Source organism: Danio rerio, chromosome 8 (assembly GCF_049306965.1).
Source record: "Danio rerio strain Tuebingen ecotype United States chromosome 8, GRCz12tu, whole genome shotgun sequence".
NCBI classification, from domain to species: Eukaryota; Metazoa; Chordata; class Actinopteri; order Cypriniformes; family Danionidae; genus Danio; species Danio rerio.
Window position 1 is genome coordinate 8,049,963 of NC_133183.1, and position 132,538 is coordinate 8,182,500.

Consider the following 132,538-nt stretch of genomic DNA (forward strand, 5'->3'; position numbering starts at 1 on the left):
AAGGCCATTGTGACTGACCAATCGATTCACCCTCCTCCTTCCCTAAACTCAACCATAAGCACCAATTTTACCACAATCTCACCCTGTCATTTAATTATTTCATTTTTTGTCTTCTGTTTTTGTCTTACCCATTTCTGGAACCGTTCTTCACTGGACTAGAACCCTGTCGTCGTGGTCAACTCCTCTCTGTGGCTTAAGTCCGTCAACATACATGGTGAGCTACTGGACAAACTGGTAACACGGGGAAAGCAGTCATACCGCCCCGTAGTGTTGGTTTTAAAGATGAAATGCAGCCATATGTACTTCTGGTGCATTATTTGTGATCTCCAGAAATTTATAAAGGGCTACGTTTTCAGAATGAGCCTACATTGAAAAAACATTAAGTTTTCTTTTCTTCTGCTGTTAAAATGGTCCCTGGGATATTTTTGACCCATAAGTCAGCAGATAGTTTAATGGCCGTTCCAATCAAATTTAGCCTGTGATGAAGTTCTGACAGTGTCAGAAGATTTCCGACATTTTCCTGCAGTGAGTCAACTGTGATGAGCATCAAAGCAAGAACCAATAGGAGCATTGAATCCGATAACGCAATCACCACGACAACTTCAAATAACCCTGAGGAAGTATATAAACTATGAGCAAAATTACCCATATCATTTGTTTACGTTTACTTCGAGGTACCTTCTCAGAATGTGGGTTAGTCAATATGAATGACGTCAATCTCTAGGTGAGTTTTCTTCTATGTTTGGCATGTCTTGATTGTCATTTAGTCCCTATATGAAAACAGAGAGTCCTATTTGTGCAATCTTATGTGCTATGATCATTTAAGATTATAAAAAAACACACTGTATGAGCCAGTCTTAAACCAGAGTGGCATAGAAGTACAATAGATAAATTGTGTGTGGAGTTGAAACCTCTACAGGTGTTTCGATTAGCAATGCACAACAAAAACAACAGCTGCTCATTTCCATAATGACCCATGCAATTTACCAAGAGCAGCACAATGTGGTGTTAAACAATGGTGCAATTACCTGTAAAATGACAACCACAAACCAGATCAATAAGGTTAAAGATTATGCTTTTCTAAAAGTTACTTTCAAAGTTTTGAGATTTTTTTTTTTAATTTCTAGACAATTTCCTTGGTATTTTTTAGCTTTGCTTTTAAACTGTAAAACCTTAATCAAATGTTTGGGTATCCTTCTACAATAGTTTGCAGGAGTTTTGGCTCATTCCTCCTGATAGAACTGGTGTAACCGAGTCAGATTTGTTGGCTGTCTTGTTAGCACAAGCTTTTTCAACTCTGCCCACAAATTTTCTATAGGATTAAGCTCAGGGCTTTGTGATGGCCACTATAAAACATTCACTCTGTTGTCCTTAAAGCACATTTGAACTAATTTGTCAGTATGCTTAGGGTCATCGTCTGTTTGGAAGACCCATTTGTGGCCAAGTTATAATTTCCTGGCTGATGTCTTAAGATGTTGCTTCAGTATTTCCACAAAATGTTCTTTCTTCATGATGCCATCTATGCTGTAAAGTGGACCAGTCCCTCTTGCAGAAAAACAGCTCCACAACATGATGCTGCCGCCCCATACTTCACAGTTGGGATGGTGTTCCTAAGCTTGTACTCTTTCCCCTTTGTCCTCCAATTATAACACTGGTCATTATGGCCAAACAGTTCAATCCCATTCAATTCCATCAGAGCACAGGACATGTCTCCAAAAATTATTCTGTTTCCCAGTGTAATTTAGCAAATTGTAATCTGGCTATTTTGATGATTCTGGCTTGTCGATTTCCCCATGTTGTCACACAAGGAAGCACACAAGTGTTTGAGGTTTTCAAAACATTTTCTACAGTTGTGCCTCCAATTAACTCAAATGTTGTCAATTGGCCAATCAAAAACTTCCAAAACCTTGACATCATCATCATCTGAGCTTTTTCAGAGGCATGATAATCTTATTGTATGTAAACTTGACTTTCAAGAAAAGTTCAAATTTCTCAAAAATATCTCTCTCATTATTCAGCTATCAAGCATGACAGAAACTACTTTGATAATCCTAACTTACCTAAAAGAGAAAAAGTTTAGTCACATTAACATCTGACTTATTTTTATTTATTTATTTTTAAATAGTTACGTGCCTTTTAATACAGTGTATGTAAACTTCTGGTTTCAACTGTATTTGGACTAGAAAGAAGACGAAAAATGTAAGTAAGAAAAGCATTTGCAGTGTAGCTGACATAAGTGGAACAGGATAAATTATTTAAGCATCATAAACAATAACAGAGCCTACTTGGATTCAATGCACATTCATCATACTTAATTGCATTGACCCAAGGCTGCATATAAATATCAATACAAAAATCATTAGCAGAAATCAAAAGTTCTTAACTCATTACAGACGTCCAACTCTTGTGTTTTCCAGGTAGTTTTTCTGAAAGAATAATTCATAAGTGGACAGTTTGCATGACAATAACATTACAGCGAGTGATTCAGGATCCCTTCGGCTTTTCATCTGACAGAGAATACTCAAATACAGATTTGATGACTCACTTGCATTGTCTGGATCTCTAGATACGAGCCTTTTTGCCAACTTTGTGGGACAGTCAGGAGAGATGACTGCAATTTTAAAGCAATTGTTCCCTGATCTCGCTCCCTTCTCTGCAATCTAAACCACAAAGGCTGCACTGTCAGCCGCTTCAGATTTTTTCACAGACAACTGGCACAGTCTGGATCTTGTTGCGTGTGTCTAAACAGCAAAAACAATGTGAGAGAAATAAGGTCAGATTTTTTTGGCATCTGATTTAGCTCACTGACAAAGGGTGAATAAAAGAGATCGTGTCCTACATACATCTCTTCAGATATTGGTGTTACAGTATATCGTCGTGATTAACTATATTATATATATATATATATATATATATATATATATATATATATATATATATATATATATATATATATATATATATATATATAGTGCTGTCAATTGATAAATAAAAAATTAACTAATTAATTAAATTTTTTGGTCCCACTTTATATTCCGTGTCCTTAACTATTATGCTTACATCAGAAAAATAAATACAATGTACTTACTGTGTTTATAATGTATTTGAGAACACTTGTGGTGCTTTTGAGTTGGGATAGAGGTTGGGTTGTGGACAGGTTTGGTGGCATGGGTAGGTTTTAGGGTGGGTTAAGGTGTAAGGGGTGGTCAACAGTGTATTTACAAATGTAATTACAAAATTTAATTACAGATGTAATTACATACATGTATTTAATCAAGCACAAGCAAACAGTAAATTCATGTATTTACACAATATGTACATTGTAACAAACTATTAATTCCTATGTAAGTACATATTAGTTAAGGCCACTTAATATAAAGTGGGACCCATTTTTTTTGCAATTAATCGCGATAATCACATTTAAAAGACTGAAACTGTAATTTTCAAATGTAAAATTTATGTAAACGCAAGACAAAAACTATTTAAACTCAAAATATAAATGTTTATTAGAATTTTTGTTTAACTTGTAACACAGATTTCCTCATGTAAGCAACATGCCCACAATAAACCATCAAGATTCTGGCTTGCCAGCCATATTTAATACAGAAATAAAAACACAGGCATGTTTATCCCATTTGAATGTCAAAACAATCAATTCCAATAAGAAAAAAATGCTTCCATGTTGGATTCTAAGTGGACTGCAAAAAAAATGTCAAAATACAGGCACAGCAAATATGGAAATTGCAAAATAATAATAACAATACATTATTTGATTACAAACAATTGTACTCATTGAAGTGTTGCATTGCGGTGAGTTGAGAACATTATTTATAAAGTAGAAACAATTTTGCTTAGTCCTCCTTTACATTCAGCCAGTAAAATAGTCTAGTCTGTTGACATTATCGGGGGACAATATGGATCTTTTCTTTTGAATGATGTGAGTTGAGAGTAAGTCTCTTACAAGCAAGATCACTGAATCAGCATATGCATTTCGGTGCTTAATTTGGTTGCCACTGGTGCAGCGACAAGGCCATAAGCATTAAGCAGTACATCAAAGGCACCCACAGGTCACATCGCGCACACACACACACACACAAACATACACACACACACACACACACACGCACACACGCACACACGCACACACGCACACACACACGCACACACACACGCACACATACACGCACACACACACGCACACACACACACACACACACACACACACACACACACACACACACACACACACACAAACAACACGCAGGACAGCGCAGTCTTTAGATTCAACACGCATGATCACGTTCATCAAATTTGCTTAAACTATCTATCTATCTATCTATCTATCTATCTATCTATCTATCTATCTATCTATCTATCTATCTATCTATCTATCTATCTATCTACCTATCTATCTATCTAGGTTTATAGTATTCAAACCATTTTGTTGCAAACGTATTGTTTGAAGAAAACACTTGCATCAAAACCATTTAAATTAACTTAAAGGTGCAGTATGCAAGTTTGACACCCAGTGTGTTAACTAGGTATTGCACCCCAAATTCAAAACACATGCAAGCGCAGGTTGCCACACTGACAAAATCAACAGGAGAACGCCTGACTGTCGAGCCAAAAAGCTGATTTAAATCGTGTTCGAAATAAAAGCAGTAGCATGCGATAGAAGGAATATTTTCCTTATTAAAAGGAGTTCTTGTACCAACCAACATTTGAAATGTATATTTTAGAAATGGCTTCAATTTCTCACAGGTGAACAACAGAAAACTGACAATGATCACCTCAGGTACACCTCATGTGCTTTTTTTAGTGTTAAATGCTAATAATGTGAGTTTAAATGCCGTTTTACATGACATTTATTGCAATATTACTGAAAGCAGCAGCAGACAGTTTACCCAATGCAATCTCACAGCAATTCGTAAAACACTTATGTTTCCTCGTGAGACCAGGCTGGTTAACCTCTGATCTTAAAAATAAAATAAACCATTTGAAACTGTGACTTAAATCAACACATATCCGTAATTCAGCAAGTACATTTAATAATGTTAAACAGGTTTCATGTGTATTAATTTGATTATAAACCTTACCACTTCGCTGAAGTGCAGTGAGTGCACTATTCTGTGCTTCTGAATAGCTGTATTTAAATTTCTGTCGTGTTTTGTATAGTGCAAACAGCCAAATTGCTTATCACTGCAAATATCGTCTCGTAGCTTGTTGTTAGGATAAGGGGTTACAATGTAACCTGCACACACAATGCTTACGTTCGTAATATTGATATTATTTGCTAATTAAAAACCACCTCATGTGAAACTCTGAATCTGCATGATTTCGGAAGCTGCTACTGTCCACCGGAGGTCACATTTCAGTCACGGACGCACGCTTAGAAAGCCTTGCTGATTGAATGAATGAAATACTCTGTTTTCCACCAAGGAAAAAAAAAATGGCTGAGGCTAAAATATAATTGGCTAAACTAACATTGGGCTGGTTAAATGATCACAACAAAGGCAGACGTTCCAGCACATAATGCACATTTTCAAAGCAGAATATCTTCAGCATTGTTTTTGAGATAAACAAGAGTGTTCATTTAGCATGTTTCCTAAATATCTGCAAACATATTATGGTATTTTTATGCTTTAGAAGAGTCAGAAACTTTAACTTCTACACAGGGCCGGAGTGGGACTCCTTTTCAGCCCTGGAGTTTCAAGCTTCAGACCGGCCCACCTCATTTCACGACTGACTATATTAAAATAAGGTCGTTTCCAAATCAGTTTCTAATGACACTATCACGTCTTGTTTTTTGAGAAAACAGTTGCTTTAGAACTTCAAATGTTTAACAACCCTAACAGTATTATATGTCTTAACAATAAAAATGAAAACAATAAATTGCTTTAATGAGGATCGAACCCGGGTCCACGGTGTCTTAACCTAACGTGCTAACCACTGGACCACAACAGCTGTTTATGGTGCTGGGACACAACTGAGTTTTAGCATAAAAAAAAAAAAAGTGTGACTGCTGAGAGCAACAGATTCTGGAGCTAGGGACACCGGCCCTCGCGGCCAAAAAACAGACCGGCCCAACGGGAATTCTCCCGGTCCTCCCGATTAGCCAATCCGGGCCTGCTTCTACAGTGTTTATGAAAATAAACCATTGCTTTACTTAAAAAAAAAAAGGTATAGATATAGATTAATTATGACATTTATAGTACAATGTGGCTAAAAAAAAAAAGCATTAAACTGATCTATGCATTCACCTAGCATTATAAAATCAGCCTAAAGACATCAAGACCCTCATTTTGGATTCCCCCTGAATCTGTATATTCAATGTGAACGCTTCAAAGTGGCTCTTATTCGCTATCGGAGCACACAAGCGGCTCTTCTATCGGTGCATGGCAGCTTTGAGCCATCCCGTCCCCCAGGCCTGATTCTCCAACTCTGGCAGGACGCCGCCGTGGAGGATGAGGTCCGACACACTCCAGGACATTCACGAATTACAGCAGCAGCCCAGCACAGCCACAAGAGCGGAAAGACATATGATGGAGTCGAGGGAAAGTGAAGAGCTGCTGGCTGTCAAAGAAGAAATAGACTGAAAGGGATATGAGGAAAGATGAGGAACAGAAGCCGCACAGAGTGACTGATGGCGGAGAGCGGGTGAATGTTGCAATACCTCAGCCATTAAACGTTAAAGGAGTCTCTTGATACGCTCCTTCCTCGCAGTGGAGACTTGCAGCCTGATCTGATTATGAGAGAAATATAACCACCGAGGGAGAGAAGACTAGTGCACTGCTCATAATTTATTCACTTTCTATTAGATTTGAACTTTCTATTATACTTTAATAGACATCAGGCGAATTCCAAATGGCATTTTTGCACCCCCGAAGGGCTCGACTGGAGAAACCAAAGCTCTCACTAAAGGCCCTGTTAGTGAAGTATACATACAAAAGTCACATCAAGGAAGCAATTTTGCCATTTACAGTAACGTGACTATGGGAGACGTGTACTTAACTACCCATTTTAAAAGATCATTTATTTAAAGGGTACTGTAAGCAGTAAAAGGGCAGCATGGTGGCTCAGTGGTTAGCACTGTCACCTCACAGCAAGAAGGTCACTGTTTCGAGTCCTGGCTGGGCCAGTTGGCTTTTCTTTGTGGAGTTTGCATGTTCTACTCGTGTTGGTGAGGGTTTCCTTCAGGTGCTCTGGTTTCCCCCAAAGTCCAAAGACATGCACTATAGGTGAACTGGATTAACTAAATTGGTCGCAGTGTGTGCAGAGCTCGAAATTGCAACAATTTTGGTCACATATGCGCCCAAAATACTGTATATTTGGAAGACACAGTCAAAAGCAGCCTCTGATGGATTTACTGGTGGGGTGGGTGGGGGTTATTGGTCGGTCAGTCAGTCAGTCAGCCAATAGCGGCCTCTGGTGGATTTACTGGTGGGGTGGGTGGGGATCAGTCAGTCAGTCAGTATCATGCTCTGGTGGATTTACACAAGAACAGCGGGCAAGAATAGCACTCATGAGGGAAATTTGAGATCTTCAAAAGCACACACACAGCAGCCTCAGGTGCATTCGCTAGAACAAAAACTGCAAAATTAAAAAAAAAAAAAAAAAAAAAAAAACTCCTGGGCTGTATATAGGGTTACATTTTCAGAATGAGGCTGGGTTGCGCACACACACACACTTAATTTGTCCTCAAACTCTACATTTTAATACGTCATACCAATTTTACAAATGTATGTCCCCATAAAGCACATAAACAAGCACATGCACACAAAAAAATTGCATTAACTAAATGAGTGCCCATGCCCAAAGTTAGTAATTTGCATAAACGCATGCATATAATCTCTATAAAAAGGCAATCACTTCTTTAAACATATTTCACAACCTGATCTTACTTAAAAAAATAACACTATTTTAAAAGTCCCATTTTAGTTCATGTGTCATCTCATCTCGTAAAGCAAGCATCTCATCACACCCCTAGTATTTAAACATACCGCTATATAAAACCAGTCTCTACAGATCTGATTTCCATCTCATCAACAATTCCATATGCAAATGATACAGACACAGTTTATTTCCATGATGCAGATAAATCCATCTGCTCAACACCTTCTGTGTCCTGAGTGATTGGAAATCTCCATACGTCTCAAATATGGCCTTTTAACTTAGTCTTTTCATGATTTGATAGCATTCCGATCAGTAGGAAAAAAAAAATCAAGTGAAGTGACCAAGTGTAAAAACGGCCTAATTTCCAAACTGTTTACTGACAGGCTCATTTCACAGATGAGTTGCGTTCTTTGCGGGTCGCGGCTGAAAGTAACTGCACACCTTTGGAGATGTTTGGAGAACCAGCGAGGCTGAGCTTTTATTCTGAGATTTGGACTAATTGGAGTTGCAGTTTTTTTTTTGTAATGGATCACAGCATTCAAAACAAGGTCAACACATATGGAGATTCATTATTTGAACACTGCGAAGCCTTCAGATAAAACCGATTTAACAATATATAAACATCTGATTTACTAAACACTGGAAAAATCATGCTTGCACTGCAAATAAAATGCTTTTCTTATTTAGTTTTTGTCTTGTTTTTAGTCCAAACATCTGAAAATTCTTAAAGAGCCCATATCATGGGTTTTTGAAAATGACCATCCATGTAGTGTGTAACACAGCTCTAAGTGAAGTGAAATATCCAGCTGAGGCTTAAATCTGTAAGTGTACAGTGTTTAAAACTGTTGATTCATCTATAAAAGAGTCAACTCGTAGTGCTTCAAATGAGTCGTCTTGATAACTAGTCATTAGGTGTTTCGGGATGACTTGGCCACGAAACACAAGCCCCACCCAGTAGTTTACGTAGTTGTGCGCGTAAACCTGGGAGATTTGAAACCTGCAGCCCCGCCCACTAACACAGAAAAAAAGCACACACACACAGACTCTACCCAAAGATGAAACTGTGAAGAGTCAGTGGTTGAGGTTATTTTTGCAAAAATACCTCAGCATTATAGCCCAGCCTTGTGCAGTGCTTCTGGAAACTACATGCTTACAAAGAAGACTTCATAGACCGTTTGTTAAAGGAAGCATCATGGATCAGCTTCTTCCTCCATTTCACAAGTGTAAGTACGTACGATTAAAATTGTTGCCTCGTTTACTCTAGCTTGCAATTTATGTATTATGTAACCGCGTGTACTGTATCAGGTTAACTCTTTATATCCTCATATCGCGTGTAAAGCCACGTTGAAAACGCAACACGTGCCGCTTTGTTTACGGACTTAATGGTAAATGTGTTTGGCATAGAACTGACATTTGTCGTTGCTATGGCCATCTTAAGCTAGAGGCTAGGAGACTCCTGGCGTTCTCCCCAGTTCTTCTGAAGAGGGTAATGTGTGTGTTTGTGTGTGTAAAAAAGGTAGATGGGCAGGTAGAGTTTGACGGCTAGGAGACTGGTGTTGATCTCCTCGCCAGTTCTTGGAGTTTTTGCTCAATAAAATAGTTAGTCGTTGGTATTTGTAAGTCCATCGTCTGTATTTACATTCACCCACTAGCAGCCAACATCCATGCCTTACACTATAAAGCGTGTATGCACTGTGACTACTTCTATATAGTTGATTAGCTGCTGAGCATTTCACTCTGTCTCGCGCTGTATGCTGTCAGTGTCAACCAATCGCAGCAGGCTGTCATCGGTCCAATCATTTTTAGATTAGCTTCGCGCTAAGGAGGGGTTTGGGAACAAATGAATCACTAAATGATCTAGAAGCATTTTCCAGACAAGTCTTGCTTTAAGAAATATTATGCCAAACTTAAGTGAGTTTTTCCTTAATCTCTTAAGGCCCTTTTTTTCTCTCTCTTTGCTTTTTGGGCTTATTGGAACCTAATTAGAATAAAACGTAATTATCATCTTTTGATATGATGTACTTTTAGAGAAAAATCATGATTTTTCACAGAATTTTTCTCTAAAAGTACATCATATCAAAAGATGATACTTATGTTAATATAATAAACGGTAAAATTACAGATTTATTCATTTTTTACAATGCACATTTTCAATCGCCATTGGTAATTTCTAGCCTAAAATATGAGTTTCTGCATGTAAAAATCCTATAATGTTGCTTATTGTTTGCTTAGTTGAGACTTAAAAACTCATATTATTCTGTAATTTAACTGGTTTCATTTGCTGACAAATGAATGAGAACAAATTATGGACTCAATTGCACTGAATAATGACACTATTGTCTTCTGTAGAGCTGCTTTTCGGCTAAATGGAATTAGGTTTTTATTAATTTTGCAAACTAAATCAATGTTAAACTGATTTGTGCTCAATAATATTGACACTGTTGATATGTAATGATGAACTATACAGAGTTATTAAACTGAAGCGACTCAAGCTGAATGAAGGACTCTTTTGTGGAGCTGCTTTTTTGCTAAATTGGATTGGTTTCTTAATTGAACTGAATGCAGCAGATTTTTTACTGAACTAGCTTGAGCTTTTCAGATGAACAACATAGCAAAGGAAGGAAGAAAGAAAGAAAGAAAGAAAGAAAGAAAGAAAGAAAGAAAGAAAGAAAGAAAGAAAGAAAGAAAGAAAAGACAGAAAGAAAACTCAAAATGACACTTTCCAAAAAAAAAAAAAAAAGATAATTATTTTTTTATTTACAATGTAATATACAAAAATCATTTTGTATGTAGGGATGCAACGGTTATAAATTTTGGTTGTATGATTATAGTCTAAATAATAATTATTTGCATTAATTGATCACAAAGCCTGAGTAGTTTAAAATTAAAATAATTTAACATTTGCTTTTGTAGTTTCTGCCTAAATAAATATTTGTTGACATTTTAAAAGTTAATTTGATTCGCTATATAAAAATCTGTGGATATTACTGATGCATTCATTAGGTAAAATTGCTACTTTTTACTGTCATTCAATGTGTTTTTGGTCATTATCAGTGCATTGATAATTGAGCGTGTAGAGCGTGGCAAAAAAAGACCCAGTGCCAAAACTATCACGGCACTGTAGCTTTAGTGATGTTCATGCCTCGCGCTGACACACTGCTTTTGCATGCAGTTTGAAAGCTCTAATCTGTTAACATGGACGACAATAAAAACATGCGCTGCTCACACTTGCGGCGTGAAACAGGCTTGAGTCTTTTCAACACTCGATTGATCTCGGCTGGTGGATCACCTCACCACACGATCGCTCTCATTGACGCCATTATTTGTAAGTGAGTTTAAGTGGGTTTGCAAACCTGTGTGTACTTTCCATTGCTTCTTCCTCAAACTTCAGCCATATGCTGTAGGCAGAAAAAAAAACTTATAGCCTGGACAGCCCTGTGTATCTGTTTCAGAACAAAATTAACATGCTTTTAGCAACTTTCACTTTTCCATAAAACATGCAGTAAACAGTGCCATATAATTTTTGCAGAAATGTCACCATATGCACACGTTTTTATGAGCCTGGGTTGCTAGATTTTACTAGATCTATTTTTTTTTACAGCCCATAAACCACAGCAGCCCATTACTAACCAGCAGCAGTAGGACACCAAACAATAACCAGCAGTATAGTGACCCACTGACTTCCAGTTGAATCAGCTGAAATAAACACACACCACTGCTTTATCAAATACATCCGATTAAGTAAAATTACACAAACACTCAAACGAAATAAGAAAAGCAGCCTTAAATACGCAGAAAAAATAAATAATCATCATAAATCCCCAACACTGACGCTTGCTGGATTTGAAAAAGCCTTGTCTTTTGGACTGAAACTAAACCAGGCCAGTGAAGTGAAAAGTAATCTTGTGTCGTGGCACAACTTAAACTTTAATTGCCTTGAAACAAATCGTCCTTACCATCGCATCTTTAAGCGAATCGCCCTCTTCGACCTTATAAATGATGTTTTCACTGGGCTTACTTAAAAACAGGATTAAGACTGACACACATTCTTCTAGGTTAAGCTGGCTGTAATCTCTGCTGATTAGATAGAAAAGATTGCGGTGGACAAAATTTGGTGAAGATCTCGTGCCGCTGCTCAGCTTGAATTAGTCTTATTACACAGACCATTAACTCTACTGTGCGCTTCATCCTGCCCAATGTAGGCTCACTGCTCATTCACAATGTACTGTTATAACAGGAGGATGTGAGACCAAGACAACTGAAATAAAAAATACAAGAGTAGAAAACTTATAAATAAATAAATAAAAAGAATGTTTTTCATTTAATTTTAAAATTTTGTCATGTTACATTTTACAAAAATGCAACTGGTCACATAAAAAAGGAATAAATAAAATATTTTAAATAAATAACTGGATGTTCGAGAGTTGGAAAAAAAGTGAAAAACAAAGTATTTAAAAAGCAAGCTGTTATTTCATCATGAGAGAAAATCATAATGAATAATTAATTAATTTAAATAATAAAACAATCTGGTCATTTATAAATGTTGAGGATTTAATTGGCAATGATTTACAATAAAGCTGTATTAGCTAATGCAGTAGTTAACAGCAGAATTAACAACACACTGTATGTTAGGATAAGGCCATGAAACCCCCCGACTTTCGGTTCAAGTCTACTTCAGAATTTTTCAAAAAAGTATTATACATGCTGCTGACATCACAGCAGCACGTATAATACTGAGGTTTTGGAAGGAAACTCAATGCCCTACACTTAAATTATGGATGGAATCCATGATTGAGAATGTATCATATGAGAAAATGTTGGCCAAAATGAATGGTGATTACAAAGAAATAGATATGTGGGAGATTTTCATTTCCTCGCTTGAAATGTGAATGTATCTATGCTGTTCTGCTCTGTACTATTATTTTTAGTATTTGTATCACTGAAAAAAGTGTTGCATGCAGAACTGTTGCAAACAATTTATTTGTGTTGAATTTAAACAAACAAATTAAGCTTAATAATGTTTACCTTAATTTGTTTTTTTTAAATTCAGCATAAATAAATTGTTTACAACCACTTAACGTAAAAAAAAAAAATGAGTAAATCCAAGGAATCATCTTTGAATTATTTTTTTCAGTGTACTTTTGTTACTGGTTGTTAAATTATTTATTTATTTTCTAAATCGATGAACAAATTTATAAATTGTAAAGAACCTGTATACATTTTATATATTTGTATGGTATTGTATGTTATTTCAAGAAAAAACTGATAAAAATCTCATTTCTATATAAAAGATGCATGATAATGGGCGTGAAGCTCTGCGAGCAGAGGCAGGAGTGGGCGTGGCCAGCAGAGCAGGGGAGAGAGAGAGGAGAGCGAACAACTGTTGTCAGTCTGCTCACAAAATGTGACAAACCGTGAGGAGACCCATGATTTTATAGTTTCCAAAGTTAAAATGCAAATAAGTAAACAGTAATTTAATGCCCTGCTACATTTGTTATTCGTAATTTCATATACAGATAACCACAATTTATATTATTATAAAGATAACAGTGTTTAAATAAAATAATGAGGACATCTCCCTCAATCCCTGGGTCTGAATGCAGCAGGGCGATGTGTCTAAATGTGAACGAACTCAACTAATAAAAGAAAGTCTGCCATTCTAGAATTCTCGTACTGCTCTCCCGACAAAAATGCTTGCTGCATGCATACAGCTTTGCTGTATCGGCCCTGACAGGATCGCGGGGGGAAACATGCAACAAACCCCATACGTGGATCATGGAAACAAACACATACGACCCTACATTAACGCTATATACTTTGTGCAGTTTGTCCGTGGACGCGGTCTCACCCAGTCATCAACGTAGGGTCTCACAGCCTGGCACTGGCAGGTCTGCCTTGCATTCAGAAAGCATGCGCAGTCGTGAATAATTAAGGCCCCATTTACACTAGTGCGTTTTAGTTTTAAAGTGCCGTTTTAGAATAAAAACTATCTGCTTCCACACTAGCGTATCACCCAGCATTTCTGAACAGCTCTCCATCTACATAAAAAAGGAGAAAATGCACATCACGTGACCACACACACAAACACTCTGGCATGCGCTGCAGCGTGCTTTGAGCACATACTCATATGAGAGCTGTGCACGTCAGACTGTTCATCAAGGATCTCCTGTTGGATCTGATGAGATGGACTGGAAAGCAGAAATCCGAATCCTTCAGATCTAATTTGACTATATTTGTAAAACGTGATATTTAATTCATCTTGTTGTCATTATCTAACAACATATTCCCCAACTTTGGTCTTTTGAATCAACTACTTGTTCTCAGGTTATGTGTTTTGGCTGAGCGCAATTATAAGTGAGGTTAATATCTTTATTCATCTAACCGCGGACAGTGATTCTGCACAATTGACTGATTGCTTAGAGAGTGGGGGGCTAATAATTCTGAGTTCAACTGCATAAGGGGAATAACCATAAATTCACTTTCCCAGAAAATCCCGCATGACAACTTTTTAGCTTGCTTGTTGACATTAACATGTTTTGTTAGTTTTTTTTTTTCATCATCAGTTACAGTATACGTACAATAGAGTTTTACGTTACATGTAATGTTGATATACATTAGATTAGTTGTGTGAATGACACCGAGCGCCTTCTTTATATTAGTATACTTGTGGGAAAAGCTGTTTATGATCAGCATTAGTTCTGCTTATGGTTGTGTTTTTCAATTCAATTCAAGTTTGTGTAGCGCTTTTTTACAATAATTGTTGTTTCAAAGCAGGTTTACAAAAGGTGCGCATTAATGCAATACAATCAAAATCTGAAAAGTTAGGGTTATTAGTTACCATAACTTTATTAGTTGCTAATAACTTTAACTAGTAACTAAAATATTTTAACAGTTAAGGCTATTTTATACTACCTGACAAGTCTTGTCATTGTAAGAGCAACAAATAATAACTTGACTTCTAATTGATCATTTTCCATGGCACAATGACTTTATATTCTATACTGTATATTATTTCGGTTAGGTGACAAGTCAGTTGAACTGCATCTTAATCATCACAAATACTGCAGAAGACCTATTAGAACCCACATGGACCCGAGATTCACACAGAAATCAGTCAAGTTTGGTGAAGGAAAAATCATGGTTTGGGGTTACATTCAGTATGGGGGCGTGCGGAAATTCTGCAGAGTGGATGGTAACATCAGCAGCCTGAGGTATGAAGATATTTGTGTTACATTACATTACAAACCACAGGGCAGGGCAAGTTCTCCAGCAGGATAGCTCTCCTTCTCAAACTTCAGCCTCAACATCAAAGCTCCTGATGGCAAAGAAAGTCAAGGTCCTCCAGGATTGGCCAGCCCAGTCACCAGACATGAACATTATTAAGCAGGTCCAGGGAAAGATGAAGGACATTTGAAGATGAATCCAAAGAATACTGATGAACTCTGGGAGTCCTGCAAGAACGCTTTCTTTGCCATTTCAGATGACTATATTAATAACAAGCTCATGGGAGTCATACAAAATATTCAGTGTTTTTTTTTTCACTGCACCATGACTTTTTATTGTGTACTGTACATTATTTCTGTTAAGTGGCAAAACTTTTATCTTAGCTATGTCAGACCTTTACTGTCCTAACTAAATAATTAAGAAATTCGATGTATGATCATATTTTATTTTGGTAAAATAAGCGTAATCTAGAGGCCTTTGCCTTTCATATAAGCCACTTCTGATACCCAATGATCAACTAGAAGTCAAGTTATTATATTAGTACTTTAAAGATATGATAAAAATATGGTAAATTACTTTTGTTCCAACTTTATTTTTTACAGTAAAATTATGGCAACTATTTTATTTTTACAGTAATTTTATAGATTCTTAAAGGTTTTTATAGATTTTTAAGGTTTTATAGGTTAAAGTTTTTTTAGTGTATAACTGCTAAAAACAAAAACAAAAAAAATGAATCACAAACTTATCTGAAGATACAGTACATTTATGGATTCATTCAGATCAATGCAACGCAGAGCAACCTTTAAGACACTACAGAGGCTTTTCATCAGTGGCCTTCAAACAACACAAAAGCGTTCAATATTTGCTGTTCCTCTTGTTATTCTAGGAGTTAATCTCATCACAAGTTTCCACAGAAGTGCTCTTGCTGACTCCTTTACTATTTGTAGCAACAAAAAAAAGCAATCTGCCTCGTATGATCTGCAGAAAACAACAGCCGTGCAAGAAAGAATTATATTTGAGAAAGAAGTAATCATTCTCAAGAAAGAGCTCTTGATTATTTGGCTGTTTCAATAACTGGTGGCACAAATCGGTTTTTAAACACAAAAGATTGACCAGCAGATTTCCTAAAACAACAGCTGTACTGGTGGAGCGCGTTTTTAAGACACTAACTCTTATCTCAGATAAGCAAACCCTAATCTTTAAATAATGATTGTCAAAGGAAAACAGTGCAGAGGAAAAGAAAGCTGTATTAAACAATGTTCAAGCATGAGTTCTGTCTGTTTGTGTGGTGATCAATATATGATTCAGCTGCTGTTCTGACAGAAGCTCTTCAAGTCAATCGATAGCATTGCATTCTGACGGAGAATGTGGGGGTAAATGTGTGTTTCGCTGACGTCTTCTGTAATATTGTCTGAATCCAGCATGCTGGTGTGCATCCTTGCACTGCTTTAGAGGAGAGGAAATTGCTATATCCGAAATTGCCCCCCTTTACCATCATTCACTAAGTCTTTTAAAGATGCAGTAAGTAAGTTTGACACTCAGTGGTTAAACTAGGTATTGCACCCCTTCAAAACGCACGCAAAGCAGGTTGCCAAATTGACGGCACTAAAAAAGGCTGACTTAAATAGTGTTCTAAATAAAAGCAATGGCATGCGATAGATAGAATGTTTTACATATTAAAATAAGGTTTTTGTACTAACCAACACCATTTTGTCCTAACAAACCAATTTCATGCTTTATTTAGTGTTAAAAGTTAGTTTCATATAGTTCGAATGCTATTTTACTTGACATCTATTGCCTTATTACTGAAAGCAGCAGCAGATAGTTTTCCTAAGATCTTAAAAATAAAATAAACAATTTAAAATTGAACTTTAGAACTGTGACTCAGTGCAAACCAACACAAATCAGTGATTTAATATTGTTAAAGGTTAAATCTCTGATCACTGATTGTTAATATGTATTTATAATTAAATTCAATTTTCCTTTCCATTCCATTCCAAAATCCTTTCCATTTTGTTGGAGTGCAGTGGAGTGAGTGCACTATTCTGTGCTTCTGATTGGCCATATTTAAATTTCTGTCATGTTTTGTCTGATGCAAACAGCCAAATATTTGCTAATTAATAACCAACTCATGTGGAACTCTGAATCTGCATCTCATTTCGGAGGCTGCTACTGTCGACCAGAGGTAGCACATTTTCATTAATGGACACATGCTTTGAGAGCCTTCATGACTGAATGAATCGCATTAATGCAACTGGGGATGCTGAAATATAATCGATTTAACTGGTATTGGGCGGGTTAAAAGAACCAAAACCAAGACAGATGTTCCGGAACATAATGTACATTTTCAAAGCAGAATATCTGACTTGTTTTTCAGATAAACAAGAATGTTCACTCAGCATGTTTGTTAAACATCTACAAACATATTGTGGTATTTTTATGCTTTAGAAGAGTCAAACACTTGCACACAGCGCCTTTAATATAGTCCACTTGAAGTTAATGAAAACAAGTGAGTGAATTTGAACACAGCTCTGCAAAAAAATTCTCATTTCTAGTGCAAATATTTACAAATTCTTGTGTTCTTTCCAGAAATAATGTCAGAATTAAGTGAGATTTTCTTTAAAACAACTTAAATAATCTTCCATTGGAGTGAGATATATGTTTTCAGTTTGAAATAAGATTATTTTAGTTGTTTTAAGGAGAAAAAGCATTTAATTTTTACCAGAAGTGGATAAACCTGATGCATGAAGAAGAACATGTGAACAGTGTTTGGAAAACATTATCAAAAGTTTGAGAAACTCAGACACTTCCAATTCCACTGGGGTTTTGCTCTATGCATCTCAATTTTATTATAATGTATTCATTAAAGTCTATTCTTCTATTCTATTGAAAACCTCAAGTCTGAGCGTGGTTAATAAATGGAAAGGCTGAAAGCCAAGACAAACAAAACCATTGTTGTCCAATCAAAGCCTAGTTAACCTACTGTAATTAACGTACTTTATTTAACTTACCTGAATACTAGTATATTGCAAAATAACTAGTAAAATATTACGTACTGTATTCATGGCAAAGACAAAAGAAGATGGTTATTAGAAGATGTTGAAGATGAAGCTATTAGTACAAGATAGTTATCAGAGAACTATTGTGTTCAAAAATGTGTTTAACAGATATACAGCACTTGGGAAATATTGGGAAAATATTTGTATTATTAAATATTTGATAAGCATTTTAGAATTATATCTTACCATGTGACGAAGAGTGGAGCTGAAATCTCTGCTTTTCATATAGGAATGAACTGAATTTTAATATAATTTATGTTTAAATTGTATTTTAAATTGTTTTTTTTATTTCACAATGCTACTATTATTAGCATTCACATTACTACCTTTGTTGTATTTTTAAATGTGATATCAGACATGGTGGGCGAAGCATCTAAAAATCTGTCCCACATTTTGAATAAACTGTAATGGCTGTAAAAATCTGTAACCTGGTAAACGGTAAGTTTTCTTAATATACAGTGCTCAGCATATACAAGTAGCAGTGCTGTGCATTAATTACCCCTTTAAGGTTACATGCTAACTGATTCACTAGCATGGCTGCGCAATGCTTAATGCCAGCAAACACTTAGCTTTCCTTTAAGATGAACACAGTTTCCATAATTATACTTTAAAGGACACCTATGGTGAAAAATCTACTTTTCAAGCCGTTTGGACAGACATGTGTGCATATATAGTGTATATACGGTCATATTGGGGTGATATAAACACACCCAGTCCTTTTTTTTTTTCAATTTAACAACATAAAAACGGTGGACCAACTGGATTGCTTTTTCAAACCGACCGCAACTTGACGTAGGAGTGCGGTCCCCCCGCCCACCGAATTGATTGACAGCTGTTGCATTAACTTGTCCATGATATAACCATGTCAACAAGACCAGATGTGCGCAAAGCAACCGGGAATAAATGCTCTGTTCAGTTCGATAGAATCATCAATGGTCATCAAATGGGATCAAGAGTAAGTTTCACATGTTTAAAATGTTTTAAAACGGTGCACGTGTTTAATGAAGTACAGCGATTTACTTCAGCTTTACTTCATCAGCACAGCCGCGTGTCAGAACAATTATAAAGGAAGACGGTTCAATCCCAGTTTGTGTACATTAAATCAGGTTTCTTTTGTACACTAACATAACATATCCATACAGCAGCGGAGATTAAGCTGCATCCTGTCACATATGCCTGCAAAAAGAGTGGGAAAAGAGTGGGGAGCTAAAGGCGCTCTGTGTCAGTGTGTGTGTGTGTGCGCGCGTGTAACCGTACTCTCTTTAGCTCTGCGTTGTGTAGTGTAGTTAATGATGAAAGGACACCATTTTAAGTCTGCACAGAGAATGTTATTATGAGATCGGCAGCTTCAGCTCATTACATTAAATGTACACTCCTTAGTTCAAGGTAAAGGTGGAAAAGAAGAAAAGCGAATGAAAGATGGAGGAAACGAGCGAGAGGCGCTGCGGAAGGACGCGAAGACAGAAAAGGGATAGAGAAAACTAGCTCTCACAATTACAAAAATCAGCATGTGAACATTGACAATCCACATATTACATCGTCAAAATAAAAATCATAAATGCATACCTGCACAGAGAATGTAATTATGAGATCGGCAGCTTCAGCACATTACATTAAATGTACAGTCAACAAAAATAACATTCTACAATATAACAAACTGTATTTACATCACTAAATATAACAAATGATTCAAATTAAACTTAAATATGTATTTGTATGTGTGTTAATTATGGCCAGAGCCAAGTTCAATATGGAACAGGTAGAGCATACCTCCTTAGTTCAAGGTAAAGGTGAAAAAGACTGCTCAAGCAATAGTGCAACAGGTATGGCTGCTTGGACTATACCACATTGACGTTAACCCAAGGGGGGGGGGAAGAGGTGAAACCACTGTCACTTTACAGACTTGTTTTACATTTATAATGTGAACACAGAACAATTTTATATGAACAGTAAGTAAACAGGAGAAAAATATAGTGAAATCAATATATCCAAAATAATCCTGTTACACGCGCGTGAACTTTGTATTGATATTGTGTCTGACTAATCAATGCAACTGCACAACAAATACTCATTGGTAAAGTTCTTATTGTAGTGTTTCTCACAAACGCTAAGTGAGATCTGCTTCCTTTATGTCTTTCTGTTGTCTGACGCAGCCGAGGGAGGAGATTAAAGCAGGCAGAAAGACATATAGAAAAGGTAGGCGGGGAGGACTCGCCTTAAAGGCGCAGTATGACAAAACAACCCCCTGGTGGAAAGATGTATAATACAGCATCTAGTAAAAGGTATAATGAAAAATCTGATGGGTGCTTTGATCTGAAACTTTGCATACACATTCTGGAGACGCAAAACACTTATAATAAATCAGAAAAAAGGGGTAACCCTAGGTGCCCTTTATTTATAGATAAAGGTCTGTGGTTCTGCAAGCAATGACTGTATCTTGCTGGAGTTAATGATCCTTTCACTTTACTTCAGGATGCATCAATGCCATTCTGTAGGTCTATTGGAGACATTCATACATATTCCAAGCAAGTCTAATATAAATGTTGGAGACACTTGTTACATAAATGCACTAAATTGCACTTCAGCAGCGTTTGAAAACGCTCAAGAAAATCTGCACTTGGGCAGTGTAGATTTGAAAGGGTGTGCAAGAAGTTGTGCATGAACAGAGGAAATCAGCGCAAAAGCAAAAAGATTTGCATGCTTGTATTACATGAATGTGATCTCGACTTGTAGCACTGCACTCATGACATTTGTCATTAAAATAACAGGTAGCTGGAAGATCTGTGTAAAAGGCCTGCCACCACAGCTGGAAAAAAAATCCTAGAGGAAACACTGCTTCTGCTATTCTAACCTGTTTCAAGAATGTGATCTAAGTCTTATTATTGGTTAATATTTCTTCTCACAGACTCTCAAAAGAACCAAGAAAGAGTTCAACATACATTTACTCATCACTCAAAGCAGAGCATCAGTATCATCATCAGTGAGTGAATACGAAGAAGTTGTCAGCGAGTTACAGTGAGTGTGAATGAAAGCGCAGAGGTGAACAGCGGTCAGCACGTGTGCTCTGATTATGCAGATGAAAAGCAGGAATCTTGTCAGCATTCAGGAATGTCTGCAGCAGGTCAGCAGTGAGCTGTCAGCGGAGCGTTCCCTTGAAATGTTTTCTAACAGACTGTCAAACAGTAAAGCTATTCGCATCAATCTAGACAGCCAAGCACAACAGACGAAAACGCCTGTCAGGAGGAAGTGCAGAGAGGGTATGTTATATTTTGTAAAGGAAATGGGATATTTGTAAAGCAGAAGATGGTGAGACGGAGGAGGGGGTAAATGCTGTGATGCTCATGTATTTTGATTGGTAAAGAAATTATAACAGCTTTTTTTAAACAGTTTTCTAATACAAGTATGCTTTACTGAAGAACACAAGAAAAAAAAAAACACATTAAGTTGAACATTACTAAATTTAATATGTTTAAATATGTTTATCTCATAAATTGTTTGCAACCACTTACCCTAAAAAATGGATTTACAAATTTATATTTATATTTTAAATGTATTTAAATAAATAAAAAAATAGATAAGTATTAAGGCAATTTATATGGGTGGAATTTAAACTAATTAAATTTATAAGATTTATAAGATTTATAAGAACATTTATATAGTAATCTTCAACTTAATTTGTTAGTTTAAATTTAGCCCATATAAATTGTTTGCAGCCACTTTCCTTACTAAAAATATTCATTCATTGGATTTACTAAATAAACTTACATACATGCACATTCGGTCAAATGAAACAACTTAGTAAACACTAAAGCTCTCAAACATTCGTGAGATTAAAATACTGTTTCAAACAACATCATCAGGTCAAACAAATAGTCCCTTTTTTATATAATTTAACCACATCACACATAAAATCAATAGCCATCCTAATTAGCCAATAAAATAATAACTTGAGAAAAACAATTTATGGAATAAATACAAAGAACACACACAAAAAGTTTCAAAATGTTCCAATTTGAAATCTGTTCTTGTATTTTGTGTGTATCCTCAATAATTCTATATAACACCTTTTTATAGTTGTTTTCTTAGGTTTATACACACAAACTAAATAAGCATCTTTTATTTTAAGTAAACATGGCAACACTACCAAAACATGAAAATAGATTCATCTATGGAAATGAATTTAAAATAGGCAATCATCAGTGTTGGGGTAAGGCATTGCAAGTAACACGAGTTACGCAATTATATTACTTTTATAAGTAACAAGTAAAGTAACGCATTACTTTAAAAACATTAAGTAATAATAAGTGTTTTTAGATTAATTCGCTTTTAAAAAATAATTTACTAAATCCAATTAAGTGTAATCATGTTAAAACACACAATGAGAGAATGAAGAAAAGGGGATTATAGTCTCAATGGACAGTGATTTTACAAAAGGCAAAAATACAAAAGTAGCAAACACTTTGCTTTCAACTTTCATTAATCTGTTTATATAGTATGAATAGCAACAGGAAGTTCTGAGAAGGTAACATTATTCTTTTTTTTTTTTTTTGAAAGGTAAATGAAAGTGTAGGTTGTACAGCGAGTTGTTAAATGCAGAGCTCTTTTATTTAAAAAAAGAAGAAAAAGAAAAACACTCAAAAGTAACTCAAGTAATAAAACGCATTACATTCCATGAAAGTAACGCAATTTGTTATTTTTTTAGAGTAACTCCCAAAAAACTCATTGTAAGGCAATACTATCAAAACGTAACTTTCCCCAACACTGGCAATCATAACGGATCTTTGGTTACAGTTACATTACTAACATTGATCGGGGAAAAAAAACCTAATTATTGTTGTTCATAACAAAACAAAGCACAAATCTATATTTTTGTTATAAAATTTACTGTCACTCCTGAAACAGTGTTGCATATATTTGTGGAAAATCTTTGTGGATTCTCAGTTGGATTTAAGTCAGGACTCTGGCTGGGCCACTGCAAAACATTAACGTTTTTGTCTGCTAACCAATTCTTCACCTGTTTTGTACATACACTAAGAGTACAGACATACACCAAAGTGGCCTTCTGAATCAAATCAGCAGGATGCCTGACTTTAACTGCAGTTTGGCAGTTTCACTTTTTTTTCGTGAACATTTCATTCATGCCACCGTATTAGACACAAATAAGGAGTAAGATCTGGTGAGAGTGTTATGGATTTTAATAACACACACCAAATGGAAAGAAAAAACTTCTGCATTTCACGATGTGTGTGTGTGGTCCTTTACTGATAGCCATGTGTATTGATCTTGTCGAAAAATATGGCGAAAAGTCCTACATGACTGTGTTTATCGCGGTGTTTGCTTCAATAATGCCACTAATATATGCATACTCCACATGTCTTTATTCCATTTCTGTTTAGTTCAGTTATGACTTTACTCAGATTAAGGTGATCAAAAAAATTGCTGTTTCAAGCTTATTTAGGCTTTCAGTTCAAAATTCATGTGTAACTGAGTAAAAACATCTTATTGAACATAATTTATTTTCATCACCAATTATCGTAGCAGAACAGTTTCTCAAGTAGTTTGTGATGCATTGTGGAAACAGGAGATGAGCCCCTGGTCTAATGCGCCACCTGGCTTGAGAAACCCGTTCTCAAAGACTTATTATTTGGGTAGCAAACATATTCTGAATGCCTTCGGCAAAATTCAAATGAGCCATTTTAATCTAGATGAATTTAAATAAATTTTAAAGGCTAAAAATATGTTAGAAACCATAAATAGAATTTACAGTAAACTACTGTATTTAATTTACATAGTTAATACAGCGTATATATTATTTTATGCACCATGTTTATTAAAGAAACTTACTGTTAACCAAGTAACATTTACTGTAGCATTTTATTTTAAGTGTTAAAGCCTAAAATCACACCCACTTTTTACCATATACATTACTGTGCTATTTATATGCTAAACCTACATGCTATAAAACTGCAGGTAAACTGTTTATTTAACTTTTATTTGATTGTAACTATCTTAATTTGATTGCAATGCAATAAAGTGCACCTTTTGTAAAGATGCTTTAAAAGAATAGTAATTGCAAAAAGCGCTATACAAATAAACTTCAATTGAATATCTGACAACCAAACTTGAGCTGAAATGTGTTCATTACACACATTCTAGTCTCTACTACAAAAAAAGATCTGACCCCATTTTCCACCATTTGTTCCTCATTACATTGATTCACCTTCAAACGAAGCCTCTTGATCAACCGATATCCCTAATTATAATCAGCAACATTAAAAGGCCAAACCGAGGCCAAAGCGACATAAGCAGCTATAATCCGAAACAGCTGTAGGCAGTTAGAGCTACTTTTTTCCACAAAGCTCAATTCCTCGGAGCCGGTCCAGAGCCAGTAAATCAGCTTTATGAAACAGGCACCTGTGCTGGACAAATATGATAAGTGCCGCAGCGGACGCGTATAACACTGGCTGAACGGCACTGTGTGATTAAAACTGTTCACAGAAAAACCTTCAGGGGAGAAAACACAAGTGGATGTTTCCGGACAATGAACCTCTTCAAAAGCAGGAGAAGACTAATGATTTTCTTCTGGAGAGCCTATTAAAAATATGCCTGAATATGTTCTAGTGCTTCTCTAATTCTGTGAAAGACGTCTCAGAGAAATTGGCATTTGCAGACACAAATTAAAGTGTCATCAGCAAGATGTGTTGAATAGCTCCTGAAGTACATAATGTAATTAATTTTGAATTGCGCTTACGTATAGAAAAGTTCATGCAAAAAAAGTTCAGATGTTTAAATTGGATAAAGAGTTCAATCAATTTTTAGTGTCAGTAACTGTAGAGATCTAAGATACACAAGGGTAGGTGAGTAATTAATAATATAGTTGATATTTAATAGAATAGTATTAATGCATTTAAAGTTATGGTGTTATATCATTGTAGAATAAGTGTAAAGTAATTATGTCAACCTCTACTTATTTATTTACATAATAAAATTAATGTTAACTAAAAATGACAACTGAATAATATTTGTGGTCAGCAAAATCAATGTTATTCCACCAATCTGTGAGGGTCTCCAGTATATTGATGGGGAGTCTATACTGCTCAGTGAGCACCATATTTTGTATAAGATGTTAAACCGAGGTCCTGAATCTCTGTGAGATGAAAATCCCAGGATGTCCTTCTAAAAAGAGTAGGGGTTTAACCCTGGCATCCTGGCTAAATTTGCCCCCTGGTTTCTGTCCATTATGACCCCCTAACCATCCATATTTCATAATTGAATTCATCATACAGTCTCCTCTCCATCAATCAGCTGGTGTGTGGTGCATGGTCTTGCATAAGATAGCTGCCATCACATCATCCAGATGGATGCTGCACACTGGTGGTAGATGAGGAGATCCCGCCACCCCCAAGCCCCCTCCAAACCCTACCAAAAAAAAAGTAAAGAGTGTCTAGTAAGCTAGAAATTACACTGTTTTTATTCTCTAAGGGGTTATCATGCGATCTATGTCACCATCTTGTGGATGGACAATGTCAAACGTCTTTGCTCTCCTCAGTATGACAGGCTGATAGGTGCCAAAGCGCTGCATCTCCAAAATTAAAATATATTAAAATATTTAATATACTATATAAATAAACTGCACAGTTCCAATCTAAACAACTACATTCTCACCTGAAAAAGCCTCAAAAGTACATTATGTTGTCCAACAGTTGCAACATTTGTCAAACTGTTGTGAGTTTATTAATCTGATGTCACTTTGTGGGTGGAATAATGCATAAGGGTGAGGAGGTAGTAGGAGCTCTGATCTTTCAGAATATTGCATGGCTATCAGCCAATCAGATTAGGGAACCAGACCAGACCAGATATATATATATATATATATATATATATATATATATATATATATATATATATATATATATATATATATATATATATATATATATATATAACAGTTCTGTCTGGTTCTCAAATCTGATTGGCTGAAAGCCATGCAATATTCTGCAATATCAGAACTCCTACAGCCTCTTTACCCTTTGTGTATTACTCCGCACACATAAGGTCTCCCGCACACAAAGGTCTCCCTTTGCATTGAACTTAGAACTTTTTACATTCAGAGATGTTGTTTATGTTCACACAGCTACGTTACACATCAACTAAAGTTTAAAACATGAGATCGTAGTGGACCACCCCTTTAATTTTACCAGTGAAAACAAATGATGTAATAATTTTGTCAATAACAGATGACAAGCAAATGTCTTAAACATAATAAATCAACTTCATAATTATGAATAGTTGTATATGATGTTCTCATTTCACTGTGAATTAACAGACAAGACATAGTGAAAGTCTGTTCAAGTCCACCATAATGACTATACAAAATTAAGCATTTTAAGCAACAGTAGACCTACACACAGGCCTAATAGTATTATTGTTGTTTTACCATATGTTTGAGAATGAACAATAATAATAGGCTAATCATATTAACTTTTATTTTACATTTACAGAATTGTGAAAAAATCGTGATCTTGATTTTAAGCAAAAAAAAATCATGATTCACATATTTGCCACAACCGTGCAGCCCTACTGCCTAGTTAACTTAAGTAACCTAGTTAAGCTTTTAAATGTCACTTTAAGCTGTATAGAAGTGCTTTAAAATATCTAGTCAAATATTATTTACTGTGCTCATGGCAAAGAAAAATCAGTTATTATCGAGTTATTAAAACTATCATGTTTAGAAATGTGTTGAAAAAAAAAAATCTCTCCATTAACCAGAAATTGGGGGGAAAAAATAAATAGGGGGCCAATAATTCTGACTTCAACTGTATGTATATGTATATACTGAGAATGTTTAAAGATACAAAATTGTGTCCACATTTTAAATAGTCATGCTGTTATAAGCTGTTATAAAATGAATGAGTTTAATAGATTTAAATACAATTTAAAAAACATTTATTTTCCCTCAAGTGGGTCAAAAGCTTTATGATATTTTATACAAATAGGGTTACAGATTTCAAGCTTACTTCGAAATATCTTCTTTTATGTTCAACAGAAGAAAAAAATGTAACACATTTGGAAATGACAGATGCCAGGATAGACAAAATCTTTTTTGCTATTTCTGCTGAGAATTTTGGTAAAAATCTGCAGATTTCTGCGGAATTATTTTGGGAGTATCATAACTAAAACCTTACTATGTGAAATAAAAAGTAATAGCTTTTTAACTTGTATTTAATGTTTAAATTGCAAATCCAACTAGATTCACTTTATTTGGTAAACAAAGCAAGTCTCTCATATAGTATATCTACTAAAAGACAGAAAAATATTACTTTACAAACTGCAAATAAAATAGTACAGAAATCAGATGAACATTTTCATATTAGTCAATAATTTTACTGTATTTAATAAAAAGAAAATTATAAATTTAGATTTACACACATTTACTCAAGTAAATACACAGAATTAATGATGGGCTAAAAATCCAAGTAGGTATCGCTGCAGCCCGGAGACCTGCAAGTGCGAGGAATTACACCGCAAGTAGGTTGGGTGACCTCCAAGTAGGAGGGACTCAAACCGCAAGTAGGTTGGGTTTATCAGGTTACTGTGAGTTTGGGTTTAGGGTTGGGTTTAGGTGTAGACGTTAATAAAACACAACAGGTTACTGTGAGGTTGGGTTTAGGGTTAGGGTTAGGTGTACAAATTCATAAAGCACAATATTGAAGTCTAAATACGACTAAATAAGGTTTGCCCAGCCCACTTGGAGCTGGCTCCGGCCTCCGTTTATACCCTTCTCTAACAATCTGCAGAAATCTGTGGAATTCTTTGCGCGCAGATTCCATGTGGGCCTACGGATAACTAATTGATAACAGAAGAAGCGTCTGCTAAATTAATAAATGTAAAAGTTGACAAAAATTATAAAAACACACTCATCTGGCTCAAGCTTCCCCCACAAGGCCAAAATACACCTGTATTCCTCATTTCCGTCTCCAATTCAAAGCCCAACATCCCTTCCTGGCGAGTCTTCAGGCGTTTTCATCCTCCCTGCTGACTCAAAGCAGCCATTTATTTCTTTTCACCTGTGTTCTGTTGTTTAGCAGTAATTTGGACATCTGTCAAGGTGTTGGGTTTGCCACCCCCTCTGGTGTCATTAGTGAGCCCCTTTTTTGCCAAATCAACTAAGATAGATGGGGTTATCAGTAGAGCCCTGGACGCAGTTCAAATCCAGCCCTGTTTGGCTGCAGTTCCTCCTTTTTGAAGGCAAGGACAATTAACATACAAGCAAGGGCACCGGCGCTGACTTTTATAGAGACCAGCATCTTCAAGCAAATCCAGAAGAGTCACAGACAGAAATTCTCTTGTGTACATGCCGTGAGACAGTTCAAAGTACAAGATTTTCTTAAGATGTTTCGATCTTAGGCCGACAAACACCTTAGGCTGAAATGATGAAATTTTAACCTGACTTTCAAAATGCTTTGGGCTGCATCTTCCAGTGTCTACAGAGATGTTATTATAGATGCAAGACCCCAGTGGGTGTTTAGTTGTTTTAAAAATTGCTCGGGTGCAACACAGCTCCGCTTTCAAGATTTTAAACAGCAGGTTATCAGGTAAAGACATCCACAAATCAGATATAAATATTTCAGAGCTGCTTCCAAAAGTAGAAACTGAAATAAAATTAACTTTATGCAGCTCTGAAAGAAACTTTGGAGTAAAAACAATCACAGTTACAATACTGAAGTTTGCTCATTTGTCAAAACATGCCTATTTTGTGTCTCTGTCAGCATTTTTCAATAAAACACAGTACATTTTTTTGACTGTAAATGACACAGACCTATAAAATAATAAGAAAGTGTACAAGAGGCATTATTGAAAACAATATTTCTCTGTTTTTAGTTATACTTAAGCAAAAAGTGTCATAAATTTTCCATTAATCAATAAAAAGCCTTTATTGGCTATATTGCAGCAAGTGTGTATATATATATATATATATATATATATATATATATATATATATATATATATATATATATATATATATACACACATACACACACACACACACACACACACATATATATATATATATATATATATATATATATATATATATATATATATATATATATATATATATATATATATATATATATATATATATATATATATATATATATATATATATATACACATATATATACATATATATACACACTTGCTGCATGGCATAAATTCATCAAGGTACTGGGAGTATTCCTCAGAGATTTTGGTACATGTTGACATGATAGCATCACGCAATTGCTGCAGATTTGTCGGCTGCACATCCATGACGCAAATCTCCCGTTCCACCACATCCCAAAGGTGCTCTATTGGATTAAAATCTGGTGACTGTAGAGGCCATTTGAGTACAGTGAACTCATTGTCATGTTCAAGAAATCAGTCTGAAATGATTCACGCTTTATGTCATGGCACGTTACCCTGCTGAAGGTAGCCATCAGAAGATTGGTACACTTTGGTCATAAAGGGATGGACATGGTCAGCAACAAACCTCAGGTAGGCTGTGGTGTTGACACGATGCTCTATTGGTACTAATGGGTCTAAAGTGTGCCAAAAAACCATTGATATAAAGGATAGATCATGCTTTCATGTAGTTAATGCCAAATTCTGACCCTAGCATCTGAATGTCGCAGCAGATATCCAAACTGAATATTTTTTCAATCTATTGTCCAATTTTGGTGAGCCTGTGTGAATTGCAGCCTCAGTCTCTTTCTTAGCTGACAGGAGTGGCACCCGGATTGGTCTTCTGCTGCCGTAGCCCATCCACCTCAAGGTTGGACGTGTTCAGAGATGCTCTTTTGCAGACCTCGGCTGTATCGAGTGGTTATTTGCGTTACTGTTGCCTTTCTATCAGCTCGAACCAGTCTGGCCATACTCCTCTTACCTCTGACATCAACAAGGCATCTGCACCCAAAGAACTGCCGCTCATTGAATATATTCTCTTTTTCAGATCATCCTCTGTAAACCCTAGAGATGGTTGTGTGTGAAAATCACAGTAGATCAGCAGTTTCTGAAATACTCAGACCAGCTTGTTTGGCACCAACAACCATGCCACATTTAAAGTCACTCAAATCCCCTTTCTTCCCCATTTTGATGCTCGGTTTGAACAGCAGTAGATCCTCTTGACCATGTCTACATCCCTAAATGCATTGAGTTGCTGCCATGTGATTGGCTTAAGTTAACGAGCAGTTGGACAGTTGTACCTAATAAAGTGGCCGTTGAATGTAATTATACCTATTAACTATAACTATAATTGCTCACCATCAATTTGCAAATCTCCACTGGTATATTTGCCCATTCATCTTTAGCGTCGATCACCAAATCTTTCAGGTTTCAGGGTCTCCTTGCCATCACCCTGATCTTTAGCTCCCTCCACAGATTCTCTCAAAATGTTAATGCTTTTGTCTGCTAACCATTTGTTCACCTGTTGTCCTGTGTATATACTCACATACAAATATACATACATACACACACTTGCACACAAATATATAACTGCAAAAACATGCAGAAAGAAATTAAACCTGCAAGTAATTGAGTGTTTATGGCTCAGGTAATAAAGGATGCCCCACTTAAATTAAAAAGAAATTATAATAATAATAATAATAATAATAATTGTACAATAATAATAATAATAATAATTGTATAATAATAATAATTGTATAATAATAATAATTATAATAATATCAAAACAATAATAAAAATACATCTCACAATCTACACAAACTTTAAACGGAGTGTAAAAGTCTGACTTTAAAATAAGCATGTTTGTTGAGCTTGTTGCAAGGCATTTTATTATGGCCCGATGTTGGAACAATCAAAAGGCTATACCTCAGAGTTTGGCAAAAACAAGGATCTTAGGGGGCGCATAATTAAATCGGTGTCTTTTTGGAACAGGCTTCGCGGCAGGAGTGTCTGTGATGTCTTAAAATACTGCCTGCGGAGGGAACTCACTAGATTCAGGAACAGAACGCTGGTCAAATGTCACGGTCATTAAACTGTGCCTGTACCTGGCTTGTGTCCTCTCATTATCAGAAGTCATGCGTGGATCAGTCAAAATATTTCAAACCTTTTAAAACAAAAAGGTTTTTCGCTTTAAATGCTGCTGTTATTTGTTCAGCGACTATAAAGACACATGGAATTATTATAACAAAACTTTTTATGCTTTTACAAAAGAAAAGATGTAGTAAATTGAGTGGCATTAAATCTATTAGTAACACTTAGGTTTAAGTTATGATTCCAACTATTAATTATTAGCTTATAATCTTATTATTATTAATAAGCAGATTATATAATATTATTAACATCAAAATATTTATTAGAATTTAAAATCTTATGCTACATCCCAAATCCTACCCATTACTTAAACCTAACTACTACCTTAATAACTATTAATAAGCAGCAAATTAGTACTTTATTAAGCTAAAGGTCTTGGTTATTGGTTTATTAAATGCCCTGTGAAATTATTGTTATTATTTTTGTATGTTAGTTAAGAGTATTTACAAGCCAGTGACAAAAGTTGTATTTTAAAGATATAAAACTAAAATAATATATATATACATATACATAAAAAGTTTGTATTGTCACTTCCGCATAAATGGATAAACTTTTTTTTTTTGACCAACTCATGCTTCAGTTTCACATCAAACTTACAGCCAATCAAATGTTCTATATCATAGGTCTCAAGCTGTATTCCTGGAGGGCCGCAGCTCGGCATAGTTTTGCTCCAGCCCTAATCAAACACATCTGATCCAACTAATCAAGGTGTTCAAGACTACTAGAGACTATTAAGCAGGTGTGGTTGGAGGTGGTTAAAGCTAAACAGCAAAGCTGCGGCCCTCCAGGAATGGAGTTTCAGACCACTGCTCTATAATATCTGACATGTCCCGCCCCTTCAAACCAGTTCTCATTTGGTATTAATTTAATGCGCTTGAGCTCAATCAATCACTGGCAGAGCTGTGATAAAAGCTAAAAGCTATTGGCTGTTATAAAGCAGGGGAGTTGCAATATGACCTGCCCTGTGTTCATGTTTCAGCTGAGATTACATCACACATCGAAAAACAAAACTCACATTTCAAAGCACTTCAAAAAATAGTACAATACGTCAAGAGATAATATAATTAGAATTTTACCTTAAACCAGTATGCGACATGTGTGTTGTAATCGGAGTTCGCGGACGCAGTCTCACCCAGTCATTGGGTCTCACAGCTTGACAGGTCTGCCTTGCCTTCAAAAAGCACATGCTCTCATGAATTATTAAGAAGCAGGGTCTTCTCATAGGATAAGAAATCTATGAATAATAATGAGAAACCGACACAAAATCACTTGACTAGCAGATTTGCACTACCTCACCGATTTTGATCCCGCCTAATTTTATTATGACAAAATTATCCAATTTTCCCAACAATTAAAGCTGACAGGTGCTAACATGGTCTTAACTGATGCTCAACACTCACAAATCTGTTAACATTTATAAAAAAATAAATAAAAATAAATACATTTTTAAAAAGTACTCGAGGATTTCTGAACCTTTAAAGATGCCTCTCATATGGAGAATGAAGTCACATGCATTGCTCAGGTGTGAGTTTTTCACGGACTTCAACAGAATGTAAAAATCTTAAAGAGCCCATATTATACATGAAATAAGGTCATATCTTGGTTGTAAGGGTCTCCAACAACAGTCTAATATGCATGCAAGGTCAAAAAACACTTTCATGGTCTTATAATCTGCATTTATTTTTATCTAATTATCCCAGCGACTCCTGTATGAATCGTCCAGTGATTCATTTGTTCCCAAACCCCTCCTTAGCGCGGAGCTAATCTGCGCTGATTGGACCGATGACAGTCTGTCGCGATTGGTCGACTGCCTTCAGTCAGAGAGGGAAATGGCCAATAGCTAATCAGCAATTTAAAAAGTAATCACAGTTCATACACGCTCGATAGTGTAGGCGTGGACTTTAGCTGCCACACTATGGCGAGTGGATAGTGCCACGGATAACCGAACGAAGGAGACAGTCGTGTACTCGCCATACCACACACACACAAAAACACACACACACCTCCGGATGACAACGCTCCCGCTTCAGCCCGCACCCGCCAGGTTTTAGCCTGAGAACCCGCTCCGTTTTCTGCCCGCCGCGCCCGGTCCCGCTAGAGCGGAGAACACAACCAAATATCACCCAGTATACAGTCCAGACAGCCAAGCTGTCTGTATAAAAACACACACACAGCACAAAGTACACAAAGCTCGTTCGTTCGTTCGCGCTCTCTCTCTCTCTCTCTCTCTCTCTCTCTCTCCCCGCGCCAGATTTCTGCGGCGCGGGAATACATTTCCGAATAAATCGCGGGAGCAGAACTCTAGCACGGAGCTCCATAAACAAACAGCACGCGTCGCGTTTTTAACGTGACTTTGCATGCGATAGGATAATATATCCAGTTAACCTGATACAGTACACGCGGTTACAAGTAACAAATCACAACTAAATACATTTGCAAGCTAGAGTAAACGAGGCAACAACTTTAACCGCACGTACTTACACTTGAGAAATGTAGGAAGAAACCCATCCTGACGTCCATCAGTTACTCTTTACTGATCCTTCCTTTAACAAACTCAGATGAAGTATTCTTTGTAGCATGTAGCTTCCAGAAGTTTCCAACTGCTTGGTTATAATGCTGATGTTTCATCTTTGGGTAGAGACTCAATATATCCATCTGCAGTGTGACTTCAATCGACCGGCATGTTTGTGTGCGTGTGTTTGTGGGTGTGCGTGTGTTTGTGGGTGTGTGTGTGTGTGTGTCTGGGTTACTGCGTCAGAGGGCGGGGCCTCAGGTTTGAAATCTCCCGGGTTTGCGCGTGCACGTGAAAAACTTTGTTTCGTTCGTACGTCATGGCGAAACACCTAATGAGTCGGTATCAAGGCGACTCGTTTGAAGCACTATGATTCGACTCTTTTATAGATGAATCAACCGTTTTAAACACTGTATTCTTACAGATTTAAGCCTTAGCTGGATACTTCACTTCACTTAGAGCTGTGTTACACACTACATGGAGGGGAATTTTCAAAAACCCATAATATGGGCTCTTTAATAGTTCTGTGGGTCTCGTCTATCAAGATCTTTATTTTGTATTTTCTATTGGATTTGGTTCATGTGATTGGCTAGGCCATTCTACAGCTTGATTGTCTTTCTCTGAAGTATTTGAGAGTTTCCTTGGCTGTGTTTTTGATCATTGTCTTGAAATGTCCACCCTGATTTCATCTTTATTCTTCTATTAATGTAGATGTTGGACTGAAGTTGCTAATATTCATTTACAATGAGGAAGGGCAGAGTGTTGCTGAAGAACTACTGCGAGATTTCAGCTGGTGTCTGGGCTTTTACTGCCTACCTTTCTACACATACCTTTCTTCATGTGTTCAATACTTTTTCTTTGTGTCATTTTGTTAAACGTAAATTAATTTGTAAACTGATTAGATTTGTCTTTGCAAACGTGGATTTCTTTGGTTGTTACCAACATCCGGAGAAAATCAACAGCACCTTGAGGAATATGCTTTCTGAGAAAAATGGTGACTTGTTCAATATTTATTTTCCCTGCTGTACGTTCCTACATAAATGAATGCTCCTACAAAAATTCATCTTACACTTGTATATGATAAAATATATGCAAAAACCCATCCTGTGGCTTTATCTTGCAGTCAGATAGCAGATGTCTAGAAACACAATCTTTTGAGTCAGCTAACAAAGTCATTTTTTTCTCAGGCTTTTGAGAAGTAAAACAACGCAGGAGATGATGTGCTTTGAGATCAGTCCACTGGTTAGTCCAGTTATTCTGTCATATGATCTAATGAGGCAGGTTCACATTAGATGTTTTTGTTGCCCATCATTGGCTTCAGTAAATAAACGAGATTGCATCTCAATTCACTTGAATTCAGCCATTTGTTATTTGTAATCCCAAAACGAGTATTAAAGCTGCAAGCAGCGATGATAGGGACCTCGCACCCGGGCTCACCGCCGCCCGGTGACCTTACGATGACAGAGAACAGCGAAAAATAATAATTTAAGCCAATATATAAAAAAAGATCTAAGAAAATCACAGATTTATGCCAAACTTCCTCCTGTCAGCAGGTGGCGCTATAACTGTGACTTAAGATTGGCATGTAGATGTCTTCCCGAGAAGAATGTTATCAACCATGTGAAGTTTCAGGCACATGGGACATTGTGTGGCTGAGTTATAAGCCAAACTACCTTCTGCCAGCAGGTGGCGTTATGACTGACTCAATAATGTTATGTGGATGTGTTCAGGAGCGGACTTTTATCAACCATGTGAAGTTTCAGGCTGATCAGAGATTGTGTGGAGATTGTGTTTTAAGACAAACTACATTCTGCCAGCAGGTGGCGCTATTAAAGACTCAATATTATTATGTAGATGTGTTTAGGAGAGGACTTTCATCAACCATGTGACATTTTAGGCAGATCTGACATTGTGTTGCCGAGTTACAAGCCAAAATTTCTTTTGCCAGCAGGTGGCGCTATGACTGACTCAATATTGTTATGTGGATGTGTTCAGAAGAGGACTTTCATCAACCATGTGAAGTTTCAGGCAGATCGGACATTGTGTGGCCGAGTTACAAGCCAAACTACCTTCTGCCAGCAGGTGGCGCTATGACTGACTCTATATTGTTATGTGGATGTGTTCAGGAGAGGACTTTTATCAATCATGTGAAGTTTCAGGCAGATCAGACATTGTGTGGTTGAGTTATAAGAAATTCCTGTTCCATGGCGAAGCGTTGAGGTTTGTCATGCCACCACAGACACGCCCTTCTGCAAAAACTCTAGATCTTCACAATATATCATCGCTAGAGCTTTCAGATGACACCACTCTATTTTGGTGCTGATACGGGAAAGTTTGTGGAAGGAGTTTGTTACAGTGTCAAACATGTCATTTCCTGTGGCCAGCAGGTGGCGCTATAACTGTAACTAGATATCGGCACGTAAACCTGATCAGGTCAGGACTGTTATTAAATGTGTGAATTTTGAGGCAGATCGAATATTGCATGCTTGAGTTATAAAGACTTCCTGTTTTGTGGCGAATCATCAAAGTTTGCGAGGCCGCCACGGATACGCCCATCGATGAAAACTCTAAAGCTTCGCAATTTAACATCACCAAGGCTTTAAGATGACAAAACCCAATTTTGGTAATTATCAGATAAAATCCCTAGGAGGAGTTTGTTAAAATACAACGCCTGAAAATGGCAAAAGCGCCACTTTTTCGCCACAGGAAGTTAAAAATATCTGACTTCCTGTTGGGTTTGAGATATGGCTCCAAGAGACTTTTTCGTATGTTTTGCCATGTTTGAGGTGTGTGCCAATTTTTGTGCATGTGCTTGATTCGTAGATCGGGGGCTCGTCCGTTTAATTTTTCTAGGTGGCGCTGTCGAGTCATTTTGCCACGCCCACTTCAATATTGTTATGTGGATGTGTTCAAGAGATGACGTTTATCAACCATGTGAAGTTTCAGGCAGATCGGACATTGTGTGGTTGTGTTATAAGGACTTCCTGTTCCATGGCGAAGCGTTGAGGTTTGCCATGCCGCCACGGACACGCCCCTCTCCGAAAACTCTAGATCTTAACAATATATCATCGCTAGAGCTTTTAGATAACACTACCCAATTTTGGTGCTGATGCGATAAAATTTGTGGGAGGAGTTTGTTACTCTGTAAATCATGTCATTTCCTGTGGCCAGCAGGTGGCGCTATAACTGTATCTGGATATTGGCATGTAAACGTGTTCAGGTCAGGACTGTTATTAAACGTGTGAATTTTGAGGCAGATCGGATAATGCATGCCTGAGTTATAACGACTTCCTGTTTTGTGGCGAATCGTCAAAGTTTGCGAGGCCGCCACGGACACACCCATCGACGAAAACTCTAAAGCTTCGCAATTTAACATCACCAAGGCCTTTAGATGACAAAAGCCAATTTTGGTGTCGATCGGATAAAATCCCTAGGAGGAGTTCGTTAAAGTACAACGCCTGGAAATGGCAAAAACGCCACTTTTTCGCCGCAGGAAGTCAAAAATATCTGACTTCCTGTTGGGTTTGAGATATGGCTCCAAGAGACTTTTTCGTATGTTTTGGCATGTTTGAGGTGTGTGTCACTTTTCGTGCATGTGCGTGATTCGTAGATCGGGGGCTCGTCCGTTTAATTTTTCTAGGTGGCGCTGTCGAGTCATTTTGCCACACCCACTTCCGAGACCCATAATAAACGTAAATTTTCGCCACTTCTGAGGCGTGTGCAAAGTTGCGTGAGTTTTCGGGCATGTTTAGCCCCTCTAAATCGCGATTCATTGGAGAGAAGAATAATAATAATAATAATAATAATAATAATAATAATAAACGGAGCAATTCCAATAGGGCCTACGCACCGTTTCGGTGCTCGGTCCCTAATAAGCTTTGGATAGATACAAGCATAGCTATTGAGCTATTGTGGCTACCATGATGCTAACAGGATTACCATGTAGCTAGCATAACACTAGCATGATTAAGCTGTTGCTATCATGATGTAAACCCAATTACCACAAAGCTACAATGAAGCTAGCATTATTAGCATTATGGTAGCATCATGCATTAATGCTTAAAGCACATGAAGACCAAACTAACCAAGTGATTGTGTTAGCTCACATTGCTAGTTTCGTGGTAAACAATTCATCTGTGCATGTCATTAAGAAAAAGAAAAAATGTTTGCCCTTACACAATAACATGTACAATAATGCTTATGAACGGAGGTTTGTTTTGGTTTCTCTTCTATAACTGTACAGTCTCGTTTCCATCTGTATCCTCATTTCACACACAATTTTGAATGTGCATTTCGTTTCATCATTCAATGTTAAGCAAGTCATCTCCTCTGTTTCTCCTCCATTCAGCACATACATGACAATAATCTTCAACTCTGCAAGCTCTGAATATGACCTTGATGGAGACCTTTACAACATTTGCTTGAGCGACATCAGCTCTCTAACAAACAACTGGAGAAAGCAGAAGAGTGGCCATGAATCTTTATTAAAATAACTTTTGGTAATATCCAGGTATAAACTGGAATGCCAGACTGAACTCAAAGTCTTTTAGAATCAGAAACAGAACAAGCTTTGTCTGCAAACACAAGGAATTTTTTGTGAGTTTTTTATTTTTTATTTTTTTTTTTTTTTTTTTTTTTTTTTTGGAGCTTAAGGTACTGTACAGTACATTTCAACAAAAGGGAGGCGGAAATACATTTAAATGGAAAACAATCAATAAAAATTATTCAAAATTATATATCCACTGTAAAAATATCTCAGTTTAATAAATTTCAGTTTATTTACAGTTGAGAATTGCATTATGGGATGTTGATTTCTGCTTTGTCGACTTCCAATGTTAAAAATTTAACTCTACAGTTTTAAATTTCAGTAGTTTAAAATAGCATCGTATAAGAAATTACATATAGAGGAGTCTGTAAAATAGAAAGTGTATTGCAAGATTATTGTAAGGTTTTTGTAGCATAATATACAACACCAACCCAGACAATATATCATTTTAAACTATTAAAACACTAAAGTCATTTTTTTTTTTGTATTTTATAAGGTTAAAAGTTGCTGGAATAAAGATTAAGGTCCCATAATGCAATTCAAAAGCATAAATAAATGGAGAAATGAATACATAAATCACAAAATTCATATTTTTTTACAGTGTATATAAACAGATGGTTTATTTGCAATGCACTGCCTGACAAAAATCTTGTCGTCGATATTAGTTGTAAGAGCAACAAATAATAACTTGATTTCTAGTTGATCATTTAAAAAGTGGCAGAAGGTAGATATTTCCCATGAATCATCTGTTAAACTGCATCCCAATCATCACAAACACTGCAGAAGATTGGAACCCACATGGACCCAAGAGTTTGACAGAAATCAGTCAAGTTTAGTGGAGGATAAATCATGGTTTGGGGTCGCATTTAGTATGGGGGCGTGCAAGAGATCTGCAGAGTGGATGGCAACATCAACAGCCTGAGGTATCAAGACATTTGTGCTGCCCATTACATTACAAACCAGAGGAGAGGGCAAATTCTTCAGCAGGATAGCTCTCCTTCTCATACTTCAGCCTCCACATCAAAGTTCCTGAAAGCAAAGAAGGTCAAGGTGCTCCAGGATTGGCCAGCTCAGTCACCAGATTTGAACATTATTGAACACGTCTAGGGCAAGCTCAAGGAGGAGGCATTGAAAATGAGTACAAAGAATCTTAATGAACTATGGGACTCCTGCAAGAACGCTTTCTTTGCTATTCCAGATGACTTTATTAATAAGTGATTTGAGTCATTGCAGAGATGTATGAATGCAGTCCTCCAAGCTCGGGAGTCAATATTCTTTTTTCAATGCACTATTACTTTATATTCTATACTGGACATTAATTTTAAGTGAAAAAACTTTTGTCTAAGAAAAGTTAGACCTTACTGTCCTAATTAAATAATTAAAAATCAAGGCATAATCATATTTTATTTTGGTAAAATAAGCGTAATCTAGAGGCCTTTGCCTTTCATATAAGCCACTTCTGATACCAAATGATCAACTAGAAGTCAGGTTATTATTTGTTGTTCCTAAAACTTGGTTAGGCGACAAGACTTTTGTCAGGTAGTGTAAATGCATTGTTGCATCATTTTAACTATACAAATAAGAAATAAAAATATTTATATACAGTAAAAAAAGCATTTACAAATGCTTTAAAGCTTAGATAAACAGAACCTCATTTCAAAAAGTTTACTCTTTTGAACAGCATGCACGGCCATTCAAACAAAGAGATTAATTCCATGGCAATAAGACCATCTCGATTTATCTCCATACACATGCAGTTCTCCACATGCTCCCACTGCGACATTCACACGAATCCAGGTGTGTTCTGCGATGCGTCACTTCATTCCTCTTTTTAATGAACACCTCTGATTTTCAACCATTCTGACACAGACTTTCAGAGAGCCCAAGGGCCAAATTACCAACGTACAGTCACAGCGTCATCAAGCATATTCCCTGCCGATCGATGCCGCATAATTACGTGTCATCTCCCATTCTGCAGAATTAGCTCGGTCAGCTGACGTCTGTCCTCTTTTCTTTTTCTAATCGCACGTTGTTCGTCTGCAGCAGAACAATATCAAGGTCTGATCAGGTCCAAATGTGGCGGAGCAGAACTACAGCAAAGCCACTAATAGGCATCCAGCCGAGCCATCATTGCATCCGTCTATAGGAATGGCACAGATAAATGACTCTGCTTATTAAGAAACTCACACCGCAGATAAAAATAGAGCAGCTACAGATGAATATGGTGCAAAAGGCAAATCAAACAGAGCGTGAATTCAATTCTGATGGTCAAATCGTGCAGGCTGTAATCTACTAAAGGTGACTCTGCCTTTGACAAAGGTTTTTTGTTTCACATTTCTCGTTTTAAAAGTCCAATTCCAGATTTCATTACTCAGAAGAGCGGCTGTCCAACCAGCCAGGGAATTTCAGAAGGATGCCAGCGAGGAAACCTTCTCCGCTTCAGTGCCAAAGGTGCAAATAAACAAAAGCGCAGCGCGCCGTGAAATCAATCAGAAGAGCCAACAGGTGGCGGCAGCCCAATCCTGCATTTGCATTCAAAAGCACAATGAGGAACACAACCTCAGCCTCGCTACTAAAGACTCCATTAGCATCTGAGAGAAAGCAGTCATGGGACGACAAGTGCAGCATTTCCCTGTGTGTTTTACCTTACGTGGCCCCAATAATTCAAGCTAAAATACTTTCGTGCTGGGAGAATCATGCTAGGATTGGAGGTGGTAACCTACTGTATGTGAACATGCATCACATTATCTGTGCTTTACTTCTGAACCAATGTGTGAGGTTGATAAACCGGTTTAAAACGATCAAAACTGAGATAATTTGTGCAAACCCACATGGCAAGAGGACATTTGGCTGACTACACTGTAAAAAAAAAAAATGCTGGGTACCACACAATAGATGGGTGTTGGGACAACAAAGGAATTAAGTTATCTTATTAGTTATTACAAATTCAAGTGGACTGAACAAAAAAGCTGTCAATTTGCCTCCCAAAAGCCTTTGCGTTTTTTGTGAATTATGTTGTTTCAGCTTATTTATAAGTAGTTGGAACAAACAGCAAACATTGTTTTTTATGAGTAGGGAATCTAGATGTACATTGGTTCTAATGCACAGGTGCTAAGGCCAGCTCATGCACTCTCAGAAATAAAGGTATGAGAGCTGTCACTGGGGTGGTACCTTTTCAAAACGTACATATTTGTACTTAAAGGGTCCATATTGGTACCTCTAAAGTATATATTAGTACCTAAAATTAAGAGGAAAACTTTTGTACTTTTAGATATTAATATGGACTGTTTAGGTACAAATGTGTACCTTTTGAGAAGGGAACACCCCAGTGACAGCTCACATACCTTTATTTCTTAGGGTGCGGAGGGCCACACCTCTGCACAATTTAGCTTTAACACACTTACCTGTAGGTTCAAACATTACTGAATGACTCAATTAGTTTGATCAGGCATGTTTAATTAGGGTTAAAGCTCTGTGCAGAGTGGTGGCCCTCCAGGAACTGGATTTGGCACCTGTGTTCTAATCAGGCTTATCTTAAGCAAAAACGTGAGTATTTTACGTTTTGCCAGTTTAGTGGCTAATTCGTACGAATTCGTAGGAGTTCAGTCATATGAAATTTTACGATTTTAAAAAGGAGGCGTGGCACCTGACCCCACCCCTAAACCCAACTGTCATTGGGGGATGAGCAAATCGTACTAAATTGTGCGAATTAGATCGTACTAATTCAAACGAATTAGCCACTAAATCAAAAAGTTACGAATTGCCATGAGATTGTGTTGGTTCTTATATAAATGATGAAGTTTAAACATTAATTTTCAATTATCTGAATTTCTTGATAGCACTATATTAGTTTAATTACCAATTCTCATTATTAACAAGTGGTTTATTACCTATTCATTAATAACATATTTACTTTTTTATTATTAGTTATTAAAATACATATTCTGCATTCTTATTCTACATCCCTGATCCTACCTATAATACTTGAATTTAACTTTTACCTTGAAAATTGTTAGGTAGGAAATTAAGAATCAGAGCCGAATGATTTGTTCACAGGTGAAATAAAACGTAACCTACCTTTTTACCATTTGTTTTTGCTAATTTGAATGTTACAGTACAGAACATTCTTTGGTATAAACAACATTGTTTTGCATAGGAGAAATGTATTAAAGACCAGATCACTGTAAATTAACATTTTATAGTAAAAAAATGCTTTTTTTATAGTTTAAAGTTTATAATTTATAGTAAATAATTGGGTTTCACACAATTAATTTGTGTTGGGACAACACATTTAAGTGGATTAAACAAAACAATTAAGTAGTCACAAAAAACTTAAAAACTGTGTTTCAGTACTACAGTTTCAGAACAATCAGCAAACATCATTCACTGTATAAAATAAAAATAAAAAGCTGGGTTTTACACAATTACTTTGTGTTGTTCCAGCACAATCCGATTAAGTTAACTCAATTGCAGGGCATCCGCTGCGTAAAACATATGCTGGAATAGCTGCAGATTCATCCCGCTGTGAAGACCCCTGCATATATAGGGTACTAGGACAAGGGAAAATGAATGAATGAACATAAAACAAGTTGTGTTAAAAAACACAAAACAATTATATTGTTTCAACTCATTTTAAGTAAATAGTTTTTAAAGTTAATATTAAAGTTTTTACAAGATTGCTCTAATCCTCCACGAGTTTGTTTCTGAAAACAACAGATGACAATTTGTAGAATGCTGGTAATCAAATAGTACAATAAACTGGCTTGTTAATGATAATAATATCATAACATAAGCTTGTAGGGGTGTCAAAATTGATTGTTTCGTTGGTGCACCACAATGCAGACGCGGACAATTCGATATCGGTTCAGTAATAATCATAACCGGTTATTATGTACTGATGTCATTCATCTTATATGCGAAAACTGTGCAAAAAAAAAGGGAATGAAAGTGAAAACATTTCTTTTTTTCACTCTCTCTCACACTGTGGCCTATTTCACCTGCTGGCATGACTTTTCCTCCCCTTTCTTTTCCTCTCGGCTGTTACAGCGATACTTCTGGATATAGGTCTGCATTCATGAGTCATGAATTTCCGAATAAAGCGCGGGAGCGGTCGGTAACTCTGGTGTAATTTGAACAGGAGTGGGCTGTCTCACTGTCGCTCCCCAGCGAGCGAGCAAGCGTGTGTTTATTTGTTTGGTGCCATCTATGTTTGTGTATGTGTGTGAATAAGAGACAGCGTGATGCTGTGTCTACTGTATGTGTGTGTGTGTTTATACAGACAGCTTGTTATAGACCATGAAAAGCATCAATGCACCGAGATATTTAATTGAACCAAATTGATGGCATGATAATCGTAACTGAACCGAACCGTGAGACCAGTATAGGTTCACACCCCTATAAGCTTGGGTAAAAATATCATGTTTTCACGGTACATAATTGTGATTACTGCTCTAAAATGTGCCTGGGAAAAAATAAATAATAATAATAATAATAATATTAATAATAAATTCCCCCCACTGAACAATTTATTTTAAGAATTTTTTTTAATATATATTGGTGCAGTAAACATGTCAGGGTAATTAACTAAAATAAAACATTCCCATCTGCGGTCTTCATTAGCTTTAACAACACAGATTTCCTTATAATTTGAAAAGGCATCTTTGGAGGTCTTTCTTTTCTCTGGGTATAAAGTAAAGCCACTGCACTGTTTAGTTCTATAGCATGCTGATTGTTTGTGTATAATTCAATTCAATTCAGCTTGATTTGTATAGCGCTTTTACAATGTATATTGTGTCAAAGCAGCTTCATATAAATGGTCATAGTAACTGGATCAGGGTAGTTCAGTTTTTAGTGCATAAGAGATTTGTTTTTCAGATGTTTGCTGAATTGTGAGCTGACAAGTAGCATTTGATGTGTATTGTACTTTTCTGCTATATATACTGTTGCCCTAAAAAGCAAAATGAACACTATACCAGCAAGTCCACTTCTGAATGGCCAAACAAAAAAAATTAAGACTTGGGAGTGGCCTATTCAAAGTCCTGAACTCAATCCAATTGAGATTCTGTGGCATGACCTTAAAAATGTGGGTTTATGCTTGAAAACCCCTCCAGTCTGGCTGAATTACAGCAATTCTGCAGAGATGAGAGGGCCAAAATTCCTCCACAGTGCTGTAACACACTCATTGTAATGGTATAGCAGAAAAGTTTTACAGTTTTTCCAAATCACTGTAAACCTTATTATCGTCTAATGCCTACTTCTTAGCATTCTTCAAAATAGCTTTCAAAATAACTTAGCAGTGAGTAAATGATGACAGAATGCATTGGCTAAAGCACTGTTACACGATTAATCATATTTAAACGCCTGACCCTTAATGAATGTGATGAAATCAAAGAAGACTCTGGAAAAGCGCTGTCGTGACCCGTGCATCACAGGTTTATCTGCGATATACTGAAGATGATTTATTTTCTCCAGAACTCCATATGGCGTCACATATGTGGAGAAATTCTCACATTAAGCCGCTAAAGCAGAAATAAGCAGGACAAAAAGCTCCGTGAGTCATTACTTTTCATGGCAGTTGCAGTTTCACCAAAAGTATGATGCTGCAGGAGTCTCCTACGCGCCATTTCCAAAAACATGCGAGGGGAAAAAATGCAAAAATTATTTTTTATAAAGACAAATATATTTTAGTAATATTATAAAATGCGGTATTGTGGCCAGTAATGTTAAAGATCGTGCATTTTCACTTTAAATTGGTGTCAGCATAAATCTCATAAATATAAATGTAATAATTATATTTTCATATTTTTCATAATCATTTATATATTTGAATAGAACTTGTATTTTTTATATTTTAATAATATTCATATTTATTTATATATATATATATATATATATATATATATATATATATATATATATATATATATATATACATATACATACACACACCAATTAATATTATTTTTTTATTATATACATACAATTTTAATAATATTGTTTATATGTTAATGTTTTAATACTATAAAAGGCAGATAAGAAAAAGTAGGATAGTGTGTGTTTGTGTACGTACGTGTGTGTGTGTGTGTGTGTGCGTTCAAATAAATACAATTTACAAATTTTCTGCTAAATAAAATATGAATAGTCTTAAATTAATTTTATTTTAAACATGGAGAATATTTCAATAATTAAGTTGATAACTTATTTAACTAATGAACTATGTATTTAATTAGTTAAATAACATTACATTTTTTTTGTGAATATATTCACCATTTTGTTGAATATTTTAAAGCTATTAATGATATTTTAATACTTACTACTAATTATTATATACTGGTATAAAAAAATGAACAAAAGAATGAATTAATGAATTGAGTGTGTATGTGTGTGTGATTAAATAAATACAAACAAATTACACACATTTTGAAGTTTGTTTTTTTTCGTTTTAGATCAAATAAATAATATTCAGTTTCCGGTATGGCGTCGACACGTGTAGCAGCATAGAAAGATCACTCCCATACACAGGTATTAATCCTCCTTTTTACATCATATATGATAACCTTAGACAAAAAAAAGGCTAGGAAAAAACAACAACTGAAACCTGAAAAAAAAAAGAGAGAAATCAACAGATGAAAAATTTGAGACGGACAAGATAGCTGATAGCCTGTCAGCTAGCATTGAAGCAATACATGCAGATATCAGGGCTTTCTGGGTGGATTTTTAAACCGATTTAACCGCCTTCCAAGATTATCTCACAAAAGATGTGAAAATGGAACTAAACAACTTTAAACAAGAAGTCAATCAAAAACTGGATGGCCTTATCACGGCAGAAAAAGTCAAGCAAAGAACCGAGTTGGAGCATTGGAGGAGAACGTTGCTGAGTTGAAAGAAAAGCTTGATCAAATGCTAGCCTGCAGATAGCTATACTAGTGGATGCTGCTCTTTCATTGGCTGTAGGCAAATCGCCGATGTTATTTTTAATTAGAACACATTTCACATGACATGATTTAGCATGCCAAATATTTCACGAGTGTCTTCATGAGTCTCTTCATTTGACTCATTGCCGATTCTCTCAGATTGTGTCTTTGATAGTTCACACGGTGTTATTGTTACTCATGAAAAACAAAGCACCGATTAGCCGTTGATTAGAGGCATTTGTCTGTAATTTCTCAAGACTTGTCAGTGATCAAAATCAAGGCTAAATTCATGCAGTCTGAAACTAACATCTGAAAAATGTGTATATTTTAAATTCATGGGACCTTTAAGACTAAAAAGAAAACACTGGTATTATTTATTAGTGTCTGTTTGACATATGTTTGTTCACTAAATTGAGATCAAGAGAGAAATCACACTATATTTATAGCATTACACCATATACAAAACCATAAAGTATGGTCACGTTTCTGAACTCCCTTCATCAATGTTTTCTCTCTAATAATGAATGAGGTTTACTGGCTGAACTGCTTCACTGAAGGGGAAAAAACACAACGAGCTGCTTTATTTGTACTTGCTAGGGAGCGATAAGAATTCTTAAAGCTCATATCTCAAGGTCTTCGGGGAAAATACTTTGAGTGGTCTTTATTTTCTAATCACCACCAATTATCAGCAGCCTCTATCTCAATGATTAGCTGTGTAGAGGCTGTCAGCCTTAAAGCAAAGCAAAGGGGGAAAAAAATCTCCAAGATTGCCATGAGAGAACGAAAGAGGAGGAGAAAGTTGTCTGTGTTAGAAGTAAACTGAAACTGAAGCTCAGAACTGCACACTACTGAATCGGTTTATCTCTAATGGACATGTCTGAATCACATTATAAGAGCTCGCACCATTCATAAGTTTAAATGAAAATGCCTTTTAAAATCCAATTCCGGTGCAGTTCATTTTTTAATTAAATCAAAGCTGCAGAAAAGGATGCTGACATCCAATTTTAATCTGAAAACGAAGAGAAATGGAACATGAAGACATCCAGGTAATTGCTGCATGTGTAGTTCAGGTAATTTCCTTTTCATCATGAATCTGCTAACACGATTTTAATCATACAAAGTATAGTGTAAATAGTTTTTTATATATATATATATATATATATATATATATATATATATATATATATATATATATATATATATATATATATATATATATATTATAAAATATAATATATATTATATAAAATAAATTATATAATATATATAAAATATAATATATTATTATTATTTTTATTTTTTTTTTTTAAGATTTACACTACCTGACAAACAGTCTTGTTCGTCTTAATTATAAGATCAACAAATAATAACTTAGTTGATCATTTGGAAAAGTGGCTGAAGGTAAACCGCCTCCCAATTATCAGAAATACTGCAGAAGATCTATTATAACCCACATGGACCCAAGATTCTAACACAAATCAGTCAAGTTTAGTAAAGGAAAAATTATGGTTTGGAGATTCATTCAGTATGGTGTGCATGCAAGAGAACTGCAGCGTGGGTGGCAACATCAGCAGCCTGAGCTATCAAGTTATTTGTGCTGCCCATTATTTTACAAACCACAGGAGAGGGCAAATTCTTCAGCAGGATAGCGCTACATCTCATACATCAGCCTCCACAAAGTTCCTGAAAGCAAAGAAGGTCAGGCTGTTTCAGGATTGGCCAGCCCAGTCACCAGATATGAACATTATTGAACATGTCTGGGGTAAGATGGAGGAGGAATTGAAGATGAATCCAAAAAATCTTGATGAACTCTGGGAGTTCATGCGAGTGGCCGGCGGCGTGCAGGACTAAACCATACTTGCATGCCATTTCAGACTAAATATTTAAAGTAGCAATAGCAAACAATATAGGGAGCGCATCAGGTTGTCATTGTTCAAAAATGAACTAGTATCTGTTCCCATCCACCTACTTTATGCGCATTTTGCATATGCGCATGAAAAAAAAACAGTTGATGGAAACGCCATGATGCGCATACATTTTGAAAATGCGCATAAAAAAACGTTTGCGCCTTACTGGGTAGGATAAACATTTTATTCGGTAAGAAAAGATGCGCATAAACTGCGATGGAAACACTTTTACTGCACAAACTCCAGCATGCACATTAAAAAAGGTCATGTGATTTTATTAAAAGAGATCATGTGATGCTTCAAATGTGTGTGAATGGATAAAACGTCAGGCTGACCACATTATAAAACATTTGAAATGTTGTTTTGGTCATTCTAAAATGCCTTACCATATCAGTATTAATGTTATTATATTATTAATGACCTCCAGAATCAAGAGCGCCTGTGCTCCGCGTCTGACACCTTCAAACGCCACTGCGCGCTCACTGCTTGTCAGGATTGTCTTCTGAGGCGCATTCATTTAGAAAAGCTTGATGCAGCTTCTCCTACTGCAGCAAATGCAGTTTTTACTGTTGATATTTGGCGCCAGTTAATCAGGAAGTGACGATTTTGTTCGCTTTGACTCGTTGGATGGAAACAATGCTTCATTCGCACAACTTTTATGCGATAATCCAGTTTTGCGCATAAAGTTTGTTCGCATTTTTGGATGGAAACATAGCTAATGTAAATATAAAACCAACTTCAGCTCAGTAAAGCAGGCTAGGCGGAATAGCGCTATTTACTGATGTTTTGCTGTTAAACTAATTAAAAATCTACATTGTTAATACTGTAAAAGGTTCCTTATGAAACTAAAAATACATAAAGCTTTGTGTCGAAAGATTTTAGTGACTGAACACATTTCAGTGTATATAACCCATTCGTAAAACAAGGCTTAGTGTGACTAAAATACTTTTAAAACGGAACATTACCTGTCTAAAAGAAACACTTCAGCCAGTGTCATCCTTCCTCCAGCATGCAAAAGTAACTCCAATATTGATTAGGAATTTTAAAAACTTGATTCAGCATTTTTTACTGCTGTCACTCTCTCGTGTGCATGTGAATGCAGCAAGGGTGCATGTGCAAACAGCGGATCTGTGCAGCCCAATCAGGCAGACTGATGTACAAATCTACATTTGATAGACAGTTTGGGCTACTTATCAGAATTATGGGAATTATCTGCCTGACAAATTATAATTTGACAAACTTTTTTTTTAATTTCATGCCTTAGCCAAAATATATTAAAAAAGAAACATAAAAATACATTTAGATCATTTACTTTAACCATCACTATTGGAATGTGAAGAGACTTTCAACCAGCACAACAAATGTTTCTGAAGACAATCACCTAATGCACCTTTAATAAACCACCAACCAGTCATTGCTGAATTACACATGTTGTTGAACTTACAGAATTCCAGTTTTATGACGACGATATTAAATTTGTATTCTGTGAGTAGTAAAATCTGCACAGACGCAAAACTCAGAGGGATATAGGATTTTGTTTGTCAAACCAGAGACAAAAACCTGTGAGGGAATCAGGCAACACAATAACAAAAATCCTACTGGGGGAAAAAATCTTGTGGGGGGAAAAAAATCCAATTTAAATTCACACTCATGAATGAAGCTTGATTCTTGAATTCTGAGCTGCTCACATAAACTCACACTCGCATCGCGTTTCTGTCCTTGTGGCTCCATGTGATGTTGCCGGGGTGATCATATCAGCGTTTCCACGGCTCTGTGTGTCGCTGTGGGAGTTTGAGGAGGCGTAGATGATCAAAAGAGCTCTTGACTGACAGAAGACTTCATCTGACGCCGTGTACACACATCCATAGCCTACAGTGACAGCACAGATTGATTCTGCCTGTATTGTACATGTTTTATAGTGATAATTAGTGTCTGAGCAGTGCAAAGCAAACAATCCGATTCCCCTGTGAAATAACACTGCAGTATTTACTTTTTTTTACATCTGCCTGAAGTCGCATCTGTTCATTTCCCAAATAAACATCACTCAGCTGGGATAGGTTGGACTGATATTTGGGCCCAATATAAAATAAATGTGAAAACTACATTAAAAAAATAAAACTATGTAATTATCCAACATGAAATGCAAGCCACACCTCTCATTTTAGCTTTGCATTTTGCAGTGCCAAAATTGATTATCAAAAGCAAAATGATGCATAGATTTTGTAAAACTACCTAGAACAGTAAAGCATTTACCACTTTGTAATGGCAAAACACTTGCGATTCCTTTTCATGTAAAAGATATTCAGGGACTGAAGACACAAAGTGATGGTGATTCAAGTGCAATTTTGTCCCATTCTTCCTACAAACATGTCTTATGGTGTGCAACAGTACAGGGCCTTCATTGCCGTATGTTTTTAAAATGGCCCAGACATTCTCTATTGGAGACAGGTTGGGACTGCAGACAGGCCAGTCAAGTACGTACCAGCTTTAATATAATAATAATAATAATAATAATAATAATAATAATAATAATAATAAATCATCATCATAGTAACTTTAATTAAACTATTTTGATTAATAGCACAAATTATATCAAGCTATTCTGTTTGTATGTGTATTTAGGGACATTTTGACTGCCACATATTATATCAAGCTATTGTCTGTTTGTATGTGTATTTAGGGACATTTTGACTCTCTCCACCTCCTGAATCATACATTCAGCTTCTATTATCATGAAGTCTAATTTTTGGTGTTTAACAAGTTAAAGAAATACTTGCATGATAAATCTACAGTGGTGTGAAAGTGTTTGCCCATTACTGATTTCGTATTTGGTGGCATGTTTGTTGTCACTTTAATATTTAAATTAGTTTGATCCATCTGAAAAATTAGTCAAAAATAACAAATGTTATATATATATATATATATATATATATATATATATATATACACACACACACACACACAACAGTTCTGTCTGGTTCTCAAATCTGATTGGCTGATAGCCGTGCCATATTCTGCAATATCAGAACTCCTACAGCCTCTTTACCCTTTGTGTATTACTCCACCCACATACAGACAGCAAAAAGCAGACACTACAGATCTAAAGTTTAAAAGATGCACGCTCAACTGTTTAACTGTCAGCTTATGATTTGAATCCGGAAGAAAGTAGTTCCTCATGCAAAAGGGTTTTTGACTCTCTCCATGTTTGATTTTGTTTTGCCGTCAAACTGTTGTATAAACGCAATATCACACTTGTAGCTATGCGAAATGGCTGTATATCGGCACTGGTACTGCTACTCGTGTGATATTGCTCATATATATATATATATATATATATATATATATATATATATATATATATATATATATATATATATATATATATATATATAACAACAATATATAATATATAACAATTATTATCTTTGACTAATATTTTAGATCAAACTAATTTAAAAAAACTAAAAACGTGGAGAAATGGGAGACATGTACAAAATGTTAACTCTAGAATAACCCATAACTATTTGTGTACATACACTACACTAAGTCTTACACTAAGACCTACACTACACTAAGTCTTGTCACCTATCCAAGTTTTAGGAACAACTATTAATAATAATTTATTATTAATAATTAGAAGGTTTTTATTAAGTAAATGTGTCTACATTAAAAAATTCTTTAGTCATCCAATATCAAATACAAGGCACACCTCTCATTTTAGTTTTGCATTTTGCAGTGTCAAAATTAATTATCAAAAGCTAAATTACATAAAATGTGGTGAAACTACCCTGAATGAGACAGGCTGAATAAACTGCATAGTGACTCACATGGCAAAGGCTTATGAGTAAGAAATCCCACAGTTTTGTAAATCCATAAACAACAAGTGGGAGTTTTACCCTAACACACAAGAACAAACACTAATATTGAATTGGTGTTAGTCATGAAGCCGAACAACAGGTTTATCAGCACCAAAATAATAACACGCGTTCAATTGAACAGAGCTTTTAACGTCAACGCCAACAATAATTAAATAATAACAGTATTGTTATGGCATCCAAACAGATGAGGAGCACTGTGAACATGCTGTTTTAGTCTTGTTAATCTTTTCAAGAAATCGACTTTGTGTTTCTTGGAATTGTACGGGCCAAATAAAATGCGAACACACTCACAACATACTTTATATTTTCCACAAACAGATTTGACTTTCCAACCTGACACCCCAAAACAAGCTGTAATATTGACTTTTTAAACAGCAGGTGTTTTTACATCACATTATTATACAGTTTTCTGCAATACTTGATTCTGATTGGTCAATAACAATATTCCAAAATATGTTATTCCCAGATAACAACCTCTATATCTAATACTAGGTTAATTCAGGTACTTTGAATTGACCATTAATGAATACATTCATATCCATATTAATTTGCCTATTCACACCTCTGTTTGGCTCCATGTAGTGACAATAATATAGTGTAGTCTGCATTAAACTGTTTTTCTTTCTGAAAGCTTTACATTTATTGAAATAGTAAAATAGTGGAGCTCTAATCAATGTTTTGCATCTAATTGTTTATTTTTGAGGTGAGTAGCAGTGTAAAAGTTAGGGGTGTAACGATATTACAACCGAACCGAAATATCGCGATACACCAACTACAATACGTATCGCGAAACTCTCGTGGCGTACCGAGGTACTCACGCCTCCTGCTGCCCATTGTTGAGGTTGACATCACTTCACTCTAAAAAACGCTGGGTTGGTTTTTTAACCCAAATGCTGGGTTGAGACTGCTGGGTAACAAAATTGGGTTGATTCAACCAATTTGGGTTGAAAATCGATCTTTATCTATAACCCAGCAGTGCTGGGTTGGGAACGCGGACGTGAAAGAGAGCACGCACGTCACGTCAACATGCAGGGACATCAACGTGAGAAACCGCCATTTTCTTTGCGCTGTCTTTGAGGGGAAGCGAGTGAAATTCTGTGTGAGACGTAAGTTATTTAGTGTGTATTTAACAATTTTCATAAGAAACAACACACTTAGTTTACTTAGTATAATATACACGCGCTTTTTTTTCTGTTTCTCCGCCTGATGGCCGACTTGTTGCTCCGCCTCACGCTGACCTGTGCTCGCCTTATGGCTGAACTGTTGCTCCGAGTCCGCCTGACGAGCCACCTGTTTCTCCGGATCTGTTTCTCCGCCTAACGGCGACCTGTTTCTCCGGACCTGTTTCTCCGCCTAACGGCGACCTGTTTCTCCGGACCTGTTTCTCCGCCTAACGCCCGAGCTGTTGCTCCGCCTAACGCCTGACCTGTGCTCCCCTCACACCCAGCCTGTTGATCGGTGGACGGGTAAGCGCGCATGGCATCGGAAGGAGCTCGAAAAGTATAAGGTAACTAATGAAACTAACGTGAAGCATGTTTGATGACCACTTTATAAACACAACACCTAGGATAATTTAGGAGCTTTTAATTGTAATAAAATGCCTTTTGAATGACACAGATTTTTATGTTGGCTAGGTGATGACTGTAAGTAACGTTAATGTGATTTGTGATCTTTCTGGGGTGTTAACTGTAAAGCAGTAAGTAGTATTTTTACTCTTGTATTTCTTAAGTTTGTTCATGGATTTTTGTGACAATACTTTGATGCATAAGTGTTGAATTCAGCTTCTAACAATGTTTTTTTTTTAATCAAAATATATACAATAATTGTCCTGCTCTGCATGTACATTTTGTTTAGCTGTATATCTGTACATTGAATAGCAAATGTTATTAATTTACTATGAGCATTTTACATTCTAGACGTGATTTGAGCTATCTTTAATTAATCCTGTATGTAAGGGTCGTTTCATGCTAACGGAAATGTCTGAGCTAAGGCTAATTCCAACCTAATCATCTTCGACTGCAAAAAGAAAAAGTTTGACCACCGTTTTATGTGACACCCTGGATAATTATTATCATTTAGGAGTATTTTTGTGATATAGTGACTTTTGGCTAACATGATCTTTTTTTACTTAATTTTGCTTAAACGCTTTTATCTGTTATTCTTTTTCAGATGGATAATTGCGTGAAAATCAAACTAAAAGAATGCAATCTTGAGGAGTTAATCCCCACATTTGAAGGTATGTAATAATATTTTACTTGGTTCATTGTAATCATTAGGGCTGCCCTTGTCTAAACATTTGTCTGGTTGACTTGTGATGTTCATTTGAAGCATTAGTTGAATAATTACAGATTTATTAATAAACCATTTATTCATTAATTCATTTTCTTTTTGACTCAGTCCCTTTATTAATCAGGGGTCGCCACAGCGGAATGAACCGCCAACTTATCCAGCATATTTTTTACACAGCGGATTCATGCAGCATACATTGACTTTGCCAGTGTGGACTTTTTTTCTGCAACTAGTGGGTAGCACATTCGCCTCATAGCAACAAGGTCACTTGATCGATCCTTGGCTGGGTCAGTAGGCCTTTCTGTGTGGAGTTTGTATGTTCTCCCCGTGTTCGCGTGGGTTTCCTCCAGGTGCCCAGGTTTCCAAAGACGTGGTAAAGGTGAATTAAGTAGACTAAATTGTCAATGGTGTATGTGTGTGAATGAGTATTTGTTTCCCAGTGATGGGTTGCAGCTGAAAGGGCATTCGCTGCATAAAACTTATGCTGGATATGTTGGTGGTTCATTCCATTGTGGTTACCCCAGATTAATAAAGCGACAAAGCTAAAAAGAAAATGAATGAATGAATAATAAATTTTTAGTTGACTAATGGTTATTCAATTATTAGGGGGCAGCCCTAGTAATCATTAGCCACTTCAACACTTTAAACTGAGAGATTGAACTCTAATACAAATTTGTTTTTGTCTGGTTATTTTTTAAAATCTGCTGTTCATGCAACCAGTGACATTCTCTTGTTTTATTTTTAGCACAGGAGCGAACCTTTCCTCGTTTTTAGGTCAATTTGAATACAATTCAGAGGGTAAGGATTCAATTAAAGGTTTCTCGATGCATAATGATGCATTTAATGCATAATGATTGTCTTAGTTATTTTATTAACAATGAAAATGTTATTTTTATGTTTGTTATTAGGGTGGCATGGGGGCGCAGTGGGTAGTGCTGTCGCCTCACAGCAAGATGGTCGCTGGTTTGAGCCTTGGATGGGTTTCCCCTCCACAGTCCAATGACATGCGGTGTAGCTGAATTGGGTAAGCTGAATTGTCCATAGTGTGTGTGTAAATGAAAGTGTGATGGGTTGCAGTTGAAAGGGCATCTGCTGCATAAAACATAAAAAGATGACGGTTTTGTGAAAGTTGTGATTTGGTCACAGCTATGGTTTCAAATTTTTAATGATAAGATGCTTTATATAGATAGTGAATGCAACAAACTCTAAATGGCCTGTAAGCCAATTATTTTCATTTAAGGAGAAGTCCACTTCCAACAAAAGATTCACACATAATGTACTCACCCCCTTGTCACCCAAGATGTTCATGTCATTCTTTCTTCAGTCAGAAAGATTTTTTTTTTAGGAAAATATTTCAGCAATTTTATCCATCTTGAACTGAGATTGTGCCTCATTTTTGAAGTTTTTAAAGAAAATTTAAATGCGGCTTCAAATGATACAAATACGGTTGCAAACAGTCCCAGCTCAGGAAGAAGGGTCTTATCTATTCTCATTAAGAAAACACAATTAAATACTTAATAATTTCAAATGCTCATCTTGCCTTACTATTACTTATTAAAAAAAGTTCCTTAGGCAAACCTGTTGTTGCATTGTCATCTTCACTCGGGCCAAAAAATTGCAGCATGGTGCCATGGTCAGTGGTTAACTAATGCCAACACTGGCTGATAGCTTGGTGTGTTATGGCCTTATTTGCTTCTAAAGGTATTTTAGGTGTTCTAAAGTTAACTCTAAAGATATTTAACTTTTACACTTTTGAGTTTTTAATAAATCTTACTTCTATTTATTTTTTCAGATTGGGACCAATATTGCTGAGTATCTTCATCCATTGAATTCAAGAATCTATTGAGTTTCCTCATGTTCTCATCCTTGGAGACCACCACTTCTTTCAAGCCTTTGCTCACGTGCTGTGCTATTTATTATTGCAAAGTACATTACTTGCCAAAGTGGACGTTTGCTATAAAGCATTCTACATCTTTGGTGTGAACTACCCCAAGCAGTGTTCCCTGGTGTGGCAGACTGTGGTTTATGGACATCCTGGGGAGGAGACACTAGCAGTAAGGGTTCTGCTAGCATTAATTTTTGCTGAAAAACAGTAATCATTAATACTGTGACCTCACTGCTTCCTTGGATTCTGTGTTCTTTAACTTGTACTTTGGATTGTGGGGGAAAAGGAGCACCCAGAGAAAACCCACACGAACACGGGGAAAACATGCAAACTCCACACAGAAACACCAACTGACCCAGCTGAGGCTTAAACCACCGACCTTGTTGCTGTGAGGCAATCGTACTACCCACTCTGCCACCATGACACCCATTTCTAAAGAATAGTTTTAATAACTCATTTCTAATAACTGATTTCTTTTCTCTTTGCTATGATGACGGCACATAATAATGGACTAGATATTTTTTAAGACACTCTACACTGCAGTTACATTGCAACTAATGTTTCTTACAGACTCTTTTATATCTCAGGATTGATGTTTGCACATGATTGTTCGAGTAAAAGTTAAAAAAAGTTTTCCTATTTCAAATTTGTTTTAAAATGCTTCCATCCTCAGGTTTCATTTTAACTTTTATATCTGTTTTTTCTTCAAAACTGCATTTACATTGAACTTGATCATCCTTACTGATGATTGCTTTATATCTCATATATTGATGTTGGCACATAATTGTTAAAGGGAAAGTTATAAAATGTTTTCTTATTTTTTCTTAATATAAAATTTGTATTTTCTTAGTTTTTATTGTTTGTTTTGTTTTTTCAAGCTGTTTGATGCCTTTTCATTATTACTTTCACATATTTTTTTCTGCATTGCAGTTGATGATTTATATGAGAATATGTTGATGTTTGTGCTCAAATTACTTTCTGACTTCAGTCATTTAGATGCATTTTCATTATTACTTCCTTATACTATTGTTTTTCTCTACTCTGCAATAACATTGCAATTGCCTCTTACTGATGATTCCTGATTTATAAATGTTTTTGAATGTATTTCAAATATGCATTTTCTTAAGGTAATTTGTCTGATTTCAGTCTGATGCAATGTTACTGAACTTTAGTCAGTGTTTCTGTGATACAGTTTGATAAATTTTCACAGAAATCGTCTTAACCCTTTAACAACCCTTTCAAGAAAAAAAATTGGATTGCATTTCTCAACTGCTAATGTCGCTATTGAACACAATCAGTACATTTTAACACATGTTATAATTTCTAAAATATCAACCTCTACCAAATGATTGATATGTATGTTTATGGTAAAAGTACCAGAATTATGAAAAATCTGAAAAATTATGTGTAAGACCAATTAAAAAAAAAAAAAAAATATATATATATATATATATATATATATATATATATATATATATATATATATATATATATATATATATATATATATATATATATATATATTTAAAAGAAATATTTTGAACACTAAATCATCTTTTTTCTTATGACTTTAACAGTCATTATTTAAAACAGTAAAAACGAGGTCAACCATTTGGTAGAGCAGGCAGTCAAAGGGTTAATGCTGAGGTGCAGATGGGAAAAATCTCAAATTCATTTGGACACATTTTATCTTTTGTCATAAATAAAATTCCATTACTGAACAACTATGTATTGCTGTAGAATTGTTTTTATTTTAGTGATTTTAATCATCAGTTTCTAGATTAAATTTCTGACCCATTTTGGGTTACATTCAACCCAGCAGTGTAGTAATTTTTAACTAATAGTTGGGTTAAAATCACAACCCAGCATGCTGGGTTAAACTTGTAACCCAACTTGCTGGGTTAAAGTAACCCAGCGTTGGGTTTGTCCCTTTTTTACCCAGCGCTGGGTTACCAAAACAACCCAAATTGGGTTGTTTTCAACCCAGCAGTTTTTAGAGTGTTGTATCTAACTAAGTGAACTAATTTAAACATCTTTATTTTATCACAGTTGATTAAAATGTATTAGTAATGATGAGCTTTTGTTCTAAATATTATATTCTAAAGTTAGTATTTTCCATGTCATGTCATTGAGTGACTTCGGTGAGCGATAACTAAGCCCACACGGAATCTGCACGCGCAGAATTCCGCAGATTTTCCGCAGAATTCCGCAGATTTCTGCAGATTTTTAGCCCTTCATTAATTCTGTTTATTTACTTGAGTAAATGTGTAAATCTGAATTTATTCAGTTTTTATTCAGTAATTTAGTACTTTTTATTTAATATATTAAGGTTTTGGTTATGATACTCCACTGGATACTCCCAAAATAATTCCGCAGAAATCCGCAGATTTTTACCAAAATTCTCAGCAGAAATACCAAAAATTGTCCACAGATTCCGTCTGGCCCTGGAGATAACACTTGGTCACTACTGTATACGCAGAATGGCTGCTTTGCATATATTGAGATTACTGGTCCCCCAGACACTTTAAGTCGCCTGTGTGGAAACTTTTCTGTTTTCCAGTGGAGTACAGGAATAATTCATGTTATAGACAAAGCGCACGCCTGTCCTAACTTTCACAAAACTTACTTATAAGGAATAACATTTAAAAAGTGTGGAAATTTTACAATGTGAGGGTGTAAGCAAAAGTCTGATAACAGAACTTCCAACAAAAGTATTTAATGTACTAAACTGAAACCAGAGTAATATACAAATAAATACAAAAAACATAAATATTTACAGTAATAAAAAGAATATAATAAAGTAGCAAATTCAAACAAAGTATCAAACAAAAATTTGTTAAACTCGAGTAAGGGGAGGATAAAAGCCAAACAAAATAAAGAAATATAGCAAAACAATTCTAACTCATGAATAACCCCTCTTACCTCGCTAAACACTGATGAAAAGAAAAAAAAGTCCTTCAGCACATGTATATACAGATATACACACACACACACACACGCATGCACGCACACACACGCGCACACACACAGTTGAAGTCAAAATTATTACCAGTATTACTAAAAATACAATGTATTTTCTTTATCAAATATTTTTCAAATGATGTTTAACAGAGCAAGGAATTTTTCCACAGTATCTCCTATAATATTTTTCCTTCTAAAGAAAGTCTTGTTTTATTTCAACTAGAATAAAAAGAGTTTTTATTTTATTTTTAAATTATTTAAGGTCAATATTATTAGCCAACTTAAGCAATATTTTTTTAAATTGTCTGCAAAACAGACCATCGTTACATAATAACTTGCCAAATTACCCTAACTTGCCTAATTAATCCTAGTTAAGCCTTTGAATGTCACTTTAAGCTGAATACTTGTATCTTGAAAAATATCTATTAAAATATTATTTACTATCATCATAGCAAGGATAAAAGAAATCAGTTATTAGAAAGGAGTTATTAAAACTATTATGTTTAGAAATGTGTTAAAATATTTCTGATAAATAGAAATTAGGGGGGAAATATACAGAAAGCTATAATTCAGGAGGGCTAATAAATCTGACTTCAATAGTATTACTGGTAAATGTTGGTTTATTTTGATATCCTATCACTACTGATACATATATGGCCTGTTATATCATAATATGTAAATTTAGCATTGATTTTAAGCATTTAAGTGAGAAGGCCTGCTTAACTGTGAAAAGAGATGATTAAATCCTCTCACTGTCTACCAAAATGCATGTTTTAACCCACTTAGTTACTGTGAACACATTTCATATTAGATGATCCTTAGGGCACATTTCACTAGCACTAAAACCTCAACTGCCTCCACAGAGCCTGTGAATCACCGATCAAACATGTCAGATGTAAATAGGCTGGTCAGCTGCAAGTTTCGCTCAGTCTGGAAATCTCAGCCTGCGATTGGTGGAATACGGTGAGGGGGCGGAGCCTGAGAGGAAACACCTGTTTACCTGCTTTAGGTGAGAGTGAGAGTTGAGGAAACCACAAAGAAAGCACCTGTCTTAAGGATTACTGAACTCGGTTGCTTGTTTAAAAAAAAAAAAAAAAGGTAATTAATTTTTTTCTCTCACAGAAATGTTTTTTTTTTTTCGTTTACATAAGCTTTAAATCAACAAAAGAATTGGAGCTTGTTGCGATAGCAAGAAATGTACTGCAGTTTGGACTTTGCTCTTTCAAAGAGCTAATAGAAATGAAATCCTTGCCCGTTTTGACCTTCATTAATTAGTTTTTTTCTGGCTTATTTAATTTCTTATGAGACTGAAATGATTATTACAGGCCGTCAGTATAAGCAAGTGCTCAGAGGAGGCTTATTGAATCAAAAGCTGTCTGATTTGATTGTGAAAGTGTGTGTACGTGTGTCAGCTGTATTCAGTTGTCACAGGACTCCTCAAAGTTTTAATCACAGTGAGTTTTAGTGGCGCACGATTTGCCCCTTAAATGATTTATAGAAACTCTGATAAGGATCCGTTTCAGTGCTTTGAAATTCAAACAAGTAAATCCACTCCTGCTTTATGAGGTTTTCTTTCTCTTTCACAACCCCCCTTCACGTTTCAGGCATGATATATAGAGGGTTTAAACCTATGTCCAGATTTAATCAGCTACCCTGTGTGGCCATACTGGCGATACCCAGATTTAAACATCCATATTGATTTCATGGTTAATGTTTTACTGAATATGTTCAGGCTGTTTACGTATGCAGTCTAAATTATGGAGGGGAGAAAAATGTGTGAAAGCTGCTAAATCCGACAGAGGACTTTCTAAGCAGGAAAGGGTGTGATATTTTGACAAACTGAATTTGGTAATTGATATGTGCAGTATTAATTATGATATTAGCCTTTGTGCTCAAGAGGAAATAATAAAAACAAGGAGTCAAGATTCTTGTCCTGGATCTAACAAATCAAGCAGGACCAGAGAGAACGCCAAACTGATTTCACCAAGAAGGACATGTTGCTTAACTAACATTCATGTTGATCCTGGAACAACATTCCAATCAGCCAATCAGAATTAAGGGATACGTTTACAGTTTATGTTAAGCTTAGGCTTACGGTTGGGTTTATGCACTTCTATATGATTGTTATCCAACTATTCCCCTCTGACTTAAAGAATAATTTAAAAGTTATAGTTGGGTTTCGAGTAGGGAATAAGTCTGGATTAGATTTTCAAACAAACAAAAATTATGTTCCAGAATCAGCACAGATGATAATCCAGGACACCATCATACTTTGCAAAAGCGTGACGTGCCATACAGAATCTGCTGACTTCTTTTTTCATTTCTGTGTTTTGTAAAAAAAAACGTTTCTGAGAGTGCAGGAGCTGAAAACCTCTCATAAAATACAAAAGACATTAATTTGAGATTTACAGTCAAAATCCAATTAGAAGTGCTTGCTTGGTAAACAAAGCTACAGCAGGTCTCTCGTATACTGTAATACATCCACCAAAAGACAGAAAAATATTACTTTAAACACAGTAGTGTATAGGGGTGTCAAAATTAATTGTTTCTTCGATGTACCCCGATGCAGATGCGGGTAATTCAGTATCGGTTCAGTAATAATCATAACCGTTTATTATGTACTGACGTCATTTATCTCATATGCACTATGTCACCATAGCTTATAGGCGAGCGAGGCAAGTATTTACAACACTCCAACTAGTTAAAAACGCAGAAACTGTGCACAATTTCACTGCGTGCGTGTTTGCTGGATCAGTTTTTCACTGACACTTATAGCAGAAGCCCCTATTTCACTGCAATTGAGACAGAGTACTCCATTTCTTTCTCTCTCGCTCTTCTTCACTGTGGGCCCATATGGCCTGCTGGCGTGACTTTTACTCCCCTCTCGGCTGTTTTACAGCGATACTTTTGGATACAAACACGTCTGCAGAGTTTTCTCCAGTGTCTATCATGGATCATCTGTGATTGCCGCTGCTGCCTATCAGTATCACTCATCTGTGAAGAGCTCAGCGCACAACCAATCGCAGCTGTTTTTGTTGAGGGTGTAAACAATCAAAGGGGTGTAAGAGAACTTGGTTAACAAGGATCAGAAAGTGAGCGGGATATTTATATTTGTTTATAATAATTACTATAAATGCTCTTGTTGTTTAAAGGTACAGTTTTATATATCTGACTGTATTAAATGACAAAATTGCATTACAAATAGTGTATAAAAATAAATATATTCATACATTTTAATACAAGAATTCTGCTGTGAAGAAAATATAAAACCCAATGGAAAGCACCATCAATGCACCGTGATGCACCGAGATATTAAATTAAACCGAATCGATGACATGATAATCATAACCGAACAGTGAGAGCAGGTTCACAGCTCTAATAGTGTACATAAATTATCTAAAATCATATCAATCAAAAATTACTTGAATGAAAAACTGTAAAAATAATAATAATAATAAAATGCTGTAAAATATACAGTATTACTGGCAATATTGGTTGCCTGTAATACTGTACATTTTACAAGTGCACTGTAAATTAATGATTACAATTGTGCGGTAAAACTATAGTACAACTAAATACAGCTTAAGTCAAAATGATTAGCCCGTCCTGTAAAATTTTATTTTGACAATGCTGCTATTTTCAACAAATTTTAAACATAATTTTTATAACTAAATTCTGAAAACAAATTAATTTTATCTTTGCTATAAAGACAGTACAGAATATTTTACTAGTTATTTTTGCAAGATACTAGTATTCAGCTTAAAGTGTTATCCTATAGGGCAATTTTCCATATATCCAGACATCTGTGGTTTCTTCTGTAGCCAATTGAAAATATGTATTTTTTAGGGGCTAGTATTATTCTTAAATAAGAAAAAAAAATGAACTGCTTTTATTCCATTCAAACTAAAGAAAATAATACGTTCTCCTCAAGGAAAAATATTACAGGAAATACTAATAAAATTCCCTTGGTTCATTAAACACCCCTTAGCAATTAAAATAAAATACAAATGTAAAAATAAATTAAATAATAAATTAATTAATTAAAAAAATAAATAAATTAATAAATATTTTGTGTGGCCCTAGAGCAGGGGTGTCAAACTCAATTTCTGGAGGGCCGAAGCCCTGCACAGTTTAGTTCCAACCCTGCTCCAACACACTTACCTGTAGGTTTCAAACAAGCCTGAAGGACTCAATTAGTTTGATCAGGTGTGTTTAATTAGGGTTGGAACTAAACTGTGCAGGGCTGCGGCCCTCCAGGAACTGAGTTTGACACCTGTGCCCTAGAGGATAACTTTTGGAATTCTGCAGTACTCTAAAGAAGTGTTGTTGTTTTTTTTTTTAGGTCTGACCAATTAGTACAGTCCAAAACATGACAAATATTGATCTTTTTTAGTAGCATTAATCAGCAGAATATGCTATTTTGATTGGCGCAGTAGCATTGTTTATGCTCAGTGCCTCCAATATGACCACTTGAACCTACATTATGAAACCACTTCATATGCCTTAGCCAAAAATATCACAACAATGTCAACAGACTTGCCATTGGATAGTGAACATTTGATAGGTAACAAATACTTTCATTTAGAGAAAGTTTTGAAATTACTGCCATATAAGTTTCTCTGGCTATTTCATGGCAAAATCAGATCAAATTCACAACATTTAATAAATATTACTACTATAATATATAATAATAAAAATATATACAGTTGAAATCAGAATTATTAAACCCTCTTTGATTTTTTATTATTTTTTAAATATTTCCCAAATGTTTAAATTTCCCAAAAAAATTCCCAATTTCACAGTATGTCTGATAATATTTTTTTTCTTCTGGAGAAAGTCTTATTTGTTTTATTTCGGCTAGAATAATAGTAGTTTTTATTTTTTTATAAAACATTTTAAGGTCAAAATTATTAGCCCACTTAAGCAATTTTTTTTCCGACAGTCTACAAAACAAACCATCATTATACAACACCTTCCCTAATTACCCTAACCTGCCTAGTTAACTTAATTAACCTAGTTAAGCCTTTAAATGTGACTTTAAGCTGAATACTAGAATGTAGAAAAATATCTAGTTAAATTTTATGTACTGTCATCATGGCAAAGGTAAAATAAATCTGTTATTAGAAAGGAGGTATTAAATCTATTATGTTTAGTAATGTGTTGAAAAAATATCAAATAAACATGGGGGCTAATAATTCAGGGTGGGCTAATAATTCTGACTTCAACTGTATAACAATAAAAAGACATCAACAGCAATAAATAATACATAAACAACAATAATATAGAAGATAAAAATCTAAAACAGTTTATAAAAGTAATTTAATACAAGTTATTTTAATATAATAAATAATATAAATTAATAAAAGTTATTAGAGTTTGATTTTGAAAGGAATATTGCATTTAAAACTATTTTCATTTATATATAAATTTTAAGTTCAAACTTTGACTAAGTGTATAATAAGTTTTGTTTTTACACCTTTGAACCGAAACCTAAGACTTACCCATTTCTTTCTTTGAGCAAAGTGACATTTGATATACGCGAGACCCTTATATCAGATTCTGATTATTCACACTTGCAAATAAGGTGTCCAGTCAGCAAAATCAGATCAAATTTACTACATTTAATGAATTCCACTCTTTTATAATATATATATATACAATATTCGACAACAACACATGAATAACAATAATATAAGATAAAAATCTAAAAGTTTATAAAATTATTTTTAATACAAGTAACTATATTAATATAATAAGAATAAATTAATAGAAGTTAATAAAGTTTGAACGTGAAAGGATTCACATTTTCCTTTAGATATTAAATTTAAACCAAACTTTGCCTGAAAGTATCTAAAATGTTTTGTTTTTACACCTTTGAATCGAAACCCAAGACTTTCCTATTTCTTTCTTTGAGTAAAATGACATTTGAATTTGTCATACGCGAGACCCTTATCAGATTCTGATGATTCACACTTGCAAATGAGATGTCCAGTCAGCGAGGGACAATGACAGTCTGTGCTCTTTTTTCCTCTAGGTTTTCTGTATTTAAAAAAAAGCTGATATCTGGCTATGAGCAAGCTCTGGATCCACTTCCCCTACATCATTGCAGTATGTCTAAACCATGCAGGTGCGTAAAAAAGCACATCTTCTATTTATTTACATTATCCAACAGTCTCTTTTGAGGCTTTTCCAGTGTTAAAGGTCATTTTTCTCTTCACTTTGTGTGGGCTGTATCGAGTTTCTACGACTGTCAAAGTGTGACCGTGATATGCATAAATTAACCCTGCATATTAAGAAGTTGCGCTGGCCTCCCACTCCACTTTATGCAAATAGTATAGCTCTGAATATCACAGCTTCTGAGATTCACTTCAATGCACTTGCATGTGCATTTCAGAAAAGCGCAGCAGCAGATGTAGCGTGCGCTAAACAATAGGGTCATTCATTATGTGCGAGTGCGATTTGCATCATATTAAGTGCACTCAAATTATAGAGCATAAAACAAATGCATGCTTTCTGACCATCAGCCCGGCGGTGTTGCTCAACACGTTCATGCCTGGACTGTTTTTTTACTCCAGCTGAGAGAGATGCCATCCGTAAATCACAGACACTCCCTGCGATCTGTGTCAATGTGCAATATAACAGGAATGACACAGTCGTCTGGTATGCTGTGTTGTTTCAGAGGAGCAACAAACAAGACAAACCTGACAATCCATAGCAGTATTCAACAAAACAAGGCAGAAAAAAAGGCAGCCTACGCCCCAAGCAGAGACTGTTCGTTTTGTTCTTAAAGCTGTGATTTTGAGACGCAAAGATTATGACGGGAGTGTCTGAAGAGATTGTTTTAATGTTGCAGAGATCGTCTAATTGTTGTGTCTGTTCATTCAGTCGGTCAGTTTGTGATGACAGCAAACAGCTGCTGTGGGGAAATATATATATATATATATATATATATATATATATATATATATATATTTTTTTTTTTTTTTTTTTTTTTTTTGCGTGACCCTGACAGCTGTGGCCTTTGTCAGAATTTGAATAAATAACGTTTTCGCTAATTTGCCTAATGTGCTGTCAAAGCTATGAACAAACATTTATCCAGTAATGCTAATGGAAGGCTTGTTTAAATAGGTCTGGTCTATAATATTTTTAAAATCTTCCTACACAGTCTGTATTATTATTCATTATTTTATAAGGCAACACGATGACTCAGTGGTTAGCACAACAAGAAGGTCACTGGTTCAAGTCCCAACCAGGTCAGTTAGCATTTCTGTGTGGAGTTTGCATGTTCCCCCAGTGTGGGCTCCGGTTTCTTCCACAGTCCAAAGACATGCGCTAGGTGAATTGAATGAATAAGTTGGCCGAGTGTATGTGTGTGCGTGAATGAGAGTGTGTGGTTGTTTCCCAGTACTGGGTGGTGGCTAGAAGGGTATCGCTGTGTGAAAAGCATATGCTGGAATAGTTGGCAGTTCATTCCGCTGTGGCAATCCCTGAAGTAGAGAATTGGCCGAAGGAAAATGAATGAATGAATGAATGAATGAATTTACATTTCGTAAAATCGTAAATGGTTTGAATGAGGATAGAGCCCCAAGAAGAAAATAATTGGTGTCTGAGAATTGCTCATGGTTTTCATATTTTGCTTAAAATAAGCATCTACTAAAAACATAAAAACAATATAATTAATATCCATCATGAACAGAAAGCAAAGTTAAGAAATAATTTAAAAGTGTAAGTTGTCCAATCTACAAACAGGATATTTACTTGTATTGACGTATAATATATATATATATATATATATATATATATATATATATATATATATATATATATATATATATATATATATATATATATATATACACATTATATATATATATATATATATATATATATATATATATATATATATATATATATATATATATACACATTATACATTATATATATATATATATATATATATATATATATATATATATATATATATATACACATTATACATTATATATATATATATATATATATATATATATATATATATATATATATATATATATATATATATATATATATATATATATATATATATATATATATATATATATATATATATAACATTTTTAAAATACACCTATTAAAATAAGCTAAAGTTATATCTGCTTTTTTTTTTTTTTAAGTTGATCAGGTTCCAACTATTTTTAAGTTATACAAAGTTTAACTTGATATTTTAAGTTATTTTGTTTGATACAAGTTAAAATAACCTAAAAAATTAATTAGATTCAACTTAATTTAGTACAGCAATATAGTTATTTCAGTGTAAACAAGGCCAACTTTCTGTATTACACTGTTTGGATGCACTCAAAAAAAAATTTATTTCACTGCTTTTTCAAGCTACTTATTTAAAATGAGTAAAAAAATAAAATAAAAAAAAACAATACTTCAATCCACTTAAATTTAGCTTGGATTAATCAGTTTTTGTTGAAACAACACGAATAAATTGTGGATCCCTGCAATTTTTTTTTACAAAGTATTTAAATATGATTTATTTTCTTCAGCAAATACAGTAATGCTGTAGCTAAAATATAAATAACACCTGCTCAACCCTGTCATCTCTATGCATTATTTATTAAAAATAAAATTATTGGAAATATTCAATTGTACAGCTCTGTTATTCTTGTATAGTACGATAAGCTGTTTGTTCATCTTGGCTTGGATTTTCAATGTTGTAAGAAACAGGTGAAGCTGATTTTCAAACTTTATTAGACAAACATTCCTCTTGTAATGTTAATAATGTTTAGTTCTCTAATCTTTCACAATATTTTGAAAATGAAGTGTATAAAATACATGAATATAATTAGGTTTTAAAACTGAATGTTAGCTAAATGTTCTTGGAACATTTTTGTTAGCAGGGGTTTGTTAGCTTGGAACATTTTTGTCAGGACAATTGTGTGGTATTCAAAACCGACTTTTATTCAAAAACAAGCTTCAGTAAACACTGAATACAATAAAATTAGCACTGCAACATGAACGCAACCATTTTTAATGTGGATTAGAAAAGTACAGTGGCTGAGAGCTTCACATGCTGCAATTACAAAAAAACATATGCAATTACAAAAAACGCCATCAAATAAAGAAAAGATCTTCATCCATTTGACAGCACACGTGCTGCAAATCCTCACAACGCAAACACATTTTCAAAAACGCACTGCATTTTCACACAACACTTTGAAATAGCACAGAACACAACATTAATGTTTCAAGAGGACCGTAATACGTGACAAACCTGGTTATTTAGGTTATGGTTATTTAGGCTAATTAAATACAAAAGACAAGGGAATTAGGATGTTAAAATAAGAAAAAAAAAGATCTTTCAAAGATCACTAACAACTTCACTGAGCAATAGTCACAGCAAAGCAACGTTCAATACATTTTTAGTCCCTCTTGAAAAAACTCTGTTCTGTTCTGATGTTTTTGCCAGTGTTGTGAGAAAATGCAAGCGTTTATATGAATTCTTTGCGCTGTGAAATGCATAGTGCATTTTATTAATTAGTTTACCTTGTGTGCAAATGAAGTGCATTTTATTAGTGTATGTGTAATGAGGACTTACAACATGTTGTCAAACTGAAGATCTTTTCTTAATTTTCTGCCGTTTTGTGTAATTGCACTTGTTTTCTTAAATTGCAGCATGTTAAACTCTCTCGGTCACCGTCAGTTTTCCCATGATTATTGCAAATAAAACAAAATAAAATAAAATAAAACTAAAGCATTTAGCCAAGTTCTTTTTTTTATTTTTTAAATAGTTGTCAAAATTATTAGTCCTCCTGTAAAAATGTAAGTTTATTTTGTGCCGAGTGCTGTTTTCTTGAACACATTTTAAACATAATAGTTTTCTTTCAAACATAAACAGGTCATTTGTAATAACTAACTTAATTTGTTTTTGTAATGATTACAGTATATTTTACTTAATTTTTAAGTTATTTTGCAATACTAGTATTCAGCTTAAAGTGTGATCTTTACAAGGGTGAACAACAGTGGTTTGGTTCTGTAGCCAAATTATCACCTTAAAATTTTAAGGTTCTATCTGACATTTTTGTTAAAATTGAGTTATTGACATTCTTTTTAAACTTAACTTGTTTACATTATAGGATGTTTTTCTATAAGTTGTTAACATTAAGAGTTTTTATTTAAAAACAAAAAAACAAACGTTAAACACAAACTGTTTGCTATGGAATGCAAATATTTTTTAAGCTCAATATTTAAAAATCATTCACAATGCAGATAGAACCGTATAATTCCAAGGTGATAAAATGGAGAAAAAAATCTTAAGGGGCCAATAATAACCTTAAACTTAGTAAAATAAATAAATTTTAAAAATAAAAATAAATTTGCTTTTATTACAGCCAAATGGAAGTAAATAATACTTTCGCCACAAGAAAAAAAATTAGGAAATACGAAGAAAATATTCTTGGATCATTAGATACCCCTTGGGAACTAACTAACTAACTAACTAACTAACTAACTAACTAACTAACTAAATAAATCAATAAATAAATAAATTTACAGGAGGGTTAATAACTTAGCCTTTAACTATAGATTAAAAAGTGACATTACCCAGCAAAAACATTTATTTTTAAATATCTTACACCAAACACCACAAATAATGATTTTAGTGAATAGCAGATAGCAGAGTTTTGAAGAGAAAAATTATTCAGTGAACTAAAGTTTTCTGCTAACAGTTAACATTCATACAAGCCTCAGCAGAAAAGGTTTTACAATAATGCCGACGAGAGTTATGAGCAGCCATATATTCAGATGCAGCGTTTATTCAAGTGCACTTTCAGCATTTGAAAGAGTTGATGGATGGTGTCTGGATGGCTGTGGTGAAGTGATACTGTCACAGTTGGATCTGTACAGTGTCATCAACATGATCATCCTCCACAATCCAGCACTGTAGGATTGAAGCATGGAAATTGCAGATTTTCCATCACAGACGGAACAGAATGTGCAAATAAATGCCAGTTAGAAACCATCACTCATTAAAGCCAATTCCCACCTAGAGCGGTTCTTCAAAGTTCATGTCGTGAAAAATCTGACTTTTAGTGCACATCTGAAATGCAAAAATGTATTGAAACGAAGCAGTAGAAATGAATTCTTCAGAATTACACAAAAAAAGAAAAAAAACATGGCTGCATATTAAAAGGCTAATAAGTATTCAGAAATGTGGAGATCTCGATACATGTTTCTCACATAAAGAGGTTAACTGATCATAACAGGGCTTATTTATTAAATGTACTGTGGCAAAAATAGCCTGTTTAACTGCCATTAAAAACGCAGATTCGACTGGTCTTTCACAAGAATTCTTATGAGAGTTGTAGAATGTATTTATTTATCATTATGCAAAGAAAAAAGTAGGTAAATAATTGTTTTTTAAAGGAGGATTTAATAATTTAGTATTGAGATGCAGTTTAAAATAGCTCAAATGTTCAAATCAAATAAAGTAACTTAATGCAAGTAATTTAATTTTTGCATTAAATTTTTTTTATATTTATACACACACACACACACACACATTATACACATATACACACACACATCATATATATATATATATATATATATATATATATATATATATATATATATATATATATATATATATATATATATATATATATATGTATACACACACACACACAAACAAGCACACACACACACACAAACAAATTTTACTCCTCAACTAACCCTAACGCTATACAGTACTATACAGTGTGTGTGTATTTATATGTGTCATGTGGCTGTACATATCGACACTGATGAGTGGTGCGTTGGCTCAAGGCTGCAGACCGAGTGCATTTGTGTCACACCATATTGAGTTTACACAACAGTTCGATGGCATAATTATCAATTTAAAAATAAATAAATCAAAACACAGTCTCAAAAACTCTTTTGGAAGGGGAACTACTTCCGCCATTCATTCACATCTGCAGCTGACGTCAAAACAGCAGAAACTGTTGCTAATAATTGATTCTCTAGCATAATGTTTACAGTTATGATAAAACAGGTGATTTTGCTGACATTAAGATAGTCAGGCTGAACACCATGAAATGCCTTCAGTCTACAGAGATTTCCAAGTATTTCTCTGTTGCAATTAGGAGATCACAATAATTAACCCTGAAAAACCCAAAGCAAAGCAAACACTAGCAGTTTCTGTGATATAAACACAGAGAGATCAACTTGTCATTTACTTGTCACTTAGTGTCATTTACCTGATTTATAATGATCTGATCAGCTGTTGTCTGAAACATGCATTGAGAAAACAGTTTTTTTCTCACTCAAAAAACTTCTGCAGTCTCTGTCGCCATCTTGTGGTGGAACATCAATTGTCACTTTTTTGGTCTGCTCAGTATGACAGACTGATGCACTAAATCAGGGGTCACCAATAACGGTCCTGGAGGGACGGTGTACCTGCAGGATTTAGCTCCAACTTGCCTCAACACACCTGCCTGGATGTTTCAAGTTTACCAAGTAAGACCTAGATTAGCTTGTTCAGGTGTGTTTGATTAGGGTTGGAGCTATCTCCAGGACAGTGGCCCTCCAGGAACAAGTTTGGTGACCACTGCACTAAATCATCGGAATTATAAATCTCATGACATATCCTTGTAAATAAACTGTTTCTAATTCTGTTTGTAAATGTCAGAGGGGGAAAGCCCCGCCCATTATTAACCATCTCTCTCTCATTAGCATAAACAGCCCTGAGTAAGAAGCAGCCGTGAGCCATTAGAGCTTTCATATCATTACTGCTGAAGATAATAAGAAAGATAGAATGCTGAAGACAGTATTAAGATAGAAGATAGTGTCTAAGCTTTATAAATGTCAAGTTTTTTCATAGACAACCTTCTTCTGAACGACTTGTTTTTTGACATTTACAGTTTTTCCAGATAACCTAGTCCTGATTCGAATCTGCTATCACTATGCTGATGTATACTTGTTTGTAGCTCCACCCTCTTTTGAAAAAGAGCACAATCTCATTTGAATTTAAAGCGACAGTCATCAAAATGGCATAATTGGGATCAATGCTTTAGATACAAAGGGGTCAGTTTCAAAGAGTTATAAAACATCATTAGTGTAGTATTTTGAGCTGAAACTTCACATACACACTAGGGACATCAGAGACGTCTTACATCTTGTAAAAAGGGGGCATAATAAGAGCCCTTTAAAAGGTGAAACTTGAATTCAGTAGAACCGATTTCATTGTTGGACATGTTAATAAATGGGCGTGAAATGGGGCTGTACAATTTATCAGTTCAGCATCAATATCGCAATATGCGTGTCTGCAATAACTACATCATAGGATATGTAATGTTAAATTGGGATTATAGTCGATCAACAATTGAGAATATGAGATTTGTGGAGTCATTGCAACAATCATAAAACTTAATGACTTGCATATGTTTTAAAGGCATTTTAAGAAAGTGTAAAACATTCAGGCACAACAACGGAAAACATTTGTCAAGAATTTAAAGAAGAGAAATTTGACTGACTTATTAATTCTATGAAAACTATACAGTGTTATTTTGCATTGCATTATTAAATCTGTATTTTGAATACTCTATTTAAATAATTCTTGCAATTAAATGTATTTATTTTTTGTACATGATTCACACCTTTATAAAACCAAGTATTTGAATGATTCTCTAGCGTAATGTCTAAAGTAATGACAAAACTGGTGATTTTGCTCACATTTTAAAATTATAAGGCTAAACGACATGAAATGCAATCAGTCTACAGAGATTTCCCAGAATTTCTCTCTTGGAATCAGGATAACATCTAAACCCAACCAATATAAATTAATGATAGTTTTTTTTTTTTCTCACAAATAGAGCTATTCAAGCCATCTGTTGAAATGGTATTCCTAATCTAATCTATAACACAGCAAAACAAAATATTTCAATGTCACAATTTTCCAATAGCATGCAGCCGTATTGGGAATGCATTATTGTGTTCTTGTGTGCAGCTCTTACTTCAGCAGTGCAGGTGACTTCAACAGGCCCTCAGACCATAAAGAAAGCCCAGGGGGAGGTTCTGACTCTGGGCTGCACATACACCCTCGCTGCCATAGATGTAGGAGACCTGGACATTGAGTGGACAATCGTCAGCCAAGACATGACCCAAAAAGATCAGTTGGTGAGAATATTAAAAAGCACATTCTTATCTTGATGATCAAGATACTAAAACAACAAAAAAATTTGGTCTCATTTCAAAAATATCTGTGCATATCTCAGCAAGTGAAGCAACATCTGAAATGTAAAACTTTTCAAATCAAAATTGGTATTTTTCTTTTACTTGGAGTGATAAATAGAGATCCCAGTTTTACAAGCTCGTATTAAGGTTATTTTTATCAGTTAAACAATAAATACATAGTTGATTAAAATATTGGTCAACATTAGATGGCTAAAAATAAATGTGTTAATTTTTTCAATTAAATTAATTATAAGAAATAGAAAAAGTATAAAAAGTCCAATAATTCAATGAAATAAAAACATTATTTTTACTTATAATTTATAATATTATTAATGGTATTTTTATCATTTATAGCACCTTCAAATACTTATACAAGTTTATGCATTTATTTTTATCCTTTATACAACATTTATTGAGCTTAAATGGTTATAATAAATAAATAAAAATATGATATAGATATGATAGAATGAGTGATAAAACAACAGATAGGCAGACAGACAGATAAAATGACAAAGACAGAACAATAGATAGAATGATGGAACAATAGATAGAATGACAGACAGACAAATACAGACAGATGGAATGGCAAATACTGTAGATGGAATAGACAGAATGACAGATAGAACAGATAGACGAAAAACAATTGATAGATAGAACGAGAGATAAAAGATTGATGGATGGATGGATGAATGGATGGATGGATAGATGGATGGATGAACAATAGATGGACAACAGAGGTAGACAGTATAACAAAGAATGACAGCTAAATAGAATGACAGATAGAACAACAGAAGGATAGATAAACAGAACGACAGATAGAATGATAGGCAGTATAACAGATAGAACAACAGATCAAATGACGGCTAAATAGAATGACAATGATAGAAAGAATTACATATAGAACGATAGATAGACAGTTCAACAGAGAGTGATCGATAGAACGATAGATAGAACAAATAAAATGACAGATAGATAAATAGAAGGACAGAAAACGATAGACAGAACAACAGATAGAATGAGATAGATGGACAGAGTGAATGACAAATAGAACGATAGACAACAGATAAAATGGAGAGAACGACAGATAGAACAAGTAGAATGGTATAGATAAATAGACTGACAGAAAATGATAGATAGACATAACGATAAATAGAACAGTAGATACAGTATAACAGATAGAACAACATGTTGAACAGCAGATAGATAAAAGAATGACAGATAGATAGAACGACAGATAAAATGATAGACAGAACAACAGATAGAATGATAGACAGAACGACAGATAGAATGATAGATAGAACGACAGACAGATAAATAGAATGACAATGTCAGACAGAAAAAGATAGAATGACAGCTAGGCAGAACGACAGATAGAACAATAGATAGAACGACATAGAACGAGACAGAATGACAGACAAAACGATAGACAGAACAGATTGAACGGCAGATAAATAGAATGACAGATGGAACAGCAAATAGACAGTACAATAGATAGAATGATAGATCGAATGGCAGATAGATACATGGTTTTAGTTAATATTATATGCATGTTGTGTTTAAACATTAATAGATTTTTGTTTCCGTCTTAACTGACCTCAAAACAGATTTCTACTAAATGTCCACTCATTTATAAACTGAGAGACTCTCTGGAATGTCTGTCACGCAGCATTAGCCTACCATTTAAAATAAAAGGTGATCAAAAGATGCAAAGAATCATGCGGCGCAGCTCTTCTTTACCACACATCTGCTGTCTTTGATAAGACAAGAGCGTTAGAGAATGTTTCCAAAGATCACAGTCCACACCTGATCAATCGCATTTTCAGTAATTTCCCCTCATTCAAACTCTTTCACCTCGAGCTTTCCAGGGACACGTGTGAAGATTCAGAGAAATCTGCGCACATGGCGGCGGGTGGTTAGACCTGTTCTATTTGATAAGAGTGTTTTTTCCTTACTCTCTCTCTCTGCCTGTCTGACAGATCTTATCCTACACTGGAGGGAAACAGTACCAGCTGGGAAGCCCCGACCTGATGAGTCGCTTTAAGTTTGTTGCTGATCCAAGTCGCGGCGACGCCACAGTCAACATGACCAACCTCAAGGCGCCGGACACGGCCACGTACCAGTGCAAAGTAAAGAAAACCCCCGGCATCGACACGAGGAAAATCACATTAGTTGTGCTGGGTGAGGAACAAGTTTACTTTAGTAAAAGAAAATTAAGACTAAAACTCTCCAATAGGGATATATGCACACAGGCTTTTAATTTTCAGTCAGCCAGCCATACCTAGCGGTTCCGTTGAACTTTCGCACCATTACAAAAATCACAAAATTGCCACTGAAATTAAATATGCAAAATGTATATAAATATATAAAAACTAAATAGAAGTGTTCACAAAAACATTAAAACTAAACTGAAATGAACAGCAGATTCAAAAAAAATTTTGTATTGAAATAAAAACTAATCTAAAAATCCAAAACTACTTAAGCGACCTATGAATTAAATTTAAAGACCTATAAATTTACATAATTTATATAACTGTTTATCTTATTTATGTTGAGGATCTAACGGATAAAATTAATTTAATTATTATATCCATAATTTGATATTTTTATTTAAGAAAAAAACTAAAAACATTAAGGGTTCTGAGAAAAAAGCAAGCAAAATGGATGAACAAATGAGTGAACAAACTAATAAAATAAACAAACAGACTGATGAATGAACAAACAAAATGAACGAATGGACAAAGACAAACAAATCATTAAACAAATGAATAAACAAACAAACCTTACAAATGAGTGAATGGATGAACAAACAAACAAGCAAAGAAACAAAAAGAAAATGAATAAAAAAAATAATAAAAATTTTAATTTTACTAAAAAATACAAAGGGTACATATTAGAACTGGCCTCATGGCTACAAATACCTATAGCCCACACAAATCACAAATAAAACCATAAATGAAAAAAAAAAAAAACTTTTCATTTTTTTTAGTCCCTTATTAATCTGACATCGCCACAGGAGAATGAACCCCTAACTTCTCCAGCATATGTTTTATGCAGTGGATGCCCTTCCAGCTGCAACCCATAACTGGGAAACTTCCATACACCCTCATTCACACACACTGCGAACAATTTAGCTAAGCCAGTTTATCTCTACCACATGTCTTTGGACTTGTGGGGGAAACCAGAGCACCCGGAGGAAACCCATGCCAACACAGGGGGAACATGCAAACACCACACAGAAATGCCAACTGACCCAACAGGGGAAAGAACAAATTAATGAAAAAAAAATTGTCAAACCATTCATTCAATGAATGAATGAACGAAAGAAAGAACAAACGAACAAGCGAATGAACAGATAGATGAATGAAGGAAAGAACAAATGAACCACTCATGAACAAATGAACGAATAAATGAATGAACAACTCAACAAATTAATTAACCAATGAACAAACAAACAAGCAAACGAATGAACAAACAAATGAATAAACAAACGAATAAATGAAAAAAATGAACGAACAAAGAAACTAATTAATTTTTAAAAAATTAAACAAACATATGAATAGGTGCGTTCGACTTCATGCAGCGCTGCGCAGATCGCTCGAAATAGTTAAATTGTAGAGACTGTATTCTGTTTTATTTGTACTGTAAATCTTTTGTTGTTATAAATAAATACCAACACAATCTCACGGCAATTCGTAGCTTTTTCATTTAGTGGCTAATTCATATGAATTCGTACGATCTAATTCGTACAATTTAGTACGATTTGCTTATCCCCCAATGACGGTTGGGGTTAGGGGTGGGGTCAGGTGCCACGCCTCCTTTTTAAAATCGTACCATTTCGTACGACTGAACTCGTACGAATTCGTACGAATTAGCCACTAAACTGCCAAAACGTAAAATACTTACGTTTTCTCGTGAGATCAGGCTGATAAATACATGTAAAAAATGATGACGACGCCATCTGATCAGTCATCATGACTGCTCCAACTTTGAGCCCTGAAGTTTCTGGCTGTCTGGCTTTACGGCTCTGTTTTCAACTCCGTCCCCACTTGCGCTTAGCTAAACTCAATGATCACTGGCTGAAGCCACGGTTCAAGTCGAATGCACCTAATGACTGAAAAATAACAATAGCCTAAATAATTCAAATAAAAACAAGGGTGCATTTTAGGACCGTTAGACCTTATGGCTACAATTACCTATAGCCCCCAAATCACAAAATCTGGCCCTGATAATAACCTTGGTGAGGACATGGGCAATTAAATGAATGAAAAAAAAAAACAAATGGAACAATGAATGAATGAAGGAACAAATAACCAAACGAAAAAATTGAGCGAACAGAAAGAAATGAACAAACAGATGAATGAAAAAATAACAAAAACATTTAAACAGTGCATATTAGGACCGTTTGACCCCATAGCTATAATTACTTATGGCCCCCCAATCACTAAATCCACCCCTGATAATAACCTCGATGAAAACAAACATTGTCAGTATTCGTTGACCGATTGTGACCCTCTTATCGAGCCGAAAGTTTCTGTTTTACCGGTTTTATCCACCCTCGCACAGCCCTTTCATCCATTCGTTCACCATGACTGGACTGGAATGGTAGGTTCGTCTGGGTGGATGATCTCTGTTCACGCCTTTCTTGTGTTTTCCTCTGTTAACCTGAGCTCAAGCTTGTCACCCCGTCTGTCCACACGATCGATGATTTCCACCCCCTTGCGAAACTTACAGCCTCAGCGCTAAGAGACTATAATTACAGTGTAGGATTTGTTTAGATGAGCATTTTCTGCGTTTGTCCTTTCAGTTTTAGTTTTTTTTTTTTTTTTCCAGATATTTTACAGTAGAATGTTAAAGAAATAGATCACCCAAAACTGAAAATGCTCACGGTTTACTCATCCTTAAGTGGTTCAAAACCTTTATACATTTCTTTATGCTGATAAACACTAACGACTAAAAAACTGGTAACCAATGTCTTTTCTAGTAGAGGGTAAATACTATGGTCAATAGTTACAGGTTTCCATCTTTCGTTTTTATCAGATGAAAGAACAGGTTTGGAATAATAATAATAATAATAATAATAATAAAATAAATAATAATTATTATTATTATTATTATTATTATTATAATTATAATAATTATAATAATAATAAATTAATACAAAAAAATCATATTTACAAAACAACAACATTACAAAAATAATATTGAAAGAAATAAAATGCACAGCAAGACCACTGCTTAAATATTTCCATTTACAATAAATATACCTTTAGGCATGAAAAAACAAACAATAGCAACATTGTAAATGCCTTTTTAATGACTTTTTTATAAAAATAAATAATACTATTTATTTGTTTATTTATTTATTTATTTGAAAGAACATTTTTTGTTAACCTCTTAATGATCAATACAAATCTTGGTGAAGAATTAATGGTAAATCTTAATAAATTCTTTTAACTACAAAGAACCATTTGGAAAGTGCCTGTGAATGATTTAATTATCATTAAAATTATTTATTTAACAAAACAGTTTTATCGGAGATAGCATTTTTTTGTGAAACAACAAAAACCTATGTTGTGGTCACTTTACTTGTGTGTGGTGTGTGGTGTGTGGTGTGTGTGTGTGTGTGTGTGTGTATATTGCAAAAATATAGGTAGAAGCATGCATTTCATGACTTTAGACTCTTTCTTTTTGGTTATTTCAGTACGACCGTCGCGTCCTAAATGCTGGGTGGACGGCAGCGAGGAGAAGGGAGGAACTGTTTCACTCCGCTGCACATCCTCCCAGGGTTCATCACCTCTAAAATACACATGGACCAAAGAAACTGGACAATTGCCACCAACCTCAACACAGAGTGAGTCTCCACCAGTCTAGCAAATACTTCTTGAATATACGCTTGAATAGCCTGTACCTTCAGGCATATGTGTGGTAAAGTCACATAATGTACAGCTGCTGTAAATGGAAAAAAAAAAAAAAAACATTTCTGAGCCTCATAGCAACCAAACAAGTTTTTTTCTGCCGTGCAATCTGCTCTAAACGATGCTGCCGGCGCTTTGGCAATGGCTGCACATTCTGAATGGCTCTTTTGTTTGAAGATTCTCAGACCGGCGAGCTGCTAATCAGAAACCACAGTGAGAGCTACACGGGGAACTACTTCTGTGAGGTCAGCAATGAAGTCGGCAGAGAGCGATGCACATACGCCCTTCGAGCATATAACCGTAAGTATGGGTGGATCTGGAAAGTGTTTGCACACCTAATGTCTTGGATAACAACATGCCAAAATCAAGCCTCATTAGGCTGACAGATCGAACAGATAGATGAACAGTAAAGAAATTAATGGAGATAAACTCGTAATTACACAATGCTGCATTAAAGAGAAGAATAATACAGTAAATCGGAAATAATCTGAAATATTACAATGATGTCATATAATTGTTTTTTTTTTTTTTGATGGATTTAAAAACTGCATTAAATAATTGTTTATTGTTTTTAAATAAAAGGTAATACATTTTAAGCATCATTACATACATATTAATTATCTTTAATGTCTCATGATCCTATAGAAATTATTATAATGTACTAATTGATGGTTCGGGAAAACTGTTGAAAATGTTGTGAATTCTGAAGGTGAAATCTCTTAATTCAATTAGTGATTAATAAACGATCACATGACACAAATGACTGATATAATAGGCTACACTAAAAGAACAAAACATTTGAGGATTCCTTGTATTTACCTTGGATTTTTTTAGGCATTTCCTTTTGTACATCCTTAAACTTCCGGTTTAATGACATAGAAGAAAGAGCATATGTGGAAACGCCGACACGGTAAACAACATCAACAGAGAAAACATGAAGGAAAGTTGTAATTTGCCACAATTTGCTCCCACGAGACCGAAGATCTCTCTCGTACCCACAAACTCCTCAATGGTGGCAGACACCATATATAAACCATAGGCGCAATATGCGATGACGGCCCTTTCCCTCCTCCTCCCCCTCAAAATTATCTTAAAGTTTGGTGCAATTTGCATATTTCGCAGAGGTAAAAGCAATACAATTTCTTTCATCGTGGCAAGTGTGGTGCAAATGCTAGAACCCGCTTTAAAGCATGCACAATGTCGTAAATTGTATGGCAAGTGTAAACACATGAATCGGATATGAGTCACAATTAAAACGTGTAAATGGACAGGCAAAAAAAATCTGATATAGGCAACAAATCTGAATTGGGCATCAAGACCTGACAGTGTCTGGTCTTAAACTGGGCATTAGGCTGCATTTAGACTGCATGGTACAAGTGACTCAATTCTGATTTTTTTTCTCCCATATGGTTCAGATTGGATATGGCTCATGTACGTGTTAGCAGGAAAAAAAACATGGATTCCAATTTACTCAAATCAGTAAATGCAGACAATTAGATATGAGTCACTTAAAAGATGATGTAAGCAGGTCAGCAGAAACATTGGATACCATCATAAAATCGGAATTGACCATCAAGATCTAGTGTACATGCAGCCAAAGAGTGCAGTGAATGGGAGAGTACAACAATATATATTAATTAACATTTCATATTTGCTGAAATAATGAAAATAATGTAAAAAATAAAAAATAAATGCCACGATGGTATCAAGACCTTCAGGAAAAAAGGTAAAAATAGTATGAGACTGATGACGGCAGCCAGAGGAGAGAATGATTTCAAATTTACTCTCAGCCCTATAGATGCTGCATTACAATTACCTTGAATAACCAGCAATTCATTTATTGATTCATGTAATTTAAAGCAAAGATGATACAATGTGTGAAAAATAGCATATAAATGTTCACACTTTAAAAACAAATAAATAAATAAATAAAAACATTAAACACTTTCAAGGATTAACGATTATGATGTCAGTTAAACGCTTCATGACAGTCTTGTGAAAAGGGTCCATAAGAATGTCACCATATTACAGTTTTTTCATATTACAGAAACTGTATTTCTGATCAATCCGATGCACCCTTGGTGAGCAAAAGACATAATAGTAAGTGCTAATCACTAAAACTGCCTTTAAAAGTAGTTAGCGCACAGATCCAAAAGCTTCTTTTGAAACACGCAAATGCCGCTTCTCGACTTTTTTTGAATCTACTGCTTTAAGTGGAGTAAGTATTCAAATACTTGAATGGTCATTCGAATAAGTCTACACCTTTTATGCCGTATGCTTCATGAAATAGTGGTACAAATTGGTGTTTATCATCTACAAAAGAAATGCAGTCGTTCTCCTTTGTGTTTAGCAGTTTTCATCCACTATAATAAAAATAACTGCAGTTGCATGTCTGTTTAGAAAAAAAAAGTGTTACGCAGTGTGTGTCCTTGAACAAAATGTTCACTCAATAGGATGCTGTGGAAACATTGTTTTCATAAACCTGTTGATTCTTCGGATTATTTTGTAGGACAATAGAGACTGTTTCTGAGGATAAAAGCAAGCTACTTCTGTACATAATACATAGTCTTTTATCTCTATTTCTTATCTCTAGCGGTCAATAAAGCGGGGGTGATTGCGGGAGCTGTGATTGGTTCGTTGCTCTTGTTGCTCCTCCTAATTTTGCTGATCTTGCTCCTGATTTGCTGTTGCTGCAAGCGGAGAAAAGAAAAAGAGGCTGCCAATGAGATCAGGTGAGATGTTGCTAGTTTATATTGGCTAGTTGAAGTCAAAATTATTAGCAGATTATTCTAATTATTATTTCTGTTTTAAAAGATTTTCACAAACGATTAACAGAGCAAGACATTTTTCACAGTATTTCCTATAATTTCTCTTCTGGAGAAATTCTTATTTGTTAAATCTCGGTTAGAATAAAAGCACTTTATTATTTATTATATATTAATATTAGGGATGTAACGGTATCAGAATTTCACGGTACGGTAATACCTCGGTATGAATGTCACGGTACGGTATTTATTGAATCATTTACAGGAAAAAACAAAACTTATGAAAATACTCCAAAAAAGTGCCAAAAGTGTCAATGACATACAAATTAGCCATCTATCTGTAAGCTTTGAAACAGGAACTTCAATTTTAATAACAAAAAATTATTAAACCATGTAAAAAAAATAAAGTTTCAATTTAGTATTGTTGAAAACTCATGACATTCAACATTTAATCACACTCAGCCCATCTACACAGATGAGAGCTCTGCTAGTCGGACTTCTCATCAAGCATCTCCCGCTGGATCTAATCTCACTATATTTATTAAACGGGATATTTCATTTATCTTGTTGTCTTTATCTAACGACATATTCCCTGACTTTGGGCATTGGAATCTATTACTTGTTCTCAGGTAACGTGTTTTGGCTGAGCGCAAAGATAAGTTAATGATTAATGTAAGCACGTACATTCTGTATATTGACTGATCGCTTGCCTTTATTTCCTATAATGTATAAACTTATTGTATGTTATACTTTTAAAATGGCCATTATCGATTCTTAAAACTGATACTCAGCAAAAGAGAGGCTGTGTTTCGTATTTTCACTGAAATTGAAAGGAGGCAGTTGTTATCGGCTCCGTTTTGTTATAAATATCCACACAGTGAAGATGACGCTCATCTTATGCAGCACGGCGCCTCGACATGTCTGCTGTCTAAGTTGCTAATATTAAAATCAAAATAGGCAGTTCCTTAAATCATGTTTACATTTTATTGTTGAGAAAGTGAAACAACGAAGCCAGGGTGATGTGAATGAAGTTATAAAGTACACTGTTCCCTTTGAAGATTTACCCGTGTCCTCGGTATAGTCTGCTTTTCCATATCAAACTGAGAAGAAGAGACTGCAGCCTTGTCAAACTTGCGAAGTCTGAACTTACACGGAGAGAATGCATGACTTAACTGTGCGTGTTAGGCTACTTAATATTCAGGAAAAGCCCCAATCAGAGAGGCAAACGTCTGCAGCCCCGCCTCCGTTTTAGATGTCTCCGTTTTCCATCATCCACAATGAGACGGAGCAGCAGCGTTTCAAGAATGAAAACAGCCTCTCCAGCGTTTTCGAAACGCTCCGTTTTCGGCGCTCGAGAACTCCGGCGTAGTGTGGACGGTTGGCGTAACCGTAGCAAAACTTATGCGTTTTCAAACTAAAACGCATTAGTGTTAACGGGGCCTTAGAGTTTTCCAGCTCTTTTCATCCCCGCTTCTAGCAGCACACTCCATTTCCGCATTACTGGATCTGTAGCGACAACAGACCGCAAGGGCTGATGGTCAAGCATGGGCTGATGGCAATTGTAGTTTTCGCTATCTCCCGTTCGCTTCATTCGCCTGAGCAAATTTTCTCAGAAGACCTATAGTTTTACCGAGTCATGCGACTTCGGTAATATCGAAAAAAATTAATATTGCGGTATGACGGTATTTACAATACCGTTACATCCCTAATTAATATTATTGGCCCCCATAAGCATTTTTTTTCATTTGTCGACAGAAACCATCGTTATACAATGACTTACCTAATAACCCTAACTTAACCTAATTAACTAGGGGTGTCAAAATTAATTATTTCTTCGGTGCACCGCGATGCAGATAGGGACAATTCCATAATGGTTCAGTAATAGATCAGAACCCCTTATTACGAAATGACGTAATTTATCGTATATGCGCGATGTCACAGTAGAATACTATGGCGAAGGAGGCGATGGCGACTAAATAAATCGCTCCTACTACTTAAAAGGTAGATAATTATGCACAATTCATCTGTTTGTAAGTTTGCTGAAAAGTCTTTTGTTGACACTGAAGAAGGCACAGCACACAAGCTGCTATTTTACTACTAGGGAGAGAGAAAACTTGTGGATCTAGACCCAAGCGAGCCTGAGGTGCGAGTATTCTATAATGTGTCTATTATGGATGTCCTGTGATAACCGCGTAATATGCACATATAGACTGTAACCGCGGCTGTTCTTCCCGCGTGACTCATCGGTAAACAGCGCTTCATTTCTTTAGCCAAGCGCAGCCCTTTCTGTTGAGCGGGTGAAGACGATAACGAATCATAGGGGTGTAGGGCAGCGCTCAAAAAGGAAGCGGGAGAATATTTAAATTTGTTTATTTGCTATAAATGCTCATGTTGTCTTTGTGCATGTATTGGAGTTTTGTTTGATACATTCGTTTTCTTTGAGCAGGTAAAATTTAAGGTACAGTTCATACATCTTACTGCTTGTATTAAAGGACAATATTGTGTTACAAATAATATAGAAATATTAAACTATTTATGGATTTTAATTAAAAAAAAATGTTTGTGTTGTGAAGAAAAAAATCTATGTATAGAAATCATCGTCAATGCACCGTGATATCGAATTGAACCGAATCGATGGCATTATAATCGTAACCGAACCGTGAGACCAGTATAAGTTCACACCCCTATGATTAACCTAGTTAAGCTTTTAAATGTCACTAAGCTAAACACTAGTAATTAAAAAAAAATCTAGTACAATATTATGTACTGTCATTAATGCAAGGATAAAATAAATCAGATATTAAGAATGAGTTATTAAATCTATTATGTTTAGAAATGTGTTGGAAAAAAATCTGTAAAAAAAACAAAAAAACAAGGCGGGCTAATAATTCATGACGACAGCTGATAATTCAGATAACAAAACTGTTTTTTTTTTTTTTAAGTATAAGTATTTTAGTGGATTATGCACTCAAAAAATGGAAATAAATATGTGGGGGGGTACGTTTTAAATAATTACAATAACCTTATTTTGAGTCAATGTGAAAGTTATCTACTTGGTCACACTTTATTTTGATGGTCCATTTGTTGAATTTAAGTTACATTGCATCTACATGACAACTTATTCTCATTGGATTATAAGTAGACTGTTAGGTTGGGGTTAGGTTTAGTGTTAGTTGACATGTACTTGCAAAGTTTCTTATAGTCAGTAAGTTAAAGGAGAAGTATCAAAAGACATTGAGCAGACAGTCTACTAATACTCAAATGGAGCATAAAAATAGTGTTACCATCAATTTATTAACTTAAAAATCAGTGTTTTGCTCAAAAATCAAACTGTTTAAATTATGACACATGACTTGATACTGGCAAACTGTTTCCTTGAAATGTCAGAAGTTTACCAGCAGAAGCACATAATTGTAGTGCATGACTAAATAATGGCTAACAACAAATTTCTTAAATACCTGACTGACTAGTCAATACATTTGCCAATCACCATCCAAAACCACACCCAATATAATTGATATCAAATGGATTACTGGTAAATAGGCGTGTGAGTTTCTTTTTTAAGTTTCTCTATTTAATTTTGGAGGTCTCTTGCAATAAAATGTTGATTTACATCAAAAGTCAAAAAACACTTTCATTTTCATGATGCACACGGCAGCATCAGCCCTTTTTCCTCAACTGTTAATCTGAAATGTTTCAAGAATCTGATCTTTATAAATCCCTCCCCCTTCAACAGCTTACTCTGATCTTATAGGTCAGATGTCCCAATCTGTTCTGATTGGCCAACCGCTTCCATCACATCCGAAATCAAATGCGCTCTGATTCTGTGCTTGTAATATGCGAATCAGTCATTCACTTTCCTTCCATTTAGTCTATTTCTAGAGGTCGCCATAGCCAAATGAACCACCAACTTAGCCCCAACCCAGTACAGGGAAACATCCATACACACTTGCACTCACACACTCATACACTACGACCAATTAGTTAACCTAATTTACCTATAGCACATGTCCTTGGACTGTGGGGGAAACTGGAGCACCCGGAGGAAACCCATGCTAACACAGAGAGAACATGCAAACTCCACACAGAAATGCCAACTGGCCCAGCCAGGAGTTGAACCAGTGACCTTTTCAGTCTTTGAGGTGACAGTGCCAACCACTGAGCCGCATGCCACTGCTAAACAGTAATATAAACAGTAATTATGGTCTCGTTAACCATGTCAATTCAAGCGTGAGTCCTCAACCTTACAATGATGACAACGAGAACCAAACTCTTCTAGGCGTCAGCTACAAATACAGTGTTTGACTAATGTCAAAGTAAACATTGTTCAGAAGCAGTCACTGAAAACCATATAGGCTGGCATTATGTAAATAATCAAATCTATGTGCTGTAAATTTGTAAAGGAAGAAGGAAGTTCAAAACGGCTTTTTTGGTATTTTTAGACATCTTCCAGGAAATTAGGTTGGGCCGGTGGATAGACTGATAAGTTTGCATTTTAAATGTTCAAATAATTTTACACACGTGTGTATAGTCTGGGGTTTAATGTCAAAACTTTTACATTCAAAAACCATGACATTTTACACTTAAACATAACTCAGTTATCAATAGGCTACTATATACACAATAAAAAATGTAAATATTAATATGCAAAAAAAAAAAGTATGGTGGAACATGAACGTGATATTTCCTCTTCTAAATCTTATTGGGGTAAAGTTAGTTTTATATTCACACATTCGGTTTTTCTCCTTAATATTATATTTTCAGAAAAGTATTATTTGCCAATTCTAAATGGGGAACTCATATTAGTAGAGCATGACTATCAAAGTACAACATTGTTCATAGTCAATTAAATAGTGTTAATGTTGTTTTGAAAGCATATTTGCATGCTATTTCTGACTGAATATTCAAAATAGCATGGTAAACAATATTGGGAGCGTGTCAGAGGTCGTGAATGAATGTGTGAAGATAAAATCAACTTATGTGTTTTATTGGCAGTTGTCATACAACTTCTAGGTGCATTAACGCCATTAGGAGTGTGGGCCATGATCGCACATACTGTACAAACCAGCAAACAAAAAACTAAACAAATAAAGTCCTTCCTACCTTTCTTTTATCTTAATTCTTTATCTTCCAAATATAGCATTACAAATTCTATTCAGTGCCCATTTGATTTATTTTAGATCAAAATAGTCAAATTAAAATTTATTGTAACTATTTTAATGTGTTCAATTTATTATATTTTAATATTTTATTCTATAATTTTCAAATTCAGTTTTAAAAAGTATAAATATTGTTGTGAAAACTGTACATTAGATAGAGCAGAATTTACTGTATTTAAAAACGTAACAAATGTTCCTAATATCAAACATTTTCTAAATAGTCTCTCAATATTTTGAATAGTTATTTTGTGCTGCAAGAATTTTAAACAAAATAAACAGATTTATTGAGATTAACTATTTAATAATACTTCAAGATTTGATTCCCATATTGAATAACTTTTGTCGACCTTTCAATGATCATTTGAAATAAATAAATTAAATAAATAAATAAATAAATAAATACATCAAAGTAGCACAACTTAATTTTCCATATAAATAATTTAAAAAAAATTGAAAAAAAAGATTAACACGTTTCCTGATCACCAAATTTCATTCATTCATTTTCTTTTCGGCTTAGTCAGGGGTTTTTAAAACTCAAGTCCTGGAGGGCCGGTGTCCTGCATAGTTTAGCTCCAACTTACTTCAACGCACCTCCCTGGAAGTTTCTAGTATACCTAGAAAGAGCCTGACTGTGGTTCAGGTGTGTTTAATTGAGGTTGGAGCTAAAATATTTAGGACACCGGCCCTCCAAGACCGAGTTTGGGCTTAGTCCCTTTATTGATCAGGAGTCGCCACAGCAGAATGAACCGCCAACTTATCCAGCATGTTTTATGCTGTGGATGCCTTTCCAGCTACACCCCATCACTGGGAAACACCCATACACTGTCATTCACACACATACACCATGCACAATTTAGCTTACCCAAATGACCTAGCGCATGTCTTTGGACTGTGGGGGAAACCAAAGCACCCTGAGGAAACCCACTCCAACATGGGGAGAACATGCACACAAAGAAATGCCAAATGACCCAGCCAAGGCTCAAACCAGCGATCTACTTTGCTGTGAGGCAACATCGCTACCCACTAAGCCACCGCGCCCACCAAAAATTACTGAAATATTTTAAATATTACATGAATTTAATCAAACTTCTGAGTGATTATGTAACACTGCAGAGTAATAATGATGTTGAAAATTCAGCTTAGCATCAAGATATTAAATGCAACATTTTACATGTGAAAATATACTAACATGGAGCAACACGGTGGTGCAGTGGGTAGCACAATTGCCTCACAGCAAGAAAGTCGCTGGTTTGACCCTTGGCTGGGTCTGCTGACATTTTTGTGGAGTTTGCATGTTCTCCCCGTGTTGGCATGGGTTTCCTCCGGGTGCTCCAGTTTCCCCCACAACTCCAAAGACATGCACTATAGGTCTTATTGGCCGTAGTGTGTGTGAGAGTGTGTATTGGGTGGAAGGGCATGAGCTGCGAAAGCATGTGCTAAGTTAGCAATTCATGCTGCTGTCGCAATCCCTGATTAATAAAGGGACTAAGACAAAAAGAAAATGAATGAACATACTAACATAAAATGTTTATTTGAAATGTTATTTGAAATGTTTTTACCTTATCTTAAAATCGAACAGATGAAGCCTAAGGGGAGCATAACAGAGGTAAAGAAAAATATTCAAAATGTTGGGGTTTTTACTATGCAATTGCATTTAAATCTAAACGATTCATTTAAACTCTTCAAGCTTTAAATATTTTCCTTTCACTTTTAATAAATCTTTACCTAAATCTGTATCTTATTGGCAGGGCCAGACCGAATCTGCGGACGTTTTTTGCTATTTCTGCAGAGAATTTTGGTAAAAATCTGCGGACTTTTGCGGAATTATTTTGGGAGTATCCAGCGGAGTATCATAACTAAAACCTTAATATATGAAATAAAAAGTAATAAATTACTGAATAAAAACTGAATAAATTCAGATTTACACATTTACTCAGGTAAATAAACAGAATTAATAATGGGCTAAAAATCTGCAGAATTCTGCGGAAAATCTGCGGAATTTTGCACACGCAGATTCTGTGTGGGCCTACTTATTGTGGTAAAGATGGTTTTAAATAAAGACTTTCTTTAATATTATATTTTCATTATTAGAATTAGAAAACTTTATTGCCCACACCTGTGGAAATTCATTTTTGGCCTCCCAAACATAACAAATACAAAAAACCCAAACACAGAGCACAAACACAAAGCTTCCTACACCACAGATTACCAACACAAAACCCTAGACATACAATCTACTTCATGGTCATTTATTCAGTATGGTAATGGCAGACAGTATAAAAGATTTCTTAAAAATATTTGTTTTTGCTGTGGGTACTCTGTATCGTCTACCAGAAGGAAGCTTTTCAAATACATAATAAAGAGGATGAGTTGAGCCCTGAACTATCTGTGGGGCTTTCCATCTGATCTGGTTTGTACAGTTCCACAAGCTGCTTCTGGGGGTCCATTATGATCTTACTAGCCATATTAAGCCATATTATCTGTGCAAGTTTATACTTGCTTCTAGCTCCAAGATGTCCGTACCAGCAAGAAATATAAGAGGTAACACGTTCAACCAGACTGGTATAAACCTTCCTCAGAATACCCTTACTAACATTAAAACTATTTAATTTTCTTAAAAGAAAGAGTCTCTGTGTTGCCTTCTTGTAGATATAGTCTGAGTGTACACCAAAAATTAAGCCACTATCTAAAATAATTCCCAGATACTTAAAACTGTTTACAATCTCAACGTTGACCCTCAATAGTAACTGGATGACATATAGGCTGCCCTTGCCTACTTATTAGTTCCTTAGTTTTCAAAGCAATAAGTGACAAAGCCCTCTTCTCGCACCATGTCCTCAGATGTCCTATCTGCTCAATAAAAGCCCTCTCTAGCTCCTCCTTTCCCTTGACTATGCGCTTGTTAAGTGTGACGTCACGCGAAGCAGCTTCCGACTCCAAGTGCTCTATTCAACTGAATGGGGAGATTCATGAAATAGTAATAATAAACGTTTACAAAGCGATTTAAGGCTTCCGAAAATCACGATCGCAGTATATGTCCATGCCTAATATCCGATGGCCAGAAAGTGATTAATTTTTTTATAAATTGTTAAATTTTTGGTATTTGTTATGCAGCAAGCCCAGAGATTGTTGTGTACACTATGATTTTATATAAAAACAACTTTAATGTGTGATAGGAATAAAACATTATCATAAACGAATGATTTCTCCACTCAAATGAATAGTGGCTTGGACCCGGAAACAGTATTACATGCGTCACAAACACGTCACCACTTAACAAGCGGATAAGTCCAACCACAGCCATGTCATCAGCATACTTGAGTAGGGTGATGTTGCTTTCAGAAATCTTCATTTAACTTGTATAAATCGAAAACAATGCAGGTGATATAACACAGCCTTGGGGTTCTCCAGTGTTCAAAACAACCACTTCAGATATTAAACCCTGTGCAGACACTCTTTGAGGACGATCAGTTAAAAATCCTTTATCGATAACACTAGGTGCTCATTAATTTTAAACTTTAATAATCGATCCGATAAAATGTCAACTTTGACAGTATTAAAAGCTGAACTAAAATCAATAAATAAAATTCTGGCAAAAGCACCAGGGTGCTAAATGTGTTTGCTGATCATATGGAGCAAGGTTAAAATAGCGCGCTCTATTTTGACGGTCCATGCGCAGAGAGCAAACCGCAGGGCGCAAACGCTTTCAGGGCGTGTCAGAACGCATTTTTGATAATTTAAGGACGGAAAATCTGCCTTGCGCTATGGTGCATGGTCTAAAAGGGTTGAGTTTATTTTTTTAATGAGTTATAGGTGTGCTCTGAAAATAAACCAATTAGAGTCTCATCTCCCATTCCCTTTAAGAGTCAGCTGCGTCGCGCCATAAGCACATTCGCTATATACAGGACGCAAAGTAAGTCCAAGTGGAAAAAATGAGCATTTCACAAGCAAACAGTTAACAGTTTTTAACAGAAAACTGTTAAACAGAGCATCTACAGCGTGAGAATGAGAGATAATGGATCTACTTTCACATTCGCTCTTGGATAGGGAAACCTTTACGCACAGACATCAATTAGTCTATAAATAATTACTTTTGTTTGTTAAGCGCAAATATTCATTTCATATCTATTTCTAAATTCAGTTCTAATTTCCAGCAAACGAATAAATGAATAATAATAACAAAATGTGCTCAAAAACCTGAGTTATATCCTAAAACACATGCTGTGCCCCATATGGTCTAAAACCTGACAGGTGGGCAAATCTAAGCTTGTTTTTAATAAAACAAATATAAATATGACTATATAATAAATAATACTGCTAATAATAATAACATTACACAAAAAGCAAATTGTTATAAATGAACTGAAAAAGCCTCCCGAGATGAAGACATTTAAAAGCAGTGATTTTTCCTATTTATGTAGGCTAGAAAATAATATCTTTTGTTATATTTTAATCATTTATATTTATATCCTATATCTATTCTTATTATATCCTATATATATATATATATATATATATATATATATATATATATATATATATATATATATATATATATATATATCCTTAATATTTACATTTTTTCATATGTAAAGATATTTGCCTATTGCTCTCTTGTGTGTATTAAGCAGAGCGTAAGCGAGGCGCAACTCTGCGCAGGAGTTTAGACCGGGTTAGTTTTAGTAAGAATGAAAAATCTATTATAGTTTCTGAAAAAAGAAACGCGCCAGCGGTACGCCTCAGAACGCCTTCCTTTTTAGACCAGAACGCCTATGGGCGCACAAATGAGCGCTAATGCATTTGCTATTTAAACAGCGTAGCGCAACGCCTCAAAACAACTCTTGCACCAAGCTAAATCTACCAAAAGACTGTTGCGCCGCGCCTTGCGCCACACTGCGCCGGGTGTATGATAGGGCCCAGCGTCTTCAGTACCTCTCTGTGTTTTATAGGCAAACTGCAATGGGTCTGATCCCAAATGGCCTAATACAAAAAGTATTATTTGCACATTCTAAATAGTGAACTGACATTAGCAGCTAAACACATGTGCAGCATTGTTTATAGTCAAATAAATAGTGCTAATGTTGTTTTTTAAGTAATACTGGCATGCTATTTCTGACCGAATATTCAAAGTTGCATGGTAATCAACATGGGGACTGTGAACGAATGTGTGAATGTAAAACCAACCTTAATCTTTATCTTTAGGGAGGATGCCGCCGCTCCAGACAGTCGTCCAGGAAGCCGATACTCCAGCTTCCGCTCTGTAACGAAGTACAACGTCCATCCGGGACTCAATTACAGTGCTGTGGGCCCGGCGGGGAACATGTCGCGGGTGGGATCGGGACGGAGCAGCACTCACACAGAGCGCAGCAGAGTCCAGAGAGAAGTCAGCATGATGGCCTCTGATCACAGGCCGGCTCTCTCATATGACAGCAAATATGGATACCCCGTATAACCGCTGACGTCCTGCCAGGGGACACACACATGGAAATATTGCAATACTGTGCAACTCCAGTGCGAGACTTAAGGAATGTTCACTTTACGGATAGACATCTGCTAATGTGTACTATACACTGAAATAAAATCATTCATTGCATTTATGATTATTTAAGGCAAGTGGTGGCAGAATTTACATTTGAAGTCAGAATTATTAGCCCTCCTGCAAATCTTATTTAAATATTTCCTAAATTATGTTTAACAGAGCAAGAAATCCACAGTATTCACAATATTTCCTATAATATTTTTTTCTTCTGGAGAAAGTCTTAACTCTTTTATTTTGGCTAGAATGAAAGCAGTTTTTATTTTTATTTATTTTATTTTTTTCATTTTATGGTCAGTATTATCAGCCCCCTTAAGTAGTATTATTATTTGTGATAGTCTACAGCAGTGATTCCCAAAATGGGAGCTATTTTATTAAACTATTAGAACCACCATATTTTATCCATAACTAACTGGAGAACAAAATAGTAGTTCTCACTTAGCTGATGATTGATTATAAAGCTTGTTTAGCATGCTGTCCTGGGAGCGAGCCCTGAGCTCATAAGATCCTCGAGCCCGGGGCTCCCTCCTGTTTGCAAGGCGGGGGAGGAGTTTGAGCTCAGGGTCTCGAGGGGATCTCTGTAGATCTGCTGTAGCAGCTAATGAACATATAGTGATTGCTCTTAAGAGATAGCTACTTACTATGAGCATGTCTATAGTGCCAATTTGGATTAGTCAATTAACTTCAGTTGCATGTTTTGGACGGTGGGAGGAAACCTGGGAACTTGAGGGAAACCCATGTAAGCATGGGAAGAAAATGTAAACTCTGCACAGAAACATCAGCTGGCTTGGTAAGGACTAGAACCAGTGACGTTCTTGCTGTAGGAGCAACAGTGCTAACTACTGGGCCATCGTACCACCAATCTAGGAAAGGAGGAGGAGTAGGGGAGGAAGGGGGGATTCTTCAAAACAAAGATGGCTGTTATATGGAACTCAGGGTATTTATAGTGGCTTAAGAATCACCTGATTGGTGAATCACAAATTGAATAATGCGGGACAGGCTGCAAGCAATCATAAGCATGTGATTCTCTCGAAATGTCACTAAATTGAATACTAGTATCTTAAAAAATAACTAGTCAAATATTATGTACTATCCTCATGGCAAAGATAAAAGATAAAATCAGTACAGTGAGTGACATTAAAATATAAAAATTACCGCCACAAGTGGCAGCACCACACATTAAAGGATTAAGAGCATGTTTTTAGTTTGCAATTTGCGACTATGCCGCCTGGGGGCACAAAGCGATGTGATGGATGGAAATATACAGTAGCTGTATAATCAGCTACTTTTAAATAAAGATGAAATAACGAAACAGCATTATTATTCCTCCATTATTCATTAATACTTGTTAACAAGCTTTATTATCATTGTAATCTTGTTAAGTGAAAAAAGGATTCATTTTCAAAAGTAAAATTAAAGAAATAAGACACCAAAATGAAAGTACAAACATACATACAAATAAGTGGCCATAAATAAATAAGTAAATAAATAAATTAAAAAATGCAGTGTTTTAGCATAAATATAGGGAGATGTATATTTTTTGTTATTTTAAAGTGATAGGACTAAGACAGTCAATAATTAAAGCTTTTTCATTTACGTTTATTTACATTTTTGTTGTTGAACATATTTTACTATCTCATTTTATGTCTTAATTATTGTACATAAATAATAAATGAATAATTAATTAGGCCTAAAAAAATATTTATTTAAAAAGACATTACCAGCAAAACACAGAGAAACAGTCCGACACATGATCTAAAGGGCTCTTAAATTGTTTAGAAACATGTTGAAAAGAATCTTTTAAATATAGATTAGGGAAAAAATATAAAAGGGGGCTAATCAATCAGGAGGGCTAATAATGTTGACTACAACTGTATATGGCCCATATAAATTGCTTGCAACCACCTTAAAAAATGTAGTAAATCCAATGAATCTTTTGTTTTTGATAGCTTTGTACGAGTGTGTGTTTTACACACATTTGCAAGTGGAATATTGTGCGCTTTTTGAGATTATGGTCATGTGAATATATTAACTAACTTTTTAATTACTTTAAAACAAGCGGCTCAGTCTATTTAAGATTGAAAGTAAAAACTTAAGGGGTATCCAAATAGTTGTTTACTATATAGGGCGGTTTTGTATAAGAATTATTTTGAATAAATTATTAATTAGCCTACATTCATTTTTTTTAATTGTTAAATTGTTTTTAAAAATGTAAATATACTGTAAAAAATTTAATATTGCAAAATTGTAATTAGCAAATAACATACTACAATAAAATACTAAAAATATGAAATTATAGAAAAGATACAAATTATGATAGTATTTTACATGATATTACCGCTTCAGCCTTTGTACATCATATTATCATGAAGTAATTATTATATTTTTTTACATGCTAGAAACTGTTTCTACACCATTATTCAGGGTCTTTAAATTGGGTGTATGATCAATTGTGTTTATATATGTATATTTATGTTTCTATATGTTTATATCAGCAAATTCATTACATTTTTCCAATCATTAGTTTAATGAACCTGACGGCACGTGTTTTTATTTATCTTATTCTGAGTATAAAAAGAGCTGTCTGAGCAACTGCACAAGGGCTAGAAAGATATTTTTGATATGTGAAAATGATATGACACATCCTGTTCCTGTTTTTGCCTCAAGTAAATCTTATTCATAAAGCACTTTTCACAAAGGACACTGTTTCCAAGAGTATTTATATTGCATTAATAATGCCTGAGCTTGTGTCCTCATTCGACAGTTCAATGCATTAACCTATTTAAACTCCCAGTGATACAAAAGGTTTAGAATTTCTATGTAAATGATGTGATTAGTTTGTTAAACACTTCATTAATTAAATCAGATGGAAAAAAAAACATATATGATCATCTTATTATATCCATTTTCATTTCTTAACATTCTTTAAAATATATTTAAAAGCATGTACCAGAATGCTTTTAGTTTATTAAAATATTTTTGGGCCTTAATTATTATTAATAGTTATTTTTTTATTATGACAATAGCATAATATTATTGTGACAACTGTACAATAAATAAATAGAGAGCAGAATTTACTGTATAAATCAAATGTTACAAATTATCCTCATTTAAAAACAAATATTTTCTAAATATTCTCTCAAACCATTTGAATGGTAGACTCTCATCCACAAATAAATAAATGAATAAATAAAATATTTTTTTTTCCATATTGATAATAAAAAAAATTATATACAATCATTAATTTTCCTTCAGATTAGTCTGTACTTCAGAGGTTGACAGTGGAATGAACCACCAACTATTCCAGCATACGTTTTACGCAGCGGATGCCCTTCCAGCAGCAACCCAGTACTAAGAAACATCCATACACACTCATACACTATGGCTAATGTAGTTCATCCAATTCCCCAGGCGCATGTCTTTAGACTTGTGAAAAACCGAAGCAACCACGAAGGAAACACAGGCCAACACAGGGAGAACATGCAAACTCTACACAGAAATGCCAACTGCCCCAGCCGGGACCCAAACCAAAGACCTTCTTGCTGTGAGGCTACAGTGTTTACAACTGAGCCACCTTGCAATCCCAAAATAATTATATTTTAATAAAGAAAAAAAAGGATTTATTTATATATTGCATCCGGAACGTATTCTTAGTGCTTCACTTTTTCCACATTTTTTTTTTTATTTATGTTACAGCCTTATTCCAAAATGGATTCAATTTGTTTGTTTCCTCTAAATTCAACACACAATACCCCATAATGAAAATGTGAAAAACGATTTCTTGAAATTGTTGCAAATTTATAAAAATAATAATAATAATAGTGAAAAACAAAACACAAAAAAATAATAAAATCACATGTACAGAAGTTCTAAATTGAGCTCAGGTACATTCTGTTTTCACTGATCATTCTTGAGATGTTTCAGCAGCTTAATTGGAGATCACCTGTAGTAAATATACATACACAGATCAAGTCAGAACTAAGCTATGGTCACGTTTGACTTTTCTCCCTATAGACTTCCATTCATATGCACGCGAATGCGTCAGACTGGAAACGCAGGGTCATGTGTCAAATTTCGCAGGTTGCTGCGATACAAAGTTAAAGCTTGGTGAACTCTGACCTGCGAAATCGCATCACTTGACAGCGTGAGACCAATCGAGGATTAAAACATGATATGTCTGGACAGAAATTTAAAACATGGAGCAATCACTCGCTTTTTTAAATGTCTAAAAAGCTTGTTTAATCCCGCCCCTTTTCGCACCGCCGCACAACAGAATATCACATGCTCATTATTAGCCGCCCTGAATTATAAGCCTCGTTTATTTTTTTTTTTTAAATAAATAATTGTATTCAAATTATTGTATAACGATGCTTTGTTCTGTAGACAGTCGGGCTAATAATATCGACCTTAAAATGATTTCTTAAAAATTAAAAACTGATTTTATTCTAGCCAAAATAAAACAAAGACCAAAAGAAAAAATATTATCAGACATACCCAAAATCATTTGGGAAATATAAAAAAAAATAATAATAATTCTGACTTCAACTGTCTATAGCACATTTCCTGATCACCAAATATAATACAATATTATGTGAAATATATGATGACTATAGAATAATAATACCATATTGCTCATGCGCCAAGTAATTATTGCTCATGCGACGAGTAATAATCATGCTGAAAAAAAAATCCTGCTTTGCACCAAATGAAAATGCAACATTTAACATTTAAAATTATAATAAATTCATTTTTTGACGTTTCTACTCTCTTACGATCAAATAAATGAAGCCTAAGTGGAGCATAACAGAGGTAAAGACAGAAAAATAAAACGAAAAAGTAAAATTACATTTAAATCTAAATGATTCAAAAGTTTAAACCACTAGTGAATATGCAATTATTGTGATTAAATTAGCTTTTTCTTTATATACACGTGTATATATATATATATATATATATATATATATATATATATATATATATATATATATATATATATATATATATATATAATGTAATTGAATGACAGCACAAATGTTTTAGCCTACATCACTGGCACAGCATTGAGTGACTGAAATTAAATCAGGGTAAAACAGGCCATTTTTCATTCTCCAGTTTGCATGCTAGTGGCTGCATTCGCACAAGCCTTCATTTAATACCTTGTGGTTTGTTTTTTTATTTCTTTCTTTTTTCAGTCTCCGGCTAACTGTTTTTCCCCTGAGATGCACCTGCTCTGACAAGCGTTCAGCTCAAATCAGCTCTGTGATTCAGAGATGATGGGAAGGAAATTGTTTGCTGTGTTTGATTTGCATTTGCAGGTCAATCAATGCATGGCAGTAACTTAGCTGTGCAACAGCGCCCCCTCCTGCTGCAGTGTCACTCCCGCCCTCATCGCCTCATAATGGCCCATTCTTTTAATTTCTATTTATTTCAATATTATTATTGTATGAACGACATATACAGAACAATGTCAGTGGTATACATAAAAAGATAGGAAGAGTATAATTATATACAAGTGCATAGACTCAGTAAGTATAACAAAGTAACAAAAACAAACTAAAAATAATAAAAAATAATGCAAGGCCTTGCTAACTCACAATCACTTAAATGTCTAACAAATACACAATTTTTACAGCAGTTTTATTTGTACTCTCCTTAAATGGTATTTATATAAATATTTATTAATATTACTAAATATGTGACTGCTGTGGATTCATGTCTAAAACTGGATTATGTTGGATTTGTTTATTTCTTTGACTGCTTACACTGTATACCAGCAACTACGCCTGGAACTTTCTTCAGTAATGAGGTTCAAACAACTCAGAGATTGTGAAGCCTGTGTGGTAATTTAAGGAAGGGTTATACGGTAGCTCGATTAATTCAATGGCAGCAAGAAAGAGCACATTATATAAAAAAAGAGACAATATGAGGGCTGACGAATCCCATATGTTGAAACATTTTCACAATCATAATGATATCTGTCATTTTATTAGTTTAGAAGTGACACAAATCAACTAATGTTACAAAAATGGACTGATTAAAACTTACTGATGTTGGTGCTGTTGCTTTGTCTCTCTAACAAACAGCCTCAAACTCGATCCCTGGAGGGCTCTGTAACTCTAATTAAAGACACCTGATCCAACTAATCAAGGTGTTCAAGACTACTAGAAACTATTAAGCATGTGTGGTTGAGCTAATGTTTGTTTCTTGATTCCAAGAACGCGGAGAACGTACTTCATATCATGCGGAGTGAGCATGACGGAGGAGCAGGTTACCTCGGAAGAACGAACTCGGGGGACTGCGAGAACAGAGAACGCGATCCTGCTGTGAGAAATGAAATGCCGTTCTTTCCGATGGTCACGTGAGCTTAAAACAGAAAATGATTTAAGCATTGCAGCATTCATACAACGATTTGTTGTTTTTCCCGTTTTCAATATATATAGCATGCACAAAACCCTTACAAATATAATTTGCACAATACAAATAAAACCGATTTTAACTCTGTAAGACCTGACGTATCAAAAAATAGATAGAAAGTTCAAATTTTCTGGAACTGGAATTATTAAACCAAAATCAAAGTAAAATCCAAACGCAGCCATGCATACTTCTGGCTACAAAATTCTCCAGAAACGTTTTTTAGAATAGTTTATTCACTTTTTTAACGTGAATGCAATGTGTTGTTTTTAAGGCAACAGGTTTACTCACTATTTTTTATCTAAAAATACTTTTCACAGTGTTGTAAATTATTTTTGTATCATTTTACTTCATATGTGAGCACAGAAGGCAAAGCAGTGGTGCAGTGGGTAGTGCTGTCACCTCACAACAAGAAGGTCGCTGGTTTGAGCCCCGGCTGGGTCAGATGGCATTTCTGTGAGGAGTTTGTATATTCTCCCCTTGTCCGCATGGGTTTCCTCCAGGTGCTCCGGTTTCCCCCACAGTGCAAAGACATGTATAGGAGTATTGAATGAGCTAAATTGTTCGTAGTGTATGTGTGTAAATGAGTGTGTATGGATGTTTCCCAGTGATCGGTTGCGGCCGGAAGGGCATCCGCTGTGTTAAACCTTTTCTGGTTAAATTGGCGGTTCATTCCGCTGTGGCGACCCCTGATTAATAAAAGGACTAAGCCGAAAAGAAAATGAATGAATAAATGAATGAATGAATGTGCCCACAGATTAGTTGATTTTGAAATGCGCATGATGGTTTCTGTCATTTTCTTGTCTTTTAAAAGTGACACGAATCAACTTAAGTCACAGTATTCATAAAACTGATTAACAAAACTGATTAGTGAAACTTCATATTCCTCATCAATCATTTTCTGGTACATCTTTGTGAGCTGGATGAAATACCAAATATACTATTTTTAAATGTAAATTAAGAATTAGTTTCCTTTCATCATAATATATAAAGTTGAAAATTATTAGCCCTCCTGTGATATTTTTCTTCATCAAATATTTCCCAAATGATGTTTAACAGAGCAGGGATTTTTTTGTTCACAGTATGTCTGATGACATTTGTTTTCTGGACAAAGTCTTTTTGTTTATTTCGGCTAGAATGAGAGATGTTTTCAATAAAATAAAATAAAAACATTTTAAGGTCAATATTATTAACCTCGTTAAGCAATATTTGTATTAATTTGTCTACAAAAACAAGCCATCGTTATCCAATGATTACCCTACTTACCTAATTAACCTAGTTAAGTCTTTAAATGTCTCTTTAAGCAGAATACTAGTATCTTGAAAATATATAGTCAAATATTATGCACTTTCATCATGGCAAAAATAAAAGAAATCAGTTATTAGAAATGAGTTATTAAATCTATTATATCACTCCTGTAGTTCAGCAACTTTCTGGCTTCCTGTTAAGTCACATATTGATTTTTTTTATATTCTGATTTTAACATACAAAGCAGTGCATGGGCTAGCACCTGACCTGGCAACTCTGGCCACTCCCACCCAAAGTTTTCGTTCTTAAACTGGACAGTGGTGGAAAGAGTACTGAAAAAGCATACTTAAGTAAAAGTACCATTACTTGCCTAAAAATGTAGTGTGAGTAGAGTAAAAGTATCTGTTGTAAATATTACTCAAAGTAGGAGTAAAAAGTAGACCTTTTAAAAGTACTCATAAGTAGTGAGTAGTGAGTATTATGCTGTTGAAAGTTGATGCGTTTCCATGTAATTTGTGTATGTGTGTGTTTAAACGTAACATTCTGTAGTGCATTTAGTTATTGCTCAGCAGGCACACAACGTCATAAGACGTCAATATTAGGTTAGATTTAGGGTGTGATGTCAGGTGACCAAAATTCAATGTCTAGCCAGCGTCTAAGGACAACATTATTTTGATGTCCAATAATGACATCGAATGATGTTGATATTTGGTTGATTTGAGGTTGTTAGAAAGTGACCAAAATCCAATGTCGACCCAACATTTTAAACCAACGTCCTGTCAAATACTGACATTTATTTATCAGGTAGGCAACCAAAATTCAACGTCTGATAGACGTCATAGTGGTAACGTTGAAACAACGTCAAGCTGTAACATCATTAGACGTTGACATTTGGTTAATTTGAGGTCGTTAGAAAGTGACCAAAATCCAATGTCGAGCCAACATCTTGAACCAACATCCTATTGACGTCAAATACTGACATTTATTCATCAGTTATGGCAACTAAAATTCAACATCTGATAGATTCCATTGTGTTAACTTGATCCTGGAGGGCCGGTGTCCTGCAAAGTTTAGTTCCAATCTCAATTAGATGCACCTGGGCTAGCTACTCAATCTCATACTAGGCTTTCTAGAAACATCCGTGCAGGTGTGTTGAGGCAAATCTGCAGGACATCGGCCCTCCAGGACTGTGTTTGGGCATCTCTGATCTAAACAGTCTCTGAGCCAATGCCTGTTAAGATTTTGAACATCTTCTTGGACACTTTTAATGCTTCCAAACAGTTTGCTGCAATGTAAAGTGCACATGTCTTGAGGTAGTTCAATATGATGCAATTTACCTTTTATGTGTAATTTAATTGGACAGGAATTACAGGACTGATTTTTCAAATTCCCATAGACAAGAGGAAATAAAGTAGTGACTGTAGGTTGAAGGAAAGTAGTGGAGTGAAAGTACAGATGCAGCACTAAAAATGTACTCAAGGAAAAGTAAAAGTACACATTTTTAAAACTACTAAGTAAGTTACAATTTCTGAGAAAAAAAATACTCAATTACAGTAATTTGAGTATTTGTAATTAGTTACTTTACACCACTGCAACTGGACTTTTATTGAATCAGCCACGCTGTAAACTAAAGACGGTGGTTGTGCTTTTTCGTACAGTGACCCTAAGCTATGGAATGGTCTAGCCATCAGCATCAGGAATGCCGTTTCTCTGGAATGTTTTTTTTTCATAATTATTTTTTCGGGGTTTTCACCTTTATTTTTGATAGGACAGTAGAGAGAATTGACAGAAAAGCATGGGGAGCAGAGAGAGGGGAAGGATCGGCTTATGCTTGCGAGGCGGAATCGAACCCGGGTTGCCACGAGCACCGGAGTGCATGTGTCGACACACTAACCACTACATCACTTGCGCCGACTCGCTGGAATGTTTTAAGAGACTTCTCAAGACTCACCTTTTGAAAGTTGCTTTTAACTTAGATTGATTATTTTTGTTAATTTTATCATAAAATTTTATTGAATCGTTCATATTTTATTGTTTTATTGTGGTCTTTTTTTTACTGTTTTTATTGTTCTGCTTTTGTTAACCTTGTATGCCTGTAGCGCTTTGGGTCTTAGAAAAGCGCACTATAAATAAAAGTTATTACTATTATTATTATTATTATTATTATTATTATTATTATTATTATTATTATGTTTAGAAATATGTGAAAAAAAATCTCTGTTAAACAGGAATTGGGGAAAAATATAAATAGAGGGCTAATAATTCAGAAGGGCTAATAATTCTGACTTACACTTTTTGACCGTGTACATAATGCAAACATGAAAATAACTATAAGGTGTTTGTGAGCTTTAAGATGTATTATTGAATACGCTGGTTTATGAGAGTACAAACAGTATACAGTAGGTTCTGCTGATTATCCAAGGCTTTAATCCATTGTATCTGTGGGTAAAATGTTAGGGTCATGCAAGTATTCTCACTATCAGACGAGAGAGAAAAGCGACTGCTGGGTTACTAGGAAACCAGTAGAGCTTTGGCTGAAGGCGAGAAGCCGCTTTCACTGTTCTCAACTGAATAAACTGAGATCAGCAGAGTTCTTGAAGAGCAACACGCTTTTGTGGTGGTGATGATAATCAGCTGATTGTTAATGGAAGACACTGCAGGTGAACAGTGTTTTAAAAATAAGTGATTATAGTAACATACAGTGCTGAAATTAAATGAGTACACCCCGTTTTGAAAATAAATATTTTGATCCATTTCTCAGTGGATATAGGTCATATATTTTGGTGCATTTGATCAAAACAGATTTATTTAACACATATTTATTAAAATATATTTAAGTCATCGAACATCTTTGGAAAAAGAAAGATTTACATTTATATTGAGGTTAAATATTGGGGAAAAAAACTGACAGACTACAACATTTAAAAAAAAAATTATATAATTTTTAGTTTCCCTTGAATTTTGCTGTTCTAAATTTTATAAATTAAACTTATATTTGGGTGGACTACTTTTGGAGTGTTAGCATAAGTTATTTTGTTAGATTAGCTCTAGATTTGGCTTCAGTACTGACTAATCTAATGTATCTGCACAAATATAAAATTGTAAAGCGTCCTATAGATAATATATTTAAATGAGAGATTTGTGAGGGATGTACTTATATATGCTGAGCACTGTATTTCTCCGGATTACAATGCAAACATTTCTTGTATTACAATGCAAACATTTCTTGTATTAAGTTTTCTCTAATTTTGTGTTTAAATATGCAAATGAGACACTGTTTCATTGAATATGCGCTAATATGCGACACTTCTAGCACAATAATATGAACATTGAGTGATGACGGATTCATTTATTTATTTTTTTTACATATTAGTCAAAAGTTTTTACAAATAGGATTTTGAGTATCTTTGTTTAACACTCCACTAAGGAAATACTGCAAACAAACTGATTATTATGCATTTATTTATTTGTTTGTTTGTTTGTTTATTCTGACATTTGTTTTTGTATATTCTTTCTTTTGTTTGTGTATATTTTAAATAAATTTATTTATTGTTTATTTATTGTTAGTTTTTTGTTTGTTTGTTTGTTTATTCTAACATTTATTTATTTTGTGTTTGTTTAACTTTACATTTGTTTGTTTGTTTGTTTGTTTGTTTTTGCATTTATTGATTGTTTTTTCTTATATTTATTTATTTATCTATTTGTTGTATATTCATTTTTAGATTTGCTTGTTTTTTCATTTGTTTATTCTGACATGTATTTGTTTGTTTGTTTATTCTCTTATTTAATTATTTATTTATTAGTTTTTGTTTGTTTATTCTTATATTTATTTATTGTTTGCTTAATCTAACAATTATTTTTTTATTGTTATTTGTTTATTTATTATAGAATTTGCTTGTTTGGTCATTTGTTTTTTCATTTATTTATTTATTTATTATTAGTTTTTTATTTGTTTATTCTGACATTTATTAATTTTTTGTCTGCTTTTGTTTTTTATCATTGCATTTATTTATTTGTTTGTTTATACTGTACATTTATTGTTTGTTTGTTTACTCTTACACATATTTATTAATTGTTTATTTATTGTTAGTTTTTTGTTTGTTTATTCTGACAATTATTTACTTTTGTTTGTTTGTTTAACTTTAAATTTAGTTTTATGTTTGTTTATTTTTGAATGTATTGATTGCTTGTTTGTTTCTTACATTTATTTATGTAGTATTTATTTATTTATTTTTAAGGTTTTTTGGGCCTATTCTGAAATTAATTAGTTCATTTATTCTTACATTTATTTACTGTTTGCTTGTTTGTTTATTTGTTTGTATGTTTTTAGATTTATCTGTTTATTCATTTTTAAATAGATTTTGCTTGAATAAATCATAAAAACCTTCAGATTGCAAATATACAAAATGTAAGTATTCTTGCCTTAAACACTGTAATTCAACAATTCAAAGAAACCAAACAAATCAATTCAGAAAGGCAGATTAATTGTATTGTCTTTAAATTAATCCTATTTTTCAACTAAAGAAAGTCAATTTTATCAAACTGATGAACAGAAACAATGAATTGAGTGAGTAATTGATGACAGTATGTGGTGGGTTTAAAATATGCTGACATGGTTTCATGTTTTGATACAGATTTCAAGTTTTTTTTTTTTATAGCTAAAGGCTGTCTTTGACCCCTTATGATTAAAGGGACTATGCTGAAAAAAAAAAATGAATGAATGACAAAGCAACAGTATTTTAGGCTGTTTTCTTTCAAATAGACTGAAGTAAATAAAATGAATAATAATATAAAATAAAAACTTAAAAAACACTTCAGCGGTCTTATTCCAGTGAATGCATGTGAATGTTAGGTGAGAGACTCATATTTGTCTTGTGAATGAGGTGAATGAGTTCTTCTCCTCTCATTAAGGGTCTCGGTGATCTGTGTGCCAATTAAGCAAATAAAACCGCTGAACATCCGGGCCACATTAGCACAGGACGCAGGCAAAGCAGTTCAAGAGCCACAACATTTGCCTGTGATTTACATTGGCTGCATCTGAATAATTATACAAGATCATCTCATAAAGAAAACAGAAGGTCTGTGCAGGTGCCGTTGAACATATGGTGAAGAAACAAAGATTATTATGTATTAAAATATTGCCGCCTTGCAGTCATGAGTCAGAAGTTTTCGTTTTAGAGATGAAATAGAGACTTTTAAATGCGTAGACTTTGTCATCTGAACAGAAACCAGTGTTATTTTAGTATTATGTACCTACGATACTAGTATTTTTGTTTTGAATTTAGTATTAATTTATTATACACTCAAAAATAATGTTTAAAATGAGCTGAAACAACACAAGTCTTGATTATTTTTGGGACAACTTAACTGTTTTATGTTCAATCCACTTCAATTTGTAGAGACTAAGTTAACTTAATTTCTTCACTTAACACTAATTTCTTTGCAATGTTTTTGTGATCATTTAAAAAGGTATAAATGCCGTAATACCCTAAAGAGATAACAGAAAAAAAATTACATTCACCTAAGTTCCTGATGACATATCTTAAGGTTCTAGTTAGCATTAAGTTGTTGTTTGTTGATCAAATTAAATAATGATCTCTTGGAACAAACCAACATTTAAAAAAAAAAAGTTTTTTGTTGCTTGTTTAAGTGACTTGCTGCAACAACCTAATTCTTGAGAGTTTTTTGTGACAACTTAATTATTCTATGTTCAATCTACTTTTGTTAATTTAGCATAATTGATTTGTGTTGGGACAACATGGATGAATTGTGTGGAACCCTGCATTTTTACAACGTGTTTTTTGTAATGAAAATGTTTTTGTGATCTTTTAAAAAAAGGAATAAATGTTGCAATACCATGGTAAAGAGATGGTACCAAAAAGAAAATCACAATCACGAAGTTTCTGATTACAGGTTTCAGTTAAACATTTGGTTATGTCTGTTTAAAAAAGTAAAATAATGATCTCTTGAAACAAACCAACATTTAATAAAAGGATTTTTAATGGATTAAAAAGAGCTGCAACAACCTAATTCTTGAGATTTTTTTTGTGACAACTGAATTGTTTTATGTTCTACTTACATTTGTTACATTAACTTAATTAATTTGTGTTGGGACAACATGAATGAATGGTGTGGAACCCTGCAATTTTAACAGTAAAGCATGTGAAAATAGTAACAATTATGAAAGAAGGTTTAACAATATTAACCTCTAATCTTTGCCCATTTCCTTTCAGTTTTGGTGTAAAAGAGACAGATTTCCTATTTTTGCTGTATTTAACAAAGGCCTTTAATAAATCTAATTTACTCAAATATACTCAAATCACATACTATAAAAATGAAAAATTGCAACTAACCCTGCAAATAAAACATTTGCTTACCGTTCCCATTAAGGTATAGAACATTATTTTTTAAATATTCTAAGAATATTCTAAATATTTTTAGAGGTCTTCATGTCGTATTTTTTTGCATCAAAACCTTTTTAAAAAGTTGCAGTCTCATGTAATTTTAAAATTCTCAAAATAGTATTTAAAATGTTATTAGAACATGTATGAGAATGTATTTCTCTAACATTCTTAGTATTTAAAACATTATACTTAGTTCATAGAAGGTTTAAAAGATAATTCTTTAGGCATTGTATTTAAATTGGATGAAATACCCAGATTTAATTTTTTATTTTTTTATTATTTTTTTAGAACATTTCAGGCTTGTTTTATGCTAATGCTATGCTAATGTTCTCAAAACATTCTTCTTTTCGGCTTAGTGCCTTTGTTAATCTGGGGTCGACAAAGCAGAAATGACAACAAAGTGCTTTAGACAAGTGTTTGAATTTTGTGTTGCAATTTGCACGAACGTCACTACTGAAACTGCCTGTGATTGGTCCGTTTCTGTGCGTCATTACCAGATAACAATATTTGCTCTTTCCGTGAGAAAAATGCTTTAGTGTTTAGGCGGGCCGATCCCAAAACATCTCCCGATTATCCTACTCATTGCTGCTGAAGTGTTTGCATTCTTTAAGACTTTCTATTGTGTGAATTAAGACTGCATGAAATGTCATAGAAGGGAAGTGCATTTGGTTATGCGCACTTAGAATGCGCACAGAAATCTGCGCTCTATACCGAATTAGGTTCTCTTTCATCTAATGCAGCTTGAATGGTTTAAAATGATTTAAACGGTATCCTTTAATCAAGATTGTTAATGAGCCTGGCATGACAAAACATGTTTTAAAGCTCACTGTCACATCGTATGCTACTTTCTCAGATATGAAACGCATTGCAAAAAAATTGTTATCTTTTGTTGGGCCAGAGTGGGCCAGGCTGCTGATTGGGTGGGCCCGGCCCACCCTGGCCCCCCCGTGGAGCCGGCCCTGGTTTTGAGTCCAAGTGAACCATGCTCTGGCACACCTTTTCCAACCGGGCCAGGGCCGGCCAACTTAACCACGACTGAGCCCAATTCAGAGTTCTCACACTTCTCAAATAATCCAGGAAATGAGCCTGTGTACAGTTCGGATAGCATAGTGGGAGTGTGCCTTAAGAGTTTTAAGTAAAAAAAAAAGTATAGTGCTAAAACAGTATATTCGGTAACACTTTACAATAACAGTACATGAATAATGATGTATTAATATGTAAACTAAACATTAGCCCCTTTCACACAGTGATACCGGTAAATATCTGGAAAATTTCCGGAAAGACTTTACCGGTATATTGAAAAAAGCGCTGTTCACACAGGCGAGGACGTTACGGAAATTTTCCGGAAAACAGCATTCACACATCCATTCCAAAATACCGGTAAATTCTGACATCATTCACCACAAATGAGCTTTAAACGGCTGCGCTTGTGTTTGTAAACATTTGACTAAATTACAAACTCTGTGGATGATCAATATTGTGAACAACTTTCGCAGGATCACTTTCTCATGTCGAGATGTTCATAATATGTGCGTGTGCAGGCGCTCATAGGCGCACGCAAAGCTTGAAGGTAAACAAACAACGGCTTATCATAAGCATCTCATCGATGATTATTTACACAGTTGGCATTAAGAAGAACATAAACGTGATCTGACTAACTTCTAGCAGCTAAATGTGTCTGGAAAAATATTCAAAGGCTTTTATCCTCACAAACCACGCGGATGTAAATGCGTCTGACTGTTGTGATTGGCTAAAGCAGACGTCTCACGTCAGCACGTTCTAGACGTGCACGCGCTTATTACGGGAATCTTTCTTCTGCATTCACACAGCGCAGCATTCCGGCAAATTGCCGGTAATGTTACAACTTCTCTTTCCGGAAAATAGCCAGAACGAATTTACCGGTATTTTCAAAAAGGACCTGTTCACACATACAACCTTTCAGGAAAATTGCCGGCAATTTTCCGGAAAGGTCTGTATGTGTGAAAGGGGCTATTACTTTATTATGAATTAATGATGAGTTAAGGTATGCACTAATCATGAATTAACTTTAACTACAACATGATTCACATGAGTTCATGTGTGAATAATGGCTACCTTAATTACTTGTTAGTTCATGATTGTTTGTTAATTAATGTATTAATTACCACATTAGTTTATGCTTAATTTAACCATGATGAACTCATGATATGTTTATGTATAATTATGTTGTGACTTTACTTGGAGGGGCACATCATCATTAACCAATTCTTAACTACTCATGAACTCCTTATACACGTCCAACTAGTGAGTTTACACTGAATAACAATAGAAAAGTGTTCTGTCAACATCAACATGAAGAGGAGTTCATAAGTAGTTAAGGATGACTTAATAGTGATGTGCCCCTCCAAGTAAAGTCATGACATAACTATACATTAACAGCTCATGAGTTCATGTGGGTTACATTTAGCCTAAACTTAAATGTTAATGAATACATTAATTAACAACATGTACTAACAAGTAATTAAGGTAGCCATTATTCACACATGAACTCATGTGACTCATGTTGTACTTAAAGTTAATTCATGATTAGTGCATACCTTAACTCATCATTAATTCATAATAAAGTAATGTTTAGTTTACATATTAATACATCATTATTCATGTACTGTTATTGTAAAGTGTTACCGTATATTCTTGTAAACATACTGCAATATTATTTATTTAAAACATTTAATTTTATTTTTAGTATTTTATTAACTATTTTTGACAGTACAGTATTTGACTTTCTGTTTGTGTGTGCATATCTATATTGGGGTGTATTTGTGTGTAAAACCAAAAACATAAAGTTCAACAGCTCTTCAAAATCCACCACAAATGTCTGGATAGTGGTTAAAATGACTAGTCATGCTTCTGTGCCATAAAACACGCTGCTTTAAATATGGTTACGGTCAGCATATGAAAATTGCCTGACTTCATAGCTGCTGTATAAAAGTCAGCCGGCTATTGTAGAGCTTTCAGCAGCAGCAGACCAAAGCAATTCAGCATCAATTTTCTCCCTATCATTTACCATTTCTTTAAAAATGCACTTTGCCATGACGACAGAACATCATTTTCTGGTATTTTTATTCTCTAAATACACAAGGAACTCTAGCACTGTGCACATGAGGAAAAATATTTGAGACTTGGAAAATAAGGTACTGAAATGACTCTGCTCAGATTCAATTAATCAATGCTTTTAATTCAAATATTCTATAGATGATAAATAGCAAGAGATAACCTGAAAAAAATGTGTAATTTGCTATTAGGATTTCTGACATTTCAGTTGCTGATTTTGCATATACAGTTTGAGAACAGTGTTGTTTTAATACTATAAAGTATTTATATTATTTTGAAATAGCTTTTCTTATATTAAAATATTTTGAATTGACAACATAAATAGAGGAAGATTTTTAAGGTGATTGTCTTCTGAAAGATGTTTTGTTGTGCTGGTTGAAAGTCTCTTCACATTTCAATAGTAATGATTAAAGTAAATGATCTAAATGTATTTATTTGTAATTTTATATTTTGGGTGAGGCAAAAGACTAAAAAATGTTTGTCGTCGAATTTGTTGGGCAGATAATTCCCATAATTCTGATAATTATGATTCTCATAAACAATAATAAAGTCCTCGTGCTGCAGGAATTAGGGGGTTTGCTGAAGGGGTTTGCGTTTTTAATTAACTATGACCGTTTGCGTTCATTGAACAGTAAGAGTGAATAATAAATCCATGTATAACAGTCCCTTAAATGTCACGTCTCGCTTTCAGTTTCGGGCTCTGGCTTGTTTTGCACTCACACTACAAGCGTAGAGCGCCAAAGCCCAAGTGAACCGCGCTCAGAGAGCCCGATTCAGAGCACTCACACTTCTAAAACGATCCGGGAAACGGACCAGGGCACTATTCAGATAGCATAGTGTGAGTACGCTCTTAGAGAGTAGCATTTACAGCAGATCTGAGAGCTGTGTGGCAGTGGAGGATTTCCAGTCCATAATATTGTAGTGATATTAACGAACTGTAAGCTTAGTAACTAAATCTTTCTGACTAAGGTATGTCTTTAAAAACTGAAAGAGTACTGCTGACGATACTAACCATCTGAATAAACAAACAAAGAACATTGATTTGAACACTTACCAAATATGTAGAGACAGGACAATCCACACCAACTGGAACTGCGTTTTTTTTTTAAAAGGAGACAAGCGGCAAATCCGGATTTCACCATTTCCAGGGGCTAAAAGCTCTCGGGTAATAAAAAAATTGCGTGTTAGCAGACCACTGTAATCCATATATATGGGTCCACACGTGAACTGGGCTCTTATCGCGGGGAAATGGAAACAAAACCTTTGTTGCGGCACATCACTGGCATTCCGTGTCTCCAAACAATTGTTCAACTACTTGTTTAAATTACGGTTGGCAACACAATGTGGATATTAATGAAGTAGCATCTCGTTCACAAGTTTTTCTCATGAATTACGCCCCATTCACACAGGGCGTCAGTGTTAACGCTTCCCATTCACTTTTAATGGGTGACGTCAGGCGTTGCCGAACTGCATTGTGGATCCGTCAGCGCCGCTTTAGAGGCGTTGCTCACTGCAGAAGTAGGGATTAGCTCAACTTTTCAAGCGCCGACAGAAGCGTCAACCAATCAGATCGCTGTATGCAAATACACCAGCTAGACTGTGGCCTATTGCTGACTGAATTTCATTGGCTAACGCTTCTATGACGATCGTTTCAGCCTCAACTTCAGACACGCCTTCAGTCAAGCGTTGACGCTGAAGCCCCGTGTGAATGGGGTGTTATTAAACAGATGTGCTGAAAACTGATGTCACATTGTACCAGCCGGTTACAGACAACCAATCTCCACACTGGAATTTACACAATGATCTCATCGCTGTGACATTGCCTCAAAATTATATTTTTAAACCCGAAGAACAAATAACAACACAAAAACATTGAGTTTTCACTTTTTAGCTAAATATATATGTGTCCTAATAGTGTTTTTAGCAACATGGGACACATAAATGACTGTCAACATCATAAAAAATGCATTTCAGTGTTTCATGATCATTCAATAACACAATTTGTCAAATCTCTTCTAAACAAACATGAAAAAGAAGATAACAACGGTTAACAACTGTTTTTTCACTGAAGACATCTTCTTTCTTGTGTCCACTAACAGACCTCATCATCATGCTGTCGACTCAAGACAAACTGGTGGCCTGGCTGCTGATCGGCGTACTGGCGATCCTGACCATCTTCTTCAACATGTATCTGCTTCTAGTCAACTATAGAAGCTACAGAAAAAAGCACAAGCTGAACCCGGCAGACTTCATTATTACAGCAATCGCCATTGCCAGCATCTCCCAGCAGGTCCTGACGTACTCCTGGCAGACCATGGATGTGATCGACACCGTTTGCCAAATCAGTCTGGTGGAGGCCATATTGTTAGTCCTCGTTTTCAGTGTGAAGCTCATCATATTCTGGAGCACGGCCTTTCTGACTTTTTACTATGGCACGAAATTAGTTGTTGAGCCCGTTCATTGTTACACAAGAATCCAAGAAGCCATTGTGAAACACGTCCACATTGTGTTGACGGTGATAGTTGTGAGTGGCTTTGCGAATTGCGTTCCCTTATTGAGTGTGTTGACGTATTACAATGGCACCACCGAATTGGGCGATTGTGGGTCTATAATGCCAAGCGATACGCCTGGGCTTGTCTACGTCTTCTATTACGTTGTAATTTCTGACATCATTCCGGGAATCGTTATGTTCAAATGCAGCATTTCTATATCGTATCACTTGGCGAAGCATCTTCTGGACATGAAGGCGAGCAGCAATGGCACTCACGGGCCTAAACTCGGCACTCAGATGCGGGTGATCAAGATGACGCTCAGTTTGGTGTTCGTTTACAGCTGTTTTGTTGTTGTGGACATTTACACGCAGACCACGGTGGTGTTGATGCGGCAGAACACACTGGCTTTGATTATGCTGTTCGCCAGTATTTACACCACAGTCAGTGCGTTCGTGCTGATTTATGGGAAGAAAAGCTACTGGAAGGAGTTGATCGCCTCTTATAACCTCTTTTTAGACGAGTATCCTTGTTTGAATAAAATGAAGGTCGAGGAGGTCAAACATGAGCCGCATGAACACAGTCACGGGCACTAAATGGTCTGTGGAGATGCTTTAGTGCACTGTATATAAAATGACATGTCATGATAGCAAATGTTTATATGTTGCTTTAACGTATTTTAATAAGTTACTCAGGTTTCAACTAGTTTTTTTTTAGTTATGAAAAGTTTAACTTGTTATTATTATCAGTTTGATTAATGTAAGTTGAATTGACTAGAAAATGTTCATTTGATTCAACTCAAAAATGTAAATCAGCAAAAACTTGTTTACAGTGTTGATTTTTCTTCAGAAGTGACACTTCCCAGCAAGCATATATGTTTTCAAAAGGTGTCTAATAGATGTGTAATAGACATCTAAAGATAGTCGTCTTGGTTAAAACTAGGCTAAATTTAGGCTGTCAGAGAAAATCTAAAAGACATCTAAGAATAGGCCCAAACTAGACTACTCGTCAAATAAGGCCCGGATTGGCAAATCGGGAGGACCGGCCCACTGGGAATTCTCCTGGTCCTCCCGATTTGCCAATCCGGGCCTGATTTGACGACTATTTTTTTTGGCTGTGATGATCGGTGTTCCAAGCTGTGTGCACTCTCAGCAGTCGCACTTTTTCGAATAATTAATTTTAATGAATATTACTCCTGCTCAATAAATATCAGATGATTCACTACATTAATATATCTGACATAACTTGATCCGTCATGATAGCACCATCACGATAGCACCGTCATGATAGCAACATCATGATAGCACCGCCATGATAGCAACATCATGATAGCACCGCCATGATAGCAACATCATGATAGCACCATTATGATAGCGCCATCATAATAGCACCGTCATGACAGCATCATCATAATAGCACTGTCATGATAGCAACATCATAATAGCACCGTCATGATAGCACCATCATGATAGCACGGTCATGATAGCGACATCATGATAGCACCGTCATGATAGCACGGTCATGATAGCACCATCATAATAGCGCCGTCATGATAGCAACATCATAATAGCCCGTCATGATAGCAACATCATGATAGCACCATCATGATAGCACCGCCATGATAGCAACATCATGATAGCACCATCATGATAGCAACATCATGATAGCACCGCCATAATAGCAACATCATGATAGCACCATTATGATAGCGCCATCATAATAGCACCGTCATGACAGCATCATCATAATAGCACTGTCATGATAGCAACATCATAATAGCACCGTCATGATAGCACCATCATGATAGCACGGTCATGATAGCGACATCATGATAGCACCGTCATGATAGCACGGTCATGATAGCACCATCATAATAGCGCCGTCATGATAGCAACATCATAATAGCCCGTCATGATAGCAACATCATGATAGCACCATCATGATAGCACCGCCATGATAGCAACATCATGATAGCACCATTATGATAGCGCCCTCATGATAGCACCGTCATGATAGCAACATCATAAAAGCACCATCATGATAGCAACATCATGATAGCACCGTCATGATAGCACCATCATGATAGCGCCATCATAATAGCACCGTCATGATAGCAACATCATGATAGCACCATCATGATAGCACCATCATGATAGCAACATCATAATACCACCGTCATGATAGCACCATCATGATAGCACCATCATGATAGCAACATCATGATAGCATGGTCATGATAGCAACATCATGATAGCACCATCATTATAGCACCGTCATGATAGCACCGTTATGATAGCGCCATTGTGGTTCAGTGGTCGACGCGAGTTCCAACCTTACCCGAGTAGTTTTTTTTTTTTTTTTTTTTTTAAGACATATAATACTGTTTGGGTTACTTATATAGGTGTACATATTTATTTTTGTGTGTGACCACCGTTACAAATGACTGATATCTATAAAGAATTTTGCACAGAATATATATTCGGATATTGCAGGAAAGGACATTGTGATGTTTTAAAGAATAGTGTTGGAGATTTAGCTACTCTTTAATTTTCTCATATTTATGAAAAACATTTAAAGTTCTAAAGCAGCTGTGTCCTTGAAAAAGACGTAATAGTGTCATTAGAATCTGAATTGGAATTGACGTTATTTTAATATAGTCAGTCGTGAACTGAGGTGGGCCGGTCTAAGAATTGAAACTCTAGGGGTGAAATAAAGGGTCGCACTCCGGCCCTGCGGAAATAAACAGGAATGATTAACTACATGTATAAAGTCTGTCTAATCTGTCATTTTGATGACTAGTCTAGTTTAGGCTATTCTTAGATATCTTTTAGATTTTCACAGACAGCTCAAGTTTAGCCTTGTTTTAGCCAAGCTGTCTACGTTTAGATGTCTATTAGACGTCTATTAAACAAAAAATTGTTTACTGAGTTGTATTAAATAAATCATTTTAGAATGAACTAGATGCAAAATAGCATTCTCCTACTTAACTAATGTAATGAATATGCTGGACAATGATTAGTTTTTCTTGTCTGGATTCTATAATTCGCCTGTTTGCACTTATAAAGCATCTTTGACAGTCTAACATTGGCTAAATTGCTATAGAAATTAATGTGAATTGACCAACCTGGAGCTAGGCTAAGTGGAAAAATGGAGAATAATAAAATAAATAATAGAAATAATAGACACTCATATTGAATTGAACTTTTTTAAACAAACTAAAAGCACGATAGCATTCTGCTACTTATCAGATATATTGAATATGCTGGACAGAGGTGGGATTTTTTTTGTCTGAATTTTATAAATTGCCTGTTCAGATCACTTTTATTGTCACATCATCAGCAGCACGTGTGCTATGATTTACCCTCGTACAATCAAAAAAAAAAGTGTTGCTGGTTCAAACTAATTATTTAAAATGAGCTGAGACAACACAATTCTTGAGATTTTATTGGGGCAACCTAATTTATTTATGTTTAATCTACTTTAATCTTTTCACTTAATCGATTTGTGTTTGGGACAATATGAATGGTGTGGAACCCAGCATTTTTTAAAGTGTAAAGCTTCTGTAAATCAATGCGAATTGACCAACCTGGAGCTCAGCTTGATGGAAATAGGAGTTGTTTTACATCTTGTTATTTTTTCCTGTTATTTAAGGGTTAAACTTTAGATTACCATCGCATTTCCAACTGGTTCCCTATAGACATTTGTCCATATTGTGCTGGCCGTGATCGGCTTCACAAACTTTCCTTGTTGAGCTTTTTGACTCATTACAACTGCACCATTGAATCAAGCGATACGCCCGGGCTCGTCTATGTCTTATTACATCATCATGTCTGACAAAAGTGACACTCATATTGAATTCAACATAAGCATTTTGAAACGAATTAGAAGCACAATACTGACATGTTAAATATGCTGAACAGTGATAAGTTTCTTTTTTGACTTTTATAATTTGCGTGTTCACACTTACAGTTGAAGTCAGAATTATTAGCCCCCTTCAAATTTTTTTCTTCTTTTTTAAGTATTTTGCAAATGATGTTTAACAGAGCAAGGAAACTTTCACAGTATGTCTGATAATATTTTTTCTTCTTATTTGTTTTGTTTCAGCTACAACAAAAGCAGTTATATATATTTTTAAAAGCCATTTTAGGGACAAAATTAATAGCCCCTTTAAGCTATTTGTTTTCTTGATAATCTACAGAACAATCTACTGTTATACAATAACTTGCCTAATTACCCTAACCTGCCTAGTTAACTTAATTAACCTAGTTAAACATTTAAATGTCACTTCAAGCTGTATAGAATTATCTTGAAAAATATCTAGTAAAATATTATTTACTGTCATCATGGCAAAGATAAAAGAAATCAGTTATTAGAAATGAGTTATTAAAACTATTGTGTTTAGAAATGTGTTGAAAAAATCTTCTCCCAGTTAAACAGAAATTGGGGAAAAAAATAAACTAGCGGTCTAATAATTGGGGGGGAGGCTAATAATTCTGACTTCAACTGTATAAAGCATCTTTGACAGTCTAACATTGAATAAATTGCTTTAGAAACAGCTCAGCTTGATGGAAATAATAATTGTTTTACATCTGGTTAGTTTTTCCTGTTCTTTTAAGGGTTAAACTTTAGATTACCGTATCATTTCCAATTGGTTCCCTTTAGACATTTGTCCATATTGTACAAAGTTCCTTTGTTGAGCATTTAGACTTATTACAATGCCACCTTTGAATTGGGTGATGTCGGGTCTATAACGTCAAGCGATACGCACAGGCTTGTCTACGTCTTCTCTTACCTCATCATGTCTGACAAAAGTGACACTCATAATGAATTCAATGTATTAATTTTGAACAAACTAAACAAACACTAGCATTCTGCTGCTTAACTGATAGTGAGTATGGTGGACAATGATACATTTTTCGTTTTTTAACTTCATCATTTTCCTGTTCATCCTTATAAAGCATCTTTGACAGTCTAACATTGTACAAAATGCTATAGAAACCAATGTGACCTGCCTAACCAGGAGCTTGATGGAAAAAATAGTTGTTTTACATCTTGTTATTTTTTTTCCTATTCTTTTCGGAGTTAAACTTTAGATTATCATTTCATTTCCAATTAGTTCCCCATAAACATTTGTCCATATTGTGCTGGCCGTGATCGGCTTCACAAACTTTCCTTGTTGAGCTTTTTGATTTATTACAACTGCACCATTGAATTAGATGATTGCGAGTCTAGAATATCAAGCGATACGCACAGGCTTGTTTATGTCAGTGGTTCTCAACTGGTTTGGCCATGGGACCCACATTTTTACATGGTCATCAGCCGGCGGCCCAAATTTTCAGGACTATAATATAATTTTAGGAATTATAATTAATTTGTATTTATTTATTAACATACACAAGTAGTGACAGATAAATCATAAGAAAATCACCAAGACTTACAAATAAACAATATTTTATTATTGTCATTTAACAAAATGCCTCAAATTATAGAAATATTACAAAGTAAAAACGACAAATGTTTGGTTTCTAAAAGTGCTCTTGTGAGAGCACATCACTACATATGACACACTGAGGTTTAAGCCTTTTTTTTGTCATCAATATATGTAAATTTACATATTCGGGGTCGTGCTTGCGCTTTGACATATTTGTTGCTATAATTAAATGAAATTTTACATGTCAAACGGTACAGTTGTCGCTCCGCATTTCAAAATAAAACTCTTATTTAAGCAAAATAAGTTAAAAATTAAACATTTGACCCACTGAAAATGTTTCCGCGACCCATCAGTTGAGAAACACTGGTCTATGTCATACTACATCTTCATTACATCATCAGATGAATGCTTTTTTATAATCGCTTGAAATCGAAATCGGATTTTCGATTAATTGTACAGCCCTATATATTAGTGGAGCATTTTTATGCCTTTTTCTACCTCAATACTTATCATCTCCCGCGCCCCCCTTATAAACCCTGGCGCACCCCTTAGGGGGGCGCGGACCCCAGGTTGGGAACCACTGTTTTAAAGCATCTATATAACTAGTAAATAATAGTTTATAGTTCATGATAATTCACAATAAAGTTAACAAATGCAACTTTTAGATAAGCAAATAATCATATTAACATTGATTAACGCTATATTTGTAGAGGGTAAATGTCATTGTAATGTTTCTTTTTCAGCAGATTTTTTAAAACTCACATCCTTCAAGGTCTGAGAGCTTCTTCAAGGTTATTGTACAGCGTGTTGTCAAGCAAGTTTGAAAACTCTTTCTGCTCTGCAAGTCCTTGAAGTGTAATATTAATGCAAGTTGTCAATGATTGGCATGAATAAAGTATGAAAACATTTGTTCCTTCGCCTTTTGTGTAAAGAAACTCTCTTGAGGGACGGAACATGCTGCAGCTGCTTTAGTGCAAGCATAACCATTGCTGTTAATCAAACATTTAACTCTTTTTAGTTACAAAACCATTCAAAAATACTGGAAAAGCACTACATGGAAGCTGGACAGACCCGTTAATGAGGTTCATTAAACACAGAAAAAAAACAGTGTTTACATAAATGTTTCTTTTTATAGTGTTCTCTGAGATATTTGGATCATGCAACAGACACAAAGCTGTACTGAGCATATATACAGGCCTGGAGCTACGAGGTTGGGGGGTGGGGGGATGGGGGGAGGGGTTGCCCCTTTAGAAAGAATTTGTGCCCCCCAGGTTTCATAAAGAGTTGTTCATTGAAAACTCTTTCTGTCAAAAAGTACTAATGCTACCATCATTCCAACCTTCAGAACACACATTTAGATATATTATAATATGAAATAGCAATTGAATTAAGAAAACTGTGAAATTAAAGCAATAGTGGAGAGATCTGGTCCCTGCGTCAGGTCAGGATGCGCCTGTATATAGCCTTTAAAGCATGCACGCTGCAGATAGGTGCACTCTAGACAACTGGCATAGTGTATGGCATGAAGGCGAGCAGCCTAATTCATTACATGTTTTGATAAACTAATTATTTAAATACAACTCTCCTGAGCTCTGAAAGGAAAAAACACAGAAGAAATTTGCCGTTAAATTAATTTTAGCAGACACGCAGCTGCCAATCATTTTCACATTAGTTTTTCAGTCAGGGGATATGTAGCCTAATAAAAATGTTTAGTTCAATGCACAGTCCCACAGTAATCTACACTATTATTAATATTATTAAAATGAAATTGACAAAACACAGAAACATTTGGAATGTTTGCTTTCATTTTCAATTGCTAAAGCTAATTTCACAACTGTGTAAAGAAACATCCTATTATGCAGCAGCAGTGTCAAGTTAGGACACTTAAAAATGCCTTTTGAGTTTAAAGATGATCAGCCAGCGAAGTCAAGTTTACAGTTATACATGAAATGGGTATAGTGCGTGAGCAGGTGGATTTGCTGCGGATCAACCTCTCACATGCGCTGCAGGTAGGCTGAATGTAATTATTAAACAAAATCTATTAATATTTTGTTCAACAATTACACTTGATAAAAGCAGTCTGCAGAAACAGTCTGATTGGCATTCTCCATATGTACGTGTCATCAGAGGGGGAAAGCCCCACCTATTAGATACCATCTCTCGCTCATTAGCATAAGACATTAGTCTTGCTTTTGAATGTGCCATTATGCTGACACGTAGGCATTTTTAGCTCCACCCTCTTTTAAAAAAGAGCACAATCTCGTTTGAATTTAAAGCGACAGTCACCCAAATGGCAAAATTAGAATCAAACCCTAAAAGGGGGCAGTTTCAAAGAGTTATAGAACATTATTTGAGTGATTTTATCTTGTAAAAAGAAGCACAATTGGTCCCCTTTGAACTTAATGGCCCTTTTCCACTGAGTGGTACAGTATGGTACGATTCAGTACGATTTTGTGACTGTTTCCACTGTCAAAAGGTACCAAAATTTTGACTGTACCTTACCACTTTTTGGGTACCCTTTTGAAAAGGGTACCTATAGGTAGAGCTATTATAATATATATATATATTAATATATATATATATATATATATATATATAAAGTAGCTGAATGCTATTGGTTTACAGAGATCTGTCACTAGCTCGTGCACAAGCCAGGAGAATGAAAACAAAGGAAGCGCCATTTTTTAAATACACAGCCGAGACATTACATCGTTATAATATATACATACCCATGGTCAACCCGAGCTTTAAGAAACTTTGTTGTCATCTTGATAAACAGCCACCTAGCCAAAAAGTAGAGCAGAATCTATCCTGTGCCCTGTAGTTGTTTAAAAGGCCGTCTTAAGCAAGAGGTTTCACTTTCTCAGGAAGCTTGTGTGCGTGTCTATACATTTATTATATATAATTAAAGACGCTACAGTAGGCCATTTTGCCCTAGCATTGATCTACAGTTATTATCAAATCGTGTTCATAGAAAAGTTAGTAATAAACATTTATACACAAGTATTTATGTGTATAAAGCATCTGTTCTGTGAGAAGTGTTTTTCGTCCCTGCTGAAAAAAACAGCTAAAACCAGGTTTTAGTTTTAGTTTAGTTGGTTAAGCTGTTTTTAGCTGGTCTCCCAACCTAACCAGACTAGTCAAGCTGGTCTCTCAGTCTGACCAGGATGGTTTTAGCTGGTCTCTCAGCCTGGTGAAGCTGGTTTTTGCTGGTCTCCCAGCCTGGACAGGCTGGTCAAGCTGGTTTTAGCTGGTCTCCCATCCTGGCCAGACTGGTTTTAGCTGGTCTCTCAGCCTGGCCAGGCTAGTCAGGCTGGTTTTAGCTGGTCTCTCAGCCTGGCCAGGCTAGTCAGGCTGGTTTTAGCTGGTCTCCCAGCCTGGTCAAGCTGGTTTTAGCTGGTCTCCCAGCCTGACCAGCTAAAACCAGTTAAGACCAGTCAGCCTGACGAGCTAAGACCAGCTTGACCAGCTAAAACCAGTTAAGAACAGCCAGCTTGACCAGCTAAGACCAGTAAGACCAGCCTGACAAGCTAAAACCAGCCTGACCAACTAAGACCAGCTAAAAACCCCTCTAAAACCAGCCTGACCCGCTAAAACAAAGACCAGGTAAGACCAACTTGACCAACTAAGACGAGCTAAAAGGTGACTAAAACCCCTCTAAAACCAACTAGGACCAGCTTAAACCAGCTAAGATTAACCTGACCAACTAAGACCAGCTAAAAGGTGGCCAAAACCCCTCTAAAACCAGCCTGACCAGATAAGACCAGCTAAAACCACCTAAGACCAACCTGACCAACTAAGAACAGCTAAAAAGTGACTAAAACCCCTTTAAAACCAGCTAGGACCAGCTTAAACCAGCTAAGATCAACCTGACCAACTAAGACCAGCTAAAAGGTGGCCAAAACCCCTCTAAAACCAGCCTGACCAGCTAAAACCACCTAAGACCAACCTGACCAACTAAGAACAGCTAAAAAGTGTCTAAAACCCCTCTAAAACCAGCTAGGACCAGCTTAAACCAGCTAAGATCAACCTGACCAACTAAGACCAGCTAAAAGGTGGCCAAAACTCTTCTAAAACCAGCCTGACCATGACCTGCTAAAACCAGCTAAGACCAACTTGACCAACTAAGACCAGCTAAAAAGTGCCCAAACCCCTCTAAAACCAGCCTGACCAGCTAAAACCAGCTAAGACCAGCTAAATAGTGGCCATACGCCCTCTAAGACCAGCTAAAACCAGCTAATACCAGCTTGACCAGCTAAAACCCAGCTAAGACCAACCTGAACAATTAAAACCAGCTAAAAAGTGGCCAAAACCCCTCTAAAACCAGCCTGACAAACCAGCCATGACCAGCTTGGGAAACCAACTAAAACCAGTCTGACCAGCTTAGTTTTTTTTTTTTTTTTCAGTAGGGTATATGATATGTGAATGACCTGTACAGCTTTACTGTGACATTTCCTCAAGCGAGAATGACATCGACTGAAACTTTCGGTTGTACACTATACCATTGGTACTCTTTTGGCAGTGGAAATGCAAGCCAGATAAAAAAGAATCCGAACCAACCTCTATTGTACCGTACCATTCAGTGGAAACAAGCAGTAAGTAGATAAATAGTGCTCTCATTACTGCCCAGCAAAGCTAAAGCATTTAATGTAAAACCTTCACTGAATCAAGTCTGGATCTTAAAAGGTACTGCTAGAAAAGTCTTTTCATGTACAGTGGAAAATAAAAATATCTGAATGTCATTGCACTAGCAGAAACAAAAGTTCCAAGAAAAGGTAAACTAAACATTTCTGTGAAATGTTTTTCATTAGAATAAATGCCACTTGCTCTCTGTTTTTTTTAAAGTAATGCATTGAATGGACAGTTCCCCCAAAAATTACATTTTACACACCATTTACTCACCCGCAAGTTGTTCCATGCAGTTTTGTCTTGTGAGTTCTGTTATTCTGCTAAATACAAAAGAAGTTATTTAGAAAAATGTATTTAGAATCCTGTAACCATTGACTTGGACGGATTTTTGGATTTTTCATCTCTTTAAGGAGAATTTACATGTTTTCTTTTGTAAACAACATTAAAAATCAGATTTTTACCACTAGGTTATTAATCAGCATTTATTAGGCTAACAGTATTAATATAATATGGTTGGGTTAACATCTATTTTTCCTCAGTCTTTGGGTTAAAGTGGTGATCTACTGTTCTGAAGGCGAGCTTAAAGTGGCGTTACCATGGAGATCTCCATCAGTGGCATGTGAGATTAAAGGCTATTTAGCAGTCAATCATTTTTACAGGCTTATAGAGAGAAGACGACGGTCAAGAAACAAGCCTTTTCCAGCAGGAGACCGTTGGAGAAGAGGACAGCGTGTTTTTTTTTTATCATCTATTATGGCATCACACTAAACTAAATGGACTGAAAATGTCTTCAGCATCTAAAATTAGATTAAAAGAAATTAACATGTAAATAAAATAGACAGAACATGAGAGAACCATTTTTGTCCATGTACAGTGCTCAATTTAAATGAGTAAACAAAAATGAATATTTTTATCCATTTCTCAGTGGATATGGGTAAATTATTTTGGTGCATTTGATCAAGACAGGTTTATTGAAAAGATTTACAGGGCATCCAGAAAGTATTCATAGCGTTTTACCTTTTACACATGTTTTTATGTTATATCCTCATTCCAAAATGGATTAAATTCATTTATTTCCTCAGAATTCTACACACAATACCCCATAATGACAATGTGAAAAAAGTTTTTGAAATTGTTGCAAATTTTCTAAAAATGAAAAACCTGAAAAAAATCACATGTTCATCAGTATTCACAGCCTTTGCTCAATACTTTTGTTGATGCACCTTTAGCAGCAATTACAGCCTCAAGTCTTTTTGAATATGATGCCACAAGCTTGGCACATCTGTCTTTGGGAATTTTTGCCCATTCCTCTTTGCAGTACCTCTCAAGCTTTATCAGGTTGGATGGGAAGCGAGGGTGTACAGCCATTTTCAGATCTCTCCAGAGATGTTCAATAGGATTTAGGTCTAGGCTCTGGCTGGGCCACTCAAGGACATTCACAGAGTTGTTGTGAAGCCATTTCACTGATATTTTGGTGGTGTGCTTTGGGTCATTGTCCTGCTGGAAGATGAACCGTCGCCCCAGTCTGAGGTCAAGAGCACTCTGAAACAGGTTTTCATTCAGGATGTCTCTGTACATTTCTGCATTCATCTTTCCCTCTATCCTGACTTGTCTTCCAGTTCCTGCTGCTGAAAAACATCCCACAGCATGATGCTGCCACCACAATGCTTCACTGTAGGGATGGTATTAGCGTGCTGATGAGCGCTGCCTGGCTTTCTCCAAACGTAACGCCTGGCATTTACTCCAAAGAGTTTAATTTTAGTCTCATCAGACCAGAGAATTTATTTTCTTATTGTCTGAGAGTCCTTTAGATGCTTTTTGGCAAACTCCATGTGGGGAGTTGCTTCCGTCAGGCCACTCTACCATACAGGGCTGATTGGTGGATTGCTGCACAGATGGTCCTTCTGTAAGTTCTCCTCTCTCCACAGAAAATCACTGGAGCTCAGACAGAGTGACCATCGGGTTATTGATCACCTCCTGGACTAAGGCCCTTCTCCCCCGATCACTCAGCTTAGATGGCCGGCCAGCTCTAGGAAGAGTCCTGGTGGTTCCCACTTACGGATGATGGAGGCCACTGTGCTCATTGGAACTTTCAGAGCAGCAGAATGTTTTCTGTAACCTTCCCCAGCCTTCTGCTTCGAGACAATCCTGTCTCAGAGGTCTACAGACAATTCCTTTGTGTTCATGCTTGGTTTTTGCTTTGACATGCACTGTCAACCCTGGGATCATATATAGACAGGTGTATGCCTTTTTAAATGATCTCAAATCAACTGAATTGACCACAGGTGAACTCCAATGAAGCTGCCGAAACATCCCATGAATGATCAGTGGAAACAGAATGATCCTGAGCTCAATTTAGAGCGTCACGGCAAAGGCTTTGAATGCTTCTGTACATGTGACTTTTCAGGTTTTTGATTTTTAATAAATTTGCAACTATTCCAAAAAAAAAAAAAAAAAACTCTTCTTTCATTTTCATTATGGGGTATTGTGTGTAGAATTTTGAGGAAATAAATGAATTTAATCCATTTTGGAATAAGACTGTAACATAAACAAATGTGGAAAAAGCGACGAGCTGTGAATACTTTCCAGATGCACTGTATTTAATAAAATAATATTTTAGTCACCAAGCATCTTTAGAAATTGAAAGATAAAGCGCTGTATGCCATAAAACGTTCAGCAGTTCTTGTTGTTGTTTTCATTGAGTCTTAGTAGTGTTAAAATAGTGTGTTTACAAGAAAGTGTCAGGTGCATATGGAGAGGAAACAGTGGATTCACTACAAGTGGTAAGTGTACAAGTCGACTTACCTGTTGTTAGGCAAACTCAGAAATACACTCGTCTCATGCTTTGCTCATCCTTTTGGCCTTCTTCTGGACAAACTGACATCAAATCTATTTAGGCGCGTTGGAACCGCTCACAAGTGGATGAAAACCTGAAAATTAGGCTGCCAGTTAAAAGGTTAGTTCACCCCAAAATAAAATGTGTTATCAATTACTCACTCTTACGTCATTCCAATCTCCTTAGACCTCCAGAGAGAGTGCTGCAAAATCAGAAGTGAATACCAGAAGTTTCTTCAAGCAGTATACAGCAAGATGGTCATTGGTTCGAGCTGGGTCAGTAGGCATTTCTGTGTGGAGTTTGCATGTTCTTCCCGTGTTCATGTGGGTTTCCTCCGGTTTCCAAAGTCCAAAGTCATGTGGTACAGGTGAATTGGGTATGCTAAAATTGACCGTAGTGTATGATTGTGAGTGTGAATGAGAGTGTTTGGATGTTTCCCAGTGATGGGTTATGGCTGGAAGGGCATCTGCTGCATAGAACATATGCTGGATAAGTTGGCGGTTCATTCCGCTGTGGCGACCACAGATTAATAAAGGGACTGAGCCGAAGAGAAAATGAATGAATGAATTAATCTTTTAAACAGGGTTTGTCAGATTATTATGAAATTTACCATCATTTAAAGCAGATTATCACCAATAACCGGGAGAAATATGAAAATGTTGTCTAATTTTGATCCCATTTAAAACTTGTGCTTCAGAATATGAAATCAGCTTACATACAATTCAGAATAACTTGAAATAGGACTAAACAGTGACCTTTAAATTTAAGAGGTTGCAGGCTGTGCTTTCGTTTGATGCTGTGGTTTTTAGCACCACATTATCATGAAAAAAAATTGATTAATAAAATGAATATTGTGATTTCTGGCACAGAATGACGCTCTACTCTAGATGTTTGTGTGGCTCGCAGGAAGCCGCACAACAGACAGAGTCTCCATTTCAAAAAGAGCGACACCTTCTCAGCTGAGATTATTGGGTCTGTAATCTGCAGCCGGAGGCACACAGAAGAGCTTTGATCTGCCGCTGCGTCGACTCACACACACAACCCCATCAGAGAGAGCAGATGTCAGGAGTATAATGTCATCCTGGGGCAGCGTAAACTCACCAGATGACCAGTCATTACCTTACAGACAGCCGTTTGGTCCGCATGGGCGACTTCAGAAGAATATCACCGTTTAAATGCAATCACAAATCATACTGAAAACCCAAATTTTCTTTCGTATATGAACAATGTTCACTCAAAAAAGCAACAAAAAAATGGATGGATGAATGGATGGAGAGATGGATAGATTGAAGGAGGCATTCATGCATGGATGGAATCTGCAGGTTTTGAATGGATTTAATATCTCAATAAACAAAGACTGGATGGAATGACTTGATGAAGGTAAGGAAAGCTAGAGAGCTTGAGTGACAGCTGGATGGATGGATGGATGGATGGATGGATGGAATCATGAAACGATGGACAAATTGATAAGAAAATGGACTTCACAAGAATATCTCGATTTAAGTGCAATCACTAATTATACTGAAAAAAAGAAAGTGCTCATAAAAAGAACAGTGTTCACTCAGAAAATGCAAAAAAATGTAATTGAAATAAACAAATTCAGTTTTTCTTGGGGGAAAAAATCTAATTATATTTGCTTTATTTACAAGTTTGAAAAAAACTTGTAAGCAAACTTCATTTAAGCAAAAGCACGGCTGATCTAAATCTCTGCTTTTACTGCACTGCAATGTGTCTAGTTTTTATGTATTGCATACATTATACAAACTATAAATAAATAATATAAATTACACATAATAAGGATAATAATTAATAACAATAAATCCTTACATTTATATAGCGCTTTTCTGTGCACTCAAAGCACTTTACACAAGGGGGGGATCTCCTCATACACCACCAGTGTGCAGCATCCACCTGGATGACGCGACGGCAGCCATTTTGCACCAGACCTCACACCACACACCAGCTGATTGATGGAGAGGAGAGAGAGTGATGAAGCCAATTATGAAATGGGGAGGGTTAGGAGGCCATGATGGACAGAGGCCAGTGGGCAGATTTGGCCAGGATGCCGGGGTTAAACCCCTACTTTTTTGTTAAAGGACATCTTGGGATCTCTAACAACCACAGAGAGTCAGGACCTCTGTTTAACGTCTCATCTGAAGGACACATTTACAGAGTGAAAGTTAAATAATAATGATTTTAAATCATTTTTATCAAAAAGAAGCTGCAATGCTAAAATAAATCGGCACAATAAAGTTCTATATTAGTTATTGTATTTACTAATATGAACAATACCTCTATGATTAATAGGTCATGCTGAATCCAAAATTGACTAAACTATTACACAATAAATACTGTAATAATACATGTATTGTTCATTGTTTAATCTTAGTGTAAAGTGCTACCAATAAAATAAATTCATATTTGAATATATATATATATATATATATATATATATATATATATATATATATATATATATATATATATATATATATATATATTGTGACATTTACTGAATTGAAGAGTTACATTACCTCTTTATTTTTACATGTGCTTTAAGAAACTACAACGGATGAACAAAGACTGAAGAAATGATTTGTTGGATGATTGGAGGGAACGAACAGACAGATGAAATAAACGGACGGATGGAGCAAATAAATGGATGAATGGTTCGAACGGACGGACGGATTGATGAAACGAATGAATGAACAAACGGATGGAAGGATGGATGATACGAACAGATGGATGGATGTAAAGAAACGATGGATGGAACCAATGAACAGATGGATGGAACGTTCTGATGGATTGAACGAATGGATGGATCAAACAAACGGATGGATTGAACGGACATATGGATGGATGAAATGGACAGATGTGTGGATGGATAAAATTAACGGACGAACGGAACATGGATGGATGGATGTGTAGAATGGATGGATGGAATGGATAGACGGATCGATGGATGGAACAAAAAAGACAAACAGAATGACGGATGAAGGGAACAACAAACAGACAGATGAATCAATAAATGGATGAAAGGAACAACCGAACAAATGGATGAATGGAACAAACAAACAAACAAACAAACAAACAAACGGATGGATGGATGGAACGAACAGATATATGGATGGATGGATGGATGGATGGATGGATGGATGGATGGATGGATGGATGGATGGATGGATGGATGGATGGAATGAATGGACAGATGGATGGAACGACAGGATGGAACAACAAAATGATGGACGGATGGAACATGGATAGATGGAACAAACATGATTGGATGAAGTTAAGGAAAAATGGAGGGAGGGAGGGAGAGATAAACTGTTAGACAAACAGAGACTAAAAGAACGACTGGATGGATGGATGGATGGATGGAAGGAACGATGGATTGAACGACATGGATGGATGGAAACTCTCGGATATGAATGGATTTATTAAGGCTAAAAAAAGAATTTGAGGTACAGTTAAACTCAGAATTATTAGCTCCTATTGAATTTTTTTAATCTTTTTTTAAAAATATTTCCCAAATGATGTTTAACAGAGCAAAGAAATTTTCACAGTATGTCTGATAATATTTTTTCTACTTAATTTTTAATTTTTTAAACACCATTTTAAAATTATACAAAATTATTAGCCCCTTTAGGTAATTTTTTTTTCAATAGTCTACAGAACAAAACATCTTTATACAATAACTTGCCTAATTACCCTAACCTTCCTAGTTAACTTAATTAACCTAGTTAGGCCTTTAAATGTCACTTTAAAGTGTATTATAGTGTCTTGAAAAACATCTAGTAAAATATTATTTACTGTCATCAGGGCAAAGATTAAAAAAAAAGAAAAAAAAAACATTAAAAAAGATTAAAAAAAAAACGTTATTAGAAATGAGTTATTAAAACTATCATGTTTAGAAATGTGTTGAAAAAATCTTCTCTCTGTTAGACTTAAAATGGAAAAAAAAAATAAACAGTGGGCTAATATTTCAGGGGTTAATAATTCCGACTTCAACTGTATATTATATTAAGCTCCATTAGTGAAAGACCAGTCAACAGAAGATTTATTTTGGCACTTTTATTCAAACCGGTGTGCAAATATTCTCAAATAACAGTGTTTGATTGGTTGTTGTCCAGTGGCTTTCATGGGTTTCTGCTGGCAGGTGAAAAGAAACTGGAAACATAAATAAATTCACCTAAAAACACACGTATTTACTACACCAGTGTCTGGACATGATATACGCAGGCCAGAATCCCCATGCACTGCACTTTTGTTCAGAATTCAACATAAAGAACACTAGCTCATTTATTCAAATTACACTTTCAAGTTTAAATAATTCGATATTTACACCCACGATCCCTTTATAAAAAACATTGTTCTTGTTTTCCCTGGAATTTTGCAACATTTCTAAAACATTTGTTCTGATCAGTTCATGGTCTAATATAGAATGTACAAAACATTTCATGCAGAAATTTTCCCATGCGCACATCAATTAAATATGACCAAATTTGCAAACATTCTTAAAGTACAAAACTGTATGTAAAAATTACCGTACTCCAAGAAAACCCATCACAAACAATAATGCTGACAGACTCGATGTAGTTTCTTTAAATGCGGATGAGAAAAATCCTACTGTAACACTACAATGAATAATTTAACACATCTCTACCTCTCTTTGACAATCCAAGAAGCAAATCACTGAATCACTGAAATAATAACAAAAAACATCTGTATCATAACAAAATAAAAACAAATGCCAATACAGTATACAAATACAGCTTTCCGTACAGTGCAGGTACTACTCAAGAGTGATATTAGGACTTGAGGTAAATTAACAAGCAACCTAAATCAGACTTGAACTGTGTGTTTCTGTGTGAACTTTCCTTGTGTGTTTCATAGCGGAATATAAACTGCTCAAACTAAAGTACACATATTATGACACATTATAGCATTACTGAAATTAAAGGACATCCAACCTGCTTTTTACGCCTATCTTAAAAACTCAAATTTTTAAAGAGTATAGATGCAAAAACCTCCAATGTTTCCTTCACAAATAAGCATTTTTTATCAGGCTGCTGTCTGCAGGTTTAGTCATTTCAGGTTTATGGCAATCAATACACTCTTTTAAAGGTCTTTAAAATGAAACAACTCAACATAAACATACGAGTCTGAGAAAAATGCTCATTTTCAATGAAAATTTCAGATGGCACTCAGAGGTTTTTGCATCTGAACTCTTCATTTATATTACTATACTATATATTATTTGCTTTCTGAGTTCATTTTTTTTCACATTCGTGTGAAAACATTCAAGGAATTCTCTGAAACTAATTTGAAATAATCTGCATAGTCAATGTAGTTTACAGGATTTCTTTCAGGGATAGTTCATCCTCAACTAAAAATGTCACTATGGTCTGTGTGCCTCTCATAACATATGTTTCTTAAAGGAATAGTTCACTTAAAAATGAGAGTTATCCTATCAATTATTCACCCTCAAGCCATTGTTTTCAGTCAGATGAACACATTTAGAGTAGTTTAAAATGTTATCCTGCCTCTAAAAAGATTAATTGTTAATTATCAGTTTCCATATTGTGTTTTTCGATTATTTACGGTTCTGAACTGTATTATGGGATGTTGATCTCTGCTCTGTTGACTTTTGATGTTGAAAATTCAACTCTACCGTTTAACAAAGTGACTTTTATTGACATTTTAGTAGTTTAAAATAATATAATGCATAAGAAATTATATACAGAGAAATCTGTCTCTAATAATAACTATATAGTAATAATATATAGTCTATTATCTCTAATAATAATAAGAAACTGTGCTGGCAGCTTTTCACCAGGTTTTTGCAGCGTAATATAAAACACCAACACAGACAATATATCACTTCAAACATTTAAAAATATTAATAAAAGTCACCTTTTTAAACTTTTCAAGGTTAAAAGTTGCTGGAAGAAAGATAAAAGTCCTATAATGCAATTCAAAAGCACAAATAAGTGGAAAAAAACAAACAAACAAACATGAATCACAAAATATGAAAAACTACAGAAATACAGATAGTGGCTTTTATTTTGAAGTGTCTAAAAGCTCATAAGCACTAACCAATATGAAAACAAGACTTATTGCATGTCTTATAAATGGATCAATGTTTTTTGCATCTTTTTTTAAGTTATAAACTCCAATCAAGGGCCGAATGCACATAATGCGTGACTGACGTATACAACATATTACGTAATACTATAATAGCAATAGATGCATCTTGCGGGAATTACTTACCACATAGTGTGTTTACCACAGAAGATAACAACGAACAAGAAAATCTATAAAGTGTTAAATTCTAGAAATCCTCTATAATGTTATACAGTATAGTACTCCTGAAATGCCGCGTAAATGTGTCTACAGATCTTTTATCGTATATGTCAGTTGCGCATAACATGTCTGCTGCAAAAGTGAATTGAAGTCGACATTTTTATTGATACAAATAATGTTTTTGGTATTGTTTAAGTGGTTTCATACACATTGATCCACTTTAAGACATGCCTAAACTCCCTGGAGGCGTATGAGCTAATCTGACAACAAATGAATGTGCTTTTAATGATTTCAAAATAAAAGTCACAACCCAACACCATCATACAGAATGGAAAAGGCAGGATAGAATGTAAAACATCTCTGACTGTGTTTGTGTGACAGAAAGATTGTAAATACACAGATGATGGCTTGATTGCATTATGGGGGAGTTTCATTTTTAGGGATTTTTTTTATATATCCTGCTTGTGCACATCCTTAATGGAAATCAGAATAGCAACTAGCATTAAGCTTTTACAAAAAGATTATTATCCAATCTGTATAGTTTAAAATGAGCTGTATATATTGTGCTCTGCTAGTATATGAGAGGGCTTGGTGAAAAACAGTCTGAAATGTGATGTAACATTTAAAGATAGTGGCTTTTATTTTGAAGTTTGCAAAAGCTTATATGCACTAACCCATATGAAACCAGACTTAATGCATATCTTATGAAATGGATCAATGTGTTTTTGCATCTTTTTAAGTAACAAACTCCAATCTCTGACCTCCAACATCCGACAAATGCACTTTACGTGCGACGACATATTGCGTAAGAAGCATTTTTAGAAAAAGCTCCTGGAATAGAAGCATCATGCAGGAATTATTTACCACGACATCTGTTTACTAAAGAAGATGACAACTTACAAAATAAAATGTTATAAAG

The 132,538-nt window shown here is 35.2% G+C and overlaps 2 protein-coding genes and 1 long non-coding RNA gene across 9 annotated transcripts; all 3 read left to right on the forward strand.

Annotated features, from left to right (window-relative positions):
- The first annotated feature begins 53,477 nt into the window (after positions 1-53,477).
- LOC101885047 (uncharacterized) lies at positions 53,478-57,323 on the forward strand. 4 transcript variants are annotated; one of them, XR_012383941.1, is made up of 6 exons: positions 53,478-53,534; positions 53,662-53,723; positions 54,197-54,263; positions 55,062-55,114; positions 55,225-55,340; positions 56,109-57,323. It is a non-coding gene; the product is annotated as an uncharacterized lncRNA (long non-coding RNA). The 4 variants fall into 4 exon arrangements; XR_012383942.1 differs by having other exon boundaries at positions 55,067-55,114; XR_011016532.2 differs by lacking the exon at positions 53,662-53,723.
- Positions 57,324-60,179: 2,856 nt separating this feature from the next.
- On the forward strand, positions 60,180-95,474 carry vsig8b (V-set and immunoglobulin domain containing 8b). Of its 2 annotated transcripts, XM_073909669.1 has the most exons (8): positions 60,180-60,260; positions 65,197-65,289; positions 73,174-73,343; positions 75,377-75,578; positions 79,102-79,251; positions 79,493-79,615; positions 81,909-82,047; positions 92,442-95,474. In XM_073909669.1, exons 2-8 carry the CDS (start codon positions 65,232-65,234, stop codon positions 92,689-92,691), a joined length of 1,092 nt encoding a protein of 363 aa, XP_073765770.1. In that variant the 5' UTR covers positions 60,180-60,260; positions 65,197-65,231; the 3' UTR covers positions 92,692-95,474. The 2 variants fall into 2 exon arrangements, with proteins under 2 accessions (XP_073765770.1, NP_001124253.1); NM_001130781.2 differs by lacking the exon at positions 60,180-60,260 and having other exon boundaries at positions 65,195-65,289; positions 92,442-92,829.
- Positions 95,475-98,882: 3,408 nt separating this feature from the next.
- On the forward strand, positions 98,883-113,183 carry tas2r202 (taste receptor, type 2, member 202). Of its 3 annotated transcripts, none has more exons than XM_021478328.3 (2): positions 98,883-99,098; positions 112,031-113,183. In XM_021478328.3, exon 2 carries the CDS (start codon positions 112,042-112,044, stop codon positions 113,014-113,016), a length of 975 nt encoding a protein of 324 aa, XP_021334003.1. In that variant the 5' UTR covers positions 98,883-99,098; positions 112,031-112,041; the 3' UTR covers positions 113,017-113,183. The 3 variants fall into 3 exon arrangements, with proteins under 3 accessions (XP_021334003.1, XP_073766017.1, NP_001094099.1); XM_073909916.1 differs by having other exon boundaries at positions 98,923-99,133; NM_001100629.1 differs by lacking the exon at positions 98,883-99,098 and having other exon boundaries at positions 112,042-113,016.
- Positions 113,184-132,538: the final 19,355 nt, after the last annotated feature.

Bases quoted from the DNA above. Each gene is read 5' to 3' on its own strand.
- vsig8b (XM_073909669.1), top strand. From the start codon at position 65,232: ATGAGCAAGCTCTGGATCCACTTCCCCTACATCATTGCAGTATGTCTA. The intron at 75,579-79,101 runs GTGAGGAACAAG...TGGTTATTTCAG, and splicing joins AATCACATTAGTTGTGCTGG to TACGACCGTCGCGTCCTAAA. The intron at 79,616-81,908 runs GTAAGTATGGGT...TCTTATCTCTAG, and splicing joins CGCCCTTCGAGCATATAACC to CGGTCAATAAAGCGGGGGTG.
- tas2r202 (XM_073909916.1), top strand. From the start codon at position 99,106: ATGAAATGCCGTTCTTTCCGATGGTCAC. The intron at 99,134-112,030 runs GTGAGCTTAAAA...GTCCACTAACAG, and splicing joins CCGTTCTTTCCGATGGTCAC to ACCTCATCATCATGCTGTCG.